The sequence below is a fragment of the Equus quagga genome, chromosome 15 (assembly GCF_021613505.1).
Source record: "Equus quagga isolate Etosha38 chromosome 15, UCLA_HA_Equagga_1.0, whole genome shotgun sequence".
Classification (NCBI taxonomy): domain Eukaryota; kingdom Metazoa; phylum Chordata; class Mammalia; order Perissodactyla; family Equidae; genus Equus; species Equus quagga.
The window spans coordinates 89,188,667-89,332,845 of NC_060281.1; the positions used below are offsets into that span (position 1 = coordinate 89,188,667).

General features: G+C 42.7%; 3 protein-coding genes and 1 long non-coding RNA gene across 7 annotated transcripts; 3 read left to right on the forward strand and 1 right to left on the reverse strand.

Moving 5' to 3' along the window:
• Window positions 1–27,472: 27,472 nt before the first annotated feature.
• LOC124226569 (melanoma antigen preferentially expressed in tumors-like) lies at window positions 27,473–31,695 on the forward strand. The gene is made up of 4 exons (XM_046639969.1): window positions 27,473–27,508; window positions 28,646–28,965; window positions 29,377–29,985; window positions 31,119–31,695. Exons 1-4 carry the CDS (start codon window positions 27,473–27,475, stop codon window positions 31,693–31,695), a joined length of 1,542 nt encoding a protein of 513 aa, XP_046495925.1.
• Window positions 31,696–36,111: 4,416 nt separating this feature from the next.
• Window positions 36,112–64,942, forward strand: LOC124227186 (zinc finger protein 280A-like). Its single transcript, XM_046641045.1, is given in 5 exon segments — window positions 36,112–36,119; window positions 58,207–58,499; window positions 58,502–59,262; window positions 59,477–59,566; window positions 64,226–64,942. Coding segments are annotated over 5 exon segments (1,869 nt in total).
• ZNF280B (zinc finger protein 280B) lies at window positions 64,427–86,193 on the forward strand. Of its 3 annotated transcripts, XM_046639966.1 has the most exons (4): window positions 64,427–64,559; window positions 65,390–65,448; window positions 79,572–79,642; window positions 81,475–86,193. In XM_046639966.1, the coding sequence occupies exon 4, from the start codon at window positions 81,539–81,541 to the stop codon at window positions 83,165–83,167; it is 1,629 nt and encodes a 542-aa protein (XP_046495922.1). In that variant the 5' UTR covers window positions 64,427–64,559; window positions 65,390–65,448; window positions 79,572–79,642; window positions 81,475–81,538; the 3' UTR covers window positions 83,168–86,193. The 3 variants fall into 3 exon arrangements, with proteins under 3 accessions (XP_046495922.1, XP_046495921.1, XP_046495923.1); XM_046639965.1 differs by lacking the exon at window positions 79,572–79,642; XM_046639967.1 differs by lacking the exons at window positions 65,390–65,448; window positions 79,572–79,642 and having other exon boundaries at window positions 64,440–64,559.
• A 1,880-nt stretch (window positions 86,194–88,073) lies between these two features.
• Window positions 88,074–97,184, reverse strand: LOC124226579 (uncharacterized). 2 transcript variants are annotated; one of them, XR_006885330.1, is made up of 4 exons: window positions 97,030–97,184; window positions 92,384–92,480; window positions 88,480–88,657; window positions 88,074–88,163 (listed from the first exon to the last, which is right to left on the reverse strand). It is a non-coding gene; the product is annotated as an uncharacterized LOC124226579 (long non-coding RNA). The 2 variants fall into 2 exon arrangements; XR_006885329.1 differs by having other exon boundaries at window positions 88,119–88,657.
• Between the last annotated feature and the right edge of the window lie 46,995 nt (window positions 97,185–144,179).

Below are 144,179 nucleotides of genomic sequence, written 5' to 3' on the forward strand. Positions count from 1 at the left end.
TCCCGGAGCCCTCAAAAGGATTTTGTCTTCTCAGCAGCCAGGAGGAAGTCAGGCAGGGCTCCAACTGAGGGTCCAGCTCCAAGGACCTCCCATCAGAGAGAAGCCCTGTCTGGACACACTCGGTCTCTGGTTCCTTCTTTTGCTTCACCACCATACTTTGTGTCCATCTTGGGAAATTCAGAACCGAGAACAGTTCACGTACCTGGAGTGAACTTTTCCACTCATGAGGAGATGTGTGATTTTTTCTATTTTTCTACAGAGTCGTATGTGATGAGCAGAGAACTGAATCGTGGACCCAAAGACATCAGGTCTAATCATTTATAGGTCCTATAATTGTTACCATATTTGGGGAAAGATCCTATGCTGATATGATTAAGGATCTTGAGATAGGAAGAGTGTCCTAGATTCTTCGGGTGGGTCATAAATTATATCACGCATGGCCCTGTGAGAGACAGACACAGAAAGATTATAACACAGACCAGGAGACGAGCCCCCCTGGCCCTGGCCTAGAGGAGAGCTGCCCACTGAGCTTCTCGATGATGCTGATGCTTCTCTGCCAGCGCATTCTTCCTTGCTCCAGTAAACGCCGTGTCCTCCAGGCCCTCTTGAGGACCATCTCCCCTGGGGAGGGGTCCAGCCTTTCCTGCTAAGTTCTCTTGGAGCCATCACTTTCTCTGCCCTTCTAAGGGTCATCTCTGGCAGCCGGCTTGCAGAATGCCTCAGCATCCTGCTAGGTGAGAATGCTTCCAGCAGATAACCGCCCCCCCCCTTCCAACCTTAGAATCCGCCCCTTGATCCTGGTCCTTCAGAATCCAGCCCCACGCATACTCTTTCACATCCCACCACATTGTTGGCTGTTTCTGCTGCTCCTTTCTCCTGAGAGCAGGCCGGGCACATTCCTGCCCAGGTTTTGTGGTGACTTGATCCTACTCATTGGCCCACAGGACTTCGTAGGAGGAAGGGACAGATCCCGGGGGTGCTAGGAGTGGTGAATATTATCTCCCAGGGCAGAAGCTTCTGCACTATCTTCAAGCAAAGAGAGAGTAGGCATGGGCCCTAATGACTAAGAAAGGGCCACTTCTGCAGGCTTGAATATTTGAGGGGAATTATTGATTCAAGATTTTTGGGCGGTTGGATCCACATGGCCCCTTCTTGTGACTCAGCACCCTGTTGTTACCCATTCGGGGTGCTGACCAGGCGGAGTGAACCTGCCCAGTGGAGTGTTCACTGTGCTCCAAGCAGTGCTGCTCTTAGGATGACGTGCTGGGCCTCGGCTCTCCCTGACCTCCGAGCAGATGAGAGGTTTTCAGCCTACAAGGAGGTCTTCTGACTTCCATGCTTAGCTTCTCCCTGCTGATTTTCACACCCAGCCTTTTCACTTTGCAAATAGTCAGTTGCACTTAGCAACCATGCTATTACACTCTGCCAAAAATGGAACCAGTAGGATTGTCTCCACGTTCCTTTTTTTTTATGATCTTCGTTGTTTTTTGTTTTTTTGTTTTTTTTGAGGGAGATTGGCCCTGAGCTAACATCTGCCACCAATCCTCCTCTTTTTACTGAGGAAGACTGACTATGAGCTAACATCCATGCCCATCTTCCTCTACTTTATATGTGGGACACCTACCACAGCATGGCTTGACAAGCAGTGCGTAGGTCCACACTCGGAATCCGAACCGGCGAACCCCGGGCCACTGAAGTTAAACATGCAAACTTAACCATTGTGCCACCAGGCCGGCCACAGGTTTTGGGAGTTTTTTTTTTTTTTTTTTTGAGGAAGATTAGTACTGAGCTAACATCTGCCATCAATGCTCCTCTTTTTGCTGAGGAAGACTGGCCCTGAGCTAACATCCATGCCCATTGTCCTCTACTTTATCTGTGGGATGCCTGCCACTGCATGGCTTGACAAGCAGTGCATAGGTCCGCACCGGGGATCCAAACCAGCGAACACTGGGGCCACTGAAGCAGAAAGTGCGAACTTAACCGCTGCACCACCAGGCTGGACCTTCCATGTTCCTTAAAGGTACTCCTTTCTTCATATTTCTCCAATGCCTTACACGCAACCCTGCTTTTGCATTTCCTCCTGCAGGTAAATCATCCCTGTTCATCCTGGTAAAAGCCTGAAGAATTGCATTGCTCCTCTGTGGCAGAAGCTTTCTGAGCTCCTGTCACCCCTTATTGGGGTCCTCATTGCTCCAGAATCTCATCTCTGTAACTCCTTTCTCAGACACTCCTGGTCCTGGGTAACCCAGGACTGCCCTGGTTTTAGCAATGAAAGATCCTTGTCCTCAGAAACCCATCAGGTTTACGCAAATTGGGCTAGTTAGTCACCCTCCTGATATCATCCGTCACAGGCCAGATCTCCCTGGAAACAGATGCTAAGGTGGAGGTGAGCACATAGAGGTTTATTGGGGAGCTGAGGAACACTGGTGGCATCAACCCCTGTGCAAGGGATGGGAGGGAGCAGGATTGGGGAAGGAGATCCTGCGGCGTGGAGACTCCAGGCGCTCCAAGATACACTCGTCAAGTCAGAGGGGCCATGCAGGAGACTGAGGGAGGATAATACCTGGGAGCAATGAAGGGAGAGAGAATAGGAGTAGGCAGGGGGAGCCTTCTGACAGCAGTGCTGATATGAGCCCTGAGGGGGGAGAAGGGAGAGGAAGGAGGACTGGAGAGCAGGACCCTCAGACCCAGGAGCAGTAGTGAGAAAATCTCAGCCTGACCCAGGGGGAGCTCCAGAGCAAAGGGTGGCATTGAGGCGTCCCAGCTCAGCAGATTGGTAAGCCCTTGCACCAGGACATGCTCAGTCACTGCCAGGCGGTTGACCAGGAAACACACACCAGCAGCTTGAAAGCAAGGCAGATCCTGAAAACATGGCGCCTGGAGGCTGTCAGCAGTGGGCATCCCTGTGTCAGGTTTCCTCAGGCAGGCAGATCTGAGCAGCTCATCCTTTAGCAGCCCTAGTTGGGCTGTGGTGCAGTCTCAGCCAACTCCAGGGGGGCTCTGGAGCTAGGCCAGCTCTTCAGGGCACTCCCACATTGCACAGGACAGCCTCGCCTGTATATTGGTGCATCCACCAATCATTGCACCCAGGCTGCCCCAGGAAGGGGCTTGGATCTTGCAGGGGCAGATCCCTCCTGGGAGGTCAGTTTTGGGAGAGCACTGGCAGGAGAGGGCTGTCTGCACATCCAGTGGTAGGGGCGACATGCCCTTCATGGCATCTGGGCCACTCATCACAGCGTGCACTTCCTTGGCCCTTCAGCAAATGGAAATTTTCCCTTCTCTCAGTCAACAGGCTCCTATAAAGGCTGGGAATGAGAAGTCCCATTGAGGGGGAAACATATAAAGCATTTCCACTATAACGTATGACACATTTAAAAACTTTAAGCATGTGAATCCCAGGTCAATTGGAAAAAAGCCTCAGGAATTGGGGGGAGGGGTCTTCAAAGATGGTATGTCTGCTGTTTTAGGCATGATCTGAAATCAGCATATCATCAAAGGATGAATAACGACAATAAAATGTCAGTGCATAAATAACCAGGTCAGAGACCCACCAGACTGGAGGTGTGTGCTGGGTTAGGGGTCAGTCCCGATCCCTTGGGGTCCACAAAAGAGAGAGCCCATGGAAAGCACTAGAAGGTGCCGGATGCTTCCTGCAGGAAGTAAACAGGGTTTCTCTTTTGTGATCTCCTATTCCTGGGGGATTTCCAGGTACTCCAAGAGACAGGAATCACTATCTGATTTAATTTGTTCTAAAATAATTTGCCCACACAATCAGACATGAAACAGACATAAGAAGCACAATTGCTGCAAATTAAGAAACAAAATGATAATTTGTGCAAGACATAATTTATAAGCTGTAAAACCAAAGTGAATATACTAAAAAATATTCAACCCTGTGGCCAAGTGGTTAAGTTCACACATTCCATTTCAGTGGCCCAGGGTTTCGCTAGTTTGGATCCTGGTGCAGACATGACATCGCTCATCAAGCCACGCTGAGGTGGTGTCCCACATAGCAGAGCCAGAAGGACCTACAACTAGAATATACAACTATGTTCTGGGGGGCTTTGGGGAGAAGAAGAAGGAAAAAAGAAACAAGATTGTCAACAGACGTTAGCTCAGGTGCCAATCTTTAATAATAATAATAATAATAATAATGCCCTGTAGTATGCCTAAGGTTTATCATTGACAGGGCATTAGCACAAAGGCAGCCTTGAACAGTACAAATTAAAAGAGAACAACACTTGAAGGTGTCACATGTATGGCACCCAGCCATGTCAGGTTCCCACTGCTGCTATAACTCATCACAAACTTAAGAACTTAGAATAGCAGAAATTTATTTTCTTGCAGTCCTGGGAGCCTGAAGTCCAAAGTGAGGCTTACAGGGCTGAAATCAGGTGTCAGATGGGTTGGGTCCTTCTGGAGCTTCCAGGGGAGCCTCTGTTTCCTTGCTCTTCCAGTTGCTAGATGCTGGAAGCCCTTCCTTGGCTTGTAGCTGCATTACTCCAATCTCTGCTCTATGATCACTTCGCCTTCTCCTTTTCTGTCCTCAAACCTGCCACCGCATTCCTCTTATAACGACACTTGTGGTTATATTTACAGCACACTAGATTATCCAGGATAATGTCCCTTGACTTTGTATTAGTCAAGGTTCTCCAGAGTAGAAGAATAAATAGGATATATATATGTATGATTATGAGGAATTGGCTTATGTGATTCTAGAGGTTGAGACGTCCCACAATCTGCAAACTGGAGACCCAGGAAAGCTGTTGGTGTAATTCAGTTTGAGTCCAAAGACCTGAGAACCAGAGGAGCAGATCCTAGTCTGCGGTCAGAGGAAGATGAGAGGAGATGTCCTTGCTCAACAGGGAGACAGGACAAACAGGAGCGAATTCATCCTTCCTCCACCTTTCCTTCTATTCAGGCCCTCAATGGATTGGATGACCCCCACCCACATGGGGGAGGGGGATCGGCTTTACTGCATCCATCAATTCAAATGCTAATCTCCTCTGGAAACACTCCCACAAACACACCTAGAAATAATGTTTAATCTGGGCTCCCCATGGCCAGTGAAGTCAACACATAAAATTAACCACCACAGTCCCCATCTCAAGACCCTTAATCACAGCTGCAAAGTATCTTTTGCCATATAAGGTAAGATTTATCGGTTCCAGGGTTAGGACCTGAGTATCTTTGGAGGCCATCAAATCCTACTGAGGCACACACACAGGAAATGCTCTAAGGGGCTGTTCTCAGAATGCTTTGCACAGTAGCACACTGATATATTCCAGAAACAGGAGCTATCCACAACCAATTTTAAAAGTCACTATAAAACTACCTGTCTGTCCTTGTCTTGAAATAGTTTCAGTATTTATACAAACAGAAGGCTTCCCCTACTGCTTGAGCCACCACAAAGAGAGGACTCACAAGAAAAGGAAAGTTCCAGAAATACCCACTGTCACAGTCCTGTCCTGCTCACAGTCTAGCTGCTGTAGTTCTCACTATTGTTCCCCATTCAATTATGTCTCACTGTAAATCTAATAGGACATCTTCCTTCCACAATCAAGGAAATTTTAGGAAGTCATTTATGCTTTCTCACACTTGTCCCTACTGGGGTTCTTCATTCTGTTTGGGTTTTTTTTGTTGTTTTTTGTTTCTGCTTGAGGAAGATTAGCCCTGAGCTAACATCTGTGCCAATCTTCCTCCACTCTATACGTGGGTCACCCTGCCACAGCATGGCTGACAAGTGGTGTAGGTCCATGCCCGGGATCCGAACCCATAAACCCAGGCTGCCGAAGCAGAGCGCAAAGAACTTAACCACTTTGCCACGTGGCCAGCCCCTGGGGTTCTTTTATAAGGGATTCCATCCTTCCCATCACAGGCACAGAGGGGTTGCTGGTGTGAAATCCCCATGACATCCCAGATGGCACCTCCAACTTCCTGCCCTTTCCTTCCTCGATGTCTGTGAAGATACTAGGCACAGCGCCTGATTGGCATTACAGAGACAAAGGACAAATGGTAGGGATGTGAAGCCACCTGGGAGATGGGAAGCTTCTCCTGCTGGTCCCTGTGAAGCAGCTGCTGCTCCAGGAGGAGGAAATGAGAAGCATGAAGTGCCAACTGATGACTAGATCAGACTGAGGGAAAATACTGATGGGAGAAGAGCTGAGTACACAAGACTCCAGAAGCATAAGCCCAGGTTCCCTCAGAAGTTCCACCAGAGACTGAGCAAACGTTCATGACATAAGGCAAAGTATTAATTTCTTCAGTATCTCATCCAGTAGTATAATTGGAATCCTAGTTAGGAGGAGGTTGGTGCACCAGACAAACCCACCGGCTAGCCTTTCAATGATAGGACAAAGGAATAAATTGGGACAGATTTCATCAAGATGAAGGGGGCCAATGAATGTGCAAAGCTGGGTACAAGGACAGCAGATCGGGGTCTGTGGGAAGGCAATTCTGTACAGAGCACTGGTCGGCCCCTCCAATTCTCCCCCAATGCAGCCTCCACGAAATACCGCTTGAGTGTGGTGTCAAAGGAAAGAGAGACCCCAAAGAGAAGATCCCATATGTTCCCCTTCCCTTCATTCCCTTTGCAAACTCTTCAAGACTTTGCCCAGTTGCCAGGCCTTAACAGTGGACTTGCACAAGAATGACCCCAGTAAAGGGCCATCTCCACCAGATTGTGGTGGAAGTGAAGTCAAATACACAGCGTCTTTTGTGGCGTACTGAATCGGTGTGGACCAGGAGGTATAGGACACATTTAGCTGTCAACTTGTGCTGGGAGCCTCTTGAAGGTACCAGGCAGGACTCTTCCAGTCCCCTGATCCTGTCTTCTGTGTATGGGATGGCATCTACCTCTGGAGCCCTGTTACTCAGCAGTGATGACCTTGTTTTCCCAGAGACCACTGGATGTGGACAAGGTTCCTCTTGTCCTTCGTTATAAGAAGGAAGAGGAGTTCAGAAAGAAATCCATTCACAGAGGCAGAAATGTCCCTGCACACAGGGAAGCAGGGAAGAGAGCAAGGGAGATCCCGTGAGCTCAAGGCAGGGTTTGCACTCACTTCCCTGGTGGGCTCGGAGCACTGCGGTAAGTGCCACTGCTCAAATATGACACACAGTGACAATCTGCCTCGTCCTCAGGTTGGAGCTTGGAGATTGTCAGAGAAGCCAGGCTGCTGGACCCAGAGCCAGAAGAATGGTCTGAGATCCCAGAAGGCTGAGAACTGACACATTGATCAGGAGTTTACCTAAGGCAGTGCCTGGGCCTTATTGGTACCAGGACACCTCGTTATAACCCCCAGCGCCACTGCTGCTTCCAGAGTTTTGTCCCAGAGCTCTGGATGCTGAGGGAGATTAAGTCAGAGCAGACTGAGTCCATGAGCCTGAAAACAAAGACGGGTTGGTAAGTTCAACACCAAGGCCCTAAGTGAGCCAGAATAAAAGAAGGGGCCACCGATGAGTCAATAACAGAGTGTCTCACTGGGCAGTGATCAGGGGGTGTGAGGAGCAGAGAAGCCCAGCCATGGTGGCGACACCCAGAGCCCGCCTCCTGAGCCTACAGCTGGGCAGGGCAGCCTCAGGGGGGTGCTGTTTATCCTACCAGGCTGCCCTGTGTTGGGGTGGGGGGGCTTCATGCATATCTGTTCACCAAGCCTTGTTCACTGTCCGCTCTGGCTCCAGAGCCCTGAGGGTGGAACCCTTCAGAGTGTCTAAGAGGTATGTTTACTCTAAAGCAGACCTGAGGCAGGGTGCCCAGTGAGTCAGAGACACTGAGCAGAAGTTACTCAAGGCAGAAGAACTGAGACCACAGGACCCCAGAAGTATAAAGCCAAGTTTGTTCAGAAGCTCCACAACAGTCTGAACAAATGTTCACGATACATACGCACAGAGTAAGTCATCCTCTCATCTATTAGTATAATTGGAATCTCAGGAGTTTAGTGCACCAGGGAACCTTAAGCTTTACCTCCCTTGGGGACCCGCAGAACCCCCAGACCTCTGCTCAGCGTGGACCTTAGAGAGCCCCTGGACTGTGGTGAGGGACCCCGGAACCCAAATAAAGGCTCTGTGCTGTGTCCCTGATTGTGACTGCAGCTGCCACAGAAAGGTAAACAGTGCTCACTTTCTCCTCCTGGGCCACAGTGCTACCACCACCACTATCCCTCCCCGACCCCTGGAAACAAGGGTTGTGTCTGTCTGACTCCTCCTTGTCCAGCCTGCTGTGATGCACACAGTAGAGCTCACGGACTCACTGTCCAATACAGTAGCCACTAGCCACACATAGTTGTTAAGCACTTGAAATAAATGTAGTATATTGAGAAGTTGAATTTTTAATTTAATCTAAATTTAAATTTCTTCTCACGTTTTGTTTTTTTGTTTTTTTTGAGGAAGATTAGCCCTGAGCTAACTACTGCCAGTCCTCCTGTTTTTTGCTGAGGAAGCCTGGCCCTGAGCTAACATCCGTGCCCATCTTCCTCTACTTAGTATGTGGGATGCCTACCACAGCATGGCTTGACAAGCGGTGCCATGTCCGCACCCGGGATCTCAACTGGTGAACCCCGGGCCGCTGAGGAGCAGAATGTGTGAACTTAACCGCTGTGCCACCGGCCCAGCCCCTACATTTAAATTTAAAATATAAAAATTCAGTTATGGTTTGGAACAACTTGGGTATGTAAATGAATCTACTTTTTCAACTACAAATTTTATGAAATCTAAATACAGACCAAGCATTTATGATTCAAATTAAAATTCCTATCAGATTAAAAGTGCATCCAAATTGAGGTGAACTGTGAAAACACATCATATTTAGAAGGCTTAGTACAAAAAAATGAAGGTAAAATATCTCTCTAATGGTTTTCAAAATATTGGTTACCTGTTGAAATGATAATATTTCAAACACTTTTTTTTTTTTTGAGAAAGATTAGCCCTGAGCTAACTGCTGCCAATCCTCCTCTTTTTGCTGAGGAAGACTGGCCCTGAGCTAACATCCATGCCCATCTTCCTCTACTTTATGTGTGGGATGCCTACCACAGCCACTTGGTGTGCCACTTGGCACCATGTCGGCACCGAGGATCCAAACCGGTGAACCCCGGCCGCCAAAGCGGAACATGAGCACTTAACTGCTGCACCACCGGGCGGCCCCTTCAAATACATTTTAACCCAGTGTATAGATACCAAATAAAATATGATATTAAATTTTTTTTTAAATTCTCATGAGTCCTCTTCTTTTAGTGACCAGTTTCTAGGCATCATTATTCATCCAAAAGAGTGTTTGCAAGTATAAATTAGGCATAATCCATTAAGGCCCAGATTTTAATGCTGTGTTCACGATTCTCTCCCCAGAACCACCAGAGTATAAAGTCCATGGAAAGCATTAGCAGTTAGTTATTGAATAGAAGAAATTAATAAAATATTACATATATTTATTTTATCTGAAGAGGATTATATTGCATGTGTTACTCTGTACTTGATTTTTTCCACTCAACAGTAGAGACGTCGCAAATCTAACATGGCCCAAAAAAGACGTAAATATTTTTTCCCACTTGCTCCTCTCTCATTCTTCCCAATCTCAGGCAGTCAAGATGGAGTTCTAGCTGGGACCCTTGACCCCTCACTTACCCTCGTGATGAGCATCCCCTCCAAAAGGAAGTTCTGCTGATTCTACCTCCAAGCTGTCCACAAAGCTGTCGACAGCCTCTGGGGTGCAAGCCAAGATCTCCCACCAAGAGCCATGCAAGGACCACACAGCAACTGTTGGGACCTTGAAAATGTACCTCAGGTTATGTCAAGATCCTACTTACAAACTTGTGATTTCCCCTTAGCAAACCCCTTCTTCCAGCTCTCACGGCCCATGTCTCCAGCCTCCTCCCCACTGAGTTCACTGGGATGCAGCCCCTCCCACGTTCCTTCCATGGCCCCCTCAACAGCAGCCCAGTCTGGGCCCACAACGCCCCCTGGTGGCCAGAGACACAAGATACCTCACGAAACTAGCCAAGGTGTGGGGAGGACTGGAGTAACCATAGGAAACTGTGGATTTGAAAAGGCCTTGGAAGAGCAAACCTTAGAAGAAGACAGTCAGGCCCTCTGGGCTGCTATGACAAAATATCACAGATTAGTTGGCTTATAAACAACAGAGATTTATTTCTCAGAGTTCCGGAGACTGAGAAGTCCAAGATGAGAGCCCTCTTCCTCATTCACAGCTGCCGCCTTCCCACTGTGTCCAGGTGGCGGAAGGGGTGAAGTATCTCTCTGAAGCCTCTTTGTTGTTGTTGTTGTTGTTGAGGAAGATTAGCCCTGAGCTAACATCTATGCCAATCTTCTTCTGTTTTGTATATGGGTCACCTCCACAGCATGGCTGATGAGTGGTGTAGATCCGTGTCCAGGATCCAAACCTGTGAACCTGGGCCACCAAAGCAGAGTGCACTGAACTTAACCTCTACACCATGGGGCTGGCCCCTGGAGCCTCTTTTCCAGGAACAAGAATCCCATTTACGCGGACTCCCCCCTTCATGACTTACCCACTTCCCAAAGGCCCCACCTCTTAATACCATCATCTTTAGGGGTTAGGATTTCAACATATGAGTTTTGGGAGGACAATAACATTCAGACTACAGCAAAGACCAAAGAGTGTGCCCTCTGGAGAGAGAAAAGTCTAACTGAATTCCCACAGGGATGGCATCTGCTCCTGGGGTTCTGTAAATGGAGCTAAAGAGCTGAGAACAGCTGGCATCAGGAATGGCTTAAGGCTCTCTCTCCAGGGGCTCTTGTCAGAATGGCACCCTTGTCTGCACAGAAGAGGGCCTGGGGTTTATCCTCTGGGTCAGTTATCACCAAACATCTTGAAAACCTCACTCTGAGCTCGCCCCCTCCCATCCTGGTACAGAGACATGGTCCTAGGAGCTTCTGGAAGAGCATGTGCCATCAAAACGCTAAATAAGGCAACGATGGTTGCATGAATGGAAAACTGCACATCAATCTGGCTTTAATAGGAATGGGGGGAATACAGAGTTCTGGGGGCTTACAAAGTCCTGAGAAAAATCTTTCAGCATCACTGCCCACATGTCCACTTTTCTCAATCTTAAGAGCTGTGGTCCCCTGAACAAGAGTGAGAAGAGTTCTGAGGTAACCTCAGTAATGATGTGCACTGAGGACTAGGGTGCTGGAGAAAATTCTAGTTATGGAGATATGGGACTTTTGCTTTCTCAACAGAAGTTAAGAGGACTTTTACTTTTCAAGACTTCTGTTATTTTATTCATTATTTTTTTAAATCAGTATTGTGGACAACAGCGTATCTTCCAAGTAGAAATCACAATAATGAAATGGCAGAGCTGACAACCAATTTAGGCTCCATCAGACTGGAGTCCAGGCCTGGGTTTGGAGCTGGGGGATGGAACTGTGCCTCCTGGGCCCCACCATGGAGAGGCTCCCAGGGAAAGCCCCACCCCCCTCACCACCCCAACTTCTCCACAATTCTCTGACTGGCGTGGCCCATCCTACTAAAAACACACTGCAGTGTTACCTGTGTCTTGTATTTCTCTACACTCTTTGAGTCTTTACAGCAGACGGCACAATGCATGCTGACATCATGACTCTCATTACAAACTATTCTGAGTCCAGCAATTCCACTTCTAAGTATTTATCCAAAGGAAAAAAAAAAAAAACACTAACTTGAAAAGATTTATGCACCCCCGTGATCATTAAAGCATTATTTACAATACCAAAATATGGAAACAACCTAAGGGTCCATCAATGGATGAATGGATAAAGAAAATGTGGTATACATATACAACGGAATATTATTCAGCCATGAAAAAGAGGGAAATCTTGCCATTTGAGGCAACCTGGATGGACCTTGAAGGCATTATGCTAAGTGAAATAAGTCAGACAAGGAAAGAAAATACCATTTGATCTGACTTACATGTGGAATCTAAAAAAATAAAACTGAATTTTTAAAAAACTGAGCTTAGGGGCCGGCCCAGTGGCACAGCGGTTAAGGGCACATGTTCTGCTTCAGCAGCCTGGGGTTCGCCAGTTTGGATCCCCGGTGCAGACATTGCACCGCTTGGCAAAGCCATGCTGTGGTAGGCGTCCCACATATAAAGTAGAGGAAGATGGGCACGGATGTTAGCTCAAGGCCAGTCTTCCTCAGCAAAAAGAGGAGGATTGGCAGCAGTTAACTCAGGACTAATCTTCCTAAAAAAAAAAAAAGAAAGAAAACTGAGCTTATAGATACAGAGCACAGATTGATGGTTGCCAGAAGTGGGGGTGGGGGTGTGCAAAAATGGGTGAAGGGAGTCAAAAGGTACAAACTTCCAGTTATAAAATAAATAAGTCACGGGGATATAATGGACAGCATGGTGACTATAGTTAATAATACTGTATTGCATATTTGAAACTTGCTAAGAAAGCAGATCGTAAAAGGTCTCATCACATGAAAAAAAAATTGTAACTATGTAGGGTCACAGATGTTAACCAGACTTACTGTGGTGATCATTTCACAATGCATACAAGCATCGAATCATTATGCTATACCCCTGAAACTAATATAACATTATATGTTAATTACACCTCAATAAAAATTATTCTGGGAAATTATGCTGAAAAATAAGACTTGAAAAAAAAAGAGGGACTAAATTTTACAACGAAGGAGACAAAAATAAATATTTGCACTTGATTTAGGTGTTAAAACTAAGAGAATCAACTGAGAATGAGGAGAGAGATTGCTGCGTTCAGCACCACCAGTGGGAGACCTCAGGTGTGTCAGGAAGGCCTGCATAAGATTCATTAACAATATAACAGTATAAAAAGAAAAGAATCACCACCAAACATCTCGCCACTTGGGAAAAACCACTGCTTTTATATTTTTGTACACATCTTTCCCAGATCAGCAGTTCTCAAACATTTTGTCCTCAGGACCCTTTCAAACTCTTAAAAAGTATTCAGGATCCCCAAAAGCTTTTGTTTATGTAGATAGTATCTATCAACCTTTACTATATTAAGTAAAACTGAAAAATGTCTTTAAAATTTTTATTAATTATGTGTAACAAAACTAAACAAATTATATGTAAATAAATATAAATTATGGATATTTTGGTATGTATTCAAAAATTTTTTTTAAATTAGCATGAAATGTGGCATTGTTTTTACATTTCTGCAAATCTCTTTAATAATTGGATTAATACAAAACAGCTGGATTCTCACATTGACTTCTGCATTCAGTCCGTTGCAAGATGTTGCTTTGGTTGAAGTGTCTGAAGAAAATCTGCCCTCCCAGTCGGAGGGATGGAGGAGTCACTGTAGTGAAAGAATTTCAAGAAAGAAGTGCGTGAAGATCAGGTTTCGGGACAGGGGTCAGAGATCTGAGGGGAGCACTAGTTTGGGGCAGAACGGTTGTCACATAAATGTTCCCCCGTTCAGATGACCCTGAACTAAATGGTATGAGAGGAGGGACACTGACGGTGTCCCTATTTCTTGCTGTTTTTCTTAGCAACGTTTGCAGAGCTTTTTCACACAAGGCTTTCAAAATGGATTTGAAGTTAAAAATGGATTAAAAGTCTCCTTGTTTATGGACTGTGAAGGATCCATCCTATGGCAACCCTTGCATGATTTCTTCCCCTTGAGTTTGGGAAGAACCTGTCATTTGCTTCTAACCAATAAATACGGCAAAGGTGATGGGACCTCTCGCCCTTGATTAGGTTCCATTAAGTGGCAAAGGTGACAAGATGTCACTCCCATGATCACATCATGTGACATAGACTGGAATGAGCAGACTGGAATGAGAGCTCCTCCTGCTGGTCCAGAAGCAAACAGCCATGCTGAAAACTGCCTTCCATGAGGGCCACTTGGTAGGGAGCTGTGGGCGCCCTCTAGGAACTAGGAGCGCTGCCAGGCGAAGCCCCAGCAGCAAGGAAATGAATTCTGCCAATGAACTTGGAAGCAGATCCTTCCTCAGATGAGCCTCCAGAATAGAGTACAGCCACCAATAACAACTTCAGCTTGAGAAGACCCTCAGCAGAGGATCCAGCTCGGCTAGGTCTGGACTCCTGATCCAGGGAAACTGAGATAATAAATGCGTGTTGTTCTAAGCCACTCCATTTGTGGTAATTTGTGATACAGCAATGGAAGACTAATACCTAGATCACCTGGGTCACATTGGTCAGACCCAGGTGGAGACAGGTTAAGATGGAGGGAGACCTGGGTCTCTGAGTCCAGGAGTACCTGAACCCACAATGAGGTGCAGAGGGACGTCTTCCGGTGAGGTGGCCCCTGAACCACCTCAGCACAAAGAGAAGACCTTGCTCTTCTCCCAATCTTGCCACCAAAGAGGGAGACTGAGTCTGCATCCCAAGGCTACTGCACAACGCAAGAGGGAAGCTTTTATTTTCATTTTTGCAAAGCCATGTTCCCTGGAGACTGCTCCTCTTTCCCACATGGCTAGAAAAAGCAACAGGAGCTCCATGGGGTCCCATTCTGCAGCATCTCCACCCATGGGGGGATGAGCAGAAAGAACAGAAGAAACCCCAGTCTAACTGCCCCACCAAGACACTAAGGGCTGGCGGCAGGTTTTGGTCTCAGTTCCCCATGGGCTTGGAGCTCTGGAAGTAAATGCTGTGGCTGTCGCAAGACAGTGATCATCAGCCTCACCCTCAGGGTGGAGTCCAGAGATGGTCAAGGAGGTGTGCTGCCGGACCTGGAGCCTGAGAATCAGGCTGGAAGCCCTGACAGCAGAGAACTGACAGCATCTAGCAGGAGTGTGGGGGCAGTTTCCCGGGCATTGTTGGTACCAGGAGACGTGGTTATAAGTTCCACTGTGGCTCCTGCTTCCAGTGCAGGAGATGGTGACAACTTGTCTCAAAGTCCCGGACACTGAAGGAAGCAGGGTCAGCGCAGACTGGGCCCAGGACCCTGAGAGGAGGAGAAACGCAGAGAAGGATGGGAGATGGGGAGAAGGGTCAGTCCAGGCACCAAAATGACTCTTTTTTTGAGGACTCTGGCCTGTGCCCTGACGGAGGTGGAAGGGGAGTGGAGCTGCGGCCAATGTGAAGAGGGTCCAGAGTGCCACCTCCTGAGATCCCAATGCTCCAACAGGACACTGGTAGCTCCCTTATCCCCTCTCTGTGTTCCGAGATGCAGGAGGGAACTCCATGTAAATCTGCACCTTAGCTCTGAAGATTCTTAGTTCCTCCTTTGCTCTAAGCCCTGAGGCTTGGCACCCAGGGGAGTGTGCAGATGTCCTATCTCAGGAAGGAAGTCCTGGGCATAAGTCCTCTTCCCAAGAAGTTGCTTTGAGGCTGGATCTGAGGGGCATAGAGCTGCGGAAGCACCACTCTTCAGTGAGCACCTGGCCTTCTAGTGAGTTCTCCACACACCCCTAACCTCCCCCTGTTACACATCCAGGGAGTCCTCAGACTCTGCAGGAAACCTGACTCTGAGATGACAGGATGCTGCCCACTGCCCAAGGCCCCTGCCTTTCCCTCTGAGCTCATTCCTAGCTACCCCAAAAGAATTTTCAAAAATGCTGGTTCTCCCAATCAGGACACATGGCCTTAAAAGCACACCAGCCCTCCTGAATTCTCTCCAAGACATTCGGTATCAGCTTAATCCCGCAGCAGATTAGGGGTCCAGAGGCCATTTTGGGTGTGTGGAGTTTTTTGGGGTTTTTCTTTTTGTTTTTTTGAGGAAGACTAGCCCTGAGCTAACATCTGCTGCCAATCCTCTTCTTTTTGCTGAGGAAGACTGGCCCTGAGCTAACATCCGTGCCCATCTTCCTCTACTTTATATGTGGGATGATTACCACAGCATGGCTTGCCAAGCAGTGTCATGTCCACACCCGGGATCCGAACCAGCAAACCCCAAGCCGCCTAATCGGAACGTACTCACTTAACCGCTGTGCCACTGGCCCAGCCCCTGGGCGTGTGTTATTAAATCAGGGGTCCACTGTGCACTGGATGTCATGGCAGCACAGCCCCACGCTGGGGGCAAGGAGCCCCATACCGGGACTTGACGGCCCCCAATTCCCTCTTGATTTGTCCACTCTGTCTTAGACCAGTGACTTGTCCTGTCTAGTCTCAGTGTCTTCACCTGAAAAAAAACTAAGCCAGCATTAAAGTTGACAGCATCCTGGCAGGAGTCTGACTAGAAAATCAAAAGATAAATGTTTCCATTAATTGGTAAGTGATGTATGACTCATCCCCAGCATGGTTAGGTCGAGAGTTCAGGCCCTTTCAGCTTCAGGTTTACCTTAGGGGATCACAGAAAACAGTATTGTCTTCTCTCAGTTCTCCTCTACCTGGTCCTGCCACAGGTCAGCCTAAACCAGTGCTCAGCTCCAGACACACAGCCCAATAGGCTCAGTCAAATGCATTCCCCGCCCTTTTTTCCCTCAGTGAAGGTTTTTAAAGTCTCAGTTGTGATCATTATAATTCAGTGCAGGTTGACTCTATTTTTTCATATTTCCAAAACAAAAAGAGCTCTAGTTTCATGTCTGGTCAAGGAAAAAAATTATGACAGAAGTTTAAAAAAATACAGAAAGGTCTTTTCTATAACCAGCGTTATCATTTTAGTGGACATCTTCTAGACATCTTAGCCGGCTTATCTAAGATGTTCACAAATCGAATTACATATATCCCAGGAGGGTGGAGCCCATGTAACGTTCACTCCCTCCTCTTCATCTGGTGGAGCCCCAGGAATAGGGTAAACATCTGTAAGCATTAGTTGAAGCAATGAATGAGTGAATGTTACATTCACGTTTAATTTTACATGACTACGATCCCATTATATAAGCAATCGTGTGACGTGCATTTTCCTTTCAAATATTAGACATCTTTTTCGTGTATTGATCACAGTGAGCATTAAAACAGCAATCAGATTATGAAAATGAAGAGCAATCTTCAAATGGATCCCCTTTTCATATCAAGCCATAAGATGCATCCACAGCCCTCTCCACCACTCTCATCACCCTCCCCTCTGCCCCAGCCTCCTTTCTGTTCTCAAATCTGCCAGGCACTTTATCAGGATTTGTGCAGTCTGTCCTCATGCCCAGAACAAGACCCTTTCAAGCTCCAACCAGCTGCTTCCAGCTCTGGCCTCAGACAGGGGGTCCTGAGCAAGTGGCAGGAGTTGCCTGCCCTTGTAACTTTCACACCAGCCCCTTTGTTTTCTTCTGACAATTAGTTACAACTTGCCACTTTAAAACAAGGGACTTCTTGTCCTGGCGTTTCTTTTTGTTTTCACCCTAAACCTTAAGTGCCAGAAATTCACTATCTCCTTAAACTTTATATCAGGAGCCTCTCAAGGACAAATGTTGGTTGAAAGATTCCAGATGAGGGGGGGAGGGGGAGGGAGAGGGGGGAGGGGGGAGGGGGGAGGCGGAGAGTTTCCAGTTTCAACGTGAAAAACTTGAGTTAGGTAATAATCCCAGGTCCAGGGGGGTCATGTAATGATCTCTTTTGTAAGTACCTATGTGTTCAGTCATTCGTTCATCTGTGCAGCTGGAAAGCTTAAGCTCTGGTAGCTCACAGGCTGGGGATGTCTGTGGCAAGGGCAGTGCAGATCCAGGCATAATAGTCAGCATTACAGCCAGGCCTGTTACTCTCAGTCACCAGGATCTTCCTAAGGCCCATGGTAAAAGATTTAGGGTCACTTACATGACAAGGATACAGTGCCAGAGCCAGTTCCTCAGGACCCTTTTCAGAAAAACAGTCTGGAAATTTGAAGAGGTGGAATATTTCCCAGGACTGAATGGGGAAGTTGAATTCAAAAGACCCCAAGGAGGTCCCTCAGGCCAGCTTGCATGACAAGGGTCAGCCTCTGCTTTGCTCTTAACCCCTCCCTCTCTGTTGAGCTGGAAAGATTCCTCACCCATCCCTCCAGAAGCCTGACCTCCCTCCCCCAAAGGGACTGGCAGGAAGCAGGCACCAAAACCTGACAGAGGCCTAGCAAACATTCTAGATTCCAGGTGCCTGGCACCCCCTAGTGGTCTCAGACACTGATAACAAGGGCTCAGGGGCACAGCTCTGTGAGAGGCCAGACACCAGGCCCTGGAGCATTGCCTGGCCACCTCTCCTCAGCATCCTTGACCTGCTCCCTCCTCAGGAGGGTCTGGCCCACATTTTCAGTTTTCAGGCCCAGTTGTGACTCTATCCAAAGAGATTTGTTGGTGAAAAGAGCAGAAGCCCTGCATTTAGGACTAGGGAAAGCTGAAGTCACCTGAAGTACTGAGGGAGGTGAGTAGGGCAAATGCAGGAAAATTTTGGCTTCTGGAAAATCTCAGGAAAATCAAATTTGAGGGCAAGACTGAGGAAAGCACGCTCAGAAGAGAGGACAAGCTGCTCGAATCCTAGCTGGGTCTCCTCTGCCCCAGAGGTTGCATAAATGGTAAAGTCCAGAGTAGGGGACACTGGACTGGCCAACGGCAGGGATATCTTTTCTACATGAGGGAGATGGGGGTGGGGCAAGAACCTTCCCAGGGGACCCTGCAGGAGCAGGCCCTGGTACCCCACAGAGAGAAAAGGGTCGTCTGAAGCACAGGCCCAGGGGTGGGCGGTGATTTGGAGGTGGTTAGGGTTGGGCTTTGCCACTCCCTCCCCAACCCAGAGATTCTCCCGCATCCCACTCCACTCCCAAGATCCCACTCATACACCATCTCCCAACCCCCTTTCCACCCCCTCACACCCCCTGCGGTCTGTGGGCGTGGCCATAGGTGCCACCCCTCCCCCCCCATGTTCTCCCAGCCTATTAAAACAAACCCCTTCTGGACTCCGTGGGGGGTCCCACTCGTGATCTCAGGCTCTCGTGAGATTTGCCCTAGACTGAAACAGAAACCAGGATTGGTCCGTTACCACCATTTCCCAGTGGGCTCCACGGAGTTTGCTGAGTCAGCGCCGGGTCTTTTGTGTCCAGAGGCTGCGCAAGGGAGGCCACGTGGCGAGGTGAGCGGTCTGGGAAAAACGGGAGTTCAAGCCCTAGTTCCTCCATTTTCTTGCAGGGTGACCTTGGACTAGTCACCGGTAAACCCCCTTCCCCTCCTCTATTTTCCGTCTGAAAATAAATTATCACAACAGAGGGTTGGAGTGAAGACCGAACGAGATAAGGTGCTGGACGCACATCAGCCCAGGCCCCTGCTCCGTAAAAGCAGCTCCGGTTGTGAGTTTCAGACGTAATAATTTATCGAACTCAGGCGGCCGCGTTTATTGTTTGTTCTCATTAGCTGGTGGGTTTACGCTTGAAATGGGGTGGCTCCTCTGGGAATCTGGCCCCTCTGGAGGTGCTGGCCTGTGGGGGGCAGAAGGAGCAGCAATGTGGCTGCAGAAAAGCCGTCCGTGTCCAGGAGGGAAGGGTCGCTTTTGATCGAGGACAAGGTCTGCCGCTCAGATTGTCCTCTGGTTCAGCCGATGAGAAGTTGTTGGTCAAGTGTGGTGATAAAGAGATTTTCTCTGAAAGGGCGGGATCAAGTCTCCAGTTTTTAATTTCCTCAGCAGGGTTCCCAGAGATTTTTCTTAGGAGCCCAAGGCTTCCTAAATACACGTGTTAACACACACTCTCTTTGTGTTTGGAGCATTTTGGTTCTCACTCTCACACTTGGGTGGACGCGGGTGACTGAGGCAGTAGGAGAGCGGGGAAACCAAGTATTGGAGGACCTGAGGCCAGTCTGAATTGGACCGGAGTGGACAGAAGACGACTTCAGGTAAGTTAGTCCCCTGAACCATTCTTGTGTGTCCCAAGAAAGCCTGTCGTGCTCTCCGTCCTCGCCATCGAGGAGCTAGATGGAGTCTGCAGCTTGAGGCCCCTCACAGTGGGGAGGAAGACACGGGAGCAGCCTTTATTTTTTCAAGCCACCTTCTCAAGAGGGCATTTGCCGTGCTGCCGTTTTATAAGAAGCATTTGTAGTGTGTTAGGGCCCATATTCCCGAAGCCACAGTTATGTTCACAACCTCTGCTTGGGGGGAAGGAGCAGGGCTGGCATCAGAGTCCAGAGGCTGGACTCCTGTTTGGTGTCAAGCAGGGACAGAGTGGGTACGCCCAGGGAGGTTTTGGTCTCTTGTCCCCATGGGCTTGGATCACTGCGGGCAAGGGATGCTCCTTGAAAGAGAGCAACAATAGTGCCTAGCTTGTCCTCCAGCTACAGCCGGGGGAGGTCAGGGAGCCCATGTGGCCTGGCTTGGAGCTGGAGAATGGAGCAGGGACCTGAGGCCCAAGGACCAACCACCTCATGCGTTGGGAATGTGGTTGGTGTCAGGACATGTAATTATAACTGCCAGTGTCACTGCTGTTTCCGGAGCAGGGAATTGTGATCTTTTGTCCCAGAACCAGGGACACTGAGATTGGTTGTGTCAGTGATGCGGGGTCGGTGAGCCGAGGAGTCGAAAGAAAGATTTCTTGGACTCTCAAGATCTGGCAGTAGTGCTCTTATTTAGAGAATAGTGTGGAATAGCATGGGGACAGGGCCCATGGGCAGTCAGAGTTTCTGCTGCTGCCGCTTCTGCTGCCCCCGCTGGCATGGGAACAGGACCCATGGGCAGGCAGAGCTGGTGCGTGGGGACAGGACCCACGGGCAGTCAGAGCTCCTGCTGCTGCCCCAAGTTGAGGGTTAGGGCTAGTTTTATAAGGCATGGGTATGTGAGTCATCTCTTTACAAGACAAAGGAAAGGACATGAAAAAAAGTTAAAATGGTATCAGTGCAGGTGGTGTCTGGTCATTGGGTGATCCCATGACTTGTAGACAAGAATCAAATTGGATTAAGTAAAGGTTAGAAGCCACCACCCTAAATCAGTTACATGAGATGGCCAGACAGCAACCAACTTAAGTTATTGCCTTCCCCATTAAGAGCTTCGAGGGACAAGGTCATCTCCCTTCTTTCTCCTGGTACAGAGAGGGAGGCACCTTTTACAGATAGAGATTTACCTTACAAATGTAAATGTGTCCCAACAAGGGCAAGTTCCATTCCTCAGAGCCTACTTCCCTGTCCCAGTTTATCAAAAGCAATCAGCCCCAAACAATACCGATGCCAGAGAGACATATCCTGGGGTGGCCAATTTCAGGTCCCTACAAGGTCATCCCCCCTTTCTTCACAAATGCAAATGTCTCTCAAAAGGGCAAGCAAAATTCCAGTCCTTGGAGCCTGCTTCTCATCTGCAGTTTTAAAAGTAACCAGCCTAAAATCTTCATCATCAGGACAGACTAGGCCCAAGGCCCTGAGAAGGGGAGGACATGCAGAGAGGAGAGGTCAAGGTCATGATTCCAGAGGATTTGGGGCCAGAAGGAGAGAGGGGTCAGCCCAGGGCTGCCAGAAGGTCCCCTCTTTCGTGTCTTTCACCTGTGCAGTGAGGAAGATGAGCAGAGCAGAGCCCAGGCCCTGAGGGAGATGCCCTAGAGATCTGCCTCCTGCAGCCCTGGCATTAGGCTGGACTCCCCACACTCTTGCTATCCCCTGTGTCATATGTAAGAGGGGCCGCCGTGCACATCTGCTCCCCAGATCCTGCAGGTGACACCCCATCGGCAAATTTGCTTACTTGCTCCTGCCAGGGGCGTGCGGGGTGCAGAGGTATTTTCTCCAGAGTTGCTCTGAGCCTCAAGCACCAGGGAAAGCAGCTGCTGAGCTGAGGTGCCTCAAGACAGGGAGCACAGATCTTTCTGAATTTCTCTCTGGGGGTGTCGAACCCCCTCCCCCATCCTCCTATAAGACCTGGCAGGGCCCACAGACCTCAGCTGAGCACCAACGTGCTGAGCCCTCGGGCTGTGGTGAGTGAGGTCACCTAAATGAGGCTTCCTGCTTTCAGCTCTTGTCCCTAACCTTGTCCACTGCCGCCACACGTAAAGAGTGGGATGATCCCATTCTAAAGCTGTTTGTTCAGGCTTAACCACTCCAACAGGATGGCACAAGTGATGGCTACAGGGAGGCCTGGACCAAGAGCCAGGGGCCTCGTTTGGGGGTCACCCTTCCACGGTCTGCTTTGTGACTCAGGTGCAGGTCACTCACCCTTTTGAGCTCCAGTTAGTGTATATGGAAAGGAAAAATCAGGCTAAGCCCCCGGCTCGAGAGAGAAACTAGTGAGACTAGGAAGGTGAAGTGATTTGATAATTTCTTAAGTTTTGCCAAACACGAGGAATTACTTCTACTCAGCATGGTGATTCAGAATCCAGTTGGAGCTCACATTCCCCGTCTCCCAGAGCAGTGTAAGTGAAGAACGTGGTTGTTAGAAAATGGATGAAGATGTCTCAGAGGAAGTGATGCCAGCAACAATCTTCACACTAAAGGAACCCTTTCCGAGATAGGCACGACTTTGAAAGCGCAAAGGATAAAACGTCAGAAGCCTGTCCAGACTGAGAAAGCAGTTCACCAAGGCATGGAAAAAAAGGTTTTCTGTATCGAAGGTTATATGATGAGAATAACCACAAGCAGTGCTCAAACTACTCCTGATAAATTTTTTACAAAGAAACAAAAGAGTATAATTCTCAAAGTTTAAAATCAGTGTACTAAATAAATAGTAGTTTTACTCTTTTATTCACTTATTTATAACTTCTGTAGGAGAATTCTTAATGTTTTAACAAAAGACAATTCAGTGGCCACAGAAGAATCAAAACTACCTGTGGATTATTAAGATTGCACGGTTTCAGCTTGCACAGTCTTTTTTTTTTTTTTTTTTGAGGAAGATATGCCCTAAGCTAACGTCTGCCGCCTATCCTCCTCTTTTTGCTGAGGAAGACTGGCCCTGAGCTAACATCCATCCCTATCTTCCTCTGCTTTATATGTGGGGCGCCTACCGCAGCATAGCTTGCTAAGTGCTGCCATGTCCGCACCTGGGATCCAAACCAGTGAACCCCAAGCCCACGAAGCAGAACGTGTGCACTTAACCACTGTGCCACCGGGCCAGCCCCTTGCACCGTCATTTTTATGGCCCTGCTCTACGATGCAAAGTAAGGTCAGCCTGTGATTAATTTATTTTCCAGCCTGCTTGTTTTTCATTTGTGTACTGAATGGAATGTAAGGTCCATGCCACAGAGTTACCCTGAGAAGAAGACCATGACGTTTTTACTAGGTGTCCCTCCCTGTCACCCAGAATAGCAGTTGGTGTACCCTAGGCCCTCAGTGAATGTTTTTGAGTAAACCAAGGATGGAGGATAGAGGGGGAGTCTGGGTCTGGGGGGAGGGGAGCAGCAGTGCTGGAGACGTCCCTGTGAACATGTCCACCCTGCCCCAGTGCTTCCTGTCGGTCTTCAGGACAGAGGGGATTTTCCTGTCAAGGGTGAAGCCAGTACTCCTGGACCCTGAGCATTTCTCCCCTTCCTCTGTAACAGATTCCGGGGGGAAAGTGCCCGACAGCTGGATGCACCTGGTTTTACTCTCAGTCACAATGACCTTCCTGTGGCTTGGAGTTGGAGGTTTGGGGTCAGTTGGATGTGATAGCAGACCCCATTCTCTCTTTTTCTCCTCAGAAGCACAGTTCTTCAGGCTAACGAGGCTGCGATGAGGCTGAAGTGTGAAAGTCCCTAAGTTACGTGGTTCTCCAGGGCCAACTGGCAAGTCTGGCACCCTCTCCTTCTCTCTAAACCTCTCCCTCATCTTTGCATCCAAGATCCGTGCTGGCCCCTCTCCCCTCGGACTTTCTATTGACCTGACCCTGTGCTCTTGGGGTGGGAGTTGGGGGACAGCCCCTGGCCCCTCACCTGGCCAGGGCTAACAAAGCCAGGCCCTGGAAACACCCCCAGCCCCCAGGTCCAGGCCCACACTGCACCCAGTGGTCTCAGACACAAGTCTCCAGCATCTCAGGGACACAGCTCGGTGATAGCGAGAAAACCTGGCCCCTGCTCTGCTGTCATCTCTCTCCTCCCCCTCATTCTGGACCCATTTGGATCCTCTGGGCCATTCCCTGCCCAGTCCCTCCTTCCCTCGGTCCATCTGTGCCACCCAGCCTGGAGTGAGTCCTCAGCCTCCCTCTCCCCTTGTGTCCCTCTAGAAGCACCTTCTTTAGGATTAACTGGCCCGACGCAGGTTGACTTGGATGTCAAGCAGGTCCTCACTGGTGGGCAAGAAAGAGGGACGTCCCTTGTTTAGGTCTGGATGTTATTGGACTTGAAGCGAAGCCAGATCTCGTTGAGTACAGGAAGGAGCAGAGAGGGACAGCCAGAGACCTGACATTTTTGAGAAGGCAAAATGTTTCAGGGTAAGGAGGGATGTAACTCCAGAGGGAAAGAAGACGTACTGGATCCCCGGAGGAATCTTGTCCCTCAGGGGCTGGGTCAGGAGAGTTGAAGATGGGAGAGCTGCTGCATGGGGCCGCTCACCAGGGCCTCCCGTCAGCCTGGCGCCTCTGAAGACCATCAGATGGGCCGGCCCGGTTGCGCAGTGGTTAAGTGCGCATGTTCCACTTCGGCGGCCCTGGGTTCACGGGTTCGGATCTCGGGTGTGGACATGGCACCGCTTGGCAAGCCATGCTGTGGTAGGTGTCCCACATATAAAGTAGAGGAGGATGGGCACAGATGTTGGCTCAGGGCCAGTCTTCCTCAGCAAAAAGAAGAGGATTTGGCAGCAGATGTTAGCTCAGGGCTAATCTTCCTCAAAAAAAAAAAAAAAAAACAGCGGAGGTGAGGTCTTCCTCTTGTCGGGGTGGGGAAAATCCCCTTTCTGCCCTTCTTGTGTGTTCTTATGGCTGGACTAGTAATAAAGTTGACACAAAAGCAGATCAACAGGAGACAACGCAGTTTAATATATAGTGGAGATCATAGAGAAGTAAAGCTCAAGGAGTGAACACAGCAGGCAGTAAGTGTGTCTTGTACATAGACAATGAATTTGTGAGGAATGACAGGACAAAGAAGCTTAAGATGTGAGGTACGTTATTGGGCTAATGCTTGAGGCAGTCAATTAGCGAGGTCTGTTTATGCAGGCTTCTGGGCCCCGAATCACTAGCTCTCAAGATCAGGATGTAAGGAGAGCACCTTCCACGTGGGGGATTTATTTCCTGCTTCAGGGGAACAGAGCCAGGAGAGTCAGAATGCTCTTTTTGTTTCTCAAGTAACTTTAATTCTAAATGATCCATATGCTATTGTGGGATATTTTGGGGTGGCCTGCCATGGGCCCCAACACTGTGAAACCCAGGCAGGGCTGTCCTCCATTGTACCCCCAGTTCCTCTTGGATCCAGAAAAGGAGCTGGGCTTTGCTTTTTTCCTTCTACACTTTGTGGCTTGTCATGTTCTCCAAAATAGCTCGGTAGACTTGGGTAGAATTCCTTGATTTCTGTTGATACCAGTGGAAGGGTGCCCCTTAGCATCATGGCCACACCCCAGGCTCCAGGAGAGGTGGGCTGACATGCCAGGGCTGCGGAAGAAGAGCTGCCTAGTCAGCATAGGCCAGGAAAAGGAAACCAGAAGCAGAGAAGCATTCCAGAGGCCCCAGCAAGACCCGGGGGCAGATACTGTGGGATCCCAGTAGGAATTCTGTGAACGAAGAAAGGGATGTGGGGTAGGACACCCCCCTGATGGTCTTAGAGGCTACTCTGGCCTGTGCAACAAACGAGGACCCTGAGGAGAACAAGTGACCAGGATGTGGTAGAAACGTTCCCTAAATCCATGACTAGGCCCTGGGAGGCCTGGGCCAGTCCTGATCCTGGGCAGGAAGGACGGCCCTTCTTGCACATGTGTTCTTGGTGCTCCTGCCTCCGATGCCATAGCGTGTCCCCTGGACAAACAAGTGGAGTGGACAGAGGAGTGTCCCTTGCCTTATGGGGGAAGAGTGTTTGGCTCATACTTCACATTTTTAGATCGTTTGAAGACATTGATCTCTCCTGCCTCCTTGCATCTCCTGGACACTGGGATCCTATATATACTTCCTAAGCTTGGATCTCTGCAATTTTCCTGTTTCCCCGAGGTTCCTGTGAAGCCTGTCGGTCAGCTCTTTCTCCTGAGATTGTCCAAACACTCGAGGGGGCAGATCTGTCCAGAGGGTGGCTGCCAGTTACTCACTGCATGGAGCCGAGTCCTGGACTCACTGGGCAAAAAGGAAAATTAACAATGAACTTTAGAATTTCCCAGAAGCCTGTTTGAGATACTGGATGAAAGATACCAGCAGCGCCTTTGCACCCAGTGGCTGCTCAGTTATCAGGGACACTTCTGATTATCTTTGTAAATGTACCATTGAGTTGTAAATCTCAATTCCCTACAGTTGATTTGTAAAAGTGATTGCCTGGGAGTTAAAATGCCACAGGGCACATTCCAGTTTAACTGTTTTATGCCAAGTCTGCTGATATGGATGGTAGAGATTTGGAGAAAGCGGTCTCCAGGAAAGATACCAAAATGGAGAACATCCTTCAAAGAATCCCAGCCTCCTCACCAGTGGAATTTAAGAATTTAAGAATTGTTTGGGCATCACAATGCAGGGGGTAGAGAATAGCCTGGAGAGTTCTTTGGATGGAGAGCTTCCCTCTCTGTTCTGAAACTTCAGAAGAACCAATATGTGATTCAGCCTAGCATCCCTAACTTGGCAGATCCTTAAATGTCAAATACAGATTCAGGTCTCCTGAGGAAGAAGGTACTGGTATTTGTGCACCAGACTTAATACGGAGAGAGAGAAAGTTTTATTTGTGCACCTAATGGGGCTCTACTCAGAATCCTTGTATCTAAGAAGCCTAGGGGTGGGGCCAGGAGGGGCTTTTTGAAACTGAGTTTGCATCAGTTTCCTAGGATTGAGGAAACAGCGCTTATCAACATATACTCGGGAAGGGGCCTTTGGAGATCCTGTTTGGGGTCAAGGCCCCTGGAAAATGCCTGGACCTGATCTGCCTGTGAGCGGTCACAATGTGGAAGAGGACGCCTGAGCCTACAGAGCGTGCCCTGGTAGCAGCTCCTTGCTGACAAGTATGCGTGCGTTTGGTCCATGGTTATTTCTTTCCCTGCGTCCAAGATGCCAAAGAGCCCATGGCGCTGACCCCTCAGTGGCTTTCAGAACTGGACCAGTCATGACACAGGTTTGGTCGCCAATATTATTCTGGCCTCTCCCCAGCCGGTATTCCTGCATTTCATCTTCTGAAGCCAGTTTACTAGGGTGATCCCGGCATTCTGAGAGGAAACACCCTTTACCTCCAGGGAGGGAGGAAGATTGAATCTCCTCCCTGCTGGAACCCATCACCCTGGGTTTACAGGCTCCACCTGGTCTCTGTAGCGCTGCCTGTTCAGTTTCTCAAGTCCATCCGTTGAAAAGTCTTAGAATTACTTTACCTTGTCTAAGGTAATGCCCTTGGTCCTGTTACAGACGCCCGGCACCCCATTCTCCTGGTCAGCTCCTAGTTGTAATTTGGACCAGACTGTCACTCAGTTGTAGCTCTGTCCCACTGTGAATGGGCACACGATTTGCTGTTTTAGGTGATGTCAAGTGTAAGTGACTATTTGATACTCAGGAATTTGATCTTGTTCGTTTCTTTTTCTTTTATGATGACACCATTCTCTGCATAAAGCTGCCTTAACTTGAACATTTAGGAAATTTTGATGTGGCCGAAACGCTCCCAACAAGTACACTTTCAGGTTGGTTTTCTTTTCTTGTTCTTTTCTTTTCGTGAATAGACATGATTCACTCAGTTGTATGGAGGAAGTCAAAAAACCCAGTCGGGTAAGTGGATGGAGAGCCAGTATAACATTTGGCTTTCAATTGGAAATTGAAATTTCAGGTAGGCTCTGCAAAGAGAAGTGAGGCCAGAAAGGCCTGTAATTGCTTCTGAGGAGCCAGAGCAGGCACCCTGAGGCCTACAACAGTAGAGTCACTGCCCTGGTCCTCCCCAGGCCTGAGCAAGGACTCCCTGCACCACACCCCCATCTGGTGAGTTAGGAGCCTAAGGCTCAGCACGCTCCCATTTTACTGCCCTGTGCTGGGGCCTCCATGGGCCCTGCGGGCCAGGATCCATAGAGAGTTTCCCTTTCTTTCCTTACAAATGAGAGGGCTTTGCTTTTAACTTTAAATGTAGCTTTGCCTTAATCCCAAACATTTTGGTTGCTGCTTTGCTTTATGCCATTTTAGAGATGTTTACAATATGTATGGTTGTTTTTCTTTTTGCTTGAGGAAGATTTGCCCTGAGCTAACTTCCATGCTAATCTTCCTTTCCTAATTTGCAAACCCCAGGCTGCCAAAGCTGAGTAGGCAAACTTTACCACTACACCACCGGGCCAGCCCTAAAATTTTTTTTAATGACTGAACAGCACCCATTATGTGGGTGTTCCTTCATCCCTCCCATCTGGGGTATTTGTTGGATCTTGGAAGGAGGTGGTGCTGGGCCACATGAGGCTCCTTATTCCACCTGTTCTCAACCCTTGAGTGATAATCAGGAACTTTTGCCTGGGAAGGGTACAGTCAGCTTTCAGGCTCCCGGGTACTCACTTGGTGGTGGGGCTGGAATTACATGGAGTTGGGGGGGGATATGGATTGGGGCCAGTGGTCATCTCACCCATCCCTGGGTGCCTGGTGAGATGCTTGTCCTGCTGTGGGCAGAGGTAGAGCCATGACTTTGTGGCCACCGAGTAGAGAGTGGAATCTAGTAAACTGAGGATTCTCTGACTGTTGCCAGAGCAGTGGTTTTGGTCTTGAGTTGATTTCCTCAAGGGTGGAGGGACGATCTGCTTGTGTCCTCGGCCTTACAAGGATTCCCTGTTCCATGGATGTCTCCTCAGGACTCATTTCGGAGCAGATTCTTCAGGATGGGCGTCCAAGCCCCGCGAAGACTCCTGGAACTGGCAGGTCAGAGCCTGCTGAAGAACGAAGCCTTGGCCATCGCCGCTCTGGAGGAGCTGCCCATGGAGCTCTTTCCGCCACTGTTCACGGCCGTCTTTACCGGGAGACACAGCAAGATCCTGAAGGCGATGGTGCAGGCCTGGCCCTTCCGCTGCCTGCCGCTGGGAGCCCTGATGAAGGAGCAGCAGCCTCACCAGGAGACCTTCCAAGCTGCACTAGATGGACTCGATGTCCTGCTTGCCCAGGAGGTTCGCCCCAGGTGAGGGTGATCCAGTAGGCTGGTAGGGCCCTGGGAACCCGAGCAAGATAGAGCTGGGGGTCAGAGAGGGTGCAGGGCCCATAGGGCCAGCCGGAGGCTTCTGAGGGCACCAGTGGGGAACCTAAGGGAAGCCTTGGGGCCATTGCTGAGGTCACTCTGGGAGCAGACTTTTGGACATGTAGTGCTGTTTAAGATGCTGAGGTGACTGAGGGAACATGTGCCCATCCTTTCCCAGTGGCACTTAAAGGTACAAGAAGTGGGGACCAGGAAAGATCCCAGTAGTGCAAGGAGAGCAGCTGCTGTCTGGGCTGTGGAGTAAAAGTGCAGGTCTGCTCCTTGCCTAGACTGAGATCACGCTCTTAGTCCCTGTTGACCCAAAGCATCTGAGTCTATCTCCTGTTCTCTCTGCAGGAGATGGAAACTGCAAGTGCTGGACTTACGGGAGAAGGTTCACCAGGACTTCTGGACCGTGTGGTCTGGAACTAGGGCCGGTATATGCTCCTTCTTGGAGCCAGAGGCAGTCCAACCCATGAGGAAGAGGCGAAAAGTGGATGGTTTAAGGGTGGGGCCGAAGCCGCCCTCAGCTCCTGTGGAGGTGCTCATAGACCTTTGCCTCAAGGAGGGCACCCCTGACGCGTCCCTCGCCTACGTCATTAAGAAAGTCAAGCAGGGCAGAGGTTTAGTACATCTGTGCTGTAAGAGGCTGAAGATTTTTGCAGTGCCGATGCAGAATATTAAGAATATCCTGAAAATGGTGCAGCTGGACTCTATACAGGATTTGGAAGTGAATTGCACTTGGAACCTGTCCACCCTGGGGCAGTTTGCTCCTTACCTGGGCCAGATGGGCAGTCTGCGCAGGCTGCTTCTGTCCCACATCCGCATGTCTTCCCACACTACCCCGACGAAGGAGGAGCAAGGTGTCAGCCAGTTCACTTCCCAGTTCCTCAGTCTGCACCACCTCCGGGAGCTCTATTTGGACTCTATCTCCTTCCTCAAAGACCGCCTGGACCAGTTTCTCAGGTGAGGGATGGTGCGGTTTCTCTGCAAACCAGGGCAAGCCCCTTTTCATTTCAGCAAAGAGTAATGAGCATCTGCTGTGTGCCAGCCATCAACAGTGCCAGAGTGCACGAGTCACTAGAAGGTCCACACAGTGTCATTGCTCTGTACCCAAGCACGTTGTCACATAACCACCAGATAGAGGTTAGAGCTATGAACTAGGACAGATGCCATTAAAAGGGACTCCTTGCTGGAAATCTATATACATAATAGGGGCTTTGGGCCTGGTGAGGGTGGCTTTGGGAATTCTTCCTTAAGAAGTGATGTCTAAGTTAAGATGATTGAAAATAACTAAGTGAGGAGGGCATTGACGAAGGGAAGACCCATCAGACGTGAGATTTCACATCGTAAGCTCTGTGCTCAGCAGCTTTGTTAATAGGAGCCTCTCCCTCCAAACCTGCCTCAAACTACCTGTCTGTAAAGGGTTACTTTAGGCTCCAGCTAAGGTAATGTGTCGAAAACGCATGAGTCTGGAGATGAGGAAGCCAGAGTGAAGAATTGTGAAATGTGACAGCTGGTTTGTTGGTGATACAGTGATCTAGGCTAGTCCCTGCAGGCTGGCAGCCCCCTAGGGATGTTGGCAGACCTTGCCCAGGTTAGCCTTTTATGCTCATCTCCCAGTAGCCTTGGGTACAGTGATACTGGTAATGGGGGTCCAAGCAGCAGCAAAAAGAAGCCTGAGTTGAAAGCGTTTCCAGTTGTGCCTCCGAATACTAACATTTCCTGATTCCCTCTCCTGCTTGAGGCATGGGGTTGAGCTTCCCTCTGAGCACCTCCCATTGTTATCTTGGTGGATGCTCACAACACCCATGAGGAGTATGCGTGCTTGGCTTGACATAGGAGCAAAGGGAGCATTTGAGGTTTCGTTCCCTTGACTTAGTCACACAACAAAGAAGTGATGGAGAAAGGACTCCACTCAAACTTGGACTAACTTGAATGCCTCTTCTTTGCGCTACACGCATCCTGGGGGTTAACTGTCATCTGGAAGACTGGGTTTTGCTGAGATGGTCCTCTCTTCCCTGGAGGCCTGAGTCATCCCCACCTCCCTCCGCCCACTACCTACATCCCCCAGAACTAACTGCTCTGTCTCTCCCCAGGTGCCTGAAGACCCCCTTAGAGACCCTGTCAATAACTAACTGCCTGCTTTCGGAATTAGACTTGACCCGTCTGTCCCAGTGCCCGAACATCAGTCAGCTGAAGCACCTGGATCTCAGCGGGGTCACCCTGAGCTGTATAAGTCCTGAGTCCCTCCAAGTTCTGATAGAGAGAACCTCTGCCACCCTCCAGGACCTGGACTTAGATGAGTGTGGGATCATGGACTCCCACTTCACTGCCATCCTGCCTGCCCTGGGTCGCTGCTCCCAGCTTACCATCCTCAGCTTCAGTGGAAACCCCATCTCCATGGCCGTCCTAGAGAACCTGCTGCGCCACACCATCGGGCTGAGCAAGCTGAGCCACGTGCTGTATCCCGCCCCCCTGGAGAGTTATGAGGTCGACTACGGCACCCTCCACCTGGGCAGACTGGCCTATCTGCACGCCAGGCTGAAGCAGATGTTGCAGGAGTTGGGGCGGCCTAACATGGACTGGTTCAGTGCCAACCCCTGTCCTCACTGTGGCGACAGGACCTTCTATGACCCGGAGCCCATCCCGTGCCCCTGTTACCTGCCTGCCTAGCTGGGTGCACATATCATAGGCTTTATTCTGGGCACTTGGACACTGAAGCCTAGACATAAGTGCATCGTGAAGGAACACAAAAGCCACAGTGTCAGATAGCTTCTCAACGTGAGCAGGGGAAAAGAAAACATGGTTCAGAGGGGGAGGGGATATTGAGTTGGGAGTTGATGGGATCTTTGGGGAGATGCATCCTATTGAGTTAGAAATAGGAATCTGAATTTCTAGAGGGGAATTCCGGCTTGGGAGGTAGTTGTGGGAGTTATCCCTGAGTGGATGGTTATAAAGAAATGGTCAGAAATAAAGAGAACCTTAATGTCAACCATCTGGTGTCCTCTATGATGTATGAACCTGAGTCTCCAGTTTGAACCTCAGGAATCTCCAGTTACTGATTAAATAAGAAGGCATGAGCATCCTTCTTGGATGCTCTGGGCTTCATGAGGCTCGGCCTGAGGAGTTCACAGCACCATTTATCATTCCCTCCATCTGGTTCTTCTCTCTGGTACATCTCCCACCTCTTCACTTAGTTCTGTGGCTGTTCAATCGGTCAGCTCACACAGGGTGCATCCTCAGGGCCTGGAACATAGTAAGTGGCTAATGGCATTGTTAGAGTAAAAGTTCTTCACAAGGACCCTCGCTGCTAACTCCACTCAGGCCCTGGACTCGAGCACTCATCCCCCATGGATCCAGTGGATCCAAAACTGCCATCCTTGGCCTTTGGCTGTGCCAGGATAAGGCTTCACTGTGTACAAGTCAGACCCCCAGGACTGGAGGGGACGTCCATCCTGCAGATGAACCGGAGCCTCTAGCCCTCCCTGGGCCCAGCCCATGACTGACACCCCACTGGGTCCATCTCCTTCTTGAATTAGTTGTAGTCTGTTAAAACATCTAAATTCCTTTAGAAAAATACTATGATCATTAGGCATGTAACATTTGTTTATATCCCACGTTAAAAATACAGTATCCTTCTGGGGAGCTAGGTGATATCAATGCAGGAATGACTTTCTCCCCAGAAGTTTCCCCTTCCTCTCTATCAGGGAGGTTGCAAGCCAACTCTGAGTCAGTGAAATGCCCTGGTTTTGGGGTCCCAAGACTGAAAAAAACCCATGCCAGATCTTGGTGAACACTTAGATGGAAGCAAGTGAATGTCAGAGTTGAGAGTTGGGGGTGTGGAGGAGCCACCCCACTGGACAATCCATCCAAATGGAGAGAAGGTATATTTGGGGTTGGACCCCATGGTCAGTGGACAGTTGGCTGCCCAGTAGCTACCTGCCACTGCATCCAGGCCTGAGGCTGCCTCACCTCCCTCACTGCATGGCTTCCCAGAGAAGCAACTGGGAGCAGACCACAGACCAAGGCCCAGGGGCAGAGCTCCATCTGCACATTTCCTGAGTGTGAGCAGGTCAGTCCTGCTTATTCTGTCTCCACTGCCTCTCATTTGGTGCCAGACTCTCGTGTGCATGCTGCTGTGTTTGCTGGGTGTCAAGTGCCTATCTTGCCACACATAGCAGCTAACTTTTCTCCATTCTCTTCCCACAGCAGTTACCCTCTATCCCCCTATTCCAGCCTCCTACCATACGCCCTGCAAGAAAGGACCAGAAATGGGCCCATCAGCTTGTAAGCACACTTTTCCATTTCTGAAAGAGGAGGAAATGCAGAAATCCATATAACCTATGGTGTGCCCAACAAAAAGGGATCAGGAAAAGATCTCATTTTTCCCGACATGCACCCTGTCTCAGCATCTCCAACATAGACCCAGGTTACAGGGAATATTTTCCAGAACGAGAACCAGCACATGTAGAATTTGAGGGAAAGTGTACAGAGAAGACAGGTTCTCTAGGAAGAACAGCAAAGGGAAAGCATCTCATTGTCTCTGCATCAGGGTCTTCAACCACAGAATACAGATAGTAATACTCGCCTCATAACATTCTGGTGACATTCACCTATGAGGTTACTTATGGAAAGCACTTGTCGAAGTGCCCCATTTGTGGATGGCCCCATCTGGGATAGCAATGATCGTGGATCACCTGATACAAGTAGAGAAAGAAAAACAGAAGTCAGCGCTGCATCTTCTAAAGCAGGTGCTCTACAGTTGCGACTTTGTTTGGTCTAGAGACCTCACTTGAGAGAGAAATCTGGCAAGATTCTTTATTCAGAATTTAGACTTTGCCATCAAAATATTCAAAGAGGCATGGTATCAAGACATTGAGATTTGGAAAAATTGAGTTTGGATGGAGAGCTCATCAGTGAGGATGGCCATTCAAGAGCCATGGGGAGAGCCAGTCCTGATGGCCTAGGAATTAAAGTTCAGTGCACTCTGCTTCAGCAGCCTGGGTTCAGTTCTGGGGTATGGAATCATACCACTTGTCTGTCAGTAGCCATGCTGTGGTGGTGACTCATATAGAAGAACTGGAAGAACTTAAACCATACACAACTATGTACTGGGGCTTTGAAGTGGAGAAAAAAGGAGGAAGATTGGCAACAGATGATAGTGAAGGGTGAATCTTCTCCTGCACACACACACAAAAAAAGGGGGGGGGGGGGGGGCGGCCATGGGGAGGTGGTGGTTGCTGGTGGCCCTGTGGTGGAGAGTGGTTTCTAGGTTATTATAAAGTAAGCAGGGAGAGTATGGCACACACAGTAGTGTGTTTGGTATTAACAATTCACCCTGGAGCCGCCGAATATGCAGAGAGACAAGCAGATTGAATTTGGGGTGGCTGAAAGACACAGATGTGAGAGAGAAGAATCTAAATAGAAAAGAGCCAGAAGGGCCGGTCCTGTGGCTGAGTGGTTAAGTTCCCGTGCTCCACTGTGGCGGCCCAGAGTTTCGCCAATTCAAATCCTGGGCACGGACATGGCACCACTCATCAGGCCACACTGAGGCAGCATCCCACATGCCATAACTGGAAGGACCCACAGCTAAAAATATGCAACTATGTACTCGGGGGGTTTTGGGAGAAAAAGGAAAAAGTAAAATGTTGAAAAAGAGAAAAGAGAAAAGGGCCAGAGCACAACCTGACACAGCTATGTCCAGGGAATTATCCAGAGGCAGAAATAAAACCCAAACAAGGCCTGAGGCAGAAGGAAAAGGTCAAACATTTTTAGGAGAGCCAGTTAGGGAGAAATGAAATATTTCCTAATGCTAACAAGAACTAGTGACTTGACCCCAAATCCAGATCAGTGTTAGGAACCCAGATTACCACTACTACTACTGTTACAGAAACAGGTTCATTTTGCACATTGCATGAAAAGCCAGTCACCAAAACAACGAGTTTGCAGCAGAGAAAGCATTTATTCACGAGGCAGCCGAGCGAGGAGATAGAAGAACAAATCTCAAATCCACCTCCCTGAAAATGGAGATTAGGGATATTTATGGGGTACGGGCCAGGGTGGTCTGAAGTGTGGGGATAGAAGTTTGGAGGTGGAGGGGAGTGAGGTAATTGACAATCTGTGCAAGCACAGTCAAGCTTCATGGCTCTTCATAGGACGTATGTTCACAAAACTGTGGCATCGGCATGATCTGAGGGGGTAGTTTTTAGCCCCCTTGACATCAGGAGGTCACTTATCGGACATCTTTGTAGGCCCAGTTGGTGGACTGGTGGTCTCAACCAGCCTGAACTGGACAGGGGTTGACTCGTAGTTGCTGAAAAGCGACTCAAGCTTCTGTTACTGTGGTGACGCAAGCGTCAAGGACGTGATCTATGAGGAACCTAGTGGGAGTTGGCTAATATATTGCCTATCTGCATGACTTTTAAAATAAGCAGCACAACTAAGAATTGGCGACTGAACAACTAAAAGCTACTGCCTGAAAAAATTTTGGTTACTAGCTACCTAATCATCAGTGACTAACTGTCCATTGGTTTCACTACTAGTAAGGAGGGAGGGGCTAAATAACTAGGTTACAGAGAAATCGCTCAGATTCTGCAGCTGACGTGAAGTCACTGTGAGAAGTACATTTTCATCATCTGTCCAATCTCATATCTTTGTGGGATCTTGTGTCTTAGTCTCTGAAACTTAAAAGGAGAAATTGGCTGATCAAGGAGGACCTGTGGGCTGAGCTGAATTCTGGTTCAGGATTCGTCCTCCGCCCTGAAAGAGCAGAACTTCAGCAACAGGAGACAAACCTGGGGTTCTCACAGGAGGGGGTTGGTCCAGGCACCTAAGAGCTAGAGAGAGATGATCTTAGAGGAGAGAAGAGAGGAAGAACAAGAGGGAGAGGGAATCCAGGACTCAAACAAGCAGAATTTAATATAAGATGAAGAGGCAGGACCTCAGCGGGCTGGAGAACAAAGCGATTGCCCACAGAACTTTTATTGAATGCCTTCTTCAACAAATCTCCTTCCAATCCCAAGAAAGTTGGAGCAGCGACATGAGGCCCTGAGTCTGTGTCAAGGGAAACTGCAGAGGAGAAGAGCCAAGATGGCGCCGTGAGTAGTCCTCTTTGTCTCTCGCCCTTCGAGTCTACAATTATTTGGACACTTATCGCTTGACAAAGGATATCCAGACAGCATCTCAGGACGTCTGAGACACCCACGCGACTATACATCGGAAGGCAGATGGACTTTCCTCCGGGAGGATGTGGAAATAGGTGAGGGCTCTCCGACCCTGACGGGCAGCCTGGTACCCGCAAGCGGCTTTCTTCCATTGGAACGGACGCCCCCAGAGGATCCACGCACGTCTAGGGCAGGAGCGAGAACACAACAGAGGAGCGACGGTGGAAACAGGTGACCAGAACCCTACCTAAACCCCCTGCAATTACTCCTAAACGCAGAGGGAAACTTTGGAGTTGCACACCTGAGCCCGCGGGGAGAGTCTCTCCCCGCCATTGGCGGGGGGATCCAGCCTGGTGCTCGGGGCGCCCGGAGGGTCCCAGAGAGAGACACGGAGGGCACGGAGATATCCCAGCTGCCGTTGCCCGCCCCGTGGGACTAGGGATTGCCGGAGATCTCGGAGAGGACCGGGGCTGGGGGAATTTTCAAAGGCCGGTTCTGCGACCCGGAGGGGAAGCGCCGGAGCTCCACCGGGCAGCAGACAAAACTCTCTGTCTGCCATTGGCAGAGGGGCCACGCCCAGCATTCATGGCTCCGGCAGAGGCCAGGAGAGAAGCCCTGAGGGCGGGGCGACCCCCAGCTGCCGTTGCCCGCCCCGTGGGTCTAGGGATTGCTAGAGATCTCGGAGAGGACTGGGGCGGGGGGAACTTTCAAAGGCCGGTCCTGCGACCCGGAGGGGAAGCGCCGGAGCTCCGCCCGGGCAGCAGACAAAACTCTCTGTCTGCCGTTAGCAGAGGGGCCACGCTGAGCATTCACGGCTCCGGGAGAGGCCCGGAGAGAATCCCAGAGGGCGGGGCGACCCCCAGCTGCCGTTGCCCACCCTGTGAGGCTAGGGATTGCCGGAGATCTCGGAGAGGACTGGGGCTGGAGAGAGTTCCAGAGACCCAGCTTAGTAGCCTAGGGGGAAACCCTACAGGCTCACAGCAGCCTTAGGGAAAGCCTCTGCACAGCACCAGTAGAAGGCACCCAGCCGCCAGCCACAAGGCTGGAAGACCCCAGGGCAAAAGCAGCATAGCTAGGTGTACTAACCACAGACTGTAGAAGATGCCAATAGCTCTCCTGCAACCTATAGAGGACAAGTGAGATTTGGTGGGTGCCGACAGCAACGGAGCGACAAATATAAGTGATCCCACCCCTGGCCGCTGGAAAAGCCCATAACACCGTTGCAGACCCCAAGGAGAGAGCACATCTAGGTGGGCTGCAACAGTAGGCACCTGCAGCCTGAAGCCCCCCTGTGACGGCCCCCACGGCAGAGGAGGGAATCCAAAGGGCCACTGTGGCTACGAAGAGGGGCCCAGGCCCAGTTAGCAACTACGGACAGGGTTCCTGGTTGGTGAAATATAAACAGCTGCTCCTCCCACCGCAGCAGCTGAAACAAGTGAAAGGAGCAACTAAACTCTATCTCCATGCGGAGGCACAAATCAACAACATCAAGCAATATGAAAAAATGCATTAAATCTCCAGAACAGAAAGAAAGCATCAAATACACAGAAAACAATCCCAAAGAAAATGAGATATATAACCTAAATGACGATGACTTCAAAACAGCCATCATTAAGATTCTCAATGAGTTAAGAGAGAATTCTGACCGACAACTCAACGAGTTCAGGAGCTATGTCACAAAAGAGTTTGATACGATAAAGAAGAACCAAACAGAAATATTGGAAATGAAGAACACAATAGAGGAGATTAAGAAAAATCTAGATGCTCTGAACAGTAGGGCCGATAATATGGAGGAAAGAATTAGCAATTTGGAAGATGGCAATATAGAATTGTTGCAGGCAGAGGAGGAGAGAGAAGCAAGACTTAAAAGAAATGAAGAAACTCTCCGAGAATTATCCGACACAATTAGGAGATGCAACGTAAGGATTATAGGTATACCAGAGGGAGAAGAGAAGGAGAAAGGGGCAGAAAACCTATTCAAAGAAATAATGGCTGAGAACTTCCCAAATCTGGTGAGGGAGATGGATCTTCAGGTGACAGAAGCCAATAGATCTCCAAACTTTATCAATGCAAGAAGACCAACTCCACGGCATATAGTAGTGAAGCTAGCAAAAGTCAACGACAAGGAGAAAATATTAAGGACAGCCAGGCAAAAGAAACTAACCTACAAAGGAACCCCCATCAGGCTATCAGCAGATTTCTCAGCAGAAACTTTACAGGCTAGAAGAGAGTGGAATGATATATTCAAAAATCTGAAGGACAAAAATCTACAGCCGAGAATTCTCTACCCAGCGAAAATATCCTTCAAATACGATGGAGAAATAAAAACTTTCCCAGATAAACAAAAATTAAGGGAGTTCATTGCCACAAAACCTCCTCTTCAGGAAATCCTCAGGAAAACCCTCATTCCTGAAAAATCCAAAAAAGGAAAGGGGCTACAAAAACAAGAGCAGAGGAGATAAGTAGAAGGACAACAACAGAGAGTAGCAGCTCTACATCAGAACAGATTAAACCATGGGACGAGAAACGAAGGAAACTGAAGAAAACCGGAAAACAAGACACAAAATGGGAGTGGTAGGCCCCCACGTCTCAATAATCACTCTAAATGTAAATGGATTGAACTCCCCAATCAAAAGACACAGAGTAGCAGGATGGATCAAAGAACAAGATCCAACAATATGCTGCCTCCAGGAAACACACCTCAGCCCCAAAGACAAACACAGACTCAGAGTGAAGGGATGGAGAACAATACTCCAAGCTAATAATGAACAAAAGAAAGCAGGTGTCGCTATACTAATATCAGACAAGGTAGATTTCAAAGCAAAACAGATAAAGAAAGATAAAGAGGGACAGTATATAATGATAAAAGGGACTCTTCACCAAGAAGACATAACACTTATAAATATATATGCACCCAACACAGGAGCACCAAAATTTGTAAAGCAACTCTTAATAGAACTAAAAGAAGACATCAACATCAAGGGAAACTGCAGACTGCAGAATTGCAGGCTATCGGCACTGCCTGGATCTGAAAGTGCCAGAGTGGGTTTCATACAAAATGCGAAAGTGCCAGGTGGATCCTGGTATCTGTCAGACTTCTGCATACTCTCCACACTCATGACCCTGCATGCTCCTGCAAAGCTTTATTCTAGTCCACAGACTATTCAATATCATATATTCTTTTGATGAGATGGCTCATACTTTCCTCATTTTACTCCATAAATCCATAAGAAGATCCATAAGCTCCACTTGCTTCTTTATTCCTCCTTAGCTCAGTTCCACTAACATTTTAGTTGAGGGATAGAGAAATGGTTCCACACAATCTCCTTAAAAGGGCCAGAATAGGGGCTGGCTTCGTGGCATAGTGGTTAAAGTTCTGCATTTTCTGCTCTGTCGGCCTGGGTTCGCAGGTTCAGGTCACCAGCATGGACCTACTCCACTCGTCAGCCATGCTGAGTCAGCGACCCACATACAAAATAGAGGAAGCCTGGCACAGCTGTTAGCTCAGGACTAATCATCCTCAAAAATAAAGAGGAAAAAAATAAAATAAAATTTAAAAAAATAATGATAAGAATGGATCACAACAGAAATGAAATTTGATTGACATATAACTGCTCTTGTCTGTTAAAGCTTTCTCCTCAGTGAGCAAGGAGCCCATGCTATAGAGCAGAGTTTCTGTCCCGGTTGACAGGTATTAACCCATAGGAGCTAGAAAGACTGGTGAGGGAAGAAAGGTGTGCTGCTTCTTTCACTCGTACGATAACAAATATAAAAAGGTTTATTAGTGTTGGGGTGGGGGAAAATCCCCTTTCGACCCTTCTTGTGTTCTTATGGCTGGACTAGTAATAAAATAAAAATAAAAGACCAGATTAACAGGAGAGAAACCCAGTTTAATACATACGTATTAGAGATCATAGAGAAATGAAGCTCAAAGAATGAACAAAGCAGGCAGCATATATATCTTCTACACAAAGAAACAATAAATTTTTGATGACTTGCAGAACAAAGAAACTTAGATGTGAGGTAGGTAATTAGCAAGGTTTGTTTATTCAGGCTCCTGGGCCCTGAATTCCCAGCTCTGGAGATCAGGATGCAGCAAGAGCACCTTTCACATGGGAGATTTATGTCTTACTTTTAGGGGGAACAGAGCCAGGAGGATCAGAATGCTCTTTTTAGAAAGAGAAGTAACTTCAATTCAAAATAATCAATATGCTATTGCGGGAAATTATCATCCCCAACATTAGCCATTAGCCAAATAAATAAAAGTTTGTTAACCATTTTTCAAATCCTAGATCATGTGCTAGATGCTGGGGTACCTAGAATATGAGGTAATGTGATTTCCTTCCTTCCAATGCTCGGAAGGACACGGGGGACTCGGGAATAGATTAGAGAGGCTGAAACATGGGGTGCGATTATAAGCCTCCATAGGCCAGCCCCCGACCTGAGGTTACCCCTCACGCATTTCCAGTTCCTGGGACAGTCCTATGGCAACTTCTAGAAACACAACTAGGGCCCAGGGTATTAGAAGAGAGGCTCAGATTTTAGCTCCCTTGTTTCAGAACTTTTAATGTGGAACAAGAGATACCATTTACTGAGCATAAACTCACTTAATTCCAAGAGCATTTCTCTTGAGTATGTCGACTGAAATAAAGACTCTGCGTGATATTAGTGAAGGAGTATATTCAATAATCAGCATGAGGAGTTTGGACCCCAGGAAAACAGTTCAACAGAGTGTTCTGATGGAACTGCTCAGGGGTGTGAGCATAAGTTTCACACAACAGTGTACCTGCAGAGAAGAGGAGAAGAAAAAAACAACTTACAACTAGATTTCATATATGTAAAAAAAAGGGATAGAATACATCTGGGCTTTTCTCCAGAATATACCTTGAAGGTAACAAACGAGAATTCCTTGGTTATACATCAAACAAGTTCAGAGATGCTGACATTATCTATGTGTGGAGGGAGGCAAAGGCCAGGGTCGTTCCTTATTCCCTCAGTCGCTAAGAAATGCAGCCGGGAAATGGGAAACGTGAGAGTGAGGTAGCCCTTTATCTTTTCCTGCTGTGAATCTGTCCAGCTGGCGTCTGCAGTCATGAGGTGTGGGGCTGCAAGGTCATTTTGACCCAGGCTGAGGATGGGCTGCATGGCTGCTTCACAGGGCAGCGTGGATTTTATTGTATGACTTTAAGCCTGTGCAGTTTGCTTGCTAGATTCACTTGTTAGACTGGGGAGAGGGGTCTCAAAAATCTGTCCACAAGTATTTGTGATATTGTGATTTATAATAAGAAAAATATATTTTTTTGGTCTTCCTTCCTGTTTCTAGCACAGAGCTCCTTAAAACCCTTGGGAATTTCCTAAGTGGCGAGAACGATAAATGTGTCTTTTGTTATATTCATGAGTGACTTTTGAAAAGCACCTAAGGATGGGGGCTGGTTGCCAGTGGAGCCAACCCTGTGATTAGAGGTTCGGAACTTTCAGTCCCACCTACCCCTCCCATGCCTCAGAGAGGGGAGAGGGGCTGGAGATTGAGGTCACCAATGGCCAATGATCACGCTTCTGTAATGAAGCCTCCATGAAAACTCGAGAGGAGGGAGTGCAGAGAGCTTCCAGGTCGGTGAACATGTGGAGGTTTGGGGAGACTGGTGTGCTCCTGGAGGGCGTGGAAGCTCCACACCTTTGCCCTACACCTTGCCCTATGCATTTCTTCCGTCTGGCTGTTTCTGAGTTCTACCCTTTTACAACAAGCCCATAATCTAGTGAGTAAGCCGGTTTCCTGAATTCTGTGAATGGCTCTAGCAAATTAATCAAACCCAAGGAGGGGGTCGTAGGAACTTCTCATTTGTAGATAGTTGGTTAGAAGCACAGGACTGAGCCCTTATCCTGTGGAATCTGATGCTATCTCCGGGTAGCTAGTGTCAGAATTGAGTTGAATTGTAGGACGTCTAGCTGGTGTTGCAGATTTGCTTCGTGGTGGGAAAATACTCCCAAGCATTTGTTGGGGCCCAGGTCAGGCCACCCCAAAATGTTCCACAACAGCTTATTGATCATTTTGAATTAAAGTTAATTCTCTTTCTAAAAAGGGCATTGTGACCCTCCTGGCTCTGTTCCCCCTGAAGGCAGGAAATAAATCTCCCTTGTGAAAAAAGGTGCTCTTCCTGCATCCTTACCGCCAGGGCTAGGGAATTCAGGGCAGAGAAGCCTGAATAAACAAATCCTGCTTACTAACTCTCAAGCCTATACTCTGCTTAAATTCTTCACCGGTTACCTACCTCAAATCTAAATTTCTTTGTCCTGTCATTCCCCACAAATTTATTGTTTCTTTGTGTAAAAGATATTGTTACCGACCCTGAGGTGAGTTCGCTCACCCGTTGCACAGCAAGCCAATCTCTGACACCGGGAGTGGTGGAAGAAAGCAGGAATTTTATTTTTGCACGGCGCTGAGCAAGGAGAGAGAGCAGCTAACGCTGAAATCCCAAACTTCCCGAAAAGCTAAAAGGAAGGGTTTTTATTTGGGGCTTTAGGTAGGGGAGGGGGATCATATGGCCTTGTTGGTCGGAGCTTTCCCACCAGCCTGTCTTTGGCCTTGAGACACTTGCAGACAGGAGGGAGCTCATGACCTTGCTGGTCAGCAGCTTTCCCACCAGCCCGTATCTCTTTGTGGGGAGGAGATAGTCCAGGTGCTTGTCCTTGATGGTGTCTGTCTCCATGGAGGATAGTGGATTCTGGAGCCAGGAAGGCAGAGAGTAAGCAGGGAATGGGTGTTTTGCTTTTAACCCCATATATGCTGGGTTTAATGTGGAGAAACTGATATCAGGGTTGATATCAATATATGTATACTGCCTTCTTTGTTCACTCTTCAAGCATCATTTCTCTGTGATCTCCAATGCGTATGTGTTAAACTGGGGTTTTCTCCTGTTAATCTGTTTTGTGTTAATTTTATTACTAGTCCAGCCGTAAGAACAAAGGAAGGGTAGAAAGGGGATTTTCCCTGCCCCAACTCATTGTAATTGGTGTCTAGAATCTGAGTATTATTTCCACTTCACCAGTGAAGAAAGAGCCTCCAAGAACAAGCATGTGGAGGTTCTATCAGGTGGTTTTGCCTGTTCAGGTTGCATATGCTCCCTGTGGATGATCATCACCCTAAGTGCTCTGTCAGACACCAAGTCAAGGAGCGTAGCACTGCTCAGAACCTTGAACACTGAGCGTCCAGCTTGGATGACAGTGAGCTCAACTGGAAGATAACAGTTTCCAGTTCACTCTTTAGCTGCATTTGGTACTAGAAAGTATTTTTTCCTGGGCCGGCCCAGTGGCACAGCGGTTAAGTGTGCACGCTATGTTTCAGCAGCCCGGGGTTCGCCAACTCGGATCCCAGGTGCAGACATGGCACCGCAATGGCAAGCCATGCTGTGGTAGGCGTCCCACATGTAAAGTAGAGGAAGATGGGCACGGATGTTAGCTCAGGGCCAGTCTTCCTCAGCAAAAAGAGGAGGATTGGCAGCAGTTAGCTCAGGGCTAATCTTCCCCAAAAAAAAAAAATTATTTTTTCCTTATTCATTGCTACATGGAGGTTGGGTATAGAATATACTCAATAATTCTCTGAGAATGAAGAAAATCAAGCATTAGAAACAGACAAACTCCTGTTTTCCAAGCTGGATGCACAACAACTCAGACTTGGGTTTTGTTTTGTTTTGTTTTGTTTTGTTTTTTTGAGGAAGATCAGCCCTCAGCTAACATCTGCCTCCAGTCCTCCTCTTTTTGCTGAGGAAGCCTGGCCCTGAGTTAACATCCATGCCCATCCTCCTCTACTTTACACGTGGGACGCCTACCACAGCATGGCTTGCCAAGCGGTGCCATGTCCATACCTGGGATCCGAACTGGTGAACCCCGGGCTGCTGAAGCAGAACGTGCATACTTAACCACTGCGCCACCAGGCTGGCCCCCATTCTGCCTTCTTAAGAGAACTTGGTTTATCATGACAAAAGAAGTGTTTAGACTCTTAATTGAAAAATTAGGCCAGTCTATAATATATAAAATACTACTGAGTTTTTCAAGTAGAATGTTCTACATGAAATGCTGATTATGATGTGTTATGGGCTGAATTGTGTCCCCCGCAAAATTCATATGCTGAAGTCCTAACCCCTAGAACCTCCGAATATGACTATATGTAGAGATAGGGCCTTTAAAGAGGTAGTTAAGGTAAAACGAAGTCATATGTGTGAGAACCCTATTCCAATGTGACTGACATCCTTATGAGAAGAGGGGATTAGGACCCAGACACCCATAGAGGAAAGGCCATGTGAGATCACAGCAACAAGGCGACCATCTATAAGCCAAGGAGAGAGGCCTCAGAAGAAACCAACCCTGCTGACACCTTGATCCTGAACTTTCAGCCTCCAGAACTGTGGGAAAGCAAATTTCTGTGGTTTAAGCCTACAGATGGTGATGTTTTATTACGGCAGCCCTGGCAATCTAATACATGATGTTTACTGGAATCAAAAACTGTGGTGGCACTTTCACCCTTGACAGTCAGTTTAATTCAGCAGTGGGGGTTAAACAGTTTAATACATAGAATTTGTTTTCTACAACAATGTACTGAGGTGGCGGTAATGATAATGGTAATGATGTGGTGGTCGTGATAATAATTGAGTACCACCTACTACAAGAACAGTGGTATTAGTTATTTATTGCTACAAAACAAATTATCCCCAAATACAGTGGCTTAAAACAACAATAAATTGTTCTTGTTTCACACTTACTATGGCTTCGCAAGGTGGTTCTCACTTAGAGTCTCTCATCAGGGTCCAATCAAAACATTGGCTTACACATCTGAAGACTTGACAGACTTGACTAGGGCTGGAGAATCCTCTTCCAAGACGGCCCTTTCTGTTGGCTGCTGACAAAATGCTCAGTTCCTTCCCACGTGGTCCTCTCCATAGGGCTACCTGAGTGTTCTCAGGACATGGAGCCTGGCTAGCTTCCACCAGAACAGGTGATTCAAGAGTGCAAGGCAGAATATCTTTTATGACTTAGTTTTGGAAATCACACACCAACATTCCGAAATATCCTGCTGGTGTTCTGCTTGTTGTGAGAGGGCGCTATACATGGGTGTGAATACCAGGAGGCAGGGATCATCGGGGGCCATCCTGAAGGCTTGATTTCAGAATAGCACAAAACCTTTTGCTGAGGTGATGGATGTGGACTAAACTTATTATAGTAATCATTTTGCAATACATACGCATGCCAAATCATGATGTTGTGTACTTTAAACTTGTAAGATATTATATATTAATTATATGTAAATATATACTTAAAATTATATGTAAATATATAATAATTATATGTAAAACTTAAGAGAAAAAATAAATAAAAATAAAACAAAATATTTGTTCAAAAATAAAACACCAACAAAAAACCTTTGCATGCATTGTCTCATTTAATAGTCACAGCAGTCCAGTGAGGTAGTAACCATTTCTCTCTGTACCCCAGAACTTGGCATCATGTCCAGCCGACCATAGACACTTGAGATTTTATTGAAAAGGAGATCACCTGAGGGGTTAAGAGCTTAGGATCTATAATTCCACTGCCTAGACTCAAAGCTTGCATGCTATTTATTGTGTGATCTTGAGCAAGTTTCTTAACATCTATTTTTTTAAATCTCTACTATGCATATAATAATAATATATACACATGCTCTAAGATTTCAATTTAATGGAATAAAAGACATAGAGCTCCAATAATATTGCCTGGTCATCATCAGTGCTAAATAAACATTAACTGCTGTTATCAATATTATTATTCTCAACAATATCTCCTGCTGCTGTTGAGGTTTTAAGTGACTAAGTCATTCTTAAGGGGAAGACATGGCACTTACTGGCATTACAAGCCACGTTTGGAAAAGGCTTTGAATCTTTTCTAACAGAAACATAAGCAGAAGACACAGATATGTCCAAGTAACATCCTTGGACATTTATCTATATGTTGCTTTGACTTCTGGGTTTGTGTTAATAAAGCATTTCATGCCTCCCTTTGCAATACTTCCCACAAACTCCTCAGAAGATAAGATGCATTCCTCATTGCTTCTGAACATTTGGGATCAAATGATAATAATTACCAAACTCTCTGATGCATTTGTCCTCATCCAAATTAAAATCATTCAGTAAAATTATGCTAATAAAACACTATTTCAATACATAGTCTTGACACAAATAATCAATAACCAATCTATAGATAGGAAAGATAGAGTGGTATTTATTGAGCCAATGCTGAAGACTAGCCTAGAAGTGTAACCAGGAAAGAAAGAACTCCAGGTAAGCGTGGTTTGCAGCATGGCTATATACCGTTTCAGAACAAAGAACATATAGCAAGCATGAGAGGAATACAATATTTTTTCCCAAAGTCACAAGGATATATTTTGTTGCAGTTTAGCACATCCACAGCGGGTCAACTTGACCTTGGTTCTCTGGGAAGGAAAGCTTATCTTCAAAGAAGTACTGGTGTTGGTGGCAGAGAAAGGGAGGCATTCATCCTTGTCTTTAAAGAGTTCATTCTTTGCTTTGGGAAAATGTTTGAAGCAGATGAACAATGCATGTTTGGCAGGCCATAAATCAGATTGCTCTGGGAAAAACAACTTTTAGGCTGAATCAGGGTTAAACCAGGATGGCTTCCCCATATACCTCAGTGTATGAGAACTTATTATTATTATGATGATTTTACTCAACACTATGTGAATAATATACACCCACTTATATAAAAAGTTGGGGGAGGAGGAGAGTATGCTTGTAGATGTGGAGAATATGTGTTTGGGGACACATGAGAAATCCTTAACAGCAGTTTGTTCTGGGAATGGAGACAGGTAACTGGTCTGGGCAGCAGGAAGACTTCACATTGATAAATGATCTTTTGTGTTATTTGATTTGATTTTTAATTCTATATAAGTATGACTTTTGGGGGTGGGGTGGGGAAGATTAGCCCTGAGCTAACATCCGCTGCCAATCCTCCTCTTTTTGCTGAGGAAGACTGGCCCTGAGCTAACATCCGTGCCCATGTTCCTCTACTTTATATGTGGGACACCTACCACAGCATGGCGTGCCAAGCGGTGCCATGTCTGCACCTGGGATCCAAAGCGGCGAACACCGAGCCGCCAAACCAGACCGTGGGCACTTAACCGCTGTGGTACCGGGCCAACCACATGTATGACTTTTAATTGATAAGTAGTTTTTAAGGCACGATGCATCATCTTTGACCCCATTGTACAAATGTGCTTTTATGCCACTAATATCCTCCACATGTTTTATTTTTAAATCCATACAAGCTTGTGCAAAATAAGGTATTTATTCAAAGGCTGACTGGAATCCATTCTCAATTGCCAAAGAGGGTCACGCCTGGGTTTCAGGATTTCAGTGTTAGATGTCACCTGGAGTTTTTCTCCTTGCATGATTCATCCATAACATGCAGTTTTTGCCTTAATCCACCAGTAAAGACTGAGCATTTCCCCCAAAGCCTGGTTCTCTGCCAACCTTGCAGTGCTAAGGCTTTTAACGAATTCACCTTCCCCTCAGAGCTCTTTGCTGTGACCAGTTCTGCAGTCCTCTTCTTTGGGGTTACCCATTAGAGCTGGCGGCTCCCTCTATCCATGCCCCGCCCCCTGCCTTCTTGTGTCTGAAGGAGCTGGGACTAACATGGGCCACTCTGTTGTCTAGGAACATCCTGGGAACTAACATCTCCCTGCTTTTGTTAAGGAGGTGATACAAGTCGTCAGTTATTGAACTTTTTTAGTGTCTTATTCCAAGGCATTTTGATCCCTCTCTGCCCCACCCTTGCATTTAAACTGCAAAAGCATCCCTCTGTGACTCCAGCTGAGAGCAGCAGCAGCAGGAAGCCAAAGGCACTTCCACTGACTACAAAAGCCCTAATCTCTGGAGATAAAGCTCTCCCAGGGAGAAGGGAAGAGGGAAAACTTGTGAGAACAATGGGAGAGGCCTGATCTCCCCTAGAGAGGGAGGTAGGGACAGAGGCTAGCTTGATTAGTGCCCTCATGAACAGTTGTGCCTCCCTGGGCCATGTCATAAAGTAGAGTCCACTTTTCACATAGCTTGGTCTGCATATAAGGAGGCACCAGCCCCTCAGTGCTGTGGGCCTGATCTCCTCCTGGGTACACAGTTCTTAGACTGTCTGAGACGCCCAGCCCTGTTGGTGGACAATCAGGCTGACCACATATCACCTTCATAATCATGACTTCAGGTCCTAGAGACAACACTGAGATCAAGGAGCTGCTGCGTCCTTGACCACAGTTCTGTGCAGGCTCCTTTGGTTAAGGGGCCGCCTATGGGAGGAAAGGTGGGAACAGGTAATTTCCTGAGTCTGGCATGCTGCCCAGAAGTATTCTGATGTTGGCTGGTGAGAGAGGCAGCCCCTATGGTGACAGGCTTTGGTGAAGTCAGGACCAGACATTCCTCTCCCTGGCTCCAGGGAGGCCCCGTGACCAAGGCTCACATTGTGGAGGTTCCTGGAGGTGGAGAGAACTGAGGGATAAGATACTCCCTTTTCCTAGTCCTCGCTCTATTCATATTCCCTTACTGGCTAGGGGCTCAAATTCTTCTAAGTTTGTCTTCTCTCAACCCTGTCTGCAGAAGCCATCTTGTCCTTCTCCATGGAAACCTTCTCTGAAGACCTGACCAGCATCTGCAGAGCAGGTTGAACTTAATGCCCTCCACTTCTTCCTGACTTAACATGTTAAAGCCTTTTTGCATGTCAGGTGATTAGCTTTCAAACCATTCTACTGTACAACAATAGTTTGGGTTTTTTTCTTTTCTTAGTAGCAGACGAATAGAACACAGGTACTTCCCTCACATGTGGGATGGTATGAAAATCGAACTTACTCTGTCCTTAAGGTTCTGTCCTTCATAGTCTAGAAGAGAAATAAAAGGAACTGGGGCCAGAGAGAAGGTTGAGTAGGGGCCCTACCAACAGTGTTCTCTGATGAGGATTTTTAGGCTGCTTAATTTTAAAATGGCTTATGATGAGGATTTTTAGGCTGGTTAGTTTTAAAACTACAGATGAGATTCAGGCTCCAAGGAGTGGAATTTGTTTTGCCCCTTTGTTGGGAAACATTTACATTTCTAAGGGAAACCTCTATCTGTGAAGATGCCTCCCTCTCTGTGCCAGGAAGAAGGGGGAATGGTCTTATCTCTAGAAGCTCTTAATGGGGAAGGCAAGAACTTAAGTTGGTTGCTGTCTGGCAATCTCATGTAACTGGTTTAGGGTGGTGGTGGCTAACCTTTCTAACCTTTACTTAATCCGATTTGATTCTTGTCTACAAGTCATGGGATCACTCAATGACCAGACCCCACCTGCACTGATACCATTTTAACTTTTTTTCATGTTCTTTCCTTTGTCTTCGTAAAGAGATGACTCACATACCTATGCCTTAAATTTAGCCCTAACCCTCAACTTGGGGCAGCAGCAGGAGCTCTGACCGCCCGTGGGTCCTGTCCCCACGCACCAGCTCTGCCTGCCCATGGGTCCTGTCCCCATGCCAGCGGGGGCAGCAGCAGCAGCTCTGCCTGCCCATGGGCTCTGTCCCCATGCCAGCGGGGCAGCAGAAGCGGCGGCAGCAGAAGCTCTGACTGCCCATGGGTCCTGTCCCCATGCTATTCTGTACTATTCTCTAAATAAAAGAGCACTACTGCCAGATCTTAAGAGTCTAAAGAAATCTTTCTTTCGACTCCTCGGCTCACCGACCCCGCATCATTCTCCAGAAAACACTCCAAAGGAGGAGCCGGCCGCTTCCTGGAAAATCAGGGAGGACAGGAATTTGTTTATGGGCAAGATTCCACTCCAAACCAACAGAATCAGGATCTCCAGGGGTGGCACCCAGGAATCTGTATTGTAAAGCTCCCAGATATTTCTAAGGACGGCCAGGGTAGAAAACCACTGCTCCAGATGGTCATGGCCCCTGCTCAGCATTCACCAGGTGAAGCACCGTGTGTGAAGGAAGCCCTCACAATCACTCCTTGATAAAGGCTTGATAAGGCTTGATAAACGATGTCCCACAAAATTCATATGTTGAAGTTCTAACCCTCAGTACCTTAGAATATAACCATATTTGGAGATAAGACCTTTAAAGAGGTGATTAATTTAAAATGAGGTCACTAGGGTGGGCCCTAATCCAATCCGACTGGTGTCCTTATAGGAGGAAATCTAGACACACATTTCACCCCCACAGGATTTTATATAATGTGATCTCTTTTATGCTTGAAAGTCTTTTATTATTTACCCTTTCATATTTCTCTACACCAAAATACATTTAATTTGTAAATCGAAATTGAAATTTTAAAAGTAATTTCCTGGAAGCATGAGGCTCAAATGTTATTTTTTCTTATAATTATTAATAATGTATAATTGATAAAGTAATATAAATACAAGTTTTTGTAAGTAATTTTCAGATATCATAAAATCTTACTGGAAAAAATAGCTCTTAGTTCTGCTGTAAAAAGAGAAGAAAAAACTCAGGGCAGTTTAGCTATGAGCACTTAAATTTTATTACAGCCTTGCTGCAAAGGGAAAGGTTTCAAGCAAGAAATCAAAGATTCATACTTGTTAGGGACATTTTGTAGGATTATATAACAGTTGGTAATCATCGTCATTACGCTAAATCCAAAAAGGAAAAGATAAGATGTCAGTAACTTCACCGGTAGTCCTCTGGGCGAGGAACGACTAGTTTTCAAAAATAAATTTTGGTCCCATTAAAGTGTAACAGGTAATTGTTTAAATGCTTTGGCAAGAATGCTAACTTCTTCCTACAAGGAAGTCGCCAAGGACATCATGCAGACTAGGAGTAGGACAATTTCTCTGCTACTCTGGACCAAGGTTTCTCAACCTAGGCACTACGGACATTTTGGTCTGGATGATTCTTTGTGGCAGGAGGGCTGTCTTATGTATTATAGGATGTTTAACAATATCCCTGGTCTCTACCCCATAGATGCTGGTAGATGATGAGGATCTTTAGGCTGGTTACTTTTAAAACTGCAGATGAGAAGCAGGCTCCGAGGACTGGAATTTTGCTTGCCCTTTTGAGACATTTGTGTTTGTGAAGGAAGGGGGGATGACCTTGTAGGGACCTGAAATTGGCCACCCCACGATATGTCTCTTTGGCATCAGGATTGTTTTGGGCTGATTGCTTTCGATAAACTGGGACAGGGAAGGAGGCTCTGGGGAATGGAACTTGCCCTTGCTGGGACACATTTACATTTGTAAGGTAAATCTCTATCTGTAAAAGGTGCCTCCCTCTCTGTACCAGGAAGAAGAGGAGAGATGACCTTATCCCTAGAAACTCTTAATGGGGAAGGCAGGAACTTAAGTTGGTTGCTGTCTGCCAATCTCATGTAACTGGTTTAGGGTGGTGGCGTCTAACCTTTATAACCTTTACTTAATCCGATTTGATTCTTGTCTAAAAGTCATGGGATCACCCAATGACCAGACCCCACCTGCACTGATACCATTTTAACTTTTTTTTCATGTTCTTTCCTTTGTCTTGTAAAGAGATGAATCATATACCTATGCCTTAAATTTAGCTCTAACCCTCAACTTGGGGCAGCAGCAGGAGCTCTGACTGCCTGTGGGTCCTGTCCCCACGCACCAGCTCTGCCTGCCCATGGGTCCTGTCCCCATGCCAGCGGGGGCAGCAGAAGCGGCAGCAGCAGAAACTCTGACTGCCCATGGGTCCTGTCCCCATGCTATTATACTCTCTAAATAAAAGAGCACTACTGCCAGATCTTAAGAGTCTAAGAAATCTTTCTTTCGACTCCTTGGCTCACCGACCCCACATCAGTAGACACAGAATACAGATTGGTGGTTGTCAGAGACAGAGGTAGGGGGATGGGCAAAATGGGTGAAAGGAGTCAGAAGGTACAGACTTCCAGTTATAGAACACATAAGTCCTAGAGACGTAAGGTACAGTAGGGCAATTGTAGTAAATAATACTGTATCGCATACTTGAAAGTTGCTGAGACAGTAAACCTCAAAAGTTCTCATCACACACAAAAAAAATTCTGTAACTGTGTGGTGATGGATGTCAACTAGACTAATTGTGGTGAACATTTTGCAATATATACAAATATCAACCATTATATTGTACACTTGAAACTAATATAATATTGTAGGTCAATTATACTTCAATAAAAATAAATAGATAAATAAGTAAATAAATAAAAATAATATTTTTTAAAAGTTGACAATCAGAAAACATCTCTAGACATTGTCAAATGTCCCCTTGGGGGCAAAATTGCCCTTAGTTGAGAATCGCCAGTTTTGAACAAGACAGGCTTCAGCATCGATTCTATTTCTATGTTTAGTTTTTTTGGATGGAAATGCTGAGAAATATACAATAAATAAGTTTTAAATCGTCCCATTGTTTGGTGCCCTGAGAGAAAATGTTACACTTTAATGGGACCCTGGGCCATGCACTCTAAAAAGAATCTACAAAAGTGAAAGGAACACCTTTCTCCTGTCGAGTGGAGGTGGGAAGAAGAACTCCCACCACCACTAGTGTTTTCTCAGGTAGAAAGCACATGGCCATTGAGGATTTGGAAAGGGCTTCCCAGAAATTTTAATCTAATTGGCCAGCAGTTGGATTGGGTGCTGGTGTTTCTAAAAGTTCCCTGGGCAATTCTGATGTGTAACAGAATGAAAACCCCATAGATTAAACCTGACAGATTAGACAGTTTACAAAAGTGATATATTAAAATATTTGGGGTGGGATTTGGGAGTTGGGCTGACTCCATGAGACTGAGCTACTACAATCAGTAGAGGAGCTTTTACAGAGAGTCCGGGCCGCCATCATTCCCCATCATCCCACCGTACCTGGTACCACCAACCACATGAGGAACTGGTGAATTACAACATTGATATGTCCTTCAACCGGAAGTGGCTAACTGGCAATTCACAGGCCACATTAGCACACTGAAGTGCTTTATTTAGCTTCATCATGTTTTACAACTTTAAAAATTTCTTTCTAATGTTTTATTTATTTTTATTTATTTATTTATTTTAAAGATTGGCACCTGAAGTACCATCTGCTGCCAATCTGCTACTTTTTTTCTTCTTCTCCCCAAAGCCCCCCAGTACATAGTTGTATATTCTAGTTGTAGGTGCTTCTGGTTGTGCTATGTGGGATGCCGCCTCAGCATGGCCTGATGAGCGATGCCATGTCCACGCCCAGGATCTGAACTGGCGAGACACTGGGCTGCCGAAGCAGAGCACGCCAACTTAACCACTTGGCCACAGGGCTGGTCCCTCTAACATTTTAAAATTAGGAGACAACATAAAAATTCAAATTTTCAATGCTGTGCTTGGAAAACACATTGGTGGTCACTGGCATTGCCACCGGGGGAAATCATACAAAAGAGAATAGCATCTAATCCTTTTAATGGCTGAACCTATTTCTAAATCCACCACATACATTTAATCAGCAAATACTTTTGAATGCCTGCTGTATTCCAGGTATGCTGATATATATCAGAGGATAAAACAGACAAAAGGTTACTCACTTCATAGGGCTTACATTCCATCAAGGGAGGCAGGTAATAAACACAACAAATTAGTAATTATGTATGCTATTAGAAGGGGCAAGAAGCATGGAAAAATACAGGATATATGCATAGCAGGGCATGGGGGACAGGAGACTCTAGGTGGGGGGAAGTGGCCATTTTAAATAGGGTGGTCAGGATGGGCTCCATTGAGAAGTAGCTTTGCCACAAAGACTTGGAGGATGTGGGAAAAGAGCCAAGAGGATGTTTGGATAAAGAATATTCCAGTAATAAGTAAAATTTATGCCCTAATGCAAAGGTTCTAGTGTAAGAAGGGCAGTGTGGCTAGAACAGAACGGCAAAGGGCAAAGTAATAGGAGCCCTTGGGGGTCCAGGAGTGGTGGGGCCAGACGGCTTAGGCCTGAGGTCACTGTAAGGACTTTCTACTGTCCAAAACTTGTCACGTCATTTAATCCTGTTTTCCTGCAGGAAGTGCCCTTGGCTACTTGAAAGGTCCAAAGGCAGCCCTTCTGTAGCCCCCAGAAAAGATTAAAGGCCCTCTGTTATATACATTTATACCACCTTGAATGTCACATCACATTTACACAGAAAAAGGGCCGGCCTGGTAGTGTGGTGGTGAAGTTCCCACGCTCTGCTTTGGTGGCCCAGCTTTTGCTGGTTTGGATCCTGGGTGTGGACCTGTACACTGCTTCCAGGCACGCTTTGGCAGGCATCCCACATATAAAATAAAGGGAGATGGGCATAGATGTTAGCTCAAGGCCAATCTTCCTCAGCAAAAAGAGGAGGATTGGCAGCAGATGCTAGCTCAGGGCTAATCTTCTTCTTCAAAAAAATTACAGAGAGGTATGTATGTATGTATGTGTTATTTCTTTATTTTTCCAGCTTTATTTGGATAACTGACATACAACATTGTGTAAGTTTAAGGCACTTTAGAACATTTTAATTAGCAAATTGAATGTTTTAATTCTGTGACTTGGCTGCATTGGAAGGACTGGAAATGCAAATATTTCTTGCCTGTTAAGGATGCTTGAAGCCCTCCCCTCCCCCAAGAATCTGTAAGCAATGAGCTTTAAGGACAGTAGGAGGGAAAGCTTGAGATTTAATCTAGAAGGTGCTGAGGGTAAGGAGAGTGAAGGAGGAGGGGGGAGGGAGGAGGAGAAAGAGTGAGAGGTGATCAGAGCAAGTCAGAGTGTGACCTTGTACCTTTGGAAATGGATTAAGAAAGGAGTGGGCCCCTGTCTAGAAAAAGCTTTTGGGGTGAAGTGTGAACACTCACGGTGAGGACCCCACTTGGGCACCCAGGAATCCCACGGGAGCTGAGTCTTCAAATGCAGACCACCTGGCCAGCTTGGGAGTGAGATCTGCCCCCTGGATGTCCCTGGGCACAGGAAGAGAGCAGGATTTTTGTTCTGTGCAATTGGAGTGATTGGTGAGAACTTCCTGGCAGCTGGAAGTAGACACCTGCCCTTTTGGGTTCCTTACCTCAGCTTGAGCTCTGTTGGATCAGCTATATGGCCCACCTTCCCCTGTCCTTGCTGACTCTCAACAGCTCAAGACTTAGGTAAACCGGAGATAAGGTGGTGGGGCTCTGGACAACAGAGAGGAGGGAGGACTCCCACCACCCAACCCACCCGGGAAGGTAGCCCCTCGGCCTGGCCCTGAAGCCCTGCCCACGCTCTTGCCTTTGGCAATTTGGTGAAAGGTTTCTGCAGTCACTCTGGACAACAGCCAAAAATCCAATCAGGATACACTGGTTCAGGAATGCATTGGAGCCCAGTTTGGAGGATATAGATTGGATTATAATGGACTTTAAAAGGAGTGTGTCCTTCTGATCTGGCCTCACTCAGATCAGAAAGGCTTTTTGAGAACAAGGTAAGAATTCCATAGACATAGGAAGTGGCCCTGCTGGGCTTTAGAGAAATTTCACCCTGATGTGGAGACAAGGAGCTGGACAAGGCTGCTCCAGCATTGCCCTCCTTTGCCTCCCTGAGTTGGGAAATATTGAGGCTCACTGAATCATCTGGACACAAACCTTCAGGAACCGGTGAGCTAAGAAATTTGTATTCTCCATTTTGTTCTCTTAAACCATGGGTCCATAAACTTTTTCTGTTAAAGGCTAGACAGTAAATATTTGAGGCATTAAGTATGGGGCCTTGCCTTGCGGTCTCTGTTGCAACAGTTTCACTCTGCCACAGGAATGCAAAAGCAGCCATGGACAATGGGTAAATGAGTGATCACTGCTGTGCTCCAATAAAACTTTATTTTTGAGACACCGAGATTTGAATGTCATATAATTTTAACACAACCCAAAATATTCTTTAGGGTCCCCCTCAATTAAAGAAATAAATGTTTTGGAAAATTTTAAAAAATCTAAAAAGTGTAAAAACCATTCTTAGCTTGCTGGCTATGCAAAAACAGTGGATGTGCCAATTTGCCAATCCCTGTCTTAAACCATTTGCCAAAATGCAGCTGGCATCCCCTCAGTGAACTGTGAAATAAATTCAGTGGGTTGGATTCAGCTTATGAATAGAAATAGAATTTTTCGATGAGTCTAAGATACTATCACCTGTAAGATACATTACTTGTGATGTCACTATAAAATGAAAGAACATATGCTTCCAAACAAACTATGAAATGCTCCAGATGAGGTACAATCTGATTTCAGAAACGGTAAAATGTAAATATTAGCATGCCCCTTAGAATCAATGAAAGTGTTAATGGCATAGAAGGTGATAAAAATAATAATAAGAAAAAGTTTTTGGGGCCGGCCCGGTGGCGCAGCGGTTAAGTTCGCACGTTCCGCTTCTCGGCTGCCCGGGGTTTGCTGGTTCGGATCCCGGGTGCGGACATGGCACTGCTTGGCAGCCATGCTGTGGTAGGCGTCCCACGTATAAACTAGAGGAAGATGGGCACGGATGTTAGCTCAGAGCCAGGCTTCCTCAGCAAAAAGAGGAGGACTGGCAGTAGTTAGCTGAGGGCTAATCTTCCTCAAAAAAAAAACAAAAACAAAAAAGAAGTTTTCACATATTAAATTATATAGGTAAGCCATTCTGATTAAATCTGATTCAGCCTAAAACTTGTTTTTCCCAGAAGAACCTGACTTATGGCCCACCAAACATCCATTGTATATCTGCTTAAAACGTTTTCTTGCAGTCAAAGAATGCACTCAAAGATAAGGATGAATGCCTCCTTTTCTCTGACACCAATACCAGTACTTCTTTCGAGATAAGCTTTTCTTCCCAGAAATCTTAGGTCAAGTTGACCTGCTGTGAATGTGCTAAACTGTGGCAAAATATCTCCTTGTGACTTTGGGGAAGAAATTGTATTCCTGTCATGCTTGATGCATGTTCTTTGTTCTGAAATGGTATATAACCATGCCATAAACCATGCTTCGCCGGAGTGCTTTCTTCCCTGGGGAAGAGAGTGCTTCCGAGCTAGTCCTCACGTTAGCCCAATACATCTCACCTTATCTCTCTTATCTAGAGATTGGTTATTGATTGTGTGCACTGACAAAGTTATCATCATATCCATTGTAGGGAGGATATTATTTTATACAAAACTTTTGATTTAGACACACACACACACACACCCCTACATACTAGCTGAATTTCTCCCTTGCACGATAGTGTTAAATCATTTAGATTTGCATTTCACTAAATTCTTGGAGAGTGTGGAATTAGTGGGTTCTGCTCTGTTGTACACATAGATGATCAGATTAATAACAGATACTATTTATTTATGTAGCAAAGATTTAGCACTGGCAGTGTGCTAGGCATTTCTCTAGAAGCTAAGGATACAACAATAAATGAAACACAAGCCCCTGCCCTCATGTAGCTTACGGTTTAGCGGGTGGAGATAGAGAAGCAGCAAAATATATTTTATATATTGTGTGTTAGGCAAGTGAAACGCTAAGTTGAACAGCAGCATTGGGGCGGAAGCTGGCATGGGTGTTAGGGCAGGTTCTGATTTTTGGTAGCATCGTCAGAGAAGGCTTGCTGAGAAGCTGCGGACCTGAAGCAGGTCGGGAGCTGGGATCGGAATATCTGAGGAAAGAGCCTCTAAGGCCAAGGGAGCAACAAAAGTCCTGAGGAAGTATAGGGTCTGGCGCCTTCCAGACTCATGAAGCTCTGGTGGCTGCAGTGGAGAGAGGGAGGTGCAGAAAAGACAACGACCAGTGGGCTTGGATGGGTGGCCTAGGGCTCTTTGGGCATTTTATGTTCACTGGCATTTCTTCTGAGTGAGTTGAGAAGCCACTAGAGAGTCCTTGGCAGCTCTCCTAAGTTTTTTTATTTTTGAGGAAGATTAGCCATGAGCTAACATCTGCTGCCAATCCTCCTCTTTTTGCTGAGGAAGACTGGCCCTGAGGTAACCTCCCTGCCCATCTTCCTCTACTTTATATGTGGGATGCCTATCACAGCATGGCTTGCCAAGCGGTGCCATGTCCACACCCGGGATCCAAACCGGTGAACCCTGAGCTCACCACAAGTCATGCCTCACAATTCCTTAGATTTGCTCTCCTCATGGTCTCCGAGTCTAGCTGGAGCTGAACTTTCTATAGGAGGCAACGAGGAAAGTCCGTGTGCTTCAAAGCAAATTTCCACTTCTGATATAAACAGTGGAAATCCCCAAAAACCTAAATGCAGTGATGGAATCCCAGGAGGATAAGCCTCAGCTGTGGCCCGTTCAGCTGTCTCTCCTATGACCAGCAGGAGTATACCCTCAGAAGGTGTCCCATCTTCACCAAGCCATGTTCAGAAAGGGGCATCATTTTCTTGGCTTATGCAGATGACAAGGCACACTGGGATAGCATGGATCCAGGCACATCAAGTAGCTTGGAAAGGCTGCGAAAAACAGACTTTTTGAGTCTAGCAAGTCAAAGCAAAGCTGTTGATCCCAAGAAAGGAAATCTGATTGTGTTACTTCATGATTTTTACTGTGGACAGCATAAAGGAGACGAGCAGCCAGAACAGAACACTTATACAAACTTTAAATGCCTCAGCTGCTTGAAAGTTCTAAAAAGTGTTAAGTTCATGAATCACGTGAGGAATCATTTGGAACTTGAGAAGCAGAGAGGTGATGGCTGGGAAATCCACACCACCTGCCAGCACTGCCATCGGCAGTTTCCCACTCCCTTCCAGCTGCAATGTCACATCGAAAGTGTGCACACTACCCAGGAGCCCTCCACTGTCTGTAAAATTTGTGAATTGTCTTTTGAAATAGATCAGCTTCTCTTACAGCACATGGAGGACAATCATAAGCCTGGCAAAATGCCCTATGTGTGCCAAATTTGCAATTACAGATCGTCAGCCTTTGCTGATGTGGAAACACATTTCAGAACATGCCAGGAAAACACTAAGAAATTGTTTTGTCCGTTTTGCCTTGAAATTTTTAAAGCTGCAATACCCTATGGGAATCATCGTTGGAGGCATTGGAACAAGAGAGTCTTTCAGTGTTCCAAGTGCCGGATATAGTTTTTAACTTCAAAGGAGAAAGTGGAGAGCCAAACCAAGAATCATCATCCATTTTAAAAGGCAGAGCAGGGGCCGGCTCCGTGGTGGAGTAGTTAAGTTCGCGCGCTCTGCTGCAGCGGCCCAGGGTTCGGATCATGGGCGCTGACATGGCACTGCTTGTCAGGCCACGTTGAGGCAGCGTCCCACATCCCACAACTAGAAGGACATGCAACTAAGATATACAACTGTGTACAGGGGGGTTTGGGGAGATAAAGCAGAAAAAAAAAAAAAAAAGGCAGAGCAATTGGAAGGGTTGCCTCCTGAAACAGTGGTTATGATTCAAACTTTAGTTCAACCAGGATCAAGAGGTGGAGCATTCATTATTGTGAGCAACACTGACGCTTGACTGCCACCTGTAAAAACTAAAAAGAGAAGAGCCATGAACTCCAAGTATTCCAGAAGTCACTTAGCTCGGGTTCTGGCTAAAGGCTATGTTCTACCCACCCCCAGGAATTCTGAAAGGCAGAACAGAGGCTAGGCCGTCGTGGCTGTAGATGATAACAAGCAATGTCAGCAACTATCAGATCTTACAGTGACAGTTCTTCAGCTCCCTCCTGTCAAGAAATAGTTAAGAAGTCTTTATGCTCCTTCCCAGTCAACCCCTCCCTGCCAAGTAACCACTATTCACTCCTCTACCACCATAGATTAATTTTTCCCGTTTTTGAACTTCAAGTAAATGGAATCACATGATAGGGTTTTTTTGGTTTTCGTTTTCTGTTAAAGAAATGGGAAGCATTCTCAGTGTGTGTAGCCATAGCACATTCTTTCTTCACTGCTGTGTAGAACCGCATTGAATGAATATGGCACAGTTTCATGCACCCATTTTACTGTCGACAGACTTTGAGGCTGTTTCTCTTGCTATTTTGAATAAAGCTTCCATGAGCCTGTGTGTGTTTTGGTAGACATATGTAGTCATTTCTCTGGGATATATATAGATATGAGAAGAAGTTCTGGAACTCAATAGGTTACCTTTTCAGTTTAGATACTGTCAAACACTTGTTCAAAGTGATTGAAACAATTTATATTTCCACAAGCAATATTGAGAATTTCATTGCTACAGATCCAACACTTGGTACAGTCAGTCCTTTTCATTAGTGCTATTCTCCTGAAGTTGTAGTGGTATCACACTGTGGTTTTCATTTCCATTTCCCTGATGAGTAACGATGTTGAGAATATTTTTTTCATATGGTTATTGGTCGCTTGAATATTACCCTCCTTTATTAAATGCCTATTTAAGTCTTCCCTCACTCTTTCTTTTTTTCTTTTTTAGAGATAGGCTGTCTGTCAACTGGGAAGGGCATAATGAAATTTCGTGGCGCTGAAAATGTCCCCCATCTTGACCTTGATGGTGATTCATAGGTGTATATATACATGAAGGTTGGCACTTCATTTTGTGCCCTACTTAAGAAATTCTTGGCTGCTAAGGACATAAAGATATTCCTCCTATATTTTCTTCTAGAAGCTTTACTGTTTAGCCATTAACATTTAGGTCTATGATCCATCTCAAATTTATTTTTTTATTTATGGTGTGATAAATCAAAGTTAATTTTTGTCAAGGTTAATTTTTCCATATGCATATTCAAATTAATATGCATATTTTCATTCAATTTTCATATGCATATTCAGCACCATTTACTAAAAAGACCACTCTTTTCCCACTTTAATGCAGTGGAATCTTTGTGTAAATCAGATAGATGACTGTATATGTATTTCTGGACTCCATTCCATTCTGTTTGTCCACTTCTCTATTCTTGTGCTAATACCACAATTATTATAGCTCTTAATTATTGTAGCTCTGCCACTTTGTGTGATGGTTAATTTTATGTATCAACTTGATTGGGTTAAGGGATGCCTAAGAGAGCTAGTAAAACATTATTTCTGGGTGTGTCTGAGGGTGTTTCAGGAAGAGATTAGCATTTGAACCAGTAGACTGAGTAAACAAGATAAGCAATCATCAATGTGAGTGGGAATCATCCAATCCAATCCTCCAATCTGCTGAGAGCTCTAATAGAACAAAGTGAAGGGAGGGTGAATTTTCTTCTTTCCTTGAGATGGGACATCCATCTCTCCTGCCCTTGGACATCAGAGCTCCTGGTTCTCATGCCTTCAGATTCAGACTGAATTACCACACTGGCTTTCCCCGGTCTCTAGCTTGCAGGCAGTATATTGTGGGACTTCTCAGCCTCCATAATTGCATGAGCCAATTCCCATAATCTCTTATCTCTCTACATATCCTACTAGTTCTGTTTCTCTGGAGAACCCTAACTAATATAGACACCTGGGAGTTTAAGTTCTCCAGCTTTGGTATTCAAAATCATCTTTGCTATTCCAGGTGCTTTGCTGAATTGAAGTGGTTATAGTGGACATTCCTTGTCTGTTCTCAAACTCACGTCCAATAATTCATCATTAATTGTGGTGTTAGCTGTAGGGCTTTTTGTAGCTACCCACTGACTGCAGGAGAATTGGGCTACAAATCAGTAACACAAAGATAACTGAGAAAAAATACCCTGAAGTTTGGAAATTACGCAATATAATTCTAAACAGGGCTGGGAATCCAGGAGCCTAAAGTGCAAAAGCACCACCCCTGCGCTTTCACAAGCCTCTTTAATGTGCTCTAGGCTCACCCTAGTCCTCGGTCTCTTTCGAAACGACTTGTGGCTCCTATGAGAAATCAATGTAGAAAAGGAAAATATCTGGAAATGAATGATATTGAAAACAACAAAGTTTATGGAACAGAGCTAAAGCGATTCTTAGAAGAAATTCCTATTTTCAATGCATATATTTGAAAAGAAGAAAGGTTGGGGTGGGTGAAATGGGTGAAGGGGGTCAAAAGGTACACATTTCAGGTTATAAAATTACTCATGGGAATGTAATGTACAGGATGGTGACTATGGTTAATAATACTCTATTGCATATTTGAAAGTTGCTAACAGAGTAATCTTAAAAGTCCTCATCACAAGAAAAAAAATTTATAACTATGGTGACAGATAGTAACTAGACTTATTGTGGTGATCATTTACAAAATATATAAATATCAAATCATTATGTTGCACACCTGAAACTAACATACTGTTATAGGTCTACTGTACCTCTATAGAAGAAGAATGGGGGGGGCGGAGAATAAGGAGAAAAAAAGACAAGGAAGAGGAGAAGGAAGCTTGGAAAAATAATGATCTAAGTCATTGCTGTCTGTAGAAGTTTCTGCAGTGATGGAAATGTTCTCTATCTGCTCTGTCCAATATGCCACATGTGACTACCGAGCTGTTGAAATGTAGCTAGTGTGACTGAGATACTGAATTTTTAATTTTACTTAACTTTGATTAATTTAAAATTAAATTTAAAGGTAGAAGAAACAAAACTTCCTTAGAAATGAATTCCAAATACTTTGTGTACTCTCAATAATCTGTGTATCTCATAGACACTCTCCCCTCACTGAGACTACATGTCCCTTCCTGAATTTAGGCTGGATTTAGTGTTTTTGTTTCCAAAGAAGAGAATACAGAAAGAGGAAAAGGTAACTTTACAGTGGAGAAACTAGTGGTAACTCATATTGAGAGAACATATCCCTGATGGGAAGTGATAAGGACACATTATCTCTGTGGTCTAATTCTATAAACCTATATTCCCAGTGTAACCATGAGAAAAACATCAAACCCAAATTGAGAGACATTCTGAAAAATACGGGAACCTTAAGGACTCCTTAAAATGGTCAAAGTCATGAAAAACAAGGAAAGTTTAAGAAACTGTCATAGACCTGAGCAGGCTAACTTGACACTATGACTAAATGTAATGTGGCATCCTGTATGGGAATTTAGAATAGAAAAAGGACATTAGCAGAAAAACTAGTGACATTTGAACAAAGTCTGGAGCATAGTTAATAGTAACTTACTGAAGGATATGGGAGTAATTTGGAGGTCTAAAGGAGCTCATTTCACACATACATTTTAGACATTACAAATATTTTCTCTACATTACATACATTCTATTCATTTTGACTATGCTAAACTTTCTGAACAAAAATCTTCAAATGCAAAGCTTCTATAATATTTAGACCGTGTGATATGATCATAATGCAACAGTGAGAAACTGATAAAGGAAGAGCTTTAAAAATCCCATAAATTTGGAAAACAAATACCACATTACTATATAACCCCTGCGTTAAAAAGAGAATCGGCAGAGAAATTAGAACATACTTGGAATTGAACGATAATGAAGCAAAAATTGTGGGACACAGCTAAATTGGTAGTTAAGTAAATTAAGGTAAATTTATTGCATTCAATACAAGAGAAATAAGAGACTTTACAAACAAGTGAGCTAGGCATTTATCTCAAAAAGTTGTAAAGAGAAGCAACAGAACCTATGGAGATAAGAAGGAAATAATAAAGAATGGAAGGAACAAATGAAATAAAGAAGAAAATGGTGTTATAGATTAACAAAACCAAAAGTTATTGTTTTCAATACTTTTCAATACAGATTACTGAGATAGACAAACTTCTGGCAGAACGGGGCAATTAAAACTAAAAAAATTCTCTAAAGGGCCAACGGTAAATATTTTAGACTTTGCGAGTATAATTTCTGACAATTAATCAACTTTGCTATAATAAGAAAGCAGTCATAGTCTATACCTAAAGGAATGGGCACGTCTGTGACCCAATATAATTTTACTTACACTGAAATTTGAATTTTGTATACTTTTCAGATGCCACAAAATAATATTCTGGGGTTTTTTCCATCTATTAAAAAAAGTAATGTTCATTCTTAGCTTGCTGCAGGCTGTGCAACCTCAAAAGGATGCGGGTTGAGACCCAACTGTGTGGTCAGTTCCTCAAGTATGGGGCAGGAAGCTAGCACTCTTACGGAAAAGGGCCCACGCCTGAGGATTACTGGAACTTGACTCCAGTGGGTAATCATTTTCCCTGATGGACTGGGAGCCCGCCCTCAGCCCTGAGCCCTGGCTGGCTGTGTAACCTTGATCACTCAACAGGTTTCCAGGAATTCAAAAGCCATCACAGCTGCCCTCGCCCCTCTCAGCCAGAACCCACACCCAGTGGTCGCCAGGCGGGGCGCCAGAGAGCGCGCATGCGCTCCACCCGGCCTCGCGGCCAATCGGATCGCAACGCCCGGGGCCGCGCCGACCTCGCGCCCGCATCTGGCAGCCAATCACAGGTCGCAGCGGGCGCGCGTGCGGAGGCGTCGGCGGCGTCGGCGGCGTCGGCGGCGCCTGGGGCCTGAGGAGGCGTCGTCGCCTCGGGCTCTGCCCGGGAGCGACTCCGGCCCGTCCGCCGCCCGCAGTTCCGGGACCGCCGTGGACGGCCACGGTAAGGGTGGGAGCGTGGCGCAGCCCGAGCGTTTTCGGAGGGGAGGTGGGAGGGATTCCGCGGCCGCAGCTCCACAGGTCCGGACACCGCGTTGTCCGAGCGGCCTGTCCCTTTGCCGAGGCCCTCTGAAGGGAGGGTCGGGTAGGCGGCCCTGTCGCCCCAAGACCCCCTCCGCACGGGCCTCCTTCCCTGAGTTCAGCCTCCGCTCCCCGGAGCCCCGCGGGCAACCCCTTCTCCCAGGTCAGAGCAGAGCCCAGCCTCCTGGCAAAGGGCCTGTCATGGCTCCCAGTGCCCCCGCCTGCTCCCGGGCTCCCCGCGCCCCTGGCTCCCCCTCCCCCGGCTTCCCCCTCCCCCTCCTTGGCGGTGGTCTCTTGTGGAGCTAATAGTATTGAAACTGTTAGTCCAGTTCTGTAACCCCAGCCCCGCCCCCATCCGGGACAGCTGTAGGCCTAGACCCTTTTCGGCGTTTCAGGCCTGTTAGAATTCACCTAGTGGTCTCTGCTCCCTGCGCAGCGCCTTGTTTTTCTTGCCTGCTCTGTCCCAGCCTGGCCTCTAACTCAGCGCCTTCTTCCCTAATGAAGTCCCGCGGAGAGCCAGGACCCAGGGTGATGTCGCTGCTTTTGATTTGGGCATTTCTCTGCTGATCTGTTGTCTTTACTGAGTAGGGTAGATGGAGGAACAGGTTTGGGGGAAAGGAGTTCAGTTCCCTTTTGTGGTTAAGTGTGAGATGCTTGGTAAGCAGCCAAATGGCAGTATCACATAGGCAGTGGGGTATAAAAGAGTCCTGGAACGTGGAAGTAACCCTTATCCTTCCCTCTGGTTGCCTCAAGGATGTGACCTCCTCCTGCCTGGAAAATCTCTTGTTTTGAAGTTTCAGTGCACACTGGAGGTAAGATGAGAGAGGTCTTTATCATAAGAACCAAGGTTGTGTTCTTTTTCCTTCACTTTTTCTCTTGTTCTGTCCCGTGCTAACAAGTTACTATTTAGACAGTGTTTCCTGAGCGTGTATGATCTAAGTTTGAATGCATATAAATTCAGGCCACTCATTGATTTAGATAATTCTGGAGTTCTCTAAATTGCTTTCTCTCTGCTTTTTTTTTTTTTTTTTAAAGAGTGGCCCTGAGCTAACATCTGTTGCCAATCTTTTTTCTTTTTTTCTTCTCCCCAACGCACCCCCAGTACATACTTGTATATTCTAGCTGTAGGTCCTTCTGGCTGTGGTATGTGGGACGCCACCTTACCGTGGCTTGATGAGTGGTGCCATGTACACAGCCGAAACCCCACGCCACTGAAGTGGAGCGCCTGAACTTAACCACTCAGCCACAGGGCCAGCCCCTCTAAATTGCTTTCTTAAAAAAGAGGAGGCTGGTGGTGGCATTCTTTTACCAGATCCCTTGAAAGGAAAAAGAAAGAGCAGCATAGATTTTAAGCGATGTGAAGCTGACTTCTTTTACCATGTTGTGAAGCTAAAATGGGCTGATAGCACATACCCTAAAGTTTTGGCTAATGTATAAAAGTATTAAATTGGTTCATTCAGGGTAAATGAGTATTGGTTAAAAACGATTATATGAGGTTAGTTTGTTCATTTCTATACCTTTTCCATGTTTCATGAATTGAATATGATTAGTTAGGGGAGGCCATCTGAATTCATTTCATGCCAGTAGGCAAGATTGTAGGTAAGTTCTATGGCCAGCAGCTTGTGCATTCAGCTCAGTGAGATCCGGTGTATAGTTTATTATCTGTTACTGTGTAACACAGTATCGCAAATCTTAATAGCTTAAAATAACAAATGTTTACTATCTAACAGTTTCTCATGGTCTAGAATCCAGGAGTGGCTTAGCCAGGTGGTCCTGGATCAGAGTCTCTCATGAGGTTCTAGTTTAGCTTTTGGCTGGATCAGTAGTGTCTGAAGACTTGAGTTTTGTTGGATGGTCTTTGTCTAAGCTCAGTCACTTAGCTGTTAGCAAGGGGCCTCGGTTCCTCACTCTGGGCCTCTCCATGGGGCTGCTCATGTCATGGCAGCAGGCTTCCCCCAGAATGAGTGATTCAAGAGAGAGCTTGCACCCAAGATGAAGTGCTGAGTCTTTTTCAGAAGTTACATACCATTACTTCTGCTGTATTTGTTTAGTCCCACAGGCCAACCCTGTGATGATAGTGTGGGAAAGGGCTGCACAAGCATGTGAGTATCAGGAGGTGGGATTCATTTGGGGCCTTCTTGAAGGCTGGCTACCACACCCATTTAGCCACCTTTCCCACCCTTCTCCATATGCTCTCAGGCGTTTGTTCTATTACTTTGGGTGAATTATTTGTGTCCAGGCTAAGGCCAAAATCTCTCCTTGCCTTCTACATTCAAGCAGTTCTTGTTTATTAAGGATATTGTTCCAGGAAGTCTTCTCTTTGTCCTGGATTAAGTTTTTTATTTCTCTGGATCCTTCCCATCAGCAAACAGAGTGATTGCAATGTCATCTTTCATTAAAAATTCATCTTATGATTGTACGTACCCCTTCTGTGTATTTTATTTCATACTTACTTGTCATTACAGGAAAATTTCTCCAGAGTTGTCTGTATTTGCTGTCTCTAATTCTGTTGTCTTTTAAATCCAGTCTTGTCAAGGTTACCAATAAATTACTCAATGCTTAATCCAATGGTTAATTTTTATTTGATTTGATTTATTGGCAGCAGTTATCAGAGTAGTTCATTTCTTCCTCCCTGAAAATAATTTTTCATTTGGATTACAGGATGCTTCTCTTTCTTGGTTCTTGTCTTACCTCCCCCTTCTCTCCCCCATGGCTATAACTTAACTTTTCCCTCTTCATATCCTTTTCTAGTTCCTTCTTGTCTCCCTGACCTATAATCAAAGGAATGCCTCAGGGCTTGGATCTCAGACTTCTTTCCCTAGGTGATCTCATCTAGTCTTGTGTTTTAAGTAAGACTACCTGCTGAAGACTCCAAAGTTTGTATACTTAGCCTAGAACTTCATCTGAGCTCTGGTCTCATGTGTTTACCTGCTCAGCATCACCCCTTGTATTTCATCCTCCTCTCCTTCACATCCCGAATCCAATCCACAAAAAATCTGTGGTTCTTCAAGATTTTGATCTAGATTCTGACCCCTTCTTAGTACCTCCGTTTTTTCCACCCTATCTGGTAATGCCATCATCTTTTGTCTGTATTATTTTAGTAGCCTCTTAAACTTGTCTTCCTGCTTCCAGTATTACCCTCTGAAGTCTATTTCTCCACTCAGCAGTCGAGTGATCCTGTTGAAATGAAAGTCAGATCATATCACTACTCACTTGAAACCTCCCAGTGATCTCTCATCACACTCAAAGTAAAAACTACAGAACTTAGAATGGCCTGCATCGCCCTACCAGAATCTTGACTCTCCTCCACCACCGTGAGCTCATTCTTTAATCTTATTCCCAACTTTTCTCCCTTTCCATTGGCTTGCCTATGTTAGGCTCTTCACCAGTCCTTAAATGTGTTAAGCACGCTCTAGTCTCAGAACCTTTGTGTTTGCTGTTCCCTCTGCTAGAGTATTCTTCCCCAAATATCCATAACCTGCCATGCAAATAACCTGCCTCCACACTACCTGGCCCATTTCCTGCTTTATTTTCTCTCTAGCATTCAAAACCATTTGAAATTATACAAATATATATATAGATATTTTATTATATCATATAATAACAATTTATATATATATGTATTTTTAAAAATTTTTTTTCTTTTTATCCCTACTGGAATGTCACTTAGCTCCCTGAAGAAAAGGTCTTTGGATCTCTGCTGTATCCCCAGTAACTAGATCAGTTATGTGGTAGGCTCACCAGACTTTCATTGACTGAATGGTTTAATGCTCAGATTCCTCGCAAAGTGCACTTTGATGCTCCTCCCTCCCTCTTTCTCTGTGATTAGGAGACTGTCAAGACTGTGCAAACTCTTATCATTTCACTCCTGTGTCGTTTCTCTGTTTCTTAGTCTTTTGTGGACAGCGATATGTTCTACTTGACTGATTCAATACATTTTATGGTTATAGTTCACCCAAAATAGTGAACATCAAAACATTACCAAATTTGTGTGTATGACCACACATAGAACCTCTTATGATGATCTTTCCATAGAGTAACATATTTTTCCTGATTTTTTTCTTTTTCTTGTTTTCTTTGTTTTAGTGAGAAAGATTGGCCATGAGCTATCGTCTTTTACCAACCTTCCTCTTTTTGCTTGAGGAAGATTGTCACAGACCTAACACCTGTGCCAGTCTTCCTCAACTTTGTATGTGGGACACCGCCACAGCATGGCTTGATGAGTGGTGTGTAGGTCCATGCCCAGGATATGAACCTGTAAACCCCAGGCTGCTGAAGTGGAACATGTGAACTTAACCACCAAGCCACCAAGCCAGCCCTCTCCCTAATTTCTTTAAAAAAAAAAAAACAAAGAAATTCCTCCCACCTCCCTTTTTTTGTGACCCAGGAGTTCTAACATGGCAATATTATCTTGGGGTCAATTTGATGTGTCAGAAAAATAATAGTGACTTTCATCTTTTGGCTTCTTAACAATAAATGTGGATGCAAGCTATTTTAACCTTACCTTTTGTAAGCTTCTTATACATGTAAACTACAAATATTCCTAGATCCATTCCTCATTCCTTTCCTTAAATATATAAATTAGTCAGTCATTTGAATAACACTGAATAATACAATTCTGAGAGTTTAGCTTAGGCATTACTATTATATACATTTGAAAACAAAATATGAATGCTCTGAAGAAGTCACCAGGATTTTTCTCCTGGGGGCTTCCCAGTAACAGGGAGATAGAAGTTATGCAGAGATTCATTGCAGGGCCCATCTGGCCTGCCTGGAATATGCTGTCACCACTTTTACAACCTCTCGATTCCTTATAATTAGGCTGATTAATTTATCGCTCAATTTGGGGTATTTTTAAGAGTGAAAAGTGGCACTATTAATAAATAATAAGGACCCCGGGTTAAACTGGAATTGTCTTGGTCAAATCAGGATATTTAGCACTCCTACTTATAATTAATTTGGTTTTCCAAATCCTTAGTATCAGAGAAGTGTCCACTCTGCAGGAAGATCTCCTTCCATCCCTGGAAATGTATGCCTCCCACTATAAATTTGCTAATTGACCGCCTGATAGTACCTTAACTGTCTTTGTTGGCTAGATCAGTTTGCATTGTTACCATAATTCTAATTACCTGACTCTTGTTACATAAATGGACTCTGCTTAGGGACTTTGGAAATTTAGTGTCAGTTGTTGGGATGTGGGGGTCACACCAGCCAGTTGCTAAGCATTTTTTTTCTTTAATTGAGGCATAATTCACATACCGTAAAATTCTCTCTTTGGAGTATAAAACTGAATGATTTTGTAGTATATTCACATAGTTGTACAACCTTTACCACTATCTAATTTGAGAACATTTCATCAACCCTCAAACCCTGTATCCATTAGCAGTCACTCCCTGTGTCAGTTTCCTTTGGTTACTGTAACACATTACCACAAGCTTGGTGCCTTAAAACTTCAAAAGTTTATTCCCTCTCAGATCTGGAGGCCAGAAGTTCAAAATCAGTATCACTGGACCTAAATCAAGGTGTTGGCAGGGCCACACTCCCCCTGACACTCTAGGGGGAGAATCCATTCCTTGCCTTGTGCAGCTTGTGGTCATGGCTGGCATTCCTTGGCTTGTGACCACATCACTCTAGTCTTTTCACATTGCTTTTTCCTAGTGTATGTGTGAAATCTTCCTCAGCCTCTCTTATAAGGACATTTGTGATGGCATTTAGGGCCCGCTTGTATAATCCAGGATTATCTCCCCATCTCCAGATCCTCAACTTAATCACATCTACAGAGGCCTTTTTTTCCAAATCAGGTGACATATACATGTTTCAGGGATTAGGATCTGATGTGTTTCAACCTAGTACACTCCCCATTCCTTTTTTTTGCCCAGCGCATGGCAACCACTAGTTCCTGTCTGTCTCTATGGATTTACCTATTCTAGACATTTTATATAAGAGGAATCATACAAAATGTGGCCTTTTGTCTGGCTTTATTCACTTACCATATTTTCAAGGTTCATCCAGGTCATACATGTATAGCAGTACTTTATTTTTGTGGCTGAATAATATTCCATCGTGTGGCTGTACCGCAGTTTGTTTATCCATTCATCAGTTAACGCACATTTGCATTGTTTGCACTTTGTGACTATTGTGAATAATGCTGCTGTGAACATTGCTGTGGAAGTTTTTGTGTGGACTTACATTTTCAATTCTTTGGGGTATGTAGATAGTGAAATTGCTGGGTCTATGGTGACTATATTGAATTTTTGAGGTACTACCAAACTTTTTCGCAGTGGCTGCACCATTTTACAGCAATTTCACCAGCAGTATGTGAGGATTCAGGTTTCTCCACATCCTCTGCAATACTTGTTGTTATTCCTCTTTTTGATTGTAGCCAACCTAGTGGGTGTGAAGTAGTATCACATTGTGATTTTAATTTACATTTCCCTCATGACTAATCCTAGTTGAGCAGTATTTCTTGTGCTTGTTGCCTATATGTATATGTTCTTTGGAGAAATATCTATGCAAATCCTTGACCCATTTTTTTAAATGAATTTTTTTATTGTGGTAAGCCGTAAAATTTACTATTTTCACCATTTTTAGATGTGAAGTATATTCACATTGTTTTGAAACAGATCTCTAGAACTTTTTATCTTACAAAATTGAAACTCTTACCTATCTGTTAAACAACAAACTCCCCTTTTCCCTCTCCACCTAGACCCTAGTATCCACCATTCTGTTTTCTGTTTTTTTTCTATTGCTTTGGCTACTTTATATACTTCATATAAGTGGAATCCTACAGTATTTGTCTTTTTGTGACTGGTTTATTTCATTTAGCATAATGTTCTCAAGATTCATGCATGTTGTAGCCTGTGACAGGATTTCCTTTTTATAGCTGAAGAATGTTCCATTGTATGCATATATCACAATTTTTAAATTCATCCATCAGTTGATGGACATTTGGGTTGCTTCCACCTCTTGGTTATTGTGAATAGTGCCACTGTGAACATGGGTGTGCAAATATCTCTTCAAGACCCTACTTTGCTATCTTTTGGATATCTATCCAGAGGTGAGACTGCTGGATCATATGGTAGTTCTATTTTTAATTTTTTGAGGAACCTCTGTAGTGTTTTCCATAGCAGTTGCACCGTTTTACAATCCATCTACAGCACCCAAGGGTTCCGATTTATCCACATCCTTGCCAACGGTTATTTTTTGTTCATAGTAGCCATCCGAATGGGTGTGATATGATATATCATTGTGGTTTTGATTCATATTTCCCTGATGATTAGTATGTTGAGCATCTTTTCATATACTTTTGGTCATTTGTATATCATCTTTGGAGAAATTGTCTATTCAAGTCTTTTGTTCATTTTATTCTTCTGTTATAAGAGGTCTTGATATATTCTGGATACAAGTCCCTTATCACATATATGATTTCCAAATACTTTCTCCCATTCTGTGGATTGTATTTTTACCTTTATGATGGTGTCCTTTGAAAGACGAAAGTTTTTAATTTGGTGGAATCCTGTTTGTTTTTTGTCATTTACTCTTTTAGTGTCTTATCCAAGAAACCATTTACTCTTTTTTTCTTACGTTTAGTTCTGCAGTCCGTTTTCAGTTGCTTTGTATATGGTGTGAGCAGGGGTCCAGCTTCCTTCTTTTGCATGTGGATATCAAGTTGTTCCAGCAAAATTTGTTGACAAGACTTACCTGTTCCCCACTGAATTATTTTGGTAATCTTGCTGAAAATCAATTGATCGTTAGGGTATAGGTTTATTTCTGGACTCTGAATTTTATTTCATTGATCTATGTTTCTGTCCTTATGTCAGTACCACATTCTTGACTCCTGGAGCTTTGTAGTAAGTTTTGAAATCAGAAAGTGTGAATCTTTCAGTTTTGTTTTGGTTATACTGAGTCCCTTGTATTTCTGTATGAGTTTCAATTTCTGTGAAAAAGCCAGCTGGAATTTTGATACATCATTTTGGGAGTCTTGCCATTTTAACAATATTAAATCTTCTGATAGATGAACATGGGATGTCTTTACATTTATTTAAATTTTCTTTAATTGCTTCAACAGTGTATTCAATATAGTTCAGTGTTTTCAGTATAAAAGTCTTGCATTTCTTTTGCTAAATTTATTCCTAAGTATTTTGTTCTTTTTAATGATAGTGTAAGTTCAATAGTTCACTTAATTTCATTTTCACAGTGTTTATTGCTAGTATATAGAAATAGGATTTTTTTTATGTTGATCTTGTATTCTGCAACCTTGTTGAATTTGTTTGTTAGTTCTAATACTTGTTTGTGGATTCTTTAGGATCTTCTGTATACAAAATCATGTCCTCTCTGTATAGTTCTGCTTCTTTCTTTGTGTCCAATCCAAATACTTTTTTACCTGATCACCCTGGTTATAAGAACCTCCAGTATAATGCTGAATCAAAGTGGTGGAAGTGGATATCTTTGTCTTGTTTCTGATCTTAGAGGGAAAGCTTTCAGTCTTTCATGATTAAGTATGATGCTACTGTGGGTCTTTTTCCGATGCCCTCTGTTTGATTGAGATGGTTCCCTTCTGTTCCTAATTGTTTAGTGTTTTTTTTTTTTTAATCATGAAAGGATGTTAGATTTTGTCAGATGCTTTTTCTGTAGGCAGATGTATTTTGTCCTTTATTCCATTAACATGGTGTAATGTTGATTGATTTTCATATAATGAACCAACTTTGCATATCTTACATAAATCCCACTTGGTCACGGTGTATAATCCTTTTTATACATTGTTGGGTTTTGTTTGCCAGTATTTTGTTGAGGATTTTTGCCTCTGCATTCATAAAAGATATTGGTTTATAGTTTTCTTTTCTGTGTGTTTGTTACGTGTTTGTCTGGTTTCAGTATCAAAGTAATACTGGCCTCATAGAACGAGCTGGAAAGTTTTCTCTCCTCTTATAATTTTTGGAAGAGTTGATAAAGAATTGGTGTTAATTACTCGTTAATCATTTTGACAGAATTCACCAGGGTAGTCATCTGATCTTGGGTTTCTCTTTTGGGATTGTTTTTTTATTACTAATTTAATCTCTTTATTTGTTTTGGATCTATTCATATTTTCTGTTTTTTTTTTCTTGAGTCGGTTTGGTAGTTTATGTCTTTCTAGGAATTTGTCCCTTTCATCTAGTTTATCTAATTTGTTGGAATAGAATTAGTATTCCCTTCAATTTTTTTTTATTTCTATATGTTTGGTAGTAATATCCCTTCTTTATTTTTTAAAATAATATATTTAGGGGCCAGCTTGGTGGTGCAGCGGATAAGTTCGCACATTCTGCTTCGGCAGCCTGGGGTTTGCCAGTTCGGATCCCGGGTGTGGACATGGCAGTGCTTGGCAAGTCATGCTGTGGCAGGACGTGTGCCACATATAAAGTAGAGGAAGATGGGCATGGCTGTTAGTTCAGGGCTAGTCTTCCTCAGTTGAAAAAAAAAAAGAGGAAGATTTGCAGCAGATGTTAGCTCAGGGCTAATCTTCCTCAAAAAAAAAAATATATATATATATTTAGGTGAAATTCACATAGCAAAATCAGTCATTTAAAAGTGAATAATTCACTGGTATTTAGAGCATTCATGATGTTGTACAGCTGCTGCCTCTTGCTAGTTCCACAACATCTTCCTCATTCCAAAGTAAAACCCTTTACCCATTAAGCAGTTTCTCTGCATTTCCCCACCCCTCTCCCTTGGCAGCCACCAACCTGTGTTTAGATTCTATGAATTTAAGTATTCTGGATATTTCCTTTAGATGAAGACATACAATATTTGACATTTTCTGTCTTGCTTCTTTCACTTTGCATGTTTTCAGGGTTTATCCAGGTTGTAGCATATATCAGTACTGATGCAAATAATGCTGCAGTGAACATGGAGGTGCTTTCATTCATTTTATGGTTGGATAATATTCCAGTGTATGTATGTACCACAGTTTGTTTATCCATTCATCCATTGGACATTTATTTCCACCTTTAGGTTATTGTGAATAGTGCTGCATAAATATGCATGTACATTACATGTGTTGTTTGAGTACCTGTTTTCAGTTATTTTGGATGTATTACCTAGAAGTGGATTTGTGCGGCCATAGCATAATTCTGTGTTTAAGTTTTTAAACAACTGCCGAACTGTTTTCCACAAAAATCCACTGATTTTTGCAAGCTTTTTTGTTAACTTCAGGATCTGAAAAACTTGATTTTGAGAATTTTTTTTCTGGTTTTCTCTTTGCTTTTCTAAAGGAGTGGATGGATATTTGGAGTTCTTTGTTCCAACATTCCTTCTGACCTCACCTTGTTGCTGGCATTTAACAAATTGACACTGTCATGGTTTTTTTAGTCGTCTGTTTTGTTGTCCTGCACAATGCCTCTTTAAATCGTTCACCTCTTGCCTGATACTTCCACACCCTTTCCAAACACTCAGCCTTAGTGAAAGAACTTGCCTCTGAACTAACAGGCCAGTTTTATGTTGAACTGCCACCCTGCTCATATCTCCTTTGTGGATTCTTCTATGATGCTGCTCTTGGGAGGAAAGGAAGGAAAAGGGAAACTGGCTGAATTTCATTCTTTTCTGGGAGAAGATCCCATGTAGGACTCGAACCATACTTTCCTGAGAAAAGGATTCCCCAAATTATCAGTTCCCATGATGAGATCTGGCCATAGTCATTCTCCTGAATCCCGGGATTGCAGGGCTCTCACATTTGCTCTAACAGTACACTTTGGTGGCTCCCAGGCTTGAAGAAAATTGGCTGTTTCTCAGGTTTGAACATTTCCTACCACTTCCCTCAGCCCACCTTACTTTGTTGAGTTTATTTCTAACTCGTTCTAGATAATTGTTTTCCTTTAATAATAAATATTGGAGTGCTTAGTGTGTACCAGGACTGCTCTAGGCACTTGGGAGAAATCAGTGAACAAAACAGACAAAAACAAACAAAACAAACTGAAAAATAAAACAGAACTTCTCCAGTGGAAAGAACTGACAGTCCAGTGGGGGAATAAAGGTAGTACATAGAGTAAATGCATGCATTCTCTTTATGTATTTATTATGTGGAAGGTGATAGAAGAAAAGGTGATGTTATGAAATTAGGAAAAATATAATAGAGCAGAGTCAAATGTTGGGTAGGTAGGTGTGTTGTAATTTTGGATAGGATAGTCAGAGTAAGTTAGTAAGGTTGGGTTTGACGTGGACTTGAAGGACATAGAAGTGTTAGCCCTGGGGATAACTGTGAGAAAAGAGTTTCAGTTGTAGACTCGGAGGGAGCAGCAAGGAAGCCACTGTAGCTGGATTGGAGTTAGTGACTGTATCGTAGTGGGAGAAGAGTTCAGAGAGCAAGAGTGGGAATGGTTGTGAGAGTCTCTTGTAAAACCTCGATTTTTCTCTTGGTCCATTCTGTGGAAATAGTCATGTCTTTTGACAAAGAATGACCTTGGTTTAAAAGTTGTTCCCCTCCTAGACTCTTAGGCCAGGTTAGACCCTATTTTTGCACTCCTCTACCACCCTGAGCTTATTTATGAAAAAATATTTGTTAAAAAATATGTTTGAAAATATTATTTTTGTTTTAATTAGTTGCCCTTGGATGGAATGCAAATGTTTACTGCAGTTTTAAGCATCCCTTAAAGCTCACATTTTCCCCAAGGATCTGTTTTTAATGGGCATTAAATTCTAAAGTAGCAAATATGTGGGGTTAATGCAGGAGAGGGGAGGAAGAGTAGTGGGGAAGGACACCAGTGCTGTGAGTAGGGAGAGAGTGAGGGAGTTGGGACAGGAATTTAGAGGAGTGGTAGTGGGCTGAAAAGAGTCAAGGGCAAGGGAAGATGGTGAGGATGGGTACCAAAGGAGTCCTGGTGGCTAATTTCGGGAAGTTACTCGAGAGGGCTGGCCTGGTGGCGTACTAGTGTTCAGTTTGGTATGCTCCGCTTCAGCGGCCCAGATTTGCAGGTTCAAATCCTGGGTGGACCTACATTACCTGTCATCCATGCTGTGGTGGTGACCTGCATCCAAAATAGAGGAAGATTGGCACAGATGTTAGCTCAGGGTGAATCTTCCTCAGTAGAAAAAAACAAAAAAAAAAGAACTGATGCTTGAAAAAAAGCTGGTGTGTGGCTATAGCAAAGACCTTTAAATGGGCGTTTGTTTAAATGCACAGGAATAACCTGGGATGCAGGTCATCCCCCACTGTTGTCTCAGCGATCTTTGGACAGAAACCTGTTTGGCTGCTCTCACAGCTCTTGAGAACTTCCCTGGTGGGGATTATGAAGTGATTTTTCAGGACTGATTCCTTAGATCTAGTAGGTCTTGGCATGTCTAGCCTCTCCACCCCAGTGTCTCAAGATTCTGTTAAATTGTAGAAAATAAGGACATGGGAGGAGAAGTGATAAGAAAACTCCCACAGTCTAATGTTACTCTTGTTACAAATGGACGGCTCATTAACATACTTGCTTTATATCTGATTTTTTTTCTACTCATTTTTCATGTTGAGTGATTGGTTGGATGGAAAGTTAATCAGTATGATAAACAGCTAAAAATCTTACCAAGATCAGTTGGGTCAAAGTTCAGCAGTGTTATTCCAATAACCCAGTTTGTTTTTATTTTTGTTAAACAACAGGAATTTATTTCTCATAGTTTTGGAGGCTGGAAAGTCCAAGCTGAAGGTGCCAGCTGATTTGGTTTCCCAGTGAGGGTTCTCTTCCTGGCTTGCAGGCAGCCACCCTCTTGCTGTGTCCTCACATAGGGCATGATTAGGGGGTGGTATAGGGAGGAAGCAAGATCTCTAATATCTCTTCTTGACACTAATCCCATCTTAAGAGCCCCACCCTTGTGACCTTATCTAAACCAGATTACTTCCCAAAGGCCCCATCTCCAACTACCATCACATTGGGAGATAGGGCTTCAACAGACAGATTTTGGGAGGACACAGTTTAGTCCATAGCATAACCTAAAATGTATTCTCTAGAATTGGAGGGATCATTTAACATTTAGGAATAGAGGAGTCATACAATTACAGTGGTGTTTTAAGATTCATATAGTGGTGTCATGCATATATTTTGAAGAACGGAGAGACAAGACAACAATTTGGAGTGTAGTACAGATGTACAAACATGAAGTAACTGTCCTACACCTAGAAGTTGGGGGGAGGTGCTTTAACAGGAATGGAAATGAAAGGTAGTTAGAATGACTAATGCTCTGAAAAGTTATTTAGAATCACTTATAAGTGTCTGTGACTAATTTGATGGGAGGTTTGTACAGCTTTTATAAGATAGGAGAATAAAAACAAATCCAATGAGGCTCTTTGATCCTTAGAGACTAAGTAGTCAATAGCACCGTCATCGGAAATAGGCATGCATTAAGTCAGAGTTCTCATGGTAAGAACACAGAACTAGAATTCAAGAATCATGCATTTTGATGCTAAGACTGTCTCCAGACCCTACATGTACCTTTAGGTAAATCATAAACTTTTCTAGGCTTTAAAAATCCATCCTTAGGTAATTCTGATGGTCATATTAGTTGTCAAATTAGGATTTATATTTTATTTTCAAAATTTTTTATTTTTAAATTTTATTCTGGTTTTTATGATTTCAGGGAGATTATTAATAATTTTGATGTAGAGTTATTTCTTTAGAGAGGATAGAGCATACATGCAGAATTACCTAGAAGGTAGTTACTAGAAATGTGAAAGTGAGCTTGAGAAGAAGGTTGGATTAGGGGAGAAATTCTCCCATAGAACTTTCCCTCCCCCCAGAGGAAGATTTGCCCTAAGCTAACATCAGTTGCCAATCTTGCTCCTTTTTTCTTCTTTCCCTTCCCCTAAAGCCCCAGTACATAGCTGTGTATAGTTGTAAGTTCTTCTTGTTCTTCTGTGTGAGCTGCTGCCACAGCCTGGCTACTGACAGACGAGTGGTGTGTTTCCATGCTCAGGAACTGAACCCAGGCCGCCAAAGCAGAGTGCACGAAAACTTTCACTGCTACTATAACCACTAGGCCATCAGGACTGGCTCCCATAGAACATTTTTTTTTTTTGGTTTAAAAAATTTTTTTTAGGTATGCTTTTTGGTGAGGAAGATTGGCCTTGAGCTAACATCTGTTGCCAATTTTCCTCTTTTCTTTTTCCTCCCCAAACCCCCAGTACATAGTTGTATATCCTGGTTGTAAGTCTTTCTAGGTCTTCCATGTGGGATGCTGCCACAGCATGGCTTGATGAGCAATGTCTAGGTGAGCAATGTCTAGGTCTGTGCCCAGGATCTGAACCAGCAAATCCCAGGCCACCTAAGTGGATCATGCAAACTTAACCGCTACACCACTGGGCCAGCCCCACATAGTACATTTTTGATTGCGACGTCTAGACGATTGCTACTGGTGTCTAGTGGGCGGAGTCCAGCAGTGCTGCTAAACATCTTAAATGCACCTGATAGCCTCCTACAACAAAGAATTTTCTGATCCAAAAATGTCAGTAGTGCTTAGGTTGAGAAACACTGGACTTAAGTGGCATCATCCTGGAGTTAGGTGACTGAAGTTATATACAGACAGACCAAACCAATTTTCATTGACTCCAAAGAGCACTGTTTTCAGATTTGCCTCGTATGTTTTCTTGCATTACCTATCTCCTAATTATCTACTTGATCTTAGTTTTAAGAAGGTTGTAAGTCACTGTTCATGATGCACTAAACTGTATGCTTCATGCATTCACTGTTTTCTACCCAGTACTTAGTAGTGTTGGACCAGTGTTGGGCAGCAAAATATAGTTGTAGAATAAGTGAAGAAAAGAATAAATAATTTTATTATGCTTAATGTTATATTTATTTTTAAAATTACTTCCAAGTTGGTACACACATTTTCAGGATTAAATACCTATATGTTCCAAAATTATATACTGATATGCTAATTAAATTGAGAGGTGCATGACATGTATTTGATGCCAGTTTAATTTTTATAGATTGGATTATGCTGACTTGAAGGGTCCACATTGGGCTACAGTGAATTCTGATGTTATGTTTTCATAAATTGGTAAGTTATGAACAGGATTTTAAACTGCTTACATTTTGCTAGCCTAAAACCAATGTGTTCAAACTACTAGTAGTGACCCATTGATGTGTCATCATTGATTTTGTGGGTCATGATCAATTTAAGAAAAATGAAATAGGACGTATTAGAATACACATTCCATGTAGTAAAGGCAATTATTATTTATATGTGTTAGTGTAGTGAGACTCCACATAAATTTTTTTTGTTGTTTTGTTTTTTTACTGTGGGTTAAAAAAAAAAAGTTTGTAAAAGTTAGCAGCTTTAAGTCTTTTATTTTGACCTACAGGATTTCTGACATAGACAAGGTTCTCATTAAGTTAATAGAAAATGTGCAATTAAAGGAGTGCAATGTACTCTACAAATGAAGGTTCTTATTACTGGGAGCCATTGTTTATTCATTTAACGGATTCTATACTTGGGTTCCTATGCTGTGCCAGGCGCTGCTCTTTGTGCTGAGGATACAGCAGTGAACAAAAGACAGTTCTTGTCCTTTGGAGTTTACATTTTACTGAATAGAGAATGGGAAAGAAGATAAATAAAGTTTATAATATGTTAGATGGTGCTTTAAGGTCTTGAAGGTGAAAGAGAAGGGAAGAGAGATTGGGGATGTGAATTTAGAGGTTGGTTGGAGTATTTGAGAACCTCTCTGAGAAGAATACTTGGAACAGAGCCTCAGAGGTGTGAGGAGCCAGCCGTGCAAGTATCTGTATGATGAGCAGTCGTGTTAGAGGGACAGCAAATACAAGGGCCCCAAGCAGGGTCAAGTGTTTAGTGTGTTCCAGAAATAGAAAGGAGGTTAGTGTGGTTAGAGTGAAGTAGATGAGGGAGAGGAGTATGAGATAACTGCAGGGCAGTATGTAGGGTTGGAATTGTGGCCTTATAGGCATTGGAAGGACTTGGCCTTTTACTGAGTGAACTAGAAAGCCATTGGAGGAGTTTGAGCTGAGCAGTGATATAATGTGATTTGTTTTAACAGAATCACTCTGCATGCCTTGTGGAGAAGAGACTGAGGTGGATTGAGGGAGGAAGCACTGTTGGATTTAAGTTCCATGGGGAAGTGAGGATTGGAAGGAGAAATTTAGGAGACATCAGCGAAGGCTTATAATTAAGGCCTTGAGTTGGGTGAGATTATCAAGGGAGTTCATTCCCAGTTTGCTAGGCATGTGCTAAGCACTTGACATTGAATGACGCTATTTGTTAACTAGTGTAGGTACACTCTCGTCTTTGAATTTGGTACTTTTCTATATTAGTATTTGTGAAATTAGTGTCTATGAATCAATTGAGATATGTACAACGTAGATGTTCTTTCAGTTCTACCATAAAACAAGCTGCCATTGAATAGGTGGTGCTTTTTAAAGAGCTATTACCTTAAGGCTAAGAAAGAAGAACTTTTGCCTTTGATACAGAAAAACATTTAAAAGTTAGAAGCTTGCCAAAGAAGAAGCTGGTGTGTGACCGACTTAGAATTCCAGCTTAATCTTCTCTAACTCCAAAACCCATGTTTCTAAACACTGCACAGTGGTGCCTTTGTAAAAATACTTGTCCTTTACGTATGATTTCGCCTAATGATTAGTTGGAGTTTTTTCTTTTCTTTTCTTTTTTATCAGCAGAGATCATAGTCAGCATTGGGCAAAGCTATGATTCTAGAGTCCCATACACTTGTAATTGTATGTTTTAAGCTATCATTTATCCTTTTTGAGCCTTAGTGTCTTTATCTGTAAAATAGGGATGTTTATAACTACCTTAGAGTTTTAGAGAGAATTAAGATAATGCATTTTTCTGTACTTACTGATGCGTAGTGTGTTTGTACTTAGGTGGCAGTTCATATAAAGGAAGCAGTGGGACTTGTGGCCTTCAAGAATTAAAAAAAATTAAAAAATGGAACAACCATGTACGTTATGTAAGGAAGAACAAGAGCCAGAACCACAGAAGAGCATAGAAGAAACCAAACAAGTAGATGATGAAGATGCTGAGCTGATCTTTGTTGGGGTGGAACATGAAGATGCTGAACTGATCTTTGTTGGGGTGACTTCAAATTCAAAACCAGTGGTTTCAAACATTTTGAACAGAGTCACCCCAGGTTCATGTTCAAGGAGAAAAAAGTATGGTCACCTTAGAAAAGATACTGCTCACAAATTGCAGCCTGTAAGTCATGTGACCCCTACATCAGAAACAGTGACTGTCTTGCCACTTTCAGAATCTGAATCTAGATCAACAGATAGTCCTGTTATTATTGAGCCTTTGTCTAAACCTAATTATAAAAATAATTCACCACAAGTCGTGCCTAATAGCTCTTCAGAGTTATGTTCTCCTTTGATTACCTTCGCAAGTTCGTTGCAGCATCAGGTAGGAGCAGCACTTTCTGTAGGAGGTATGAATAAAAGTCTTTGCGTATCAAAGCGGCATTCCACTTCTGAAGTAAACAGCATAAATTCCAAAAGGCCTAAACTCAGTGATGGAATCATAGGGGGACATTCTTCAGCCTCGTCCCCGTCAGGTATCTTTCATACAATTACTACTCAGCAAAGCACACCCTCAAATGGTGTTCATACCTCATTAAGCCATGTTCAGGATGGAGCACCTTTTTCAACAGCTTTTCCAAAGGATAATGTCCTTTTCAAGCCTGTAAATCCCGTTAGGGAAAATAGACTGGAAGAAACACACTTTTTGAGTCTCGCAAGTGAAAACAAGACTGTTGATCCCAAGAAAGGAAATCTGATTGTGTTACTTCAGGACTTTTACTACGGACAACATAAAGGAGACGAGCAGCCAGAACAGAAGACTCACACAACTTTTAAATGCCTCAGCTGCTTAAAAGTTCTAAAAAATGTCAAGTTTATGAATCATATGAAGCACCATTTGGAACTTGAGAAGCAGAAGGGTGACAGCTGGGAAAACCACACCACCTGCCAGCATTGCCATCGGCAGTTTCCCACTCCCTTCCAGCTGCAATGTCACATCGAAAGTGTGCACACTACCCAGGAGCCCTCCACTGTCTGTAAAATTTGTGAATTGTCATTTGAAACAGATCAGGTTCTCTTACAGCACATGAAGGACAATCATAAGCCTGGCGAAATGCCCTATGTGTGCCAAGTTTGCAATTACAGATCGTCGGCCTTTGCTGATGTGGAAACACATTTCAGAACATGCCATGAAAACACTAAGAATTTGCTTTGTCCGTTTTGTCTCAAAATTTTCAAAACTGCAACACCATACATGTGTCATTATAGAGGACACTGGGAAAAGAGTGTTCACCAGTGTTCCAAGTGCCGGCTACAGTTTTTGACTTTCAAAGAAAAAATGGAGCACAAGACCCAATGTCATCAAATGTTTAAGAAGCCTAAGCAACTGGAAGGATTGCCTCCTGATACAAAAGTTGTTATTCAAGTGTCACTGGGACCTCTTCAACCAGGATCAGTGAAAGTAGCATCTGTTACTGTGAGCACATCTGATTCTGAACCATCACCCTCCAGGTCTAAAAGTAGAAGTTCAAAAAACCTCCGTTAATTCTAGTTTCAGTAAATCTAAAGCAAGTATTTCAATCAGAGTCAGCAAACCCATAAAAACAAAAAAATACAAACCATACGTTATTCATTAGCATCAAAAATAGTGAAACCAACGGATCATTTATGAGTTTTTTTAAAATTCGTGAAACACTAGAATATTTTTTTCAATATGAATTGTTTCGATATGAATGATATGAAATGAATTTTGAGCTGTTATTTAAGAATATATTACCTGATTTATGAATTTTGAGCTATTTAAAAATATATCACCTGATTTTTATGTGACCATCTGGCTTAACACGTAAAAGCTGTGTGTGTGTGAGTGTGTGTGGAGAGAGAAAGAATGGAAACCTATTTATTATTTTGCTGTTTCATGTCACTTGAAAGCTCTTCTATGTATAGAATCCGTAGAGTTTTTTAAGTACTTTATTTTCAACTTTTTCCATGCCTTGAAGATTTCAATATCAGCTCTAGTCAGACTGGAATAGCATTGCTATGGCATGGTCCTGTTTGCTGCTAAACTCCCAGAAGTGCCTCATTTGTGTTGGTGTAGAATAACCTGGCTCTGAAAGCTGTGGCATGAATGGGAACCAGACTGGGAGGTTAGTCAATGTAGAGCGGTGGCTTCTTGTCTCATATGAGGGAGAGGCACATATTCACTCCAGTCTCGGAGCCAAGGCAGAAGGAATACTGTCTCCAGAGTGTCTTTACCTAGCCCAAGAACATCCAAAGAAGCAAAACCATTAAAATAAAATGCTTATGTTTGGCGAGGGGCCCTTTCAGACACCAATCAACCACGGTGTATCATTGGCTTCACATGGAGAAGCAGAGGTAATTAATATAATGGGGCTGATGCCAGTGCACCTCCTGTTGAGTGATCCAAAGAGGAATTCAGTTTGTTCCCTCCCCTCTCCCTTCTGACTGGCCTTTAGTCAGAATGAACTAGCCGTATTATCTCTCTTAGCTACAGCAGTAAAGCAAGTAAAGTTTCCCAAGGGAAAGAAGCGCTGACATCCATATTTTGAACTGTCCTGGATCCATAGTTTTAACTGAAAAAGGATAAACAGATGGTATCTGTCCAGTTCATGGACTGGGCTAAATTTAGTTCTCTTACTGTTAAGCAGGAATGGCATTGTCCAGGAAGAGTAGGTACAATGGATAAAAGTAGCCCAGAGTGACTGACTGAAATTAAACCCAGTGTAGGGCTTTTCCTTATATTTTTCCAAGTACATCTATCTTACCCTAATTGAACATGTGAGGTTTGCAATTTTGTATCTTTCCTTGCACATGAATTCATGATGTTTGTAACAGTTACCCTCTTGTTGTGTGTATAATTTTCCATTTTATTAAACTAATACTGAGTTTGAGTCTCACTTGACATACTCTTATGTGCAGGAAACATCCAATTTATTTCAGTAAGTATTAGGTCTTAAGAGTTACTATCTTTCATCTCATCTGTTGAACTACCTAATCTGTGATGATAACTATGGAGGAATTTTTTTTCCCTTGCCATCTCCAAGGCTCTTTCAAAGAACTGTGGAGTACCCTCTGAGTATCGGTTCCTGAACATCAGCGGCCTTGGCTGCTTCTATGAGTTCCCAAGGTTAAGTCTCACTCCCTATTTTCTAGTGCCATGTGTCCTCCACCTTTGAGCCACATACCTTGTAGCCTCTGTGCACCACTCAAGGAATCTGGTATCTTGGCTGTAGACCTAAGCCAGGAGAAATCTCTCCTTTGTTCCCTTGCTTTCTCTTCCTCCTTAAAGGCACCTTATCTCTCTTCACTCCTTTCTCCCCTCCTCAGTCTAGTTAAATTCCCTAAGCTTGCACAAAAAGCTGTGAAGTGAGAGTCATCGAGGGCTTAGCATCTCTTTCAGTATTCAGGAGGAAAGACTACAGACAACAAGGTAGTTGTGAGTATATTGTCCGTGTATTAGATGATTCCTTGAGTGTAGTTTCTGTTGTGTTTATTTGTTCAATGCTTGATTCATTCATTTGCACTTTGAATCTTTTACCAGACTTTTCCAGTTAGTTTGCTTGGGCCAAGGCACTTTGCTAAAATTTAGCCCGAACCCCTTTCTTTAGGTGGAGAGAGAGAATGTGTGTGTGTGTTTTCCACTGGTTCTGGTCTCAGGTGGAAACTTTTTTTGTATAAATAGATCTGTATACTTCTGCATATTTATCTCCCTTATTCCGTTTCTATAGTAAAAATATGAAATGTTGTGGTTTTGTGTTTTTGTGGTTGCTTATTATCATCAACACTGTTATTGTTGTTTGCTGTTTCGCTAATGTATGCTCCTAAGGAGTGCAAATTGTTATTTATTGCCAACTACAGGTTCCAGTGATATGACCCCCTGTCTACCTCCTCTCTCTTCCGTTTTCTGCTGTTCTGCTGTATCATTTTCCTGCTGTTGCACTATTTTTGACACACTGGCCTTGCTTTTCATCAAGCAAATCACATTTCTTCCTGATCAAATGACTTTGCAACTGCACCTCTCTTTCTTAGAATGCTCTTCTCCTAGGCCTGCATGGCTTGCTACCTCGCTTACTGACACTTCCTTTGGTTTATTGAACTTCATGAGTATTTTTAACATGACACTGATAATGAAATCTCCACTCCCTCTCCTTTTTTTGCTCCCTCCTCAAAAGCACTTTAAGTCTCCCCATTCCTTTCTCCCCCTTTCCAATCTAGTTAAATTTCCTAGCTTGTCACAAAAAGCTGGGAAGAGAGAATCATCAAGGGCTTTGCATCTCCCTTATGAGCTAGCTTGAGTTAATTTCTGTGCCTGCAACCAAAAGAAAATTAATATAGTGAATTGAGTTCTTTCAGGAGCTTTCTCTGTTTTTCTATTGATACCTCTCTATTTTTTAAAGCAATGTCACTTTGTTTTGTTTACAAATATATTGAATATCTGTCAAGATTACTATTTTGTTATTGCCCTTGTGAATTCCCTTGTCTATTTTGCTTGCTTGTTCTTTCAGATGAAATTTATTATTTTATTAATGTTGCCAAAAACTGTAAGTAAAATAGCAATTATAGTAATAAAATGTTTTTTGAAAAAATGTTTTTGCTATATTGTCTTTTCACCAATAACATGGAATATTTTTAGTTTTATCTAATTTTTATTTAGTACCACTATGCAAACTCTTTGCCTTCCTGCCAGTTGTGTTTATTTTTAATCTTATTGCATTGGCCAGAACTTCTAAACAATATATGTAAGTGGGCTGTTGGTTTTAATGAGAAATGCTTTATCATTAAAGGTAATGATTATATTGGTTAGTGAATTTCTATTTGTCTTTAGAATCTTTAAAGAGAATTGTTTAGTTTTATTGGATAGTTTACAACATCTTTTGAGACAGTCATGCTCTTTCCTTACTCAAAGTTTTTCTTGGCTGCATTCACAACTTTTCTATTAGAAACTTTCCTTTCCTGACGCAAAAATAGTTCCACGTGGGGTTGAATATTATCCTCTCTGCTAACAATCTCATTCCCTTTCTCATTTCTAATATTGAAATGTATTTCCTCTTCCCCTCATATGATTTGTCACAATTTTGTCAATGTTTCTGATTTACTTTTTCCAAGAAGCAACCCTTGATTTATTATCCCAACTGGTTTTGTTTTTGTTCTCTATTTTTGTCTTGATTCATTATATACCTTCTACTTTCTTTAGGATTTTTTTTATAACCTTTTATTTTTTTATTTTTTTGAGGAAGATTAGCCCTGAGCTAACATCTGCCGCCAATCCTCCTCTTTTTGCTGAGGAAGACTGGCCCTGAGCCAACATCCTTGCCCATCTTTCTCCATTTTATATATGGGACGCCTCCCACAGCATGGCTTGCCAGGTGGTGTATAGGTGTGCACTGGGGTTCTGAACCAGTGAACCCTGGGCCGCCGAAGCAGAATGTGTGAACTTAACTGCTGTGCCCCATAACCTTTTATTTTAAAATATTTTTTCTCATTAATAAAAGATTTAAGACTTTGCCTACCTTTGTTTACAGCTTTCTCTGAATCTTAAATATTTTGATGCATATTTTCATTTTTATTTAAGTTTTCATTCTCTCTTTTTCTGGTAAGTTAATTCCCAAGATTTAAAAATTTGCAGGCTAAATGTTTTAGTCTTAATTTATAGTTTACTATAATTACATCCTTGGAGCTTTGAGGGTATGTGTGTATATGACACGTATTTATATACACATCCTTTTCAGATTACTACATGGATTATTAAAGGGGGGTATTTTCTGTTTGGTAAAAATATGAAATATTTTAATTCTGGAAATCTGTTCCTTCAAAATAAATATAGTTTATAAGGTAGAGGTATGAAAATACTCATTTGAAAGTAATTCCTGGTGACAAAACTTGGAAATGTTAAAGTTTCATGATGCTTGTTAAAGATGGTAAGGAAAACTTTATTCAAGGGGGGACTACTACAATGGAGTTTTCTAACAGGGGAGAGATGCTGAGTTTAAATCTAACTGACTCCAGCAAGGACAAAATTGGGATTTGTAACCAAGGAAGCAGGGTGAGTGTCAGTGGGTGGAAAATTACTAAGAGGAAACATCAACAGTAAGGTGGACTCTGGCTAAACCGAGTTGACAGGATTATTGCTGAGGATGGGCTGGAGTGATAAGATATCGAGGATGGGCATAAGGAATTTGATCAGATATCAAGGGTGGGGGATTTTCCCTAAACTGACCCAGCAGGTTTCTTGCTAAAACTGAAGTAAAACGGCCAGAACCACCACTGAAGACAGCCCAAGGTTGGTAATATTTTAGTTACCTTTTGTTGCATAACAAATTACCACAAAACTAACAGCTTATAAAAGCATTTATTATCTCACACAGTTTCTGGGAGTTGGGAATGCAGAAGCAACATAGGGTTGTTCTGGCTCAGGGTGTCATGAGGTTGCAGTTACCTGAAGGCTTAACTGGTTCTGGAGGATTTGCTTCCAAGGTGGCTTGCTTACTTGGCTTGACAGGAAAACTCCAGTTCTTTGCTGGCTGTTGGGAGAAAGCCTCAGTTCCTCCCTGTGGGCCTCTCTACTGGTCTACCCAAGTGTTCTTGAGACGTGACTAGCTCGCTTCTAGAGGGAGTGATGCAATAGAGTGAGCAAGGATGCTGCAATGCCTTTTGTGACCTAGTCTCAGACATTTCAGTCTTTTGTTTCCACAATATTCTGTTCATTAGAAGTGAGCCACTAAATCCAGCCCACGTATCACGGGGAAGGTAACTAAGCTCCATCTTTGAAGGGAAGAATTTGTGAACGTAATTTAAAACCATTGGGGTACATACTCTAGCCGAAAATTATTTACATACCTCCTATGTGCAAAATGCAATCACCTCCTCCCAAGACCTCCGAAAGTTTCATCCATTACAGCATTAACATGAAGTCCAGAATCTCATCATTTAAAGCAGGTCCAGATGTGAATCAGGGTCCTTGGGTGGTGGTGCTTAAGTGTAGTATGTCAAGTACAGTTCCTTTAGATTTGAAGACCTGTGAACAAAAGAGATGAGTTACCTGCCAGCCTACATCCACACCCAACGTACAGTGGGACAGACATAGGATAATCTTCATGACACCCCTGTTCAAAAAGGGGGAAGGGGGAAGGGAGATGAGTCATTTAGTCAGTGGCAGTTCTGAAATCCCACCAGGTACATGTTGGCAATTCACTGAGTAGCACTCATAGGCCTGGAAATTCTCTTGACTTTGATCTCTGGGTTCATGATTCTGCTTTTTGTTGTTTTTCTTTTTTTTTTTTTGAAAGGTAGCACATAGTTATAGCTAAAGAGTTTTCTCAGCCTGCTCTCTGCTTGTAGAAGGTAGAAGTCCAAAGTTCTCTTTTCATTTTGTGCTGGCTCTGGTCGTTTCAGTCCAAGCTGGTGGCATTTCTTCAAATATATTCTCCTAAAAACTTAGTGTGTCTCCTGTTAATCTTACTGGTGTGCACACCAAAGAAGACCACTCCAAAGCCACAACCACACATCTCTTCAAGATAAGGCCGTCTCTGTCTTGGTTTCCTGCTAAGATAGCTAAGGGACAAACACCCTTAAGCTTCCTAGAAGCCCTGTTGTGTGAGATGGTCTCTCAGGCACACACTTATACTCTTTAGAGAGCCTTGGCCCGACTGAATGGTACTCTGAATCACCACTTTTGATCTTTCTGAGCCTTAACAAAGAATTTTATAGTCACACTCATCTTTAGACCACTTTTCTTCACCGCCCTGGATATGTTCTTTGCTTGGTAGCCGTTAATTTTAGCATATTTTGCCATATGAAGAGACTAGAAAATTTCAAAACCAGCAAGTTCTGGCTTCTTTTTTGCTTAACAGTTCTTTTTTATTAGCTTTTTTATTTTCTTTCACATTGTACTATAAGCAACAGCAAGAAACTTCTTGAAAGTGCTTTCAGGTGGGAATCTTCTTAGCTAGATGACTCAGTTAATTAGGTACATTTGCTACTTTCAGTAGATTAGATACATTTTCTACTTTTTATGTAACTGCAGGTGATACCGTTGCTACACTTTCTGCCACTATATAATCCCTTTCTCAGTTTTTTAATAAAATGTTCCTCACTTCCTTTTAAGGCACACCATATCCTTCTCAAGGTGTTTTGTTTTTGTTTTTGTTTTTGTTTTACTAAGGCTTGCACTAATACTCTCCTCAAAGTCCTTCCAGCTTTTGCCTGGTTCCAAAGCGCTCCCATATTTTAGGTATTTGTGATCGCTTGCTGTATAAAGTATTACCTCAAATTTATCAGTTTAAAATAATAAATGTATTATTTTATGTTTTTCAAGAGTCAGGAATTTGGAATTGGCCTAGCTGAGTGGTTCTGGCTTAGCTGCTTTCAGGAGGTGGTAATTAAGCTGTTGACTGGAGTTACAGTCATCTAGAGGCTTGACTGGGGCTGCAGGATCTTGCTGTGGCCTGAATGTTTGTGTCCCCCCCAAATTCATGTGGAAATCCTAACCCCCAAAGGTGATGTTATGGTAGCTGGGGCCTTTGGGAGGTGATTAAGTCATGAGAGTGGAGCCTCATGAGTGGGATTAGTGTTTTTGTAAAAGAGATTCATTCCATGGAGCTCCCTAGCCTCTTCCACCATGTGACGATACAATGAGAAATCTGTGACTTGGAAGAGGTCCCTCACCCAACCATGCTGGCACCCTGATCTTGGACTTCCAGCCTCCAGAACTGTGAGTAATAAATTTCTGTTGTTTTATAAACTACCTAATCTGTGGTGTTTTCTTATATAACAGCTTGAATGAACTAAGACAATTAGCTGCTAAACTTACATGGCTGTTGGCAGAAAGCCTCAGTTCCTTGTCACATGTTCTTCATGACATGTCAGCTGGCTTCTGGCAGAGTGAATGATCCAAGAGAGAGTAAGAAAGAAGCTGCATCCTAGCCTTGGAAGTGAAATACCATCACTTCTGTTGTATGCTATTAGTTAGACAGACCAGCCATGGTATAATATATAAGTGGACCATATATGAGCTGGAACCAGGCAGGGGGTGGGGAATACTAGGGGGCCATCTTGGAGGCTACCACAGGGAGAATGGAACCTTAGACATTTCTATGATACTCTACAAGGAATGCAGGTAAAACTGAGTTAATGGTCAGTGTGTTACTTTCCCACTCTCTAGTTTGCCACTGTGGCTGACGCTGACCAGTCTGAGATGAGATTCTTTTGGACGTAAGTACATTAATTTAAAAACTTTGAATACGTATTATATTCACATTGTTCAAAATCAAAAAGTATAACTCTCCTCAGATTCATTTTTAGTCTTTCAGATAATTTATTTTTTCTATTTTTTTTAGATAACGGATTTATATTATACACAGTTTTCTTCATCTTGCCTTATTTGTTTTGACAGTGTAACATGCTCACAATGTTTTATGGCATATAAACTGACAAAATCATTGCCTAAAATTAAGAAAGGAATAATTAAAAAAATCTTTTCTGAAGTGTTTCTAGAGATTACTAAGAAAAATCTCTAACACACTATTATAAAATTGTTGTAAGGAAAAACCTGGCTATTTTGTAAATAATTACACCTAGTCAATAAATAAATACGAAATTCTCAATCTCAATAGCAAACATAGAAATGGAAATTAAAACCGTGGTATCTTATTGATGAATATTCTAGGAATTATGTTTACATCAGTGAGAGTATGATGAAAGGAAAGTCAATTTGTATAAACCTTTCTGAAAGTTATTTCAAAATATTAATTAAAATCAATAATATATCTTTCATAGATAGCTTTTACAAATTCAATAAAAATTCACAGAATGAATGTTTAGTATAAAAAATTTAGCATATAGGAAAATTGAAGGTTTTAGTTTGTACTTCTAGAAAGTGGAAATAATTTAAATGCTCGAAAACTGAACATTTTGGTATTTCCCGTTTAATAGCTGCATATTATATACATATATATTTTACAGAGATTACAGTACTATGAAGTAAAACTAGCAAGATACAGATTTGTGTATACATTGTGATCTGAACTATGGAGAAAATATGTGAAGGGAAAAAGACTAAAATAGTAACTTCCTTAGTAATCCAACTTTTGAACTATTTTGATCTTTAAATGATAGGAAAAAAGCACTCCTTAAAAAAAATACTTCCAGATTTTATGCAGTGAACTTGCATTGTTCTGAAAACTTTACTTATATAAAACGAGGAGCTTGTTTTCATTGCTACTAGCAGTCTGAAGTACATCTGTAAGAGATACTTTCTTTGGAAAAAATATTTTATAAATTATTCATCTAGTACAGATTCTATTCCCTTTGGATTGATAAAATATTTGGCTTCTGTTTTTCCTAAACCCTTCTTCTCCAAAAACATTCACTGAATCATTTTAGCCTCCTTCCCTTGACTTTTTTTCTTCTCTGAATGGCTAACGTTACCAGGCCTTGAGAGTTAAAATGTCTATCCATTTGATACCCAATTTAGGTGATCGTATGTGGACCCAGGCTCAGCCTGGGCACATTCATGCCTCCATTACTCATCTGGGTCTCTCATTGTACCCAGCACCTGGATATGCCAGCAAACATTAGTGCTCAGTCTCGTCCTCAGGCTGTGCCCCTGAGATGGTGAGGGTACTTTGCCCCCAGGAGGAGACTGAGAAGCGAGCACAGGTCTGTGAGTGTCTGTATTTTGTGTTATAAATCAATGTCCTTGGAACTTGGTCAGGCTTCCTCTGGCTCAATTATGGATAGTTACCCTTGGTGACCATTCCAGTGCTGGAACTGCAGGTGAGAGCGACTGTCCTTCCTGGTCAGTTAGGACTCCTGTGTAAGCATAGTCTGAGAACAGGCCCCTGAAACAAAAAACACAGACACCCATTAGGAATGAGGAGGAAGACACAGGGAATCACTTCAAAGACTGGTCTCCGAAATTTCCATGAACCTAGACAGTGAAGGAGAAGGAGAGGAGTCAAGGCCATGGTGCACATGTTCCAAGGACCCGCTGAATCCACAGCTAGTGTTGGACCGTCTGATGAGTCTTTTATAATACTACCTCACCTCTCTCGCTAAAGGTTGAGTGTTTGTGATACATTGGACAAATCTAAGCCCTTAAACATCAGCCATTAACTACCCCTTTCCCTCCCCAATTCTGGACCCTTGGCCCAGGAAGCAGCTCCATTGTCCATGGGAGGCCTGGGGTGCCTGTGAGCTCTTGGTTTTCCTCCCTGTGGGAGGAAACAGCTGCTGTAACCTCTCAGGAGGACCAGTGAACAAGTGTCCAGGATCCAGTAAATTGAACCACTTGAAACTTCCTCCAGGCCTCTGAGGAGATCCACAGCACCCCTTTGTGGCTTCTTTGGGCCAAGCATGTGTGGTACGCCTCTCATTCATTTAATGAATTACGCTTAAGGTTTTTTTTTTTTTTTTTTTTTGACATTTCTACTGTATTTCTCAGACCAACCCACACTCATTGCTTATTTCTTCCTTGCTCATTGCCATTTGTACTTCTTTCTGTAATTATTGTTGACAATCCACTGCCTTGTCTGTGTTTCAGTTTCGGTGTTACTTGGTCTTAATTGTTAATCTCAATATTTTGAATGACAAAAGAAATTATATTCATGGCCATCTGACTTGAAGTTATTAACTTTGACTCTCAAATTGAATGAAACTCTGGTTTAAAATGATAATTATTTTAATAATTTACTTTAGAGAATTTTAAATAGAAAATACAGACTCATAACCCAAAACTGACTATGCCAGTCCAGTACAGACGTTAGGCTCTGGGGGACCTAGACAGGAAAGGGAAATATGGAGCATTTAAAAGGTGAGAAGCACAAACTGTCCTGATTTAGGTCCACTGTGCCTCCTAGTGCTATTCATTGATAGGAGACACCAGAGCCTGTGATGAAGCTTTGTGTAAGTACTTTGCCTAAGTAGCTTTTGCTGTGCGTGAGTGTGAAATCCTGGTTTGGGGATTATAGGCCCTTCTGTTTTAGCAGACATGCTGCTGTCAGCAAGTCAGTTGGCCACGTCAGTAAAAAAGGCATCCTAGAGAGGATTGATGAAGCTTTCTGCACTTTGGAGGGATTTCAACTTTAAGTACAAAGCAGGAAAGGACTTACTTTGTGACTTGAAAAATCTGAGAGGTGCTTATTATTTATTATAATTTATTTTTATCATTTGCATTTAATTTCTACCCATAGCTCTGTGGTAAGAGAATGAGATCTGCACAAAATTTTGCATACTTGTTTTGAGACAGAAATTTAGGAGTTTTTACAAAGGAAATAACTATTGTTATATGAATAGAAGTAGTTTGAAAGAAGTTCAATAACATGCAGTTTGTAATAGAGAAAACATAAAATCCCTACAATATTATGAATAAGTAATGATCTAAATAGGTGAAGAATACTTGAAAACATGCAGAGATGTTGACTGTGTATTGCTAAATGGGAGACTGGATTGTAAGATATATTGCAGTTTGACCCTTCTCCCTTCCTTACTTTCTCCCTAACCCCTCCTTCTGCCCCAGGCCAACTACCATCTCACATAGAAACAGGCAAACACACAAAAACCTGGAAAGGTATATGTTTTCAAAATATGTGCAATGATTACCTCTAAGTAGTGAGAGTATGGGTGGTTTTTGTTTTAAACATTTGCACATTGGCTATTTATCTATTTTGTTATACTCATTCTTCTTTTTCAATGTTACTTAATTTCAAAGGAAAGTTTGGGAGAGCACAGAGGAGCAGTTAAGAAAAAGAAGCAGTTTGTTCCTGATCATTAAAAAGTCACTGGTGCCCACATCTTTCCTCTATGGCCTAGGGTCATTGATGGCCCTTTCACAGCTACCTGTCCTTTTTCGTGCTAAAATGTCTTAGTCATTTCCAGCTGCTATAACAAAAATATACCATAGACTGGGTGGCTTAGACAATAAACATTTATTTCTCACAGTTCTGGAAGCTGGGAAGTCCAAGATCATGGTGCCGGCAAATTTGGTTCTTGGTAAGGGCACTCTTCTTGGCTTCTAAATGGCCACCTTCTCACTGTATCCTTATATGGCAGAGAAGAGAGAGAATTCTAGTCCCTTTCTCTTCTCATAAGGACAGTAATTCCACCATGGGGGCTGTACCCTCATGAACTCATCTAAACCTAATTAATTCCCAAAGATCCCACCTCCAAATACCATCAGATTAGAGGTTAGGGTTTCAACATATGAATTTTGGGGACATGCAAACTTGCAGTCTTGACCCCCCCCAAAAATTCATGTCCTCATATGCAAAATATATTCATTTCATCCCAACGACCCTAAAAGTCTTTTTTTTTTTTTAAGGATTGGCACCTGAGCTAAAAACTGTTGCCAATCTTCTTTTTTTTTTCTGCTTTATATCCTCAAACCCCCCGTACATAGTTGTATATCTTAGTTGCAGGTCTCTCTAGTTGTGGGATGTGGGATGCCGCCTCAACGTGGCCTGACGAGTGGTGCCATGTCCGCGCCCAGGATCCGATCCCTGGGCCGCCGCAGTGGAGCGCGGGAACTTAACCACTCAGCTACGGAGCCGGCCCCTAAATCATTCCAACATCACTTCTAAAGTCTAAAGTCCAATGTTTTATCTGTATATCCTCTAAATCAGATATGTGTGAGACTCGAAGTGCAATTCATTCTGAGGCAAGTTCCTCTCTACATTTCAACCTGTGAAACCAAAGAAGTTGTATGTTTCCAAAATACAATTGTGGGACAGGTATAGGATAGATATTCCCATTCCAAAAGGGACAAGTATGAAAGAAGGAAGATCTACAAAGCACAGCAAGGCAAATCCCATTAGATTTTAAGTTTTGAAAATAATCCAAAGATGGTAGCCTTGATGATCTCTGAATTGCCTTTGGGTTCCTTTTTCCCTTGTCTTGAAGAATAGTGACTGTTTGCAGTTGGATAGCTCTATGGTCCAGTCCTACAGGATCTAAAAGTCCAATAGCCTTCTTTCGTTCCATCACATCTCCATACCCTTCAGTTCCAACTGGCAATGTTCCTGCTGGGGTGGCTGATTAAGTCACTGATACGAATCTTATCAAATATTTGGCCACACCCTTAGTGTTCTCTTAAGAAGATGTTTTCTCATTTTTTGCAATATGGATAGGCTGAGAATTTTCCAGATCTTTAAGTTCTATTTGCTTTTTGCTTAATTCCTTGTGCAATTTATTTCTCTCTTTTCTTATTTTACCATAAGCAGTCAGGAGGAACCAAGCTGCAACTTTAACACTTTGCTTAAAAATCTCCTCATCTAAGTATGCAATTTCATCACTCACAAGTTCTATCTTCCACAAAACACTAGAACACAAACACAATTCAGCCAAATTCACTTTATAACAAGAATTACTTTTTCTCCATTGTCCACTGACCTATTCTTCATTTCCCTCTGAGACCTCATTAGAATGGCCTTTACTGTCCATATTTCTACCAACATTCTGTACATGATTATGTATTCTCTAAGAAGACGGAAACTTTCTCTATGCTACCTCTTTTTTTTTCCTGAGCCTTCACTATATTGGCCTTTTTCTAGCAGGCACTTCAAAACTCTTCTAGCCTCTATCCATAGCCCAGTTTCAAAGCCACTTACACATTTTTAGGTATTTGTTATAGCAGTACTCCACTTCTCAGTACCAATTTCTGTCTTAGCTGAGGCTGCTTATAACAAATAATTGTAGACTGGATGGCTTAAACAACAGACATTTATTTCTCACAGTTCTGGGGTCTGGGAAGTCCAAGATCAAGGTGCTGGCAGATTTGAGGGCAGTCTTCCTGGCTTGTAGATGGTTGCCTCTAGCTGTATTCTCACATGGCAGTGAGAGAGAGCTCTAGTCACTTTCTCTTCTTATAGGGACATTAATCCCATCTTGGGGGCTCCACTCTTACCTAAACCTAATTATTTCCCAAAGGCGCCATCTCCAAATACCATCACCTTAGGGGTTAGGGTTCAATATATGAATTTTGGGGGAGACACAAACATGCACTCATATAACCAACACAGAGTCCCTCTGCTGGAGATGCCCTTACTCCCTCCACATTTGCTTACCCCTCCTCTTCCAAGACCCCCACGTGCATGTCCTACCTAGGTGGACTCTACCTTGATTTCCCTGGAAAAAGGGTAGCTACTTTAGCAGTTGAGTTTTCAAAAATCCTTGTTAATTCTTTGTAATAGTAATTAGCACATCAGTTTATACTTTATTTCTAATATCTTGGAAGGTAGTATCCTTGACAGAAGGAACTTCTCTTGTTTGTCTTTGTATTTTCACCTTCCCAGACCAACCTAAAACAGTAGTTTCCCCTTATCTGTGGTTCTGCTGTCCGTGGTTTCAGTTACTTGCGGTCAATCACAGTCCAAAAATATTAAGTGGAAAATTCACCTGCAGCAGATGATCCTCCTTCTCATGTATCCTCAAAAGGTCAATAGTAGCCTAATGTTGTGTCACAATGCCTTCGTCATTCTTCTCAGTTCACCTCATCTCGTAGGCATTGTATCATCTCACGTCATCACAAGAAGAAAGGCGAATACAGTACAATGAGATATTTTGAGAGAGAGACCACAGTCACATAGTTTTTATTACAGTATATTGTTATAACTATTCTATTTTATTATTAGTTATTGTTATTAATCTATTACTGTGTGTAGTATATAAAATAAACATTATCATAGGTATAAATGTGTAGGAAAAAACATAGTATATTTAGGGTTTGGTACAATCCGCGATTGTAGGCATCCACTAGGGATCTTGGAACGTATCCCCTGCAATAAACGGGACCACTGTACAATATGTCACTCAGAACTAACCATTAATAAATGTTTGCTGGTTGAGTGAATGAGTTGCTGCATGAGTGGATGGATAGATGGATGAAAGTTTGAGCCCAAGACATATATATGTAAAATGAAGGTTTTATATTAAACGATTATTAGTTTTCCTCTAATACTTTGTGGTTAAAAAATTTAAAGTTAGGGGCTCCATGTGATAAAGAGATAGAACTGGAAAACATAAAGAGACAAAAGAGCAAATAAATTGGAAGCAACTTAAAAATTTGGCAAAATGTCAGAATAAGAGTAGAGAAAACACATATGCAATGTTTGGGGATTATAAATATTCATTCCTTTCTTTTGCTCTTAAAGTTTTCTTTTCTATAACAATTCAATTCTCACCTATAATTTTCTTTGACTGATAGGACTTTAGAGAATATATACATTTTTAATCTTTAAAATTTAAATTTTATTCAATGTTTTAATTATAGCAATTATTTCTAATTTTAAGTCAACATGTTTGTTTTAGACAATAGAGTGATATATAGAATTGTAAAAGAAAAATCATATATAAATTTTGACATTAAATCACCCATATAGCCCAACCTCTTATCATTCCCAGTCACTTTCAATGAGATACCTCCAAGTTTCTTGGCCTGTTAGAATGCTGCAGGGACAGCATAAAAGGAGAGTTGTTCAGCTGCTTGTGCTCCCTATCCTAGTCTTGGACACTCCCACTGCTCTTGGAAGCAGAGAAACTGTACCAAATATGAGTCTTCCTCTTAGTTGAGTTGGTAAAATTCATGACTGCCCTCTGCAGGAGAGAGACCTGCTATTTAAACATACAAGTTGGTGTGTGTTCACTCATTAGACCAATGTCCAATGTCTGCTTTATGTCAGGTGTATCAGTCATATACTGCTACGTAACAAACAACCACAAATATAAGCATTTATTACTCACATGTGTGTTCATTTTGAAGCCCAGACTGAAGAGCCAGAAATTACCCAGGCCCAGGTCTTTTAGGTAATACAAGCAGCAAAAGAGGGTAAACCAAATGGTGCAAAACATCTCATTGCTCAAGGGAGCACATGGCTAAGACCAAAGTCAAGAGGGATGCATATTCCTTTAGGAAGAACTGCAAAGCAAAGTTACATGACAAAGTTACATGAACAAAGGTAAGAGTAACATTGGAACAATAATTTAATCTAGTAAACCAGCCATTACGCTATTCTTGAGATATTCTCTGGACTTGCGTGATATTCTGTTCTCAGGATATAGCTATACCTAGAACTTCCTTTGTTTGGAAGAGTCTGTATACTCAAGAGAAGCTTTGAAACACTCCAAGTTGTACTATCTGCAGTCACTTCCCAGTGGTAATGACATAATCTTTATATACAAATATTTATATCCAGTACTTGACTTGTAAAAGAACCCTCTCTTTGGGTTCTCATACTGTATATACATTATACATACAGTATTTCCATATCTATCTATTGAAAGGGTTTATATTGATACCTCCTACTTAATTGCAACACTCCTGGATTCATTCTAGGCTCCTTTTTCATATTATATCTCCCTTCTCTTTGAGTAAGAAAACTAATTCCTATTAACTACAATATACTTTTTTATTTTCTCATTTCTAGAAAGCACATTACATCAATTCAGAATTGTTAACTCATACTACTTGTATAAACAAACCTACTAACTAGTACAGCCAACAGTAGTTCTCAGCCTTGTCATCCTTAGGCTAGGTCCCCGAGAGGGTGAGGGCAACTTTGTCCCCAAGGAGGGAGCCTGAGAACTGGGTGGGGATCTATGAGTTTTTGTTGTGTGTATTGTAAGTCAGTCTTCTGGGGACTTGGCCAGGTTTCTGCTGGAACCACGATGGATAGTGACCATTAGTGACCACTCTAGTGCTGGAGGCACAGGTGAGAGTGACTGTCCCTCCTGGGAACATAGTGAGTGCTCTGAGTCACCACAGGCTGAGAACTGGCCCCTGAACCCAAAAACACATTCATTTTAGGAATGAGGAATGAGAGCAGAGGGATCACTCCAAAGACCAGTCTCTGAAATCTCCATGAACCTGGAAGTGAGTGAGTAGTGGGAGGAATCCAGGCTATGATGCAGATGTCCCAAGGATCCACTGGCAACCACAGCTGAGGAGCTCTCTACTGGCTCTTTTATTCCCTCCTGAATGCCCTGGGTAGTAATATGTGCATGGTGCATTGTGCAAATCTCCTCCCTTTACTACTTCTCCCAACTGTACCCTCAGCTCAGAAAGCAGCTCCCTTGCTAGAAGACAAGTTTGCCTGATGAAGCACCCTTTCACATGGGCTGCTGAGTCCAGAGCCCTTTACATGTGAAGCCCTGAGTGTGTCAGACCATGCTCACTTCCAAGGGAATGCACAGTGCCTCTGGGGGCTTCTTCAAGAGAATGTGAATGGTGATTGGAAATATGAAGAGTAAGCAGTCATGCATTCTTTCATTCAACTAACAAATAGCGTTTTAATTCCTTTGATTTTTTCCCTACAATTTGTAGTTTGCCTTTCACTTTCTTACTGGTATCGTTCGATGAGCAGTAGCTTTTACCTTTTTATGAAGTCCAACTTACAAATTTTTTTGTGTGTCCTTGTTATCTTTGTGCCTTATCTGTGCCAGTTATCAAAACATCCTCCCATTTTTTATTTTTTTCTAGCAGCTTTTTGTTTTGGCTTTCACATTTGAGTCTATAATCTATCTTGAATTAGTTTTGTGTGTGATGTGAGGTAGGGGAGTCAAAGATCTTTTGTCCCCCCCCCAATATAAATATCCAGTTTTTAGAGTACTGTTCATTAAAAAAGACTTTTTCCCCATTGAATTTCATTGGTACATTTGTTGAAAATCAAGTGAATGTAAATGTGTTTATTTATTTATTTATTTTCCCAGCTTTATTAAGGTATTATTGACAAATAAAATTGTATATATTTAAAGTATACAACATGAGGACTTGATATATGAATACATTGTGAAATGATTGCCACAATTAAGTTCATTAATACATTCATCATCTCACATAGTTACCTTTTAGTCTGTGTGTTTGTGTGGGGGGGGGGGGGGGGCGAGAACACTTAAATTCTAATCTCTTGGTAAATTTCAAGTATACAATACAGTATAAAGTGTTGGATTATTTTTAAACTCTATTAATCTGTTGACCTATTTGTCTGTCTTTACACCAATACCACATGGCCTTAATTGCTGTAACTTTATAGAAAGTTTCAGGATTACCAGGGCTATTCTAGGTCCTTTATGTTTCCATTTAACTTGAAAATCACTTAATAATTCCTGCCAACCCACTGGAACTTTCATTGGGATTGGTTTGAATGTCTATACCAATTTGGAGATATTTAATATCTTAAAATATTGAGAGAATTTTTACAACCTATTGTTTTGAACCAAAATTCAGTCTCTGATTTAATTCAGGATTCACTTTGATGAGGAATATTAGGTGAAATTGGTTTCTTACATAAAAAATGTTTCACAGGTTTTCCTTGGTACATTTTGATGGCTTTTCAAGAAGGGAGTTTCCAGTAACATATATTTTAGTTTTATTTAGCAATAAGTCATTAAATTATGACAGCCCATGCTGCCACTTCTGTGAGACGATACATGTATTTCTGTGTGAATTGTAGGTGTGTGTTAGATATGCCATCAGTTTCAAAACAATAAACGTTTATTTTCTCGTAGTTTCTGTGAGTTAGTCTCAAGGGGTTGCTTAGCCAGGTGTCTCTGGCTCATGGTCCCTCATTTAGTTGTAGGTGGGCTGTCAGTAAGGGTCCCCATACATCTGAAGACTCAGCTGGAGCAGTAGGATCTGCGTTTTCTCGTGGCTGTTGGCAGGCCTTGTTTCCTCACCATGTGGGCTTCTCCAAACGCTTGTGTCAGGCAGGGTGTCTTCCTACCCCCAGGACAAGCAATCAAAGAGAAAACAACTAAGTCAGGCCACTGTCTTTTTACAACCTAGTGTTAGAGGTGACATTCCATTACTTCTGTGTTCTGCTTGTTAGAATCTTGTTCTATAAATGAGTTAAAGGTGGCCTCTGTAAATTAGCCGCTATGTTGTTTGCCTCTTCACAGCAGGCTGGAGCCATTAGCTCAAGCCTGCCTGCACCAAAATGAAATTTTTCACATCCAGTTGCTTTAACTATAGGCCAAATAAGCATATTCTTAGCCATTTAGAGTCTGCCTGCTTTGCATAACCCCTGAAACCACTCATCCTGTCTGCTCGCCAAAGGTGAGAAAAATCCTGGGCTATAAAAGACCCCAAATTGCTGCTGCTCTTTGTAGCTCTCTGACCCAGAGATTTCTGGCTGTGCTGTTGAGCAACATCTGGACGCATAAGCCCTTTTCTGATTCACTTCTCACCTGAGAGTTCTTTGCCCTCTTCTGCATGTTGGCCCTAAGCCGCTGATTCTGGAAGGTTTACAGCTGTGAGGGACTTCCCCTCTCACCTAACCTAAGTGCCCCCCGAAAAGCTCCTTGTGAGCTCCTGCCATCTCATGGTCACATCTTTTCCTTTATCAGCCTGAAATCCTCAAACTAACTACCCCATCGCTCAGTACAGCCCACACTCAAGGGAGGGGATACACAAGGGAATGAATACCAGGAGGCGGGGAGCACTGGGGGCACCTCAGCTGATGTCTACCACAGTCAGCCCCAAAGACTCGCGTCCCTCTCACATGCCAGACACGTGTCCTAGGCCTTGTGTTCAACTCTTCACACACACAAAAGAAACACTCAGGAGCAGAGGGCAAGGCTGAGCCTGTGGGTTTTTGTGTTACTTCCCCACCTGTATCTCTCATTGTGGAAATGGTTGCTGAACCACAGAGCACAGTAACACTCGTCCTCGTCCTCTGGCTGGGCCCCCATGATAGTGAGGGCGGCCTTGTTCCCAAGCGCAGGGAGCCAGAGAATCGGGCAGGGACCCCCTGAGACCCTGTTGCTAGTACCACCTATTAGACCCTGGCGTCCCTGATAGGGCTTCTCTTGACCCAGTTGGCATAATTATTGGAGGTGACGGCCCCAGCACTTGAGCCACAGGTGAGTGTGACTGTTCCCCCAGGAGTTGTGATCAGTGAAGATTCCTGAATCACCACATCCTGTGAAGTGGACCCTGAAAACAGGTGAGAGACCAGAAGTCAGAAGAGGGGACAGGGGCATGAGGATGCAGTGTGGCTTCTCCCCTGCTGTCTCCCCTGCTGTCCCCCCAGCACAAAAAGTACCCCCTGACCTGTGCAGTGAGCCAGAAGTGTGAGCAGGAGTGGCACCCAGGTCATGGTGTAGACACCGCAGTGCTGTGCTTTTCAAGACCCCTCAGTAGAGGCAGCCTCCCCCATGGGGGTGGGAATTTCATGTAAATGAGCTCCAGTCCCAGGGATACTCAGCAACGTGGTCAGGTGGCAGCTACTGAGTTGTTCCATATCAGTGACCAGGTGTTAATGGGACCCAGGGCCTGGGGGCCGTTTCACAGCTGAGCTTGCTTTCCCAGGCCCTGACCCACAGCCCCCTCTGGTGTCCATAGTGAGCATATCACTGATGGAAAGATGCCCTCCTTAGGGTCTTTCCCTGTTCACACCGTCTCTTCCCTCAGGTCTGGAGTTTTTAGTTCTTCAGTAGGTCAGATTCAGTGCCTGTGATTCCTGAGGAGGGAACTGGATGGAGGAATGTTGTGAAGGGAGGCCTGAATGAATCACTGCCTTTCTTCTTTACTCCAATTCACATACATTAGCTGTCTTTGTTGAGTAGAGGAGCTAAGGTCTTGGGTTCTCCTGCTGTCTTAGCTCCGTTTCCTCAGGAACCCACCCAGTAATGTGGCTACCTTGCCACATAGACAGTTGACCATCCCATGGTCAGATGCTGGATCTCTACCAGGGCCCAGTAGCATTTCAGAATTTATTTCTGAATGGTGTTTAGTATTCTGCTTCCCCAGAAAACTAGAGGACTGCATTATGATTTTTCTTTTAGGGCTTGCCAAATACTTCGTGTGTGTGTGTGTATCTGTGTCAGCTGGGTCATAGGACTCAAATGTCAAGGCTGCATGCATCATGGCTTGAGAGCCCTTGTCTGCACTGGGCCACCTTAAACTTAGTAGCCTCTGTGTCACCTGGTAATGTGATAGAGCAGTATTTCTAACAGTGAATATGGGTTTTCAGAAGATGAAGATGCCAATTAAGTGTGTGATTCTCTCATAAAGGTGGGGATTTTGGGGAGCAATAATTTGTCTTACTCTCGAGGCCATGTCTTGTCATGTCACAAACTAATGGCCCCCTGGAAACCTCATTGATATGATGGGCCTCTAAAATTTGCCTATGAGCCATTAGCAGTCAACACTTCTAGAAGCTGGAGGAAAGAGAGTCTTCCTTCTGAAGGAGAGAACGGGTGACACATTATCACGTTCATGCACCAGGGTCCTGGAGGAAAAGCACAGGCAGAGCTCTGTTCCTTCTGAGTATGAGGTGAGCCTGGAGACAAGCAGGATACATAAAAGAACTAGTATCAGAAAATGGGGGCTCCCGGCAAAGTTTCGTATGTGTGGACCGATCTATGTACCCTTCTCTTCTCCAAGAAGAAGGTTTGTGCCAGGCTGTGATAGGTCTTCTGGTCCCCCATGGAACGGAGGGGCTGAGGCCTCCACATCCTTGAAGCTCTTTGAACTTCTGCATTTGTAGCAGAGGAGTCCAGCTGTCCAGAGACTTTTCTGCCTGGGCTCAACACAGTGCTAATGACCTGCCAGCTCATTCACTGCTGATCCCCAGGGTTGGGAATCCTGCACCTCTCATCATGCTCAAAATGACCATTGCTCAGGAGCCCCAAGTCTGGAAAGTGAGCCATGAGTAGACAGAGAAAACAGCATCACATCTCAGGGGACTGTGCATCTGGTGGTGGAAGGAACAATAGAGTACCTGGAGGAGATGGCGCAGAGTGTCAGAATTGCTAGAGGAGACAGATTGTAACTAGGTAAAAAAGAAATAAGAGAATATAGGGAAATTCTACTATGCTACAAAAAGTCCTCTTACAATTAAGGAACATTATTTTATTGGATATAGTAGCTTCTTTAATTTTTTTTTGCTTATTTCAACATCTGGGTCATCTCAAGATTTGTCTCTTGAGTCGAGTGTCTTTTCTCATAAGAAATAGACACATTTTCATATTTCTTTGACGTTGAATAATTTGATATTGTATTTGGAACTTTATGAATATTGTATTGGTTTTGGATTCCATTGTATTTCTTTAAGTAATTTTGACTTTTTAAAGCAGATAATAATTTGGTTGGGTTCACACTGGAAACTCAGTCTCTTGGATGGTAGGAAGCTCAAATCTCACTCAGTCCTTTTGTTCTTATTTAGGTTTCTTGAGAACTGCCTACCACATGCCTGGTTCAGAGATTTAGGCACAAATTATGCACAAATTTCAGATTCCCCCTCTGTGGCTCTCTTCTCTATAGGATTCCCTCCTTCCTTCCCAGTGGCTGTGGTTTCTCTGAACTCTGTGGATTGCTTCTTCAAAACAAATAGGCTGTGGGTTTTCTTTAGGAATTTTAGCCATGCCAATTCATACTGACTCCAGTCTAAAAGCCATAAAATTGGGAAACTCTATTTCACCATATCCTTCTTCAAAGTCTCACTTTCCATCCAGGATCTTTCTGCTTTTCCTCACTGTCCAGATTATTCAGATAGTCGCTTTTTAATATTTTGTCCAGAATTTATAGTTGCTATCTGCATAAGGTTCTGTCTAGTAGGAGCTTATACAGATATACCAAAGCAGAGCTATCGTGTCTTTTAAAAGAAGCCTTCCACAAGTTCTACACCAAGTTTAGATTATACTTCATTTATTAGGACTTTGTCACATGCCTACCAACAGCTAGGGAGATGTGGAAATGTAGCCACAGTTCTGTGTGTCAAAGCAGATATTACTGAGTTCTTCTTCCTAAGGAAAAGGGACAAATAATGTTGGAAAAGAACAGTGCCTGTAACCCACAGAGAGAAAGGGAATGGGATGTAATTCTCCTTGTTTAGCAGTTATAACCTTGAAGCTTAACAATTAAGTGTGACTTACTTCTTCTGAGTCATGATCATTGACTGTCCTGAAGCCCCAAGCCAAGAACCAGCCTCTGAACTAAGAAGAGGAAAGAGCTTGGGCAGGGCACTAAGCTGAGCCCTGAGCCGGGAGATGTGTGTCTCACTTCTCTGTTGAGCTCTGTCCCTGTGGTGGTGATCGGTGAACCAGAGAGCACAGTAGTAAAATGCTTCATCTTCAGGCTGGGTTCCTGTGATGGTGAGGCAGCCTTGACTCCAAGGAGGGCGCCAGAGAATCACCTGGGGACACTTGAGTCTCTAGGAGTGTTGTCACCAGTCAGACCTTGGGGAACCTGGTTTGGATCCAGTCTGCATAGTCACTGGTGGTGACAGCCCCAGCACTGGAGCCACAGGTGAGTTGACTGTCCCTCCAGGAGTTGTGGTCAATGAAGTCTCCTGAATCACCTCAGCCTGGGAAGTGAATCCTACAAGCGGTGATAGAGACAGAGATATCATGGAACAGTCATGGACGACGACAGCACAGGAAATGCCTCCACAGTTCTCTTCTGTCAAAGCTCCGAGAGCCTCTCTGACCTGTGCAGTGAGTCAGGAGGGTGAGGAGAAAAGTCCAGGCCATGGTGTAGACACCCCCAAAGAGCTGTTTCTTCTGGAACCCTTACAGCTCTCTGGCCTGCCAGGAGTTATTGGTCCCTAAACCCTACAGAAGAAATTATGTATGCAAATAATCTCCCCAGGCCAGAACATTTAGTTACTTGAAAAGGAAACTGCTATTGTGATATCCAACAACAGTAACTGCAGGCCAGGTGCACAGCTGCTCAGGGCCTCTGGATCTGGGCATTATTTCCCTGGTGACCTTGTGTGATTTTCTTTTTAAATTGTATATATTTAAAGTGTGTGACATGGTGATTTGGTATACATATACATAGTGAAAAGATTACTAAAGTCAAGTTATTAACATATCATCTCCTCACATAGTTACCATTTTTTTGTGATGAGAGCCCCCGAAATCTACTTTTTTGGCAAATTTCCAGTAATTATTATTACAATAATACAGTATTATTAACTATAGTCATTATGTTGTACATTAGATCTTTAGACTTAGTCTTCCTATGTAACTTCAACTTCGTACCCTTTCACCCTCATTTCCTCATTCCCTCTACTTCTCCACCTCTGGTAACCACCATTCTACTCTCTGCTTCTATGTATTCAACTTATGTAAGATTCCAAACATAAAGGAGATCACGCAATTTTTTCCTTTCTGTGTCTGGCTTATTTCACTTAGCATCACAAACATAGAAGATAAGTGTTGGTGAGAATGTGGAGAAAATGGAACCCTTGTACACTATTGGTGGGAATGTAATTAGTACAGCCATTATGGAAAACAGTATGCAGCGTCCTCAAAAACTAAAAATAGAACTGCTGTATGATCCAGCTATCCCTTTTCTGGGTATATACCCAAAGGAAATGAAATCAGTATCTTGAATAGATATCTGCACTCCCATGTTTATTGCAGCATTATTCACAAAAGCCAAGATATGGAAACAACCTAAGTACCCATTGACAGATGAATGGATAAAGAAATTGTGGTATACATATACAACAATATATTGTTCAGCCTTAAAAAAATGAGATCCTGCCATTTGCAACAACATGGATGATTATTTTTTTTATTGTGGTAAAATACACACAAAATTTAATATATAATTTTAATGATTTTATAATGTACAATTCAGGGGAATTTTTACATTTGCCATATTGTGCAGTCATCACCACTCTCTAGATACAAAACATTTTTATCACCCCAAAAAGAAACCTATATCCTTTAAGCAGTCGTTCACTGTTTACCTTTTCTCCCAACCCCCAGCAACCACTAATCTGTTTTTGTCTCTATAAATTGGCCTATTCTGGATCTTTAATTTAAATGGAATCATACAATATGCTACCTTTTGTATCTGACATCCTTCACTTAGTATAATGTTTTCAAGGTCCATCCATTTTGTAGTGTGTATCTGTACTTCATTGTTTTTTATGTTTGAATAGTATTTCATTTTCATTTGATGGATATGCTACATTTTGTTTATCCATTCATAAGTTATGGACATTTGGGTTGTTTCCATCTTTTGGCTATTGTGAATAGTGCTTCTAGAAACATTTGTGTACAAGTTTCTATTCAAATACTTGTTTTCAATTCTTTTGGATATATTTAGGAGTGCAATTCCTGGGTCATATAATACCTCTATGTTTAACTTTTTGAGGAACTACCAAACTGTTTTCCACATCAGCTGTACCATTTTAAATTTCCACTAGCAATGCACGAAGGTTTCAATTTTTCCACACCCTTGCCAAACACTTCTTATTTTCCTTTTTTTAACAAAATTTATAGACATCCTGGTGGGTATGAAGTAGTATTTCATTTTGATTTGCATTTGCATTTCCCTGGTGAACAATGACACAGCATCTTTTCATGTGTTTCTTGTCCATTTGTTTGACTTTGGATAAATATTTGTTCAAGTCCTTTGACCATTTTTTAGTTGAGTTATTTGTTCTTTTGTTGTTGAGTTGTAAGAGTTCTTTATGTATTCTGAATTCTAGACCTTTATCAGATTATGTGATTTGCACATATTTTCTCCCATTTTGTGACTGTCTTATCACTCTTTTTATCGTGTCCTTTGATGCACAAACGTTTTACATTTCGATGAAGTCCACTTTAATTTTTTTTTCTTCTTTTTGTTATTGCTTATGCTTTTGGTATTATTTCGAACAAACCCAAGCCCAAAGTAAATATAGATACTCCATATGTTTTCTTCTAAGGGTTTTTTAAAAAATATATTTTTCTTGTATTTAGGTCTTTGATCCATTTTGAGTTAATTTTTGTATAAGGTGTGAGGTAAGAGTCCAGTTTCATTCTTTTGCATGTGGACATCCAGTTGTTTCAGCACCATTTGTTGAAGAGTCCATTTTTTTACATTGTATGTTCCTGTCAACTTTGTGGAAAATCAATTAACCAAAGATGTATGGGTTTATTTCTGGACTCTCAGTATCATTCGATTAATCTCTATGTTTATCCTTATGCCAGTGCCAAACTATTTTGATTACTATAGATTTGTAATAAGTTTTGAACTTAGAAAGTTTGAGAACTCCAATTTTGTTCTTTTTCAAGATTGTTTGGCTATTCAGGGTCCCTTTCAATTTCATATGGATTTAAATATCAGCTTTTGCATTTTTTGCAAAAAAGATGTTTGGGATTTTGATAGGCATTCCATTGAATCTGTAGATCACTTTGCGTAGTATTGCAATCTTAACTTTTTTATGTCTTTCAATCCATGATTAGGGGATGTCTTTCTGTTTCTTTAGGTTGTCTTTAGTTACTTTCAGCAATGCTTTTCAGTTTTCGGGGTACAAGTCTTGCACTTTATTGGTTAAATTTATTTCCTCAGTATTTTATCCCTTTTTATACTATTGTAAATGGAATTTTTTTCTTAATATTATTTTTTGATTACTTATTGCTAGTGTATAGAATTACAACTGATTTTTGCATGTTGATTTTGTATCCTGCAACTTTACTGAAATTGTTATTTGCTCTAATATTTTTTCATGGATTCTTTGGGATTTTCTATGTATAAGATCATGTCATCTGCAAATAAAGATAGTTTTACTTTTTCTTTTGGATGCCTGATTATTCTCTCCTCTTACAGACTGTCCCCAGTTCTCTTTTACCAACCTCCCAGATACCTTCTCATCCTCTTCCTTTTGTAAGCTTGGGCATGGTAAGAAAATTCACAGATTTGTACCCTTGGTGGCACTTTGATCCTATAGGAGAGGTCCCACAGTGATCTGCTTAAAACCTAAATGCTCATTCTTTTTATCATGGAATGAGCCATGCCACAGAACAAGGGCAGAAACTGTTTGCATCAGAAGCATTTCACCAATTGTGCTTCTTGACTGAATGTTATTAGTCCTCACACCTCAGGATGTCTTTAAGGTGCATTTTTTTTAACTTTTATTTATGCAATAGAATAAGTTTATATTAAAATATTATAGATATCATCATCAAAAATGGTGCCTTAAATTTTAACCCAAAGAGAATGAGATACATTGTTGCAGAAAATTTTTTTTGTGCATACATGACTTATTTACAAAAGGGGGTTTATTATATACACGCCATTCTGAGGTGTCCTTTTCTTACTTCACAATGTATATCATGGAATATCCTTCAATAATCTTATATATAGATCAAGTTAAAGGATGAAAAACAGACATTCATTTGGGACAGTTACAAAGAAAAACTGCAGGGTCTTGCTGAAGCACTGGGTTGAAAGCCATGAGGCCAGATCTGGGCAGAGTGGGGAAGAGTGCTGTGATATATGGGGTAACCGCCAGGGGAGTGGGATATGCAAGGCACTACCTTTAAGATGCCTGTTGGCCATCCCTGATGTTCCTTATGTTGGAAGGTCTTTCTCAAATTACTGCAGAGCATCTTATATCGTGGGGGCTCATTTTGGGGACAAGATTGGCTCTATCTTTACAAAAGTGGATTCTATTTCCCTACTCATAAAATGAGATTAAGAATAGGGCCTACCTTCAAGTGTTGTTATGAAAATGCAATAAGATGGTGCATATAAAAGTATTAGCATATCATATTAGCACATTATAAGTGCTCAATGCCAATGATTATTTTATAGTAGCATTAGAATTTAATATCCACTGATAATAAGATTCTAAGTATTTCTAACATATTTTTCTGAGCATCTCAAAATTACCTTTCGATTGTTCTGGTATTCTGTTTAGGATTATGTTCCAAATGTCTTTCTAATCCCAAATCATCTTAATTTGGACAAACAACTACTGAACACACACACACTCACACGCACACTCACACACACGCATATTCAGAGAGAGAATTGTTTCTATCACTGTTCTTGAGGATGCCTCAATGGTGTGAGTCACCACACGTTTCCTTGCTTCTCTAAACCCCAGGCTCCCATGAGACAGATTACTTTTGGTACAACAGGGAGACAGTCAGTGAGTGGGTTAGGAGCAGGGTACACATAACTAATTCTACAAAACAAATCAAAGAATTTCAGCACAGGGCCTAAGGGTCTTTGTGATGGTGTGGACTCCTCCAGCCATTTGAACAGCAGAGTCACCACTACCTGTGTAACCTGCCCTGGAAAGGAGGGAGCAGGGGAGGCAAAGGGGAAGGTGGATAAGACAGCCTGGGTGGAGACTGGACTCTCCTTCCCTCTCATAGACACAGAATCCTGTGTTTCCACTGCTCTCAAGCTTTTCAATTGACCTATATTGCCCCTGTCCCCAATGCTGGGGTAGCCTCAAGTGTCCTAGCCCATAATGACACCTCAGTAGCATCTTGCCTGTCCTGACATCAGCCTCACTCCCCTGCACCCCCAAACCAGGGGCTGCTCATGAAGTAGCTCTGGGGATTTTGAACCTGTGCTTTTATTAGATGCAAACAGCTCCTTCACTGTGTAAGTGCATCCCGTGTGCTCTAGAATGCTCTGCCTGGGACCCTCAGTGCTTTTACTCAATAGCAAGTGACAAGCTCTCTCTCACCATATGAAAGTGACATTCAAATGAATCTCAGGGAATAGGAGTGCAGGGGAGCGATGAGCCCAGTGAGTCCCAGGTGCTATCTGGATCAGAGAGCATTCCCGTGACAGCCTTTAACTAGACTGGGCGGCTGTTGTTAACGTTTCCATCACAGGGATGAGCTTGAGTTCTCAGCCCAACACTTTCTCCCATCTCGTCCTTCTCTGGCACTTTCCTTTTGTCTTAACTACAGTATCACTTGCTTGAGACAGCATTCTCTTATGCGCATGATGCCACTCTCTCTTAACTGGTCCCCCTGCCTTCACTCTGCCTCCTATCTCATCTTCTTTGGAGAAGCTGGGCTTTTTCAGCTAAAGCTGAAATCAAATTCTAAATCTTCCATGTTCAAAAAACTTTAACAGCTTCCTGTTGTCCACCCCTTTCTTGCCAATGTCACCTCTTGCCACACATCATAATATGCCTTCTTCTTATCAACTTGTTGACCCTTTCTCTCCTGTACAGTGTCAGCCCCATGAGCATGGGTACCCTGTCTGTTCGTGCTGCATCCTGAGCCCTAGACCTGAGCCTGGCACATAGAAGGTGTTCAGTAAATGTTAAGGACAGACAGAGCTCTGCATCAGCTGTTTTCCTGAGTCAGACCCAGCTGGCCTCTCCGTCTGTGCTCTGCTCTGGCTCATCACGGACTCTGTCCCCAGCGCAGGCTGCCTCTGGCATGAAGGAATTTCATTTGAGGCAGCTGACAAGGGCTCCCTTTGAGGGCCAATTTTGGGAGGATGAGGCTACATTCTCTAGGTTGCTGTCCTCGACCTGAGTCCTAAGCCCTTGTTAGAGGTGACACTAGCAAACATACAAACAAAAGGTAAACAGGCCCAGCTGTGCTGGCTGTGGGTGGCTGGTGCTGCAGGGAGGGTCACACTGTTGGGCAGCCTGGCATGATCATGTGTTACTTCCCTGCAGGCTGGAGCACTGTAGGAGCCTGTCTAGGGCCACACTGTAGTAATTAGTCTTGTCCTCAGGCTGGTACCCGGAAGTACTCAATAAGGCTGTGTTTCCAGACTGGTAGCGTGAGAATCAGGCTAAGACCCCTGCAGGCCAGTATTGCTTCGATAGACCAGAGGTTTGAGAACACTGTTTGGTCCTTATTTGCACCAGGACACAGTCCCAAGACCCACCTTGGTGCTGTTTTTAATGCAGGGGTGGTGACAGCCTCAGAATGTAGAGACTCCTGAGTCAGCACAGACTGCACCCAGGACCCTGAGAATCAGAAGAGAGACAGAGGGTGAATGAGGCAGGTCAGTGGAACAAGGGAACAAGGCAGAACCCCAGGCCCTCCCAGTCCCAGCTCCTGATGCCCAGTCTCTACCCACCTGCTCAGTGAGTGAGGAGGGTGAGGGGTCCAGGCAATGGTAGAGACACCCCAGAGCTCTGTTTACCAGCCCACACAGCTCAGGGCTAACAGCCCCCAGGCTCTTATTCCCTCCTCAACCCCTGGAGAGGCAGGGAATTCAATGCAAATATATCCTGCTACCCCTGGCTATGCCTCCTCACATAGGACACTGAGCTTGGCAGTTCATCTTGAGGTGGAGCTGGCTGGAGGTGGGGAGAGCATGGTCCATCCCTCTCCAGGGCCTCTGGGAGGACACAGATGCTGGGCCCCCAAGCACAAAACAGAGACTGTGAATGAGTTATCTCATTTCCCAGCTGAGAGCTCAGCCTTGAACCCCCTTTCCAGGCTGCTCAAGATGCAGGTTTCTCTCTCCCTACTTGATTTCTCATTAAGCACACAGGGAGAGTGGTGAGTGTTAGGGAGGATCAATTAGCATGTTTGTATGGTTCACTGGACTCACTGAGAAATGAGGGGAAACCCAGGAAGTAGAAGGAGATGTACTAGCTGAGGTGAAAAGAAGAGAATCAGCAGGCTTCAGGGTCTTCAGAACTAAAGGATTAGAGAGGCTCAGGGAAGAGGAAGGAAATGTATGTGTCAACTTCCAAGTAGTAAAGATCTGGAAAAATGTCAATGGCTTTCCGAATAATAAAGGCCTTTATAATTAACTGAACAGGGACGGGGAGAAAGCAGGTGGTACAAAAGGGAGAGAGAGAGCCCTGCCTTTAGAAGGGCAGTCTGAATCAGGCATGGAAGCCTCTGCACTTCAGAGAACACTGGAGAAACCAAGAGGGAGAGTGGGCAAGAACCGAGGGGAGTGCAGGCCAGAAGACGTCTTTCTGTCTGTTTGTTTGCCTTTGTTTTTATTCTTAAAGAAAGAGGAGCCTCTCCCAGCTTTGCAGCTGTCCTCCCTGGAGGGCCCCAGGCATGGAGTACGGGAGTTTTTCTAATGTAAACTCATTAATTCTTTATGTCAGAGATTTCTCTTAGGTTCTTGTCTACCGATGATTCTCCTTCTTATTTATACTCTTCTTATGGATTTACTATTATTAAAACATACATATGGGTGGCGGGGAGCTTTTAGACATGTAGAATCTCCGCCCTCACTCCAGATCCACTGAATCAGAATCCACAATTTACAAGATTCCCAGATGATTCGTGGGCACATCAAAGTCTGAGAGACACTGGTCTCTCAGACGCATGATCAAGAACACTGTTGTGGTTTTGGATGTGGACTGTCCCACGTGTCTCAATCTGTTCTGCTGGCAACTAACACGTGCAGCAATTAACTTCCTGTTTTTCTATTTTGTGCATCCTAAAGTCAGGAATAATGTGCTTGAGCCTTCCCGTTAAACGTGGCAGGCAAACCCCCCTGCCCCTGCCTCCTCACCTCAGAAAATCCACAGAAATGACCAGGAGTATTTTATTAACAAGATTAATTACATAACATCACTTCTTCATTTGACTAGTAAACATTTGTAAACCTAAGTGCTATAAAATTGCATTAGTACCCAAATCAAAACGATATTAAGCAATCATTCAAATATTTGTATACATTTTAATAAATATTATTCTTTTATGATAAGAGTAGTATATAAAATGCAGATATATGAGCACAAGGTTTGATCACAATTGTGGAAATATTGAGAACAAAATGAAAGACTGCATTCAAATTCAGAAATATGATTATATTGATTGATTATAGTTATATTGATAAAAGTTTGACGTAAAGAATCTTTTCAAAGAACTTGGTGATTTTTAATACCTTTTGCTTTATACAATGCATATGTGTTTCATTAAATGCAACTCAATAGAATAAATTTTAGTAATATACTAATGTAGTGTTTCTTCTCTTTGCATTTAGCCAGCAAAGTACATCATAGAGGATGCCCCTTTCTGGAGGAAATGTGTTTGACCTTAGCCCTTAGATCTGATCCAGCTGTTACTGTTCCTTCTGGATTATGAAATAATTGGATTTTGCTTTTCCTGAACCAGTTCCCCCCCAGATCACCCATGTATTTCCTCCACTTTAGTGCTCAAGCGGGTATGGGAATCAATTCAGACCCTTCCCTTCACCTTTCAGTAGATGGTCTACATCTAGGCTGTTTGAGAGCTGGTGTGTCTGATCATGTGATCCCCCTATCACAAGAGCCAGGGAAGGTTTATGTCTTGGTTCCCCATCAGGGTCTATCAGTGTGCTGAACACCACTGTATACCAGCCAGCAGTAGCACTCAGCCTTATCTTCCAACTGGGCTCCTGAGAGGGTCAGGGCAGCTTTGCCCTCAAATAGTGAGCCGGAGAACTGGGAGGGGGTCCATGAGTGTCTGCTGTTTGTGTTATAAATCAATGTACTGAAGGCTTGGACAGATTTCTTCTGCCACCAGCAAGGATAGTGACCATTGGTGACCTCTCCAGTGCTAGAGCAACAGGTAAGAATGACTGTCGTTCCTGGGGAAACAGTGAGTGAGGGCTCCTCCTGAGTCACCACAGCTTGAGAATTGGACCCTGAAACCCAAAACATACACATCTAAGGAATAAGGAAAAAAGCAGAGGGATCCCTCCAAAGGCTGATATTTGACATCTATATTAACCTGGGGAATGAGTGAGGAGAAGGAGGAGGAGAGGAGTCCAGGCCGTGGTGCAGAAGTTAGAAGAACTCTCTGCTCCAGAGCTGGGGCTGGACTCTCTGATGGCTTTTTATCTCCTACTGAGCTTGTAGTGTGAAGGGGGTGTGTTTGAGTGTTGCATTGTGCAAATCTGAGCCCTTGGCCACCCCTTTCCACTACTCAGCCCTGACAGTGGCTACACTGTTGGACGGTAGGCCAGGGGTGGTTGTGTGCTGTGGATTTACTCCATGGGAGGAAGGAGTTGCTCAAGACTTTACACGGGCCAGTGAGCAACTATTCAGGGGCCATTAAATTTGAACCACTTGAGTATCCTCAAGTCCTATGAGAAGATCCACAGTGCCCTTTGGTGGCCTTCTTGGGCTAAGGGTGTGTTATCTCTCATTCATTGAACAAATAACTATTAATTTATCTTTTTGACATCACAAATGTATTTCCCAGGCCAAACTACATTCATTACTAGTCTCTTCTTTGCTCATTCCTGTTTTTACTTCTCTCTCTAGTTGCTGAAATCCCACCCCACTGTCTGTAATTTAATTTTAGTGATACATGGTCTTAATTTCTTATCTGAGCGTTTTGAATGACTAGAAGAATTGTTTCATGACCAACTCACTCTATTGAAGTTATTTATTTTGAATCTCACATTGAATAAACAGCTGGACTAAGTCAGAATTATTTTAACAATTTATTTTTGAGAATTTAAAAAAGAAAAGGACCCAAAACTCAGGGTTAAATGTTTTTCTGCCAATTCAGTGAAGACTAAAGTCAGCCATGAGAGTGGTCTACTGAGTCTACATGACCAAGCCCCTCAAAACTGAGGATACCAAGCTTGGGCGAGCTTTCCTGTTTGGCAGTGTTCCATGCATAGTATCACACCCTGGTGCCAAGAGAAGTTAGCGTTGTCTGTGACTCCACTGGGAGAAGATAACTGGAAGCTTGCTCTTGGAATTCTCCTGGACCTGCCCATGTGCCTCTTCCTTTGACTGATTTTAATCTGTAGCCTTTGCTGTATTAAACCATATCTATGAGCATAAGAGCTTTCAGTGAGTTATGTGAATTCCTCACTGGGAATTATCAAAACTTCAGGGATTTTTGGGACCCCCGAACTTGCAATTGTTATCAGAATTGAGGGTGTTGTTGGATACCCTCAGATTTTGTAGGGTCCAAACTCACATTTGTTTGTTTTATCACATAGATGACATCATTCTGAGTCACCTGTAATGAGGCAACTCCAGATCTCTTGGCCTGTTAGGATGCCACAGGGCCAGCATAAAAGGAAGGGTATCCTGGATACTCAGGCACACCTTCCTCATCCTGTATTCTTCCACTGCTCTTGGAAGTAGAGAAACTGGATCAAATATAAATCTTCCTCCTTTTCTTATAATGGTAAAATATTCATAACATAAAATTTACTCTCTTAACCATTTTTAAATACACAGTTCAGTGGCATAAGGTAAATTTACATTGTTGCACAGCCATCACTATCACCTATCTCCAGAATCTTTTCATCTTTCCAAACTGAAACTCCATATCCATTAAACAGTAACTGCCCATTCTCCCCTCCCCCAAAATTTGGAAAACATGATTCTACTTTCTGTGTTTATGAAATTGACTGCTCTGGGTATCTCTTTTAGGAGAATCATACAATATTTGTCCTTTGTGACTATCTTATTTCACTTAGAAGAATGTCTTCAAGGTTCATCCACATTGTAGCATGTGTCAGAATTTACTATTTTTTAAGGCAGAATAATATTCCATTGTTTGTGTATACTACATTTTGTTTATCCATCCATCTGTTGATGGACATGTGGATTCTTTCTAACTTTTAGCTATTGTGAATAATGGTATGAGCGTGCTTGTACAAATATCTCTTGGAGAGCTTGCTTTCAGTTCTTTTGGGCACTTGGAGGTGAAATTTCTGGATCATATAGTAATTTTGTGTTTGACTTTTTGAGAAACAGCCACAGTGTCTTCCACAGTGGCTACCCCATTTTATGTTCCTTCTGGCAATGCACAAGAGTCCCATTTTCTGCACATCTTTGTCAAGACTTGTTATTTTCTGCTCTTCTAGTAATACCATCCTAATGGTTGTAAAGAGGCATCTCATTGTGGTCTTGATTTACATTTCCCTAATGATTTGTGTTGAGCATCACATCACATGCTTATTGACCATTTGTGTATCTTCTTTGAAGAAATGTCTATTCAAGTCTTTGCTCATGTTTGATTTAGATTTTTGTAGAGAAGTCCAGGCCATGATGCAGATGTTCCCAAGGACCCCCTGACTCCACAGCTGGTGCTGGACTCTCTAGTGACTCTGTTATCTTCTTACATTCCTGAGGGATATTTGTTAATGTGGATCTGTATGCAAATCTAATCTTTTACCAGTCATCAAACCCATACCCAATCCTGAATTTTCAGCTGCAAAAGAAGCTCCACTGCCTAGAGTTGTTGTGGAGTTTGCCCCAAGAGATGAAGCCACTGCTTTAACTTCTCACAGTCCAATGACAAAGGTCTCATGGCCAGGGATCCTGAGAAGACCCACAGCACCCCAAGTGACATTTTCTGAAGAATGTGAAAGGTGATGGGAAATACGTAGGGTAAGTTCTTCTCCTTTCTTCCAACAAATGAATGCTGTTTAATCTTTTTGACATTTTCTGCTGTATTTTCCAGGCCAATCCAATATCAATATCAGCTTATTATTTGCTTACCCCTATTTGTACTTCCTTCTCTAGTTCTTTTAAAAAATATAAACCAATGCCTGAATTTCAATTTTGATGTCATCTCTTTTCAATGGTTTGCTTGAGTATTTTATTTTAATTTTTAATTTTTATTATTTATTTATTTATTTTTTTTGAGGAAGACTAGCCCTGGGCTAACATCTGCTGCCAATCCTCCTCTTTTTTTTTTTGCTGAGGAAGGCTGGCCCTGAGTTAACATCCATGCCCATCTTCCTCTGCTTTATATGTGGGATGCCTACCACAGCATGGCTTGTCAAGCAATGCCATGTCCACACCTGGGATCTGAACCGGTGAACCCTGGGCTGCCACAGTGGAATATGCAAACTTAACCGCAGTTCCACCAGGCCGGCCCCTGCTTGAGTATTTTAAATGACAAAATAATTTATAATAATGACCACAAACCTAAGTTGAAGGTATTTATTTTGAACCTCAAGGTGAATGAATGAAAAGTTAGCATAAAGTGAGAATTATTTTTTCTATTTTTATTTAGAGAATATTACCTGGAAAATGTAGACACAGGATCACAGATTGAATATGGAAAGTTTTACAGTCAGACTTAAGATCCAATGCAGAATAGATGGTAGTGATTTAAGGAGAAGGAAATGGGATAGTTTTATTTTAAATACTTTTAAAGTTAGAATATAAATATAAATATAAATAGAATAGAAATAGAATGGAAATTTTGCAAAGTTCACACATATGTCCCTCACCTGATCTCTCCTAATATTAACATCTTACATAACCAAAGGAAATATCAAAATGACCAAAATTACTCAAGAAAAATAGATAAACTGAATAATCCTGTATTTACCAAGGAAACTGAATTTGCAGTTAAAAGTCTTCCGGAAAAGAAAGCTACATGTTGGGATCACATAAGTAAGCATGTCATATTTTAGGAGCTATTGTACTAGATATTTTCTTATTTTCAAATTCCAATTGTTCTTTCCTAGTGTTTAGGAGTATTTGATCCTTGTATATATGGACCTTATATCTTGTGAGTTTGTTAAACTCAGTCATCAGTTTTATGAGCTTATTTGTAGATTCTTTAAGATTTTCTACATAGTTGATTTCTACGTAGACAGTGTTGATAGGTTCAATTTTTCCTTTCTAATTTGGATTCTTTTATTTATTTTTCCTTCTTTATTGCACTGATTAGAACTTCAAGTACAATGAAGAATAGGAGTTGTGAAGAATAGAAGATACGCTTGCTAGTTAATAATCTTAGACGAAATATTAAATCTCTCAGCATTAAGTAAGATATTAACAGTATATTTTTTAATAGATGCCTTTTATCAGGCCCAGGAAGTTTCCATCTATTTCTGGTTTGCTATGACATTTTAAAATGATAAATGAATTTTGAATTAGTTTGCATGTGTTTTCTGTGTCTACTGAGACAATCTTATGATTGTTATTATTTATTCTGTTGATTGTTCATTGTTGTTGCTTATTCATTGACTATTTTCAATTGTTGAACCAGCTTTGCATTCTGGGATAAATCCCACTTGATTCTGAGTATTATCATTTCCACATATTGTTGGATTTGATATGATATTATTTTGTTGAGGATTTTGTGTCTATGTTCACAAGGGATATTAATCTATAGTTTTCTTTCCTTTTCTTCTGAGAGGAAATATTCACTCTTTTCTGAAAGGGTATGTCTAGAATAGACATATTTCCTCCTATAAATATTTAGTATGATTTCTTTATGTAATAATCTGGGCCAGGAGATTTCATTTTTGGAAGGCTTTTAACTGGAAATTCAATTTCTTCAATAGATGTAAGGTAATACAGGTTATATTTCTTTTTGAGAGAAACTGTATTCTCAAAGAATTATTCATTTCTTCTATGATATTAAATTTATGGGTATAGAATGGTTTTGTAGTATTTTATTATTATCTCCAGGTACAGTAAGTTTAATGAAATGATTTTAATAATTGAAAAGCCCTGAGCAGGCTGGATTTTTGTCTTACTTCTCCCTCTGTATGATGCTGTGAGAAGTGTCACTGTGCCAGATTGCACAGTAATAGTCAGCCTTGTCTTCAGGATGGATCCCAGAGATGAGCAAAAGCCCTGCATTGGCTGAAGCATCTTTGAATCCAGAGAAATGGCTGGAGACCCTGGGGCTGTGGTGCTTGTCTCAGTCTGAATGAAATCTTAAGAGATACTGGGGAGGGCTCCCTGACTTCTGCTGGAACTAGTATATGGTATAGCTACCAACACTGAAGCCACTGCTCCGGGTGCAGGTGAGTCTGGTTGATGTTCCCAGAGTTTCAGAAAGGGAGGGCAGCTGAGTTAGCACAGGCTGGGGGAGGAAACCTGCAAACACAGACATGTAAAGGTGAAGGGACATCAGCCAACCAGATTTAAGCTGCTGGGACTCTGAGCTGGGGACGTGACAAAACCTGAGGAGCTTCCCCAGGTCTCTGTGGCCTGTCCCTACCTGTGCAGTGACAGAGGAGCAGGAGGAGGAGAGGAGTCCAGGCCATGGTGCACACAGCCCCTGGTCCCCACAGTGAGGCTGGGCTGCCCCAGGCCTCCTTTTCTTCTCCACCCTCTGCCACAGGAGTGGCTGCCCATGCAAATGGGTTTCCAGCCAGTGACTGCCCAGCCCCACCCTGAGCCCTGGGGCTGGAGCTCAGCTCACATCACACACTGAGGGGGATGGAGGTTGGCTTCACCTCATGGGAGAGCCCTGGGAAGGAGCACCTGCTGGGACAACACAAAGGTCCCTGCTCAGGGGACTCTGCCAGGCCAGAGAGGACACAGCTGCTGAGTCCCGATCAGTGAGCACAGGGCCCAGCCACCAGGCCCAGGCTGCTTTGAGTGAATGGACTTCACTGAGCAGCAGTTTGGGGACCACAGGGCAGCCCCACAGCGCCCCCTGCTGGTCTCAGGGAGACACCCCCCCCCCCCCCCCCCCCATGAACCAAAGTCTTGAGAGCCCATTTGGTTCCTGCAGCTCACCAGATCACTGTCTCTATTCACACATCCGTGGTCTGATTCCTGGACACTGTGATTCTGATATGCTGTAGGAGAGTCCTATAAGGTTTTCACTGAAGAGAGTGGCAAAAGATTCAGTAACTTCATTCATTTTGAAATGTTTTTCTTTGATAAAGTGCCTACATTTCTGTTGTCTTTGTATGGTACTAACATGATGCATTACCCGTTAATGTCTGATTTTGCTGTTTATGTCAGAGCCTACTCTGAGTAAGAGTTACAGAATTTATAAACGAGTCATTTTTAAGAGCTAAAATCATTTGTAAAAACTTCTATTGTGGTTTTAACAAATTAAAAATGCACATGTACATCGTTAGAAACTGTCATTGTTAAAGAAGGACACAAAGTGAAGTGGATGCTGACCTGTTGCCACTACCTTGTCCTGGGGGGAAACTACTGTTAATTTGTTTCCAGAAAATGTACATTTACTAGCAAAACAAACAAACAAACAAACAAAAAAAACCAAAAAAGTCCTGGTTCATGGAAGGTGAAAAATTGAACATATATTACAATTTAAGGTTACAGCCTTACATAGAATGTACAGCCTTGTACATTCTAGAAAAGCTAAATGACCCACGTGTGTGTCAAGACAGGTGTTGGCAACAAGGAGACAGTTGAGTTGGTCTGAAGGGCCTGTAGGGGCTGTTTGGAGAAATGGTTTAGAATGGGAATTTTCTAGGGATAAGTACGATGTCATATTCAAGGCAGGGAAATTCAGAAAATGTTTTAACAGTCATGAAATGCTTTCAGAGTTTTGATGCAGATTAGACTGATTTTCAAAAAATGGATAATTTGGCATCATACCATTTACGACTGCATAGTGTAGCTATTTCTTTATGTCATGAAGTGAGCATTATCTTCCTACATATGTAGGTTTTTCATAGTTGTGTCATATATTTCTTATCAGAATTTTGTCTTAGATACCATACAATTTGCTCATATTATAAACAAAATTTTCCACTCCTGCATCAACAAATAAATTGTTTTAATTTACTAGAAAGTTGTGTACCATTTTAATGTTTTTGCAAATATATCAATGCCTGGGCAGTCAAATGCAGAAATCATCACTTCCTCACTATATCCTGTACCCAAATTCGCTTTGGTTGTGAAAATGGTCCACAATTGTCTAGATTCACAGGGTCTTTTAGTAAATAACCTGTGAACAGAAACACCCACTTCCCTCAGACACTCTCTCCTCAAGGCATTCAGAGCAATATTCTCACTCAGTTCATGCAGATCACTCCCTGGCTTAACACACTTCAGTGACTCCTCACTGCCATTTGTAGAAAACCTAACTCCTCAGCTCCCCTAATAACTCCTGAGATAAATTCTTATAATACCTGGCTTTGCTGGCTTTTAAAACCAGTGGAGAATACCCCTAGAAAAACAATCAAACTTCAGAGAAAGAAAAGCCTGCTCTTCAAGGACGCAATCTCAGATCCACCTGTCCCAGAAACCAACACAAAAACACCAGAAAGAAAGATGTATATTCCTTTGGTAGAAGAGACTCACTTGCTAAGCTCTGAGTGCATCTTAAAGAGGCAGAAGGTGGCTGGGCCTACTTCTCCAGGGATTGAGACATTGTTGGCAGCCACAATTGTGACCTAGTGCAATTGTGCTGACACAGACACTGTTAGATGTCATTGGGTTTCTTCCTCTGGCCTTTTAATGTAGGGGTTTGCCCTGCCCATGAGAGCACTAATTTAATCCAACTCAGCCAGGGCAGGCAGCCCAACCTAGGGACTGCCCTACCCACCAGCAAGTCTGCAGAGAACTCATGTGCCCACATGGGCAGGGTGTGTGGGATCTATGCAGCAGGGCAAGTCAGTCCATCTCAGTAGGGTGTGAGGGGGATGGGCCTGCATTTGAGGGCTGTATAGGCCCACAGGTGGTGGGACATGTCAGCCTCAGCTGACTTGTGCCACTGGCCATCACCAACAGCCACACAGGGGATCTGCCCCACCTTCCAAGACTGAAAATTGTGTACTACCATGCCTGGGGCCAGCGCCATCCATCTGCACTCCTGAGAGAGCTGACAACAGCCTCGCACAGCAGAGAGCATCATTGAACCCCTGAAGCAACTGTGAGCCCCTAAGCCTAGCAATCAGCTACTCTTGAGGCCTGACTCACTTAACAGCAAAAAAGCAGCTGTGTGCCATTAAACCTTTCAGCTAGCCCTGTGGGGAATTGCCCCACCCAATAAAGGTGAATAAAGTGACCATAGTAGCTGCATGTGGCTGAGCCTTACAACCTGCTGATCCAGGGACCAGCCTAACCTACCCCTCTGCCTGCAGCAAGAGCAACCCAGCCACAAGAGAAGGGCACATGTAGCCCAGACAGGGGACACTCATGGAAAATTTGAGGCAGGTGATGAGAGGGAAAAACATTGCTGGGCCCCATAAGTCATCTCTTACAGGATAGAAGGGAGTGGCATTATATATTCAAAGTTCTGAAAGGAAAAAATCTACAGCCAGGAATACTCTACCTGGCAGGTTATCATTCAGAATGGAAGGAGTAATAAAGAGCTTTTCAGACAAGCAAAAACTAAAGGAGATTGTAACCAAGAAACTAGACTTACAAGAAATGTTAAAGGGACATATTTAAGTAGAAAAGAGAAGACCACAATAGGAATAAGAAAATTGGAAAACAGTCACTTGTAAAGGCGAATATACAGTAAAGTAGCAAATCAACCACCTATAAAGGTAGTATGAAGGTTAAAAGACAAAAGTACTAAAAATATCTATTTCCATGATAAGAGGTTAAGGGATACTCACATGCAGAAAAGAAGATAAATATGATGTCACAAACAAAATGTTGGGGGAGAGGAGGAATAGTGTAAGGCTTTTAGTAAGAAGTCAAACTTAAGAGACCATCAGTTTAATATAGATCATTATTCACACAGATTATTACATACAAACCTCATGGTAATCACAAACCAGTAACCTATAATAAATACACAAAAAATAAAGAGAAAGGAACCCAAACATAATGCTAAAGTCCATAAAAATCACAAGGGAAGAGAACAAGAGAAGAAAGGAAGAGAGAAGAACTACTAAGAACCTAGAAAAAAAGTAACAAATTGGCAATAAGTACATACTTATCAATAGCTGCTTTAAATGTCAATGGACTAAATGCTCCAATAAAAATCATAGGGTGGCTGATTGTATAAAAAACAAGACCCATACATATGTTGCATAGAAGAGACACACTTTAGACCTAAAGACACTCACAAGCTGAAAGTGAAGGGATGGAAAAAGATATTCCATGCCAATGAAAACAAAAAGAAAGCTGAGGTAGAAATACTTATATTAGACAAAATAGATTTCGAAACAAAAACTGTAACAAGAGACAAAGAAGGGCACTACTTGATAAACAGAGCAATACAGCAAGAAGACATAACACTTGCAAATATCTATGCACCCAGCACAGAAACATCTAAATATATAAAGCAATTATTAACAAACACAAAAGGAGAAATTGACCATAACACAATAATAGTAGGGGGCTTTAACACATCACTTACACCAATGGATAGATCATCTAAACAGAAGAGAAATAAGGAAAGGTTGGCCTTAAATGACACATTAGACCAGATGGTCTTAGTAGATTTATACAGAACATTCCACCCCAAACCCAAAGAATACACAATCTTTTTAAATGCAGATGGAACATTCTCCAGGGTAGATGACATATTTGGCAACAAAACAAGTCTCAATAAATTTAAGGAGATTGAAATATTATCAAGCATCTTTTCTGACCACAACAGAATGAAACTAGAAATCAACTACAAGAAGAAAACCAGAAGAGACACAAGTATGTGGAGATTAAACAAAATGCTACTGAACAATGTTTGGGCCCATGAAAAAAATCAAAGGAGAAGTCAAAAAATACCTGGAGACAAATGAAAATAAAAATAAGACGTGCAAATTTGTGGGATACAGCAAAAGCAGTACTAAGAAGGAAATTTACAATGATACAGGCCAACCTCAGGAAACGAGAAAAATCTCAAGTAAACAATCTAACAGTACACCTAGAGGAACTAGAAAAGAAAGAATAAATAAAAGTCCAAATCAATAGAAGGAAGGAAATAATAAAAATTATAGCAGAAATAGAGACTTAAAAATAGAAGAAAAATCAATGAAACTAAGAGATGCTTCTTGGAAAAGACAAAGTTGACAAACCTTTAGCTAGACTCACCAAGAAAACAAGAGAGAAGGCTCAAATAAATGTAATCAGAAATGAAATGGGAGAAATTACAATGGACACTATGGAAATACAAAGGATTATAAGAGAACGCTATGAAAAGCTATTCACCAACAAGTGGGATAATCTAGAAGAAATGGATAAATTCTTAGAATCATACAACCTTCCAAAACTGAATCAAGGAGAATTAGAGAATCTGAATAGATCAATCACTAGTAAGGAGATTGAGACAGTAATTAAAAACCTCTCCAAAAACAAAAGCCCAGGACCAAATGGCTTCCTGGTGTATTCAACCAAACATTCAAAGAAGACTTAATACTTATCCTACTCAAAGTCTTCCAAAAACCAGAAGAGGAGGGTATATTTCCTAACTCATTCTACAAGGCCAACATTATGCTGGTAGCAAAACCAGACAAGGACAACACGAAAAAACAAAACTGCAGGTCAACATCACTGATGAAGGTAGATGCAAAAATCCTCAACAAAACACTAGCAAATCAAATACGACAGTATGTTGAAAGGTATGTTACATGATCATCAAGTGGGATTTATTCCAGGGATGCAGGGATGGTTCAACATATGCAAATAAATCAACATGATACAACACATTAACAAAATGAAGAATAACAATAGCTTGATCATCTCAATAGATGCAGAGAAAGCATTCAACAAGATATAGCATCCATTATGATAAAAACTCTGAATAAAATAGGTATAGAGGGAAATTACCTCAATATAATAAAGGCCATATATGACAAACACACAGCTAACATCACACTCAATAGTGGAAAAATGAAAGCTATCTGTTTAAGAACAGGCACAAGACAAGAATGCCCACTTTTGCCACTCTTAATGCACTATTGGAAATTCCAACCAGAACACTCAGGCAAGAAAAAGAAATAAAAGGGATCCAAATTGGAAAGGAAGAAGTAAAAGTGTTTCTATATGCAGATGGCATGATTTTATACATAGAAAACCCTAAATAATCCATAAAAAACTAGAAATAATAAACAAATACAGTAAAGTTATAGAGTATAAAATCAACATACAAAAATCAGTTGTGTTTCTACACATTAACAATAAAATAACAGAAAGAGAAATTAAGAATTCAACCATTTAAAATCACAACAAAAAGAATAAAATACGTAGGAACAAATTTAACCAAAGAGGTGAAAAACCTGTACACTGAAAACTATAAAACATTGTTGAAAAAAATAAAAAAAGACACAAAGTGATGGAAAGATATTCTATGCTCACGGATTGAAAGAATTAACATAGTAAAATGTCCACACTTCCTATAGCAATCTACAGATTCAATGCAATCCTTACCAAATTCCCAAGGACTTTTTTCATGGAAATAGAACAAAGAATCCTAAAATGTATAAGGAAAAACAAAAGACCCTGAATAGCCAAAGTAATCCTGAGGAAAAAGAACAAAGCTGGAGGTATCACACTCCCTGACTTCAAAATATACTACAAAGCTATAGTAGTCAAAACAGCATGATACTGCCACAAAAACAGACACACAGATCAATGGAACAGAATTGAGAGCCCAGAAATAAACCACACATCTATGGACAGCTAATTTTCGACAAGGGAGCCAAGGACATACAATGGAGAAAGGAAAGTCTCTTCAATAATTGGCGTTGGGAAAACCGGACAGTCACATGGAAAAGAATGAAAGTAGACCATTATCTTATAGTGTACACAAAAATTAACTCAAAATGGATTAAAGACTTGAATGCAAGACCTGAAACTATAAACTTCTAGAAGAAAACATAGGCAGTATGCTCTTTGATATTGGTCTTAGTGGTATATTTTTAATACCATGTCTTATGAGACAAGGGAAACAAAAGAAAAAATAAACAAATGGGACTATATCAAACTAAGAAAACTTCTGCACAGCAAAGGAAACCATCAACAAAATGAACAGACAACCTAACGATTGGAGAAGATATTTGCAAATTATATGTCTGATAACGGGCTATTTTCCAAAATATATAAAGAACTCATATGACCCAACAAGAAAAAATCAAATAACCTGATTAAAAAATGGGCAAAGAATCTGAACAGGCATTTTTCCAAAGAAGATATACAGATGGCACAACAGGCAAATGAAATGACATTCAACATCACTAGTGATTAGGGAAATGGAAATCAAAACTACAATGAGATGTCACCTCACACCTGTCAGTATAGCTATAATTGACAAGACAATAAATGACAACAGTTGGAGAGGATGTGGGGAAAAGGGAATCCTCATACACTGCTGGTCGGAATGCAAACTGGTGCAGCCACTATGGAAATCAACATGGAGATTCCTCCAAAAAATTAAGAATAGAACTTCCATGTGATCCAGCTATTCCACTTCTGGGTGTTTATCCAAAGAACATGAAAACACAAATGTGAAAAGATATTTGCACCCCTACGTTCGTTGCACCATTATTCACAATTGCCAAGACTTAGAAACAACCTAAGTGTCTGTCATTGGGTGAATGGATAAATAAGATGTGGCATATATACAAAATGCAATACACTCAGCCATAAAAAAGATGAAATCTTAGCATTTGCAGCAACATGGATGGGTCTTGTGGGTATTATGATAAGCAAAATAAGTCAGATGGAGAAAGTCAAATACCATTTGATTTCACTCACAAGTGGAAGATAAAAACAACAACAATAACAAACACGTAGATACAGAGATTGATTAGTGGTTACCAGTGGGGAAGTGGGGAAGGAAGAAGGTGAAAGAAATAGTAGGGCACATATGTAAGGTGATGGATGGTAATTAGTCTTTGGGTGGTTAGAAAACAAAAAAAGGAATACACACTTCATCGCAGATAGGGATAGAGTTTTTTTACACATTTGTCATTGTGGAAAATTTTGAAATTACAAAATTTGTAGAGAATAGACCAATGAGCTCCTGCCTCCATCCTCCAACCTCAACCCTCATCAGTGTGATTCTTCTTGTTTAATCTCTCACTCCTCTTTACAGCTAATCCTACTTCCTCGCTGAATGATGTTAAAACAAATCCCAAACACCATGTCACTCCATTGGGATACTCTTTAGTATATACATAAATTTTAATGTTCCAAAGCTCTTGTGCATTAAAGCAACCAACTGCTGTCTCATCAATTGCTGTGTTTTAATTTCCTGAATGATTAGCTAATTTAATTTTTGTACTGATTGAAAAACTGAAGAAAGCGCAGCAGATCCTAGTTTTGCAGCCGTGAGTTTCATGGCATTATATACTTAATCAGAATTAAGTCTAGACTCACACATAAATTCACACACAATCATTTTTTGGCTTCTTTCATCAACTTCACCCCGTGAAGAAGCATCTCTTCGGTGGATACAGAGCTCACAAAACTGTCATAATTTCTTTCGAGAATTTTCGCACTATGGTCTTTTGTGAGATTTTAGGATGAGGGGTTGGATAATAGAATTTCATTGATCATGTGGTTCTCTGTACATTACATTTGTTGACAACTGATTATCTTACAGGCTCTTAGTTAAGTGAGACATTAGTAGACTTTCACCCAACTAACATGTGCTCTGCAGTTTATTTGCTCATGGAGGAAGTCTTCCAATCTCACAATTTCCTCTACCATCTACCTGCTCCCTGTAGTTTCCCTACTTAGTTCCTGGAGGGTCATCATGTACTTCTCCTCTTTCTCTATATGAATCAATGGAATCCAAGGCTGTTGCATTAGTCACCTTCCCCAGCCTTGTAACTAGTACGTTATACAGAGAGAGTTAATCAAGCCAACTAGAACTCAAATTTATGACACTCTCCTGCTTTTCAGACTGTGAGGTCAAATTTCTTAACATCTCCTCTGGAACAAACTCAGAACCTCAATCTCAAAATGTCCAGAAATCAGAAATCTTTATATTTACCTCAGATCTGCTCCTTTTCCTGGATTACAACTTTAGGTGACAACACATATTCACTCAACAAATATGCGTTGAGTTTGTCCTTTGTGCCTGCCTGTGTTCTGGACTTTATAGATACAGTGGTAACAACACACACAAAAGATCCGTGTTCCTATGGAGTTTATATACCAGTGAGGAAACACACAGTGAACAGAGTCATTGACCACAATGAAATGTCCTCGCCTGGCTGGCACCACTGCCGGGCCAGTTATTCATCTTTGAAATCTAGAGCCCATTCCCAATGACTGAGAGACCCTCTCCTACATCAGGATGACGACACTGACATTCCCAAGGATCTGTCTACAGTGTCTCCTCATTCTCCAGACTTCCTGCATCCCTGCAGCTAGCTGAGCGCAGGTGCCCATCACTGCTCACCAGGCCCATGCAGAATCCCGCAGTCTGGTCTTGATCATATTTTGCCTTCACTTTATTTCATTCTTTGTATCAATGTCAGAATGATATTTCAAATATATGTACCTGATAAAGCATTTCTCTGATTATAAATCTCCCATAAATACTCTCTCCATCGTGATTAAGTACAATTCTTCAGTATCTCATTTAAGGTGTCCCTGGACCTGCCATCCTCTGATCCCCCATCTCCTACCTCACCTCTCCCATCAGTAGCCTGTAATAAAGCACAAACAGATCCTGGTTGCAAAAAAGATACTTAATCCTGAACCACAGGGTTCCTTTCTTGTTAAACCTTTTGCATCCTCCCTCCACACATTCCTAGTGCTCTTTCTACACGTGATCATGAGCAATCTCTTATCCAATTGTATGACCTAAAAAAAGTCTCAGCTTAGACATGTTTGAAGATAACATTCAGCCATTGGGCAAGGCATGTTCAGTCCTGGAAGAATAAATATTGACAGAGCACCACTACATCCACTACAGTCCACCCCTTGCACTGTTTGGACTCACTAGATTTTGACATCAGTTCCCTAAGGAGTTCCTCCAGGAATCTGTTTGGCCTCTTTTCCTGGGGGGAAATTGCAAGTGGTCATCCATGGATGAACCACAGGATCTGCTACTAAAGCTGGTCTCAAGCTATAAGGATGCTAATTGTCCTCTTTTTCCACTTCCCATACTGGATTCCCCTCACCTTTGGTAAGCATCTGGTCCAGGTGGCTACCTGGTAGGGTGGGTAAGAACTTCATTCCAGAGATGTCTGGGCTCAAACTCCAATTCCTTCAGAGGATATGGGTTATGTTGCTGTAGATGTCCACTTCCTATCAAAGTTGGGCAGGGAAGACATGCCAATAAAACCCCTTTAAGTGAAGCTCAAAATTTACTTTGTCTCTTGGATGAAAGCAGCCCTACCACATGCTGATCATCAAAGTCCACTGCTTTTGCCAGTTTGGGACTCTTCTCCACAGCTTTAAGTCTCTTGTTATGAGGAGTGTCTAGTGACCCAGTAGAGCTGAACGTGGAATTTATTGAGACTCTTGCTGGGTCTCTGAATAAGTATTCTCCATCTAGGTGCCACAACTTGCAAATCCACAGAGACCAGCATTGTAGGGAATGAAGACACAAATTCCCCAAGTGGACCACTAACAGTGATGAAAAGAGTGGTCACTCCTACTTGCACCTCATAATATTGGGATCCAGACAGAGTTTCAAATTAAGACAGAGAACTACACAAAAGTCATGAATTAGGTATTTATACATCCACAAATATGATTCACCAAACTTGCAGGTTATCATGTTGGGGTTAGTTCTTCTGCTGCACTTTCATATGACCTGACTTTTAAACCTTAAGCACTGTCATTGGATGTGTGCTGCTCTGATATATTTGTTCTTAGGGCTGCTGTAACAATGTACCACAAACTGGGTGGCTAAAAGCAAGGGAAATGTGTTCTGTTTGTTGTGGAGTTAGAATTCTGAAATAAAGACGTTGGCAGGACCATGCTCCCATGAAGACTCTAGGGAAGATCTTTCTTTGCCACTTTCTAGCTTCTGGTGGCTCCTGGAAATCCTTGGCATTCTTCAGATTGTGCACCAATCTCTTTCTCTGTTGTCACATGTCCTTCTTCTCCGTGTGAATATCCGCGTGTCCATCTGGAAATTGATATAAAGGAATATGGGGAAGTGAAGGCTTGAGTGCATCACTGTCCCCTTTCTTTGTAACTCCAACCTAACAGCCATTCCTGTTGAGTAGAAAGCTGGGATGCTGGGCTTCCCTGCCATCCTAGCTTAGGTTCCCCCAGAAACCCTGGTAATAGTGTGCGTACTTAGTCACATGGAAGTTGACTCTTCAAAGGTCAGATGCTCAGTGTCTATCAGGCAGTAGCATTGTAAATTTTATTTTTCCAGCTTTATTGAGATATAATAAACATATAACATTGTGTCAGTTTAAGGTGTGCAATGTAATAATTTGATATTTGTATATATTACAAAGTGATCACCACAATAAGATTAGTTAACGCACCCATTAACTCACATAGCACAATTTATGTATGTGTGTATGGTGAGGACTTTTAGATTCTACTCTGTTAGCAATACTTCCAAATATACAATAGAGTATGTGAACTATACTCATCATGCTGTACATTACATCCCCAGAACTTATTCATTTTTAATTGGAAGTTTGAACCCTTTTACCACCTCCATCCATTTCCCCCACCCCTTACCCCATGCCCCTACCAACCTCCAGTTAGTTCTCTGGATGAATCTGTTTGTTTGTTTTTAGATTCCACATATAAGTGACTTCATACAGTATTTGTCTTTCTCTGTCTGATTTATTTCACTTGACCTAAAAACCTCAAGGTCCATCCATGTTATCGAAAATGGCAGGATCTCCTTCTTCTATGGCTGAATAATATTTCTGTATGTGTTTGTGTCGCACGTGCAAGTGTGTGTGTACATCTCTCAGTATCTTTCTCCATCCATCCACTCATGGACACTTAGATTGTATACTTGTATACATGTCTTGGCTGTTGTAAAAAATGCTGCAAAGAACATGGGGATACAGATTTTTCTGCAAGACAGTGATATCATTTCCTTCGGATATACACTCAGAAGTGGAATTAACTATACCAAAAGGTAGTTCTATTTCCTTTTTACTTAATTTTTTGGCTGAGGTAACATTGATTTATAACATTATAACATTTATATATTTATATATTTCTAACATTGTATTTCAGGTGTACATCATATTTTGAATTCTGTGTAGACTACATCGTGTTCAGCACCAAAAGTCTAGTTGCCATCCATTACCTTACATGTGTTCTCCTTCACCACCTTTGCCCTCCGTACTCCCACTCTTCCCCTCTGGTAACCACCAATCTGTTCTCTGTATCTATGTGTTTGCTTTTTATCTTCTACATATAAGTGAAATCACACAGCATTTGTCCTTCTACATCTGACATTTTCCTTAGCATATATCCTCAAGGTCCATCCATGTTGTCACAAAGGGCAACATTTCATTTTTTGTGGCTGAGTAGTATTCCATTGTGTGTGTACATATAAATATGTATATATACATATATGTGTGTGTGTATGTGTGTGTGTATATATATATATATGAACAAACATGCATATCTCTATATCTATACATACACACAGGAATATATCCACACAAATATATATCCATATCTTTATCCTCTCATCTGTTGATGGGCACTTAGGTTGTTTCCAATTCTTGGTTATTGTGAATAACGCTGCAATGATCATAGCGGTGCATATATCTTTTTGAATTAGTTTTTTTCATTTTCTTTGGATAAATACCCAGAAGTGGAATAACTGGATCATATGGTAGTTCTATTTTTAATTTTTTGAGGAATGCCCATACTGTTTTTCAAAGTGGCTGCACCAATTTATATTCAAACCAGCTGTGTATGAGGTTTTCCCTTTCTTCACATCCTCCTCAACACTTGTTATTTATTGTCTTTTTAATAACAGCCATTCTGACAGACATGAAGTGATATTTCATTGTGGTTTTAATTTGTAGTTCCCTAATAATTAGTGATATTGAACATCATTTCATGTGCCTGTTGGCCATCTGTATATCTTCTTTGGAAAAATGTGGGTTCCAATATTTTGAAAAGGTTGTTTGTTTTTTGCTATTAAGTAGTATGAGTTCCTTACATATTTTGGATATTAACTGCTTATCAAATATATGATTTGCAAATATCCTCTCCAATTATTTTATTTTATTTTTTAAATACAACCTATTTCCAATATATATATTTATTTACTTTAAAAAGTTTGGCACCTGACCTAACACCTGTTGCCAGTCTTCTTCTTCTTCTTTTTTTTCTTCTTCTCCTCAAAGCCCCCCAGTACCTAGTTGTATACTCTAGCCATGAGTCCTCCTGGCTCTGCTATGTGGGATGCTGCCTCAGCATGGCCCAATGAGTGGTGCTAGGTCCATGCCCAGGATCCAAATCAGCGAAACCCTGGTCTACCAAAGTGGAGCACATGAACCCAACCACCTGGGCATGGAGCTGGCCCTTCTTCTCCAATTATTAGGTTGTCTTTTCATTTTGTTGATGGTTTCCTTTGCCATGCAGAAGCTTTTTAGTTCGATATAGCCCCATTTTCTTATTTTTTATTTTGTTTCCCTTGCCTGAGGAGACAGATTCAAAAAGATACTGCTAAGACTGATATCAAAGAGTGTACTGCCTATGTTTTCTTCTAGGAGTTTTATATTTTCAAATCTTTAATCTATTTTGAGTTAATTTTTGCGTATGGTGTAAGATGATGGTCTAATTTGATTCTTTTGCATGTGGCTGTTCAGTTTTCCCAACACCATTTATTGAAAAGACTTTCCTTTCTCAATTGTATGTTCTTGGCTCCTTTGTCAAAAATTAGCTCTTCATAAATGTGCAGGTTTATTTCTGGGCTTTCTATTCTCTTCCATTGATCTATGTGTGTGTGTTTATGTCAGTATCATACTGTTTTGATGACTACAGCTTTGTAATATAGCTTGAAATCAGGGAACATGGTACCTCCAACTTCGTTCTTCTTTTTCAAGATTGCTTTGGCTAATCTGGGTCTTTTGTGGTTCCACATGAATTTCAGGAACATTTATTCTTTTTCTGTGAAAAATGCCATTGGGATATTTATAAGGATTGCATTGAATATTTAGGTTATGGTAGTATGGACATTTTAACAGCATTAATTCTTTCAGTCCATGAGCATGAAATATCTTTCCATTTATTTTGATCTTCTTCAATTTATTTCATCAATGTTTTATAGTTTTCAGTGTACAGGTCTTTCACCTCCTAAGTTAAATTTATTCCTAGGTATTTTATTCTTTTTGATGTAATTGTAAATAGGATTTTTTCCTAATTTCTCTTTCTGGTACTTCATTATTAGTGCACAGAAATGGAACAGATTTCTGTATATTGATATTGTATCCTGCAACTTTACTAAATTCAGTTATTAGTTCTAACATTTTTTGTGCATTCTTTGGGGAAATATATATATATATATATATATTATAGTATATAATGTATTATATTACTTTATTGTATATAATATTATATTCAATTATATATATTATATATTATTTGACTATATATAAAGATAATCATGTCATCTACCAAAGGTGACAATTTTACATCTTCCTTTCCAATGTGATGCCCTTTTTTTGTTTTCTTGCCTAATTGTTCTGACTAGTACTTCCAGTAGTATTTGAATAAAAGTGGTGTATAAAATGTTGAATAAAAGCAGTGAGAGTGGGTGTCCTTGTCTTGTTCCCAATCTTAAAGGAAAACCTTTCAGTTTTTCACCTTTGAGTATGATGTGAGCTGTAGGGTTGTCATATATGGCTTTTATTGTACAGAGGTACTTTACCTCTAACCCACTTTGGTGAGAGCTTTTATCATAAGTGGGTGTTGAATTTTGTCAAATGTTTTTTGTGCATCAATTGAGATGATCATATAATTTTTATCCTTTTTTGTTCATGGGTTATATCACATTGACTGATTTGCAGATGTTGAACCATCCTTGCACGCTGGGAATAAACCCCACTTGATCCTTTTAATGTATTGTTGATTTTGGATTGCTAACACTGTGTTGATGATTTTTGCATCTATGTTCCTCAGGGATATTGGCTTGTAATTTTCTTTTCTTGGAGCATCCTTGTCTGGTTCTGGTATCAGGGTAATGCTGGGCTCATAAAACGAGTTTGGGAGTGTTCCATCTTCTGTTTTTTGGAAGAGTTTGAGAAGGTTTGGTATTAATTCTTCTTTGAATGATTGATGGAATTCACCAGTGAAGCCATCTGGTCCTTAACTTTGGCTTGTTGAGAGGTTTTTGTTTACTGATTCAATTTCCTCAAGTGACCAATCTGTTCAGATTTTCTATTTCTTTGTGATTCAGTCTTGGAAGGTTGTATGTTTTTAGGAATTGAAGCATTTCTTCCAGCTTGTCCTATTTGTTAGTATTCATGGTAGTCTCTTATGATACTTTGTATTTCTGTGATAACATCTCCTGCTTCATTTCTGATTTTATTTTTTTAGTTCTCACTCTTTTTTTCTTGGTGAGTCTAGCTAAAAATTTGTCAATTTTGTTTCTTTTTTCAAAGAAACAAAGCTCTTGGTTTCATTGATCTTTCCAATTGTCTTTTTAAATCTTTATTTCATTTATTTCTGCCCTTGTCTTTTTTATTTCCTTCCTTCTACTAACTTTGGACTTTATTTGTTTTCTTTTTCTAGTTCCTTGAGATGTAAAGTTAGGTCATTTATTTGAGATTTTTCTTGTTTCTTGAGAAAGGCATTTATCACTATGAATTTCTCTCTTAGAACTGCTTTTGCTGCATCTCATAAGTTTTGGTATACTGTATTTTGATTTTCACTTGTCTACAGGTATTTTTTTATTTCTTTGTTGACCCATCTGTTGTTCAGTGGCATGTTGTTTAATCTCTGTATATTTGTAAATTTTCCAGTTTTCTTTTTCTTTTTTAAAGATTTTATTTGTTTCCCTTCCACAACCCCCCCAGTACATAGTTGTACACTCTTAGTTTTGGCTCCTTCCAGTTGTGGCATGTTGGATGCTGCCTCCGCATGGCTTGATGAGCAGTGCCATGTCTGCACCCAGGATCTGAACCAGCGAAACCCTGGGCCACTGCAGTGGAGAGCACGAACTTAACCACTCGGCCACGGGGCCAGCCCCTCCAGTTTTCTTCTTGTAACTGATTTCCAGTTGTATAACATTGTGGTCAGAGATAATGCTTGCTATGATTTCAATATTCTTAAATTTTTAAAGACTTTTTTGCCTATTCTGGAGAATATTCCATGTGCACTTGAGAAGAATGTGTTTTTGTTTCTTTTAGATGGAATTTTCTGAATCTATCTAAGTCCATCTAGCCTAACGTGTAATTTGAGGCCAATGTTTCCTTGTACATTTCCTGTCTAGGTGATCTATCCATTGTTGTAAGTGGGTTTTTAAAGTCCGCAATATTGTTGTTTTACTGATTATTTCTCCCTATAGGCCTGTTAATATTTGCTTTATATTCATAGTTGTTCCTATGTTGGGTGCATAAATATTTAGCAATGTTAGAAATGAATAGGATCCAAGATGGCGCCATGAGTAGTCCTCTTTGTCTCTCCCACTTCGAGTCTACAATTATTTGGACACTCATCACTTAACAAAGGATATCCAGATAGCATCTCAGGACATCTGAGAGATCCACGCGACTATACATTGGAAGGCGGACGGACTTCCCTCCCGGAGGATGTGGAGATAGGTGAAAACTCTCTGACCCCGACCGAACAGCCTAGTACCTGCAAGCGACTTTCTTCCAACGGACGCCCCCAGAAGATCAACACACACCTAGGGCAGGAGCGAGCACACACCAGAGGAGCGATGGTGGAAACAGGTGACCAGAACCCTACCTAAACCCCCCGCAATTACTCCTAAACGCAGAGGGAAACTCTAGAGTTACACACCTGAGCCCGCGGGGAGAGTCTCGCCCCGCCATTGGCAGGGAGATCCCGCCTAGTGTTCATGCTGCCCGGAGGGTCCCAGAGAGAATCACTGAGGGTACAGCGGCCCCCCGGCTGCCACTGCCTGCGTGGTGGGGAAAGGGATTGCCGGAGATCTCAGAGAGGACTGGGGCTGGGTGAAGCTCCAGAGGCCGGCTCCACGTCCCAGAGGGGAAGCTCCAAAGTTCCGCCCGGGCAGCAGACAAAACTCTCTGTCTGCCATTAGTGGAGGGGCCATGCCCAGCATTCACAACTCTGGGAAAGTCCCGGAGAGAATCCCAGAGGGCGAGGTGATCCCCAGCTGCCGTTGCCCGCCCCATGGGGTAAGGGATTGCTGGAGATCTCGGAGAGGACTGGGGCTGGGGGGAGCTCCAGAGGCTGGCTCTGCGGCCCAGAGGGGAAGCTCCAGAGTTCCACCAGGGCAGCAGACAAAACTCTCTGTCTGCTATTAGCGGAGGGGCCACACCCAGCATCCACAACACCTGGAGGGTCCCGGAGAGGAGAATATCAGGCAGGGCAGCAGCTGACCAGCTACCACTGAAATCAGGATCTCCGGCTATACCCCAGACAGGGCAAAGGGCTCCCCGAGTTCCTGGGGAACAGGACTGGGGCTGGGTGGAGTTCCAGTGACCCAGCTCCGTAGCCTAGGGGGAAACCCTACAGGCTCACAGCAGCCTCAGGGAAAGCCTCTGCACAGCACTAGTAGAGAGCACCCACCCGGCAGCCACAAGGCTGGAAGACCCCGGGACAAAAGTAGCATAGCTAGGTGAGCTAACCACAGATTGTAGAAGATGCCAATAGCTCTGCTGTGACCCATAGTGGACAAGTGACATTTTGTGGGTGCCAACAGTGACGGAGCAGCAAATATAAGTGATCCTACCCCTGGCTGCTGGAAAAGCCCAGAACACTGTTGCAGACCCCAAGGAGGGAGCACGTCTAGGTGGGCTGCAACAGTAGGCACCAGCAGCCTGAAGCCCCCCCGTGATGGCCCCCACGGCAGAAGAGGGAATCCAAAGGACCACTATGACTACGAGGAGGGGCCCATGCCCAGTTAGCAACTGCAGATAGGATTCCTGGTTGGTGCAGTATAAACAGCGGCTCCCCCACCACACCAGCAGAAACAAGTGAGAAACTAAACTCTATCTCTATGCAGAGACACAAATCTACAACATCAAGCAATATGAAAAAATACATTAAATCTCCAGAACAGAAGGAAAATAACAAATACACAGAAAACAATCCCAAAGAAAATGAGATATAGAACCTAAATGACGATGACTTCAAAACAGCCATCATTAAAATAATCAATGAGTTAAGAGAGAATTCAGATAGACAACTCAATGAGTTCAGGAGCTATGTCACAAAAGAGTTTGATACGATAAAGAAGAACCAAACAGAAATACTGGAAATGAAGAACACAATAGAGGAGATTAAGAAAAATCTAGATGCACTGAACAGTAGGGCCGATAATATGGAGGAAAGAATTAGCAATTTGGAAGATGGGAGTATAGAAATGCTGCAGGCAGAGGAGGAGAGAGAAGTAAGACTAAAAAGAAATGAAGAAACTCTCCGAGAATTATCAGACACAATTAGGAGATGCAAAGTAAGGATTATAGGTATACCAGAGGGCAAAGAGAAGGAGAAAGGGGCAGAAAGCCTATTCAAAGAAATAATGGCTGAGAACTTCCCAAATCTGGTGAGAGAGATGGATCTTCAGGTGACAGAAGCCAATAGATCTCCAAACTTTATCAATGCAAGAAGACCAACCCCACAGCATATTAATAGTGAAGCTAGCAAAAGTCAACGACAAGGAGAAAATACTAAGGACAGCCAGGCAAAAGAAACTAACCTACAAAGGAACCCCCATCAGGCTATCAGCAGATTTCTCAGCAGAAACTTTACAGGCTAGAAGAGAGTGGAATGATATATTCAAAAATCTGAAGGACAAAAACCTACAGCCAAGAATTCTCTACCCAGCGAAAATATCCTTCAAATACGATGGAGAAATAAAAACTTTCCCAGATAAACAAAAATTAAGGGAGTTCATTGCCACAAAACCTCCTCTTCAGGAAATTCTCAGGAAAACCCTCATTCCTGAAAAATCAAAACAAGGAAAGGGGCTACAAAACCAAGAGCAGAGGAGATAAGTAGAAGGACAACAACAGAGAGTAGCAGCTCTTCATCAGAACAGATTAAACCATAGGACGAGAAACAAAGGAAATTGAAGAAAACTGGAAAACAAGACATAAAATGGTAGTGGTAGGCCCCCACATCTCAATAGTCACTCTAAATGTAAATGGATTGAACTCCCCAATCAAAAGACACAGAGTGGCAGGATGGATCAAAGAACAAGACGCAACAATATGCTGCCTCCAGGAAACACACCTCAGCCCCAAAGATAAACACAGACTCAGAGTGAAGGGATGGAGAACAATACTCCAAGCTAACAATGAACAAAAGAAAGCAGGTGTCGCTATACTAATATCAGACAAGGTAGACTTCAAAGCAAAACAGATAAAGAAAGACAAAGAGGGACAGTATATAATGATAAAAGGGACTCTCCACCAAGAAGACATAACGCTTATAAATATATACGCACCCAACACAGGAGCACCAAAATTTGTAAAGCAACTCTTAATAGAACTAAAAGAAGACATCAACAACAATACAATAATATAGGGGACCTCAACACACCATTAACACCAATGGACAGAACATCCAGACAGAAAATCAACAAGGAAATAATAGAATTAAATGAAAAATTAGACCAGATGGACTTAATAGATATATATAGAACACTTCATCCAAAAACAGCAGGTTACACATTCTTCTCAAGTGCACATGGAACATTCTCAAGGATTGACCATATTTTGGGAAACAAAGCAAACATCAATAAATACAAGAGAGTTGAAATAATATCAAGCATCTTTTCTGATCATAATGCTATGAAACTAGAAATCAACTACAAGAAAAAAGCAGAGAAAGGTGCAAAAATGTGGAGACTAAACAACACGCTTCTGAACAAACAATGGATCATTGAAGAAATTAAAGAAGAAATCAAATATTATCTGGAGACAAATGAAAATGAGAACACGACATACCAAATCATTTGGGATGCAGCAAAAGCAGTCCTAAGAGGGAAATTCATCGCAATACAGGCTCACCTCACTAAACGAGAAAAAGCTCACATAAGCAACCTCAAACGACACCTAACAGAACTAGAAAAAGGAGAACAAACAAAGTCCAGAGTCAGTAGAAGGAGGGAAATAATAAAAATAAGAGCAGAAATAAACGATATTGAAACAAAAGAGACAATAGAAAGGATCAATGAAACAAAGAGTTGGTTCTTTGAAAAAATTAACAAAAGCGACAAACCTTTAGCCAGACTCACCAAGAAAAGAAGAGAGAAATTGCAAATTAATAAAATTAGGAATGAGAGAGGAGAAATCACAACAGATACCAATGAAATACAAGGGATCATAAGAGAATACTATGAAAAACTATATGCCAACAAATTGAACAACCTGGAAGAAATGGACAAATTCCTAGACTCCTACAATCTCCCCAAACTGAATCAGGAAGAAATGGAGAATCTGAATAGGCCAATCACAAGTAAGGAAATAGAAACGGTAATCAAAAACCTCCCCAAAAATAAGAGTCCAGGACCAGATGGCTTCTCTGGAGAATTCTACCAAACATTCAAAGATGACTTAATACCTATTCTTCTCAAACTGTTCCAGAAAATTGAGAAAGATGGAGTACTCCCTAACACATTCTATGAAGCCAACATCACTCTGATCCCCAAATCTGACAAGGACAACACAAAGAAGGAGAACTACAGGCCGATATCACTGATGAACATAGATGCAAAAATCCTCAACAAAATTCTGGCAAACCGAATTCAGCAATACATCAAAAAGGTTATACACCATGATCAAGTGGGATTTATACCAGGGACACAGGGATAGTTCAACATCCGCAAGTCAATCAACATGATACTACATCAACAAAATGAAAAACAAAAACCACATGATCATCTCAATAGATGCAGAGAAAGCATTTGACAAGATCCAACACCCATTTATGATAAAAATCCTCAAGAAAATGGGTATAGAAGGAAAGCACCTCAACATGATAAAGGCCATATATGACAGACCCACAGCCAACATCATACTCAATGGACAAAAACTGAAAGCCATCCCTCTGAGGACAGGAACAAGACAAGGGTGCCCACTTTCACCACTCCTATTCAAATAGTACTGGAGGTGTTGGCCAGAGCAATTCGGCAGGAAAAAGAAATAAAAGGAATCCAAATAGGTAATGAAGAAGTAAAACTCTCGCTGTTTCCAGATGACATGATCTTATATAGAGAAAACCCCAAAGAATCCATAGAAAAACTATTAGAAATAATCAACAACTACAGCAAAGTAGCAGGGTATAAAAATCAACATACATAAATCAGTAGCATTTCTATACACTAACAATGAACTAACAGAAAAAGAACTCAAGAACTCAATCCCATTCACAATCGCAACGAAAATAATAAAATACCTTGGGATAAACTTAACCAAGGAAGTGAAGGATCTATACAATGAAAACTACATGACTTTCTTGAAAGAAATTGACGATGACATAAAGAGATGGACAGACATTCCATGCACATGGATTGGAAGAATAAACATAGTTAAAATGTCCATACTACCTAAAGCAATCTACAGATTCAATGCTATCCCAATCAGAATCCCAAGAACATTCTTCACAGAAATTGAACAAACAATCCTAAAATTCATATGGGGCAACAAAAGACCACGAATCACTAAAGCAATCCTGAGCAAGAAAAACAAAGCCGGCGGAATCACAATCCCCGATTTCAAAACATACTACAAAGCTACAGTGATCAAAACAGCATGGTACTGGTACAAAAACAGGTCCACAGATCAATGGAACAGAATTGAAAGCCCAGAGATAAAACCACACAACTATGGACAGCTAATCTTCGACAAAGGAGCTGAGGGCCTACAATGGAGAAAAGAAAGTCTCTTCAACAAATGGTGCTGGGAAAACTGGACAGCCACACGAAAAAGATTGAAAATTGACCATTCTTTTTCACCACACACCAAAATAAACTCAAATTAGATCAAAGACCTAAAGGTTAGGCCTGAAACAATAAGTCTTCTGGAAGAGAATATAGGCAGTACACTCTTTGACATCAGTTTCAAAAGAATCTTTTCGGACACTATAACTCCTCAGTTGAGGGAAACAATAGAAAGAATAAACAAATGGGACTTCATCAGACTAAAGAGCTTCTTTAAGGCAAGGGAAAACAGGATTGAAACAAAAAAACAGCTCACTAATTGGGAAAAAATATTTACAAGCCACTTATCCGACAAAGGGTTAATCTCCGTAATATACAAAGAACTCAGACAGCTTAACAACAAAAAAACAAACAACCCGATCAAAAAATGGGCAGAGGACATGAACAGACATTTCTCAAAAGAAGATATGAATATGGCCAATAGACACATGAAAAGATGTTCATCATCGCTAATCATCAGGGAAATGCAAATCAAAACTACACTAAGATATCACCTTACACCCGTTAGATTGGCAAAAACATCCAAAACCAAGAGCGACAAATGTTGGAGAGGTTGTGGAGAAAAAGGAACCCTCATACACTGTTGGTGGGAATGCAAACTGGTACAGCCACTATGGAAAACAGTATGGATATTTCTCAAAAAGTTAAAAATAGAAATACCCTATGACCCGGCCATCCCATTACTGGGTATCTATCCTAAGAACCTGAAATCAGAAATCCCAAGAGTCCCTTGCACCCCTATGTTCATTGCAGCATTATTTACAATAGCCAAGACGTGGAACCAACCTACATGCCCAGAAACTGATGATTGGATAAAGAAGATATGGTATATATACACAATGGAATACTACTCAGCCATAAAGAAAGAAAAAAATTTGCCCATTTGCAGCAACATGGATGGACCTCGAGGGTATTATGTTAAGCGAAATAAGCTAGTCAGAGAAAGACGAACTCTATATGACTCCACTCATAGGTGGAAGTTAATATATTGACAAGGAGATCTGATCGGTGGTTACCAGGGAAAAGGGGGGGTGGGGGGAGGGCACAAAGGGGGAAGTGGTGTACCCACAACATGACTAACAAAAATGTACAACTGAAATCTCACAAGGTTGTAATCTACCATAACATTAATTTAAAAAAATTAAAAAAAAATATTTAGCAATGTTATATCCTCTTGTTGGATTGACTACTTTATCACTGTGTGATATCCTTCTTTGTCTCTTATAGTCTTTGTTTTAAAGTCCGTTTTGGCTGATTTATATATAACTACTCCAGCTTCCTTTTGATTTCTATTTGCACAAAATATTTTTTCAATCCTTTCACTTTCAGTCTGTGTGTGTCTTTATGTCTGAAGTGAGTCTCTTCTAGGTAACATATAGATGAGTATTTTTTTTAATCTATTCAGCCATTCCATGTCTTTTGATTGGAGAATTTAGTTCTTTTACATTTAAAGTAATTATTGATAGTTATGTACTTATTGCCACTTTGTTAATTGTTTTATGGCTGTTTTGTAGTTCCTCTGTTCGTTTCTTCTTCTCTTGCTCTTCTCCTTTGCAGTTTGATGACTAGTGTTATGCTTAGATCCCTTTCTCCTTATCTTTCATGTAACTACTATAGGTTTGTACTTTGTAGTTATCATAAGTATTACAATAAGAACTTATATTTATAATAGTCTACTTTAAGGTGGTAACAACTTAAGTTTGAATTTGTTCTAAAGTTCTAAATTGTTACTCTCTTCACCCCACATTTTGTTTTTGATGTCACATTTTACACCTTTTTATCTTGTGTATCCTCTAACTACTTATTGTAGTTAGAGTTATTTTTTTCTCCTTTTGTCTTTTAACCTTCGTACTAGCTATATAAGTGATTAATCCACTGCCTTTACTATATATTTACATTTGCCAGTGAGATTTGTACTTTCATAAGTTTTCTTGTTACTAATTAGTGCTTTTATTTTCAACTTAAAGAAGTCTCTTTAACATTTCTTGTAAGGCCAATTTAGTGGTGTTGAACTCCTTTAGCTTTTGCTTGTCTGGAAGTCTTCAAATCTCATACTGCTCCTATTGTGTTGGGCCCATTTATTCGCTAGAATGAGAAAATGAGTTCAAGCTACATGTCCTCTCTTTTAATATACATTTTAAATAGTTTTTAATCAAAATCCTAGATACTGTGGATAGGTAGAGACAGCACAATCTGACCCAGGATCCTGGAACGAGAGT

What these genes read in the sequence shown, in the direction of transcription:
- LOC124226569 (XM_046639969.1), top strand. Translation starts at nt 27,473, where the DNA reads ATGTGGCCGAAACGCTCCCAACAAGTACACTTTCAG. An exon ending in GCCCAGGAGGTTCGCCCCAG is followed by an intron (nt 28,966 to 29,376) that starts GTGAGGGTGATC and finishes TTCTCTCTGCAG; the next exon opens with GAGATGGAAACTGCAAGTGC. An exon ending in CGCCTGGACCAGTTTCTCAG is followed by an intron (nt 29,986 to 31,118) that starts GTGAGGGATGGT and finishes GTCTCTCCCCAG; the next exon opens with GTGCCTGAAGACCCCCTTAG.
- ZNF280B (XM_046639966.1), top strand. Translation starts at nt 81,539, where the DNA reads ATGGAACAACCATGTACGTTATGTAAGGAAGAACAAGAGCCAGAACCA.